The following is a 144,179-nucleotide window of genomic DNA, read 5'->3' as shown; positions in this document are numbered from 1 at the left end:
AAAGAAAATTCTCCTATAATGGAGCAGTCAAAAATCCAGAAGACTCTTGAATGACCTTATTGAAATCAAGAGTGTCAATAACATAGCTAAGCCTATTGTTCCTAATCTCTATTCAGAAATAACAATACAACTCCTTGGCTTTTAAATAGGCAAGGCCTGCATAATAAAAAGACATTCTTGAATGTTCTTTACAATTCTTGGCTATCCTTAAAGGGAAATAACTAATAGATGAATGTAACTGCTTTCACAATTCTTCTACAATTATTCTTATATGTAACATAGTACAATACCTTTTCTATGTTAATGAATACGTCGTGCATCGTGAAAGCGAAATCTCCCTATAGATTTGTTTGACCTGATTTTTTTCTCTCCAGAATTACTCTTGATGATTTGACATTTAAAGCTTGAAAAGGGGTATGAGAAAAGATCAAAAGTTATGTATTATTTTGGAGTATCATTTCACATTCCACTTTTACAAAAGTGTATAGTTATCGTTATTTTTTCATTTGTTTATTCTTTGTGAAATATTGAATTTAGTACGTAAGGATGTTCAGCACCCTCTTTGCTACACTGTGAAAAAAAAGAGTAAATTTACGTTGGTCATTTTTTTGTTGGGTAATATATACGTTGGTTATTGTTTTGTTGGGCATTATGTGCCCAATACTTAGGCAAATTTTTACTCTGCCGCTGCCAAAATACAGATGTCCAATTGTTGGGCTAGTAATTGCCTGCTGAGTGGTAAATGTTGCGAAACTTTACGATCACGAGTTGCGCTTGCAGCATGCTACACACGGTCGATAAGATATGGAGGAGCTTCTAGATGACTGGGGGCTGGGGAGCCTCGCTGAATCTTTCATAGATGAGTTGCTTAAACGTTTTTTTAATTTTTTTATTTTGGACTTTACGTTAAGCATAATTTGTAAGGAATTTGTCAGAATAGGCCTACATACATGACATATATCTGACGCTGTTTTGTTTTTGCTTCACTCACTTGAGATATGCACTTGCACTTGTATGCAGCGTTATTGTGCATGCAAAGCACTTTCGGATAAGGTCTCCGGATCGACACGGACCAGGTACACGAAGTGAGTGTAGGCCTTGCCCAGATGTTGGGTTAATAACTTTATTAAAAAGTTGGGCAAATTAATGTCCCCCAAAATGTAGTTCAAAATATTACCCAACAGTTGGGCACATTAATGCCCCAACAACGTTGGGTAAAATATTGCCCAGTAGTTGGTAGGGTTGACTATCGGCCCAACGTTGGGCAAAATATTGGGTAAAATATTGCCCAATTTTTTCACAGTGTAGTGTTCTTATCACAATTATTTCACCAAAATCTAGTGATTAATTATCGGAAAACTACCCCAAAATGATAATGCTCTGAAAACCAGAGCACATTTAATGCTTTAAAGTTGCTTTTTAACAATAACAAAATAAAATGTCCTTGTTATAATTATAAACATTATGTGCGGATTCTTCCAAAGTGAATTTGCAGGAGAAATCGGAAAATGAACATTCAAAGCATGTTACTATTTCATATCTCTTGTTCCAAAACAGATTTAGGTCATTTGTAGTGAGAACCTTCAGGGAGGATTTACCAAATCTTGAGCAGTTAAGAGGTGCTTTAACTCACCTTGAGTGAACATTAAATGACTTGTGAATGTGGATTCTGCAGACAGCATCGGTTTGCCAAGCTCTCAAATGACTTGGACTTATGATTTACGCAAATTTGTTCGCGATGCAACGGCATGCATGTCTCGTTACACATTTCATTTTCAGCCTCTTTCACTATTGAAAGAACATGCTGCTCTTCCTGTCCTAAAGACAAATCTTCAAAGTCATTCGATCTTCTCCTGGGATGTTCTCTCACTATTCCCCCTCTCTCCCTATATCCATCTTGCACGCGCAAACCTATACAAACCGCCAAACACCCATCATTTTCTCTCCTCTCTCTCCCATACGCATGTACTCACCAACACAAACACCTTTCTCCCATCTCTCTGTCACACATACAACTACTGCAGACACACCCATACACACCCACCCACACACCCTCTCTTTTACTTACGTGCACGTACCTATACATAAGCACTTTGATTTAGAAACTGGGTCCTATTCATCTCTCTCACCACATTCAGCACCACACACTCTCATCACATTCACATACAAACACCACACGCACACACACAACCCCACACACTAAAACACTCTCCCTTTTCCTTCACACTGATGAAGATAAAATATACTCCTTACACAATTTACCATTCATAATCACAATGTTATTAGAAGGTCTCATGGTAATTTTTTCAAGGGGGGATGGATATGATTTTTATGGTCCCAAGTTGTGGAACAGTTTGACAAGCCATCTACGGGGTGCATAAGAAGTTTCATTATAAAAGACATTGAAAAACATATGTATTTGTTGAAGTGTAAAATTGGACAATTGTAAATCGCATAAAGCAGTTTTAATTTAATATGCGCTTTAAAAGAACCATTTTATTATAATAATGATAACAACAACAACAACAATAATAATAATAATAAGGAGAATGAATATCTCGTCGTAGATATTGCGATTCCTGGAGACTGCAGAGCTTGGCGTAAAAGAGGAAAACATACAGAAGTATAACGATCTGGCATGGGAGGTGAGAAAGATATGGAAGGTGAGACGAGAGTGGTACCAATAGTCATCGGAGCCTTAGGAACTGTGACAACAACACACAGAAGCTTTCTGGCTGTTCTTTGAGTCGAGGTGTCCTTTGAAACGATACAGAAGGCAAGCTTGCTTGGAACAGCTCATATCATACGGAAGGTCTTGCACTAGAAAGAGAAGTGAACAATGAGAAGAGGGCCCCTTTGTTAGAATATAGAACAATAACCCTAGATTTATGGAAGAAGTCCGGTTGCTGTTTAATATACCAACAAAACATCAAGTTGTGGACAAGGGAAATGATAATAGCTATACAGTTACAGCTATATGGCACGTATCATACATTGTTTCTAAGCGCTTTACAATGCAATTAATATTACCCATGCCAACGGATCCTGATATGCGCGCAAACAATGAATGCCTTTCTCCACTCCCTGGGGAGAATTTCAACGAGTGCTCCACTACTTCTAACAAGAGTTCCAATACTCGGCTATCGCATCCTACAGGATACTCACTTCAGCTGGTAGGAGAGTGGCAAAGTGTGGATTGACTCCAAATTGCCAAAAGACACTAGGCCGTGGTGGGGTTTGAACACACGACCCTCTGACTGCAAGGCGAGAGACCGAACTGCTACACCACTAAGCTTCCAAATTATTACTTGTTTCAATTAATTAGCTTTAACAAACAGTCATGACGCTTGACCCACCTTTGTATCCAAAACAGTGCACCAAAATCAAACATTAATTTCCTCTCTCGTCTATAATAACGTAAAATAAAGCCTGTAATTCAATATTGAGACCGACACACTATCAAAATTATGTTGATTCCCAACAATGCAATATATTATCAGAACTAATTATCAGCACACATGGTACCCAGTTACTCCCTATGTCATGTTAGTTGATTGAGGACACTTATATAACAAGTGTAAATTAGATGTGTATTGTTCCCAAATTACTCTTACGTCATAGGGTGCTTTGACTTATTTTAACTGGTAATAATCAATCTAACTTTGCATTCCATGGATAGGACTTACAGCGCACTTTTTTTTTCTTCATGTAAGAAAATTTGCCGAACTTTCAATATTTTTATTTATTATCACTAGGATTCATACTTGCTATCCATGTTATCTGGAAAATCATGTGCATGCCACTTTCAGTGTTTACTTTAATTATAATGAAGAAGAGACCGTTAGAAAAGGTGTTGACGATGTTGTTGTTGTTGTGTCTAAATGATAGTTGTCATACAATGATGATGACGATAATGATAATAATAAAACTAATGATAATAATAATAATACTAATGATAGTAATAATGATAATAATATTAATAATAATTATGAGATAATGATGACGACCCTTTTGATGATAATACTAAAGTGATGGTAATAACATATCGCTCACTATACATCCTTCCCACACCTCGTCTTTTCCTTGCCTATCCTATTTTATTTCGCCCGCTCTCTCTCCCCTCCCTCTCTCTCTCACTCGCTCACCCACTCACTCACTCACTCACTCACTCACTCCTTTTCTGTCCTTTTAGTGTCATACAGGCTACTCGATTCAAATAGAAATCGCACGGACCATCAGGTATGCGTACGCCCATACCACCCGCAGTCACAGCCAGGAGAAATTGAGCCTTGCAAACCGTGCGTGCTTGTTGAATACCCCAACAGTGTTTATAACATTAGGGATCACGTTTCAGATAAAAAGAGTACAGGCGTACCAGTACGAGCACATCGCTACGTAAAATTGAATTGTGTTTCAATTAATTTCTCATAGGTGTTTCTCAGCTGCTGTGACAAAATATATTAATCAAATTCGACCTTCGCCTATGTTACTTTTGTTCAACTCCACACCATCTCTTTGGTTGTGGTACATGTACATTATCCTGTTGAATGATTGCTATTGGAAAGTTTTTCAAGAGAGGAATGCTGTTTTGTTCTAACGTCCCACAACTTTTTATCATCCTTAGCCAGATTAGTAGATTTCAATGTGTTGATGGAAATTGGAACCTTCAAAGTCGTCTTTTATTTCTGCTACCTGGAAAAGCCGTCTGGGAGACAGGGTTGCCAGAAAATATCTAATGGTAATATATTTTAACCTTACTTATCTGTATTCATATTGTTTGAAAGATTATCAATTCCTCTTTTTAATTTCCATGTTGATTTTGTCGTTAACCAGACATTTATATCACACGGGATCCATTTTCACTCGTGAGTTGATACTCTGACTAAAAGGGGTAAAGTCTACAGTGCCTTATTGTACTTAGAGCGGGAATGGGGGATCGGGATTTGGGCGAAGTTCAAACATTTCAGAAACGTACCTCCTGGGCTAACGGTTCACAGAAAAAATCAGGTGTTAACCGGTGTACATGGAGGACCACACCAGTTATTTTACAATGGTGTTAAATTGATGGTGTTAGTTTTACACCTATAGGTGTTATTACAACACCTTTGGTTGTTACATTTACACTCTTTGGTGTTATGTTCAATCTGTAGGGTATAATTTTAACACCTCAGGGTGTGGTCCTCTATTAACACCGATTGGTGTCAGTTTTAACACCACAGTTTTTACAGTGTTCGAATGAGAAGGAGAATCGATGCTATTCAAATAAGATATACAGTCAAAAGGTAAATAGTCAAATCGAACAGATGTTAAGGGAAAATCGATGGAAATTTTGGCATATTGAAGGAAAAAAAATGATCCGATTATAAACAAAATAACATTCTTGTGATTATTTTGCGGTAGCACCAGCCCCCCCCCCATCAAACTCCCAATAGTATGCCGCTAGTGGTCAATTCTGTTTTCGAGCCTAATTTCCCATTCAGTGGAACTGTCTCTCGAGACAGTTGTATGCGTCAAAGATGACATATTCATGATATTCATGGGGCTTACGGCAAGTTATTTATTTTTCATCGCGGAGAAGGGATAAAGTACAGTATCATCTCGCAATCCATGGTGATACATGTTCTCTCACTGTGAGAATTACATTATAACCAGCAAATAATTTTATACATTATACCTAGCTATTGCTGGGGGATAATGCATAGTTTGAAACCTCTAAATATAAATTGAATATGGCTTGGTTTTTAAGTCAATGCATCATGGTTCCTTTCATGTATCGAATTCAAGTTATCAATATCGTGATATTAGCTCTAAATGATATTTAATTTTTAATCAATATCCAAAACTTTAACCTATTCGGAAAGGTGTACGACAACCTGTATTTTTAGCACTTTCATAATACTTAATTTGGATGAATTTAGTCATTTGATCACGCACTATGTCAACAAAGATTATATATGAGCTTCGAGGTCGTCAATCGAGAGTAGATTCAAAGGAATTATTACCTTATCATATAAATCCAAATAGACCAATCCTACTTAGAACTGCACTGAACGCACAATCTGACATTATAGCGAATCGCTAATTATCCCAGTCAAGAGCATCCCGGTGTCTTTGTTGACGACGTCGAGCTTTCATGAAGCAAACAATAGACGTCAAGACTTAATGACAACTGCAAGGCAGTATAGATCAAGAGCCTTGTGACCTTTGTGGGATTTTTTTTTATTATACTTTCCTTATATTATCGCATGTATTGTAGTTGCAGATGTGTAGCAGGGGCCTGGGAATGATTTTCTTTGAGGGGAACTGTTCTTTTAAATTTAAACATGACAAGCACCCCCCCCCACCTCCCAGGTGTTCATTCCCGGAGAAAGGTGATTTTCTTCAGCAAAAATTTGTGACAAGCGAGAAAAAAATTTGGGGTATATTTACTCGCAAAGAAATGTGATTTTTTTCACCACAATTTTTTAAAAGAAATTTAAGGAGCTTCTCGAAGCATGCTTTGCTAACGTTGAGCATGTTGCTCTTTAGGAAATTTCGCATCTACATCTGGCTACATTAAAGTCCTTGTCAGTATTATTGAGTGCTGTTAATCTATCCTTGTAAATTTCGAATAGAAGAAAATAACCCTCTGCCTTTTTGAGGAGCTAAAAACGTGCTGTTCCCAGGGAATGCCTGTTTCGAAGGAGTACGTGTAATATTCCAAGAATTTAAACGTCGTGTCATAAAATAATCAGTTTGTGACCAAGAATTTTTTTTTTACATAATTTACTTTTAGCGAATGTGATTGTCAATGGTCGTACGCCAGACCTAGCGATGTTCATCTCTGTGCTAAATTGAAAGAGAGAGGAGTGTATTATAATGACAAAATCAAACGTGACGTAAACTTCACACATTGCCATTATGTTGCCCACAATAATTCAATTTATTCCAGAACTTTCTTTAATTGTTATGCTGCGATGGCAACTGCAGATTCTTAACATGCCCAAAACGTTGATTTTCTTCTTTTGCAGGTAGGCATGCCCACGCCAAAGATAAGCAACTGGTGATGACTTACAAATCAAGTTTAAACATGGAGTTCCATTGATACAGCAGAACTGCTATTTCTAGATTGAAGAGGCAGCTGCTATAATAGTTTGGGTTTTCTTTAATTCCTGCCCACCCGTCAGCAGACGATAGGAATTATTGAGATAGATTGTCATGTCATGGGGTACATTGCGCATGTTATGGATGGAATTAAGTTTTGGTCACAGAATTCAATCTTGTGAGAAATCTATCCCAAATTGACAGAGAAATGCTATCTATAATAAGCCCGGGACTACAAACACTGTCGGTTTAATTATCCAGACCTGCCCCCTACCCGGCATTTCTTCATCGGATGATTTTCTGCGAATCGTATTTTTAATGTGAGGACATTTTTGGATGCACATTTTTCTTTGATATCTCTGATAGATACCACAGATAGATACCACACCATGTCTTTAAACCATCCATTCACTGGCACGTGGACACTACTGCAACGCTAACATGTCGTACATAAACAGTTACCATCAAAGGGTCTCTTCTTAAGGATCGATTGATATCCCAGGTTGGATCAATGATACATCACACACATCCTACACGTGTTTCATATCTACTTAAGACGAAAGGCAATGGAGACAAAGTTAACTTTTCACATTCCGAAGTGGCCATTTGACATCAAAGAGTATGTGTGTGGGTTTGAGTGTTTACATACATATATCAATCAGATATGATAATTTACGTCTGGGACCGACCTTAAACTTCGGCATCCGACAGGCGTGACCAGGGCTCGAAACTCGAACATCTGCATCAGTTCGTAACTTCGCTATGTAGCTTGGATTACAGGTGAACACCACAGCAGCCCAGTTTAAGACCTTCAAGATCTACTTGAATCATAGGTATGGCTGTAATTTCTTTGATATGTAAGAGCTAAGAAATGGGTTGAACATCTCCCCTATTTCTCATTTTTAAATAATTTGATCACACATTATTCAATAAACAAGTACGCACGGCGTGGAACTGAAATTAATTGAATCAGTTTAAAAGTTCCCGCTACACTGTTATCATTCGCTGCAATATTATTAGTTTCTCCACATTACGAAGGTCATGTAGACTATTTGAGATAAACATCGCAACCAAGATGGCTTCACTTCTTGTTACGGTTTTGGCCAGCATTGCCATACCATGCGTTTTGACTGGCATCGTTTGCAATGCTGTGGTCATATTTTGCATTTTGTGCACCCCATGTCTACGAACCCGCACCAACGCCATTATCATTAGCCTTGCCTTCTCTAGTTTTTGTTTCCTATTCTTCGTCGTGCCCTTCATCATAGATTCGTTCCTGACGAATACCTGGAGATACTCAATGTGGTATTGCCATCTAACGGCCAGGCTTTCGTTCATACTCGTTGGTGTTACGGTAGATAACATCGCAGTCTTGGGACTCTATCGCTACTTCTGTGTAGTTCAGCGGTCAAAACCGGCTTTGCGCGGTAAATGGTGCATAATTATCTTAATCTCCTTGTGCTGGGTAGTGCCGATGCTGTTACAATTCGTTGTCACATTCACAGGCTGGACAAAGTCCTTGTTTATCCCATCCTATGGCAGATGCATTCTCGCGAAGAACTCCGTCACATCTGGAAGAGCCTACGACGTCCTTGTGCTTACTGGGATTATAACACCATTGCTGATAGCGCTGTTCAGCTATGGAAGCATAATCATAGCGGTGAAATCTAGTGCGCGCAAAGTACGAGCCAAGCCCAAAGCTTCCCAACGGGAATCAAATACAGATCAGAATGAAGATGTCACGTACGCCGAAGGGGCGTCAACTTGTCCTGACCCAACCATATTATACACCGACGGCAAGAGCGAATCTCAGGTTACCGAACCGTCGTGTTCGAAAACAGCTGCGACGACGTCGCAAGTTGCTCGCAACGGTCGTAGACGCCGCGGTGTGAAGAAACGCGGGGTGATCTCGCATCAGGAAATTGTATTGACGAAGATCTGTGCAGTCATGTTTGTGCTTTTTTCAGCATGCTACGGTCCGATTTTCTTGCTGACAATCGCCTTTACATCTACGGCATTTCCACCGGACGCTTACACAACGTGCACAGTTATCTATTGGATGGGCAGCTGTATAAATCCTATTGTGTATGCGACACTGCAGACTGAAATGCGATCGGCATTAATGAAAATAATTCCACGATTAACATGTAAAGGGCAACGTCAAGGGCACAGTGTGAATATGTAGAAATATAAATCGGTCTAAACATGTGAAAACCTGATCTACGGAGCTTCAAGGTGGTCGAGGATGGCCAGGCGGATGGTATATTAAGATCCAGTATTACATCAACCAGTATCTTTATAAAGTTTACTGGCCAAAATCAAAGTCCATACTTTACTGTGCAAAACACAAATCAGAAATAGGAAAAGCTATTTGGCCGAATAGTTCTTGAGCCTGACAGCCACTGAGCAGCGCCGGATCGACGGTGCTCCATTCCATAAATCTTTGAACGCAAAACAGTGTAGTATAGGAAGTTCCATCTTTAAAGGGATTATACGGGCTGAAAGTATTTTAGCTTGATAAATAGAAAAGAATTCACTGAGCAAAATGCCGAAAATTTCATCAAAATCGGATAACAAATAACAAAGTTATTGAATTTTAAAGTTTAGCAATATTTTGTGAAAACAGTCGTCATGAATATTCATTAGGTGGGCTGATGATGTCACATCTCCACTTGTTCTTTTGTATTTTATTAAATGAAATTAGGTTTATTCAATTTTTCTTCCTCCAAGAACTAGAAAAATTACATTGACAACTAGTTTAGTGCATTGGATATTTATTGCTGCAACTTATTTCATGATAAGGGAGACATATTACTCACAGAAGTATGAAATAATAAAAAAATATATTATTTTATATAATGACATAAGGAAACGGAAAGTGGAGATGTGACATCATCCGCCACCTAATGAATATTCATGACGACTGTTTGCACAAAATATTGTAAAACTGTAAACTTCAATAACGTTATTATTTGTTATCCGACTTTGATGAAATTTTCGGCATTTTGCTCAGTGAATTCTACTCTATGTTTTAAGATATAAATATTTTTCAGCCCGGACCAACCATCCCTTTAACATTTTTTGGTTTGACGCAACTGGGGATCGAACTCCTGACTCCCAGTTGTGAGATGGACGCTCTACCAACTGAGCCAACTGTACCAACACACCGGTGCAACTTGATGTAATCGCAATCAGTTTGGTGGCAATATTATTTCAACATTTTCGCTATACAAATATATTTCATTGTTGATTGTAAATGTGATCGAACATGCACACGCACTTTTTAAATACAAATCATGTTCACCTTCAGCAGTTTGGGCACATATTAAATGTTTTCAGATTCTGTGATGAATCTTAATTAGCTTGTTTTCAAAGCTGACATGTAGGAAAAAAATTGTGATGAAAATATTTCAAGTATTAAATGATCGTTTGAATGTATTAAAAAGTGATAAAATGTAATGATCATGTACGTGCAATACAATAGTTGAAGTCTAATCATAGAGAGAAAGAGAGAGAGAGAGAGCATGGAAGAGGCATGGCCTAGTGGAGTAAATAGTAAAGATCACGATGCCTGGCACGGCAACTATATAGATGGAGGAATATGACTTGAATTGTTCTTCTATCATACGATGGATAGATGAATGAATGCAAACGATATGGTATTAGTAGTGTCTACGATACCCCTGCCAATACGAGTAGCACATCTAATTTTGTCTGAAGGAGAGCAGCAATAGACATTCTACTTTGATCGATGATCATGCTTACTCCTACAACATCATTGGAGTAAACTAAACTAATATCTGCATGTGCTAACAAAAGATACAGGTTTACATGATCTGTCAATGGAATCTTTTACTCAAGATATAGAACATTTTTTATTTGTTTTGAAAGCAAATTTCTACATAGTTTATGACAGAAATCAAAACTTGATTGAAGGGGTACTAACGGAATAATGTATTTTTAGCAACGTTTGTGCGCACGCAATTCCATATTTAAACAAGGTTTTAGGCGTGTCAAGTTATGATTATATAAAGACGCATAAATCCACAAATCTACATTTTCTTTAAGAAAACGGATATTATTTTAAAGTGTGTGTGTGAACATACCTTTTTTCCTTACTTACTCAAGCAAAACTTTATATTACACTTCTGAATGAACGGAAAAGCACGGTTTGGATAGATAGTGCCTTTAAAAACTCGTGAGCTGTTCTCCGAGTTAGGAGTATTTCTCAGTAAACATTTACAAGTTGATTTGAAGTTAAAATCAAACAAATATAGCGAACTTCAAGAAGTGACAAGATGGTGTATGAATTCATCGCAGTATATTCCGTTCTTTTTACGAGACCCCCCCCAAAAAGAGTACTTATTAGTCGTTCATAAAAATAGATATCTATGTCTATTGTGGCAAGAAATTAAGTCAATTATTCGTATTTGCTTTTACAAGAGTTATTGTAGGTCATGCAAGTGTTTCGATGTTTTCTCTCCATTTTAAAAAAAAATCTTTTACAGAATATTCTATAATAAATTCAATTAATTTCAATAGCACACATCTCTGGATCTATAATTTTACGAAATTAATGTGGCAGTTTAAACCAATAAAAGAATGAAATATTTTTAATATATTTTTTTTTTCATGTACCTACATTTTCGCTTTTCAGGGGAGTTATTATTTAAAGTCTTTGACATTTTTTCCCTGTTTTTTCCTGGGTTTTATTTTTTTTTGTTGTAGTGATATCTGATATTTCATACATCCCTGGTTCTATTGCGATCCGAAGGTATGTCACAGTGCGACCCGGCGGAAGATGATTTGTTATAAAAGCTGTTTTGAATGAATTCAATATCAGAATATTAATGTATAAATAAGCATATACGGTACATAACACACTACATAAGAGGATTAGTATTGATGATCTTTATGGTTTTCATGGTGGGATCTTAAAACAAGTATTACATGTAATTTTCTTATTACAGTACAAGTTACAAGATAAGCAGACAGTGCATTTTATTGTGATATAGCACATGCATAGCTTTTTATCTAGGAATGACAATAAAATACGTCAATTATTTCAGAAAGCTTTGATATAGTTTATTGTCTGTCTTAAGAAAAAAATCCTCTTCCTTGATCAAGATCAGTTGAATCATTTAAAAATATTTATCGTTCTGAGCATAAAGAAACAAAAATGTATAATGTTAGTTTGTTTCTCGTGATTTTTGTATTGATATTAGCATAATAATTGATTTGCAATTGCATTATGGCCAATAGTTATGTGAAATATTGAAAATGGATTAAGAGAAGAGGTTTTGGGATTTATGTAATAAATAATGATGAATAACAATTACATTATATAGCGCATAAAACATTACGATTCTAAGCGCTTTCGCACCCCGGTCTTGGGATCCTGGCATGCCCGCATACAATGTACACACTTTCTTTATTCCCGTGGGAGCAATTCAATAAGAGTTTCAAACTTTCCAAGCCTCAATTGCTAGAACGACTACATAAAGGTCTGGTCACACCGCCCGAGCGTTGTTGGAGCGGTCGTGGAGCGGTAGGGAAAGAGGGTCGAATTTCGCTCTCAAAATTGGGGGAAAAGTCGAAAAAAAAGCAATCGAAATCGAAAATGGTAAACGGTAGCGAGCGATGATGATTTTTTTTCTCTCCGCTCCACGACCGCTCCAACAACGCTCGGGCGGTGTGACCGTGCCTTTATGTAGGATTTCACACTTGGGGAACGAATTTCACACAAAAAAAAGTTGCTATGATTGTAACACTTGCTCGAGTATCACCTTTCGTTGAAAAGGCCAATGTGGAAGCAGAATTTCCATTGTTCTCATGGTAGTTGATATTCCAGCAAGACCTGCTATCAGAGCAATTTTTAAGAAAAAGGGGCCCTGTGTCGAGAGTAGCGAAGTATGGACATGATGGATGAACACATTGCCAAAGGGCGAAAGGCCAGGCTGGGATTCGAACATACGACCTTCTGCTTACAAGGCAAGAGTCAGAACCGCCACGCCACGACAATCCCACTTTTGTTTTGTAAAGTATACCAAAATCACATTACAAACAACAGTTATAGAGAGCGGCAACCAGACGCCAATCCAGACTTGGGCATAACAGACACGCGCCCGTCCCCTTTTAGTCAAGAGCGGTACACAAATAAGTCCTGCTCGGAAGAGTGAAGTCCTTTCTCTCAACCCCACCTAGTTTTTACCCTGCCTTACAACTAACAATAATTTATGCTTATTATCATTGCTTCAGATGAAAAGCTAAAGGCGAAACCCTATCATTTAAGCTCAGTCCAATTGGTGAGTAATGATATCCACATCGTACTACACATTGCTAGTTTAGTATGATTAAAATATATAGGGGAAGGCGGGGTAAGTTGTGACACTTTTTGCATTTTACATGTAAGAATTGATATGACTAGTACTATTGTAGAAATAAGTACCTTGCCTTTAAATTTGATTCTTGGGAAATGTTTTTCACCTACATATAACTTTCTACCCCCACACTGAATGTCATCGTGACCTTTGAAAAAACCGATGTCAAATGGCTCAACTTGCCCCATATATGGGGTAAGTTGTGCCACCGTCTGGGGTAAGTTGAGCCACAAAAACTACGTCCAAAATGTCAATTTCTTGTTTAAAGTCTTTTCACTTGCTAATTCTCTATAAATACTAACATCCTTTAAAAGGAAAAGAGCAGTCATGTAAATTTCCTTCTTTCAGCCTGCATTTCAATCGATTTTTATGGGTTTTTTTTTAAAGATACATTACCATAAGAATTACCATGGCTCAACTTGCCCCAGCTGTTTGGCTCAACTTACCTCAGTCCGAACTTGGTGCAATAATTTTGTATCCACACATTTATTATGCATCCATCATATAAAAGACTATGACAAGAATGAAGATCCATACCTGGACTAACAATGTTGTTATCATGTCTTTACTATATTTAAAGACGTGTGTGTGTATAAAGCACTTATCTATTTCACACTCTTTTTTTCACTTTTTTTGGCTGAAATCCATACTTTTCCCTCTAAAAATATACTTTTTGTTTCAAAGTGGAAAACAATGTGGGGTTAAGGGTTATGCTATGGGTCATCAATACATGACACCACCACAATGTCTGACTCATTCATTATTGGCCTGGAGCTGGTGGCTCAACTTGACCCTATGCTCAACTTACCCCGCCTTCCCCTACTTAATGTTGGCGTGAGAGTCTTCTCGATATAAAACAATTAAAAACAATTTTAGCATGTAAATATACATGTACTGACGGTTTGTGAGGTCCTACTCAATATGGATTGTTTACACTTTACACTGCTAAAAAATAAAGTCATCGGAAGCACAATAACAAAATGTATTGTCCCTTCTTAATTTCAGTAGATTATGTAATGGAGGATGCGTTGTTTGTAATGAAGGTTCCGTGTTTGTGTGTTTGGAAATGGAACTGCTTGCAACAGTGGGTAAAGGTGTGTGTGTGTGTGTAGGGGGTGAGGGTGGGTGTGCGTGTGTAATGGGTTGTGTGTGAGAAGAGAAGAAAAACGGTTTGTGTTTTCTAAGGGTATATATGTGTATGTGAACGGTAAGTACTCCCAAAGTGTGCGTGATTGTCTTGTCATTATGTTGTGTGTTTATATAATTTCTATCATCCGACATTCGAGGAGATTTATTCCTGATCTCCTGGGATCCGTTGCAGAAAGAGTTGCGTTTAAACGCAAGTCCAAAAAATCAATCGCAAGTCCCAAATGCGCGCTATAGATTGGTTAAAATCAAGTTGCGTTCTGCAACGGGCCCCTGTTCTCTAAACCTGTAAACGGTAACAGAATGATGCTCAAATACCACACTCGAGGGATATCACACTTACACTAACACGAAATGAATCGTTTCAAGTTCTAGTCTACTTTGCAAACGGTTTCGACCTTTCCCATGGTTTTGTCTTTAAACTATCTGCATCTAACGCCACTCTTGAACGGAAGTGTCTGTGCGCCCGTTGGTGGGGGGGGGGGCACTTCCATTGACGATTGGATACCATGCGCGACCACGGGGTCTTGAAAAGCTCCCTAAACACGTATTTTCCATATTCTGAAAATGCACCCCTTAACAAGTATTGGCGTGTGAAACCTTACCCTTAACAAGAAATGGAAACAATTGGCAAGTATTCCCAGAAATGAGCCCCTAAACAAATACAGCGATGTATTTTCCGTGTTCCGAAAAGGCACCCCTTAAGAAGTATTGGAAACAAAACGATACTCGTAGCAAGTATTCCTGAAATGAACCCCTGAACAAGTACACAGATATTTTATTGTTATGTCACGCGTCCGTCGGTCGTCGATTTCACCTTTAATTAGACACCATTATTCTGGTTTAGTACGGCCCCACCTTCCACACCTCGCGCAAATTGGACTCTAAACACGTAGTGTTGAGACAAAAAGGACATCTTTTGGAAAACATTTTGATTTTGTTTTATCATCCCCGCATATTTGACCTTAAACACGTATATTTTTCCGAGCGAAATAGATACACATTTTTCAATATTTTGGTGTTTTTGACACCCTTATCACGCTACGTACGTAACGTGCCCTATCTTGATAAAGACATCATTTTTACGTGTTTTTTGGTCGCGCGTGGTATCCACCTTGCACTTCTTTCTACAATCGTACCATGCTTCAACTGATACTGACAGCCTGTATGCTATGTACATGAGTAAATTAGCCGGAACAAAAGTCTGGACGTGCCATGCAATGTTCATCGACTCGAAATCTCCTTGTGTAACTGCACTCATGACAGGGGTGTCGTCAGTTCATTTCGCGGATTATGAGAAAGAGGGGGGGGGGGGGGGGGTGCATGGCGACAAGAAAATCCTTATTTGTTATTAATGGAATTATAGCATGTCCAGGGTAATGTACAAAACACAAAACTCTCTTCTTATACCTTAATTTCCGTCTCTACTCTTCCTTTTTCATTCCTGTGTCCTCTTTTTTTTTCTTCACTAACCTCTTGTTCAAGACTATATAGGGAGTAGTCGCCCCTAGCTTTGCTGTAGCACCACTCCTTACACGTGGCATCGGATGCTTAACACATGGTTCAATTTCACCGCTGTTTTCTCGTTCATGGCACAAACAGGCCTCACATTAGCATTTTGCGGAAAGTGTAGGCATCGATCTAAACACAACTCGATTACCGACGGTCATTTTGAATTGGAGCATTCAATTTTAAGAAACACTGGAGATTGTTAAAAAAAAAGAAAAATCCGATATCTGTAATCAACGTTGATAGGGCGTTCGGTACAATAATACCAAAGATGGTACCTTTTTATTATCATACCTTTTTATTCCTTATATCAGGACACATCAGTAAATGTTAATTAACATGGTTAATTTTCACTGTTTACCAATAGTATATTTTGCTTAGCGATAATCAAATATTAACAGACTCGAAAACTGTCATCCCTACACAAATTGTCCCCTCGCGGCTATTTGTGCTGCACGTGCCGGTCTCAAATTTTAATTTGTGTCGGCAAAAAGAAACCTAGAACCACAAATTGTCGCCCCTCACCGCCCATCACACAAATTGTCTTCAACCAACAGTCTGTGTAGTGTATGTGCGTCCTGGTGTGTGTGTCGTTGTTTGTGGTAAGGTTGTGTGCGTTGTGTTAGAGGTGAGTGTTGTGTTGATATACATGTATGTGACTGTGTGCGTGTGTGTATAAGTGTGTATTATTATTTGTTATTATTATTTATTTATTCATTTTTTTTTTTTGGGGGGTATATCCACTTGGTCTAGCAGAAGCAGTTAATTGGTCAATCTCTCTGATCGTCTAATACCATACGAGCTAAACCCATTTGCTATGCAGTTTGGTCTAACCTTCACTTAGTCTAGGACTTGGTCGAATAATTATGATTGGTCAGTATAAGTGCCAAATAGCTAAATTGTCTAATCGCCTTTTCGTCCAAATCCCAAATAAATATTTCCAGTCTGTTACAGGAATTGACCAAGTGGTGTTAGACCAATAAGAAATTAGACCAAATAGAAATTAGACCAAATGGAATTTAGACGGAATCGTGAATAGGCAAAATGAAAATTAGACCAAAAGTTAAACTGGTTGTATACGAAAGTTAATTAGACCATGTTCCATTTCCAAGCACTAGGCGCCAGCGATATCATTACTCCAACTTGAGCAAATCTCTGTTCTAGCTCAATGGAATAATGATATCTTTGTACTATTCCACACGATACTAATAAGGTCCTCGGAGATCTCTCCCTCTAATTGGCCAATTTTCTGCAAGAATTATTTTCTTTACAAGGAATAAAAATAGTTTTCGTCTGACAGATAACTCCACTTTTCGAGCATGACCTAAGGATCGTCCAGAATCATATTTTCGACAAACCCTCGTGCAATTTTAAAATGATAATCGTATACCATCCGCTGGTACTTTTTCTCTCTGAAAGTTTGTCTTAAAACAAACTTTGGCGTGACAATGGAGCTGGTTCAGTTTATCACCTCTTCCATATCCTGCATTTGAGTTGCCAACCAGTTTTCTCTACATTTATTTATGAGAATGATCGTATATTAAGCAAACTTTCTACTCCATAATGTTTTCTGCAAATGAATATTCTTATGTAAGATATAAGGATGTCCCATCAGAAATCGTTTTATAATTGTTTCTTTCATCTGAAGCAAGTAATTGGTGGAATATGTGAGAGGTGCGAGTTTTATTTATATTCAAATTGAAATCAAACGAAAGATAACAAATACATATCCATTATTATATCATGACAAGTGCTATTAAAGGACAAGTCCACCCCAACAAAAGCTTGATTTGAATAAAAAGAGAAAAATTCAACAAGCATAACACTGAAAATTTTATAAAAATTGAATGTAAAATAAGAAAGTTATGAAATTTTAAAGTTTCGCTTCATTTCACAAAACAGTTATCTGCAAGGGCGCCGGAAGCGGGGGGGGGGGGGGGCAGGGGGGGCACTTGCCCCCCAAAGAAAATTTTTGGGGGGCAAAACGAGATTTCCCCCCCCCCCCAACGTGCCCCCCTAAAAGTAGAAAAATGATATCATTTAAGGACAAAAGTAAAGGATGAAGGCACTTTTCTGCCTAAGAATTGTCATTTCCATTGTCAAAAATGAAAAAATTTCGCCCCTGACGGGGCAATTACATATCATAGTAAGCCTTGCGTCTTTTGACGAACATAATTATGTCCCTCTGTGAAACATACCTTTGATAAGCCCCTTTTCCATCTTATTACAGTGTGATAACGTTTAACCTTTTAATGAATACATTTCAGACTAAAACCGAATGGCAAATTGAAAGTGGTTCACCAATGCATGCTGGCTGTGTCGGCTAACAAACTCGCGGTCGCCCAGAAACGCTCAGACCGGACCCGATATCACCAACGCGCGTGAACGATAGTTACTCGAGCAACATATGGAATCTGAAAATGGCTGTAAACCGAAAAAGTTTAGAGGCTTGAGTAGTTGCTTATTGGATAAATGAGAAGATGCTAGCTTGAGTCGGCGAATGGAGTGCAGAGCAGGAGTACTCATCTATCAACTAATCAAACCTCTTCAACTCTTCAACCTTTTCTGGTTTACTGTCTTTATCAGGACTACGCTCATTTGAACAAAAAATTACTTGACTATCAACTGTCCACTTCCTCCTATCAATTTCACTTCTTCCTCTATCCACTTTTTTGAAAACTCCACATGGTGTACCGTCAACCACATCCGCTATTGGAATGTAATTGTTTTCTTCTAAACAATGTTACATAATGTACATTATGAACTGCCGTAGTTTGTTAATTCATGATTATTTACAAATGAATATTTCCTGGAATTTGATATTCATCATTTCCTAGTTATGGTCACATTTTCCCCTGAAAATATGTAAAGAAAAAAGAAGATTTTGAAGGGGTCATCCAAAAGTGCTTCCCAGTCATACAAAACATGCCAAAGGAAACACATAAATCGAGTAATGTTTTAAATTTTCAGAAAAGTTTTAAATTGTTAGACAATAGTTAAGCAGGTCATATTTCTTTTTCCTCCAGTTACAAAATATGAAACGTTTTGCCTATGCATGGATAATCAGGGTCTATCTCCAATGCTGAGGTCAGAAATGATTTGCATAGAATGGGGATTTAAGTGCTTATCGACGTCTGCCACGTCAGAATAGTATGACATTTTGAATTTGAAAAGACATTAATTAGAATGTATTTTGTATTTGTTGTTACGCTTCTTCTGCTTAATACACTCCTTGAAACTTACGATAATTGTGCTCTCTCGCGTCGTCCGTGTATGTAAATGTACATAAATAAATATTTCTGAAAGGATATTGCATGAAAAAATGTAATTTCCGGTATTTTGAGTCAATATAAGCGTATTACGTAATTTAATTGATCAGACACGAAAACCACATTCCGAAGCGATCGTTTTGCGCGTAGATTTCATAGGTTCTCATAAATTCTGAGTATAGTCTTCGTAGTGAATTTTATGTTTAGTTCTCAAGAAATTTATTTTTGAATTCTCTTAAAAACGCAACTTTTATACTCCATTTTTACACAAAGTCCTCACGGGGGTCCAACCCCCTCTCCCGCTTCGGTATCTGAATCTGTCAAAAATATTGTGCCCCCTTCGGGATTTTGCCCCCCCAAAACTGAAAGTGTTCCGGCGCGCCTGGTTATCTGCACATCTCGGTCGGTATGCAAATGAGGGAACTGATGACATCACTCACTCACTATCGCTTTTGTACATCATGCCACATCATGCAGCACCACAGATCAGGGAGAAACTCCCTACAAAGTTGTTAACTCTTAACGAAACAGGCCCCCGATGATCCACTCAGGTAAGTGTTTCATACAGCTTTTCGTAAGTTACGAACTATATTCCGTACGAACGACTGGTTCTGCTTTCTTGGGGTAAATATATGAGTACGAAATTTCCATTGGTGATGGTTTAGCTGTAGAAGGGATTACCAGTCGTTCGTTAACGGTTAAGTCGCTTGTAACTTATTACCAAAAGTGGAATGAAACACCCATGCACCAGGGCATCTCTTCTAATCTCGTCCAACTCATCAATATCATCTGCTTTACAGTTCTTCAAAGGACTTCACCTTATATCGCGACGAAAGATTCTTCTCTCATCTTTCTCACCTTTCATGTTATAACTCCTCCCAACAGTCCTTTCCAGGACTAATCAAATCTTGCATATGGTGGATTGTGATACCACTCCAACGTTACGAGTTGAGTGGAGATACTATATAACTGCAGTGTTTCCACTATGAAGTAAGTTTCCCGAATCTCGGGGAATCCCCATCATCTCCAATACATTTTTCGGGAAATTTTCGACGAATATTTTGTTTTGCGAGGTTTTTGAATGAATATAGTTTCTTGGCAATATATAACCCAGACTAGTAAACTCGCTCTTCGCGATTGTCGTTCGATAGTCATGTTTGAAACAAACTAATAGTAAAGTAACACACTGGCTTTTCTGTCTTTGCTCGATCTCTATAGGTACTCTGTCCGCATGATGTCACATTATTGAGACAAATGACACAAAGACATTGGAAACATTTTGATGCAATCTTTAACTTTATTACCATTGACCCCTTTTCTACATGCACATAGATTTCACAACGATTTTATGAAGCAAATACGATATCACTCACTTGATCCTTTAGTTATTTTTCGTGTAAAGAACATATGGATATACATGGGCAAAACATTAGCTTGATTTTAGTTGAATTTTAGAAAAATTGATATGGACCGTCAACAACAAGGATTAATGATTGCAGACCGATAATGGGAACAGTAGGTGATCGCTCAATCTTCTATAAGAACCGATTTCCACGTTTATGATGTGATAGGGTGGTTCATATATTCAAGTTTTAGATTTGGTTCACAAAAAGTTGTTTTTAATTTTGCATTAATTATGAAGAATTGCTGAGAGAGGATTAGGACAATTGATAACTACAATGCAATGAGCTCAGAGTGGAATATCGAACCTCAAGTATACATATTCCTGACGCAATTGCAAATTAAATTATTCGAAACTTATTCATATCTGTCAGCATTACGTTTAAACCCTCATTATTATTAATAATAAAAGTAATCAGTGTAAAATTCAGTCAAAATTATAGAGCATTCCCATAAAGCGAATTCTAAATGGCATAGTTTATGTATCCGGAAATAAGCCACTAATTTCTGCAAGATTGTTTAATCGGAAGCATAATCAATGAGATATGAACTCGATAGACCGATCGATACTCGATAAACCGATAAAAGTTATCTCGATTTAAAAAACACATCCGGGATGTTTGAAAGCTTCATGTTCGACATTCAAGAAAAGATGCTCCTCTGTTAGATCCTGCAGGAGGTTTTTGGTGGCGGTGGTAACCAGAATGCTTTTCACTGCAGCCATACTGCATCCATTGGATAGCAACAAAGCTGCGGCACCTGCAGAAGGGTTATCATGGAAATGAATAACCATTTAATACTCTGACATTCAGTATCAGACACTGCGAAAACGCCGGTGTTAATCTAACACCAGTCTGGACCATAATATCGGACCACACACGAGATGTGTTGATACAACACCTGTTGAGAATCAAACCGATGTTTTTTTTACACTAATTGGTGCTGCTGAATTGCCAAATTGGTGTTAGCCTAACGCTTAAACAGTGTTGTGGACCGTGTTAAATTATTCTGCGTTTTTGCAGAGGAGGTATCAAATTACCCAGGATTGGTAACATTTGTAGATTAAACGTGTTGATTTGCGACAAATTGGAACATTGCACTCTTTTAACTCGTACATCGAATGCCGTATTTTAAGGGGGGGGGGGGTACTTGAGGTTCTGAAAGTGCCCCCATAGAACGGCACCTTCAACCTTTTCCCACAATGTTACTCTTTCCCCTCTCTCTCTCCCTCTCTCACACACCCTCTCTGTCCTTCTCTCTCTCTACCAATCTCTCTTTCTCTCTGAGCCTACCTGCAACAATTGGAGCAGAAAAGGATGTTCCACTGCTGATTTCGACTGTTGTGTTACCCTTACTGGAAGCGACAGTGAGTTTATGACCAGGGGCGAAGAGCGTGACACACTTGCCGCGATTGGAAAAGCCCGCCTTGTGGTCCTCGGTCTGTGATACCCGAAGACGGGACGCTCCGATGGTGAATACCTGTCGATTGGAATATTTGTAAGATAATTTTCACACTGGTGATGTATTACAGACAGCAGCATTCATGTTAAAGTAATTTACTAACTTCTACTAATTTTCAAGAAAAAGACGTGATTTTGTTTTACTACCCTTACTGGGGCCCGTTGCAGAAAGAGTTGCAATCGATCGCAACTCTAAAAATCATACATAACTTGATTTTCAACCAATCAACAGCGCGCATTTGGGACTTGCGTTTTATTTTTTGACTTGCGTTTAAACGTAACTCTTTCTGCAACAGGCCCCAGGAAAGAACATGGTTTGTGCCAGAGTGCATGAGTTCACAGTGAGGAACACAATGTGTATAAATCGCCTTCACACTGTTTAGTTTGGACATTTCAACAATTTGAATCATATATTCACATAATCGACCATGTGAACACACTGTGTAAAGTCACACTATCGAGGTGTCCACAGTGTGAAAATATTTTCAAAGTATTGAATTTGGGCATTTAGCACTGTGAATAATATTTGAAAATAGTCTACTATGTGAACACACTGTTTGACGCTGTTTTCTTTCCAGTTAATCTGTTCTAAGGTTTGGTACGCTCTCCTTGAGAATTTCTTATGCTAGGTTCACACCAACGCCGCTTTGATGGCGCTTTAAAGCGGCGTGCAAAGCGGTGGCAAAGCGTAACAAAGCTTAATTAAAGCGTAAAGACCGTAGTAGAGCATGAGAAAGCTTTGAGCAATTCGGGACATTCGGCAAGAGCGCCAAATTTTTTTAAACTGTTTAAAAATTTGAGGCGATCTGTCACGGATTGAGAAAAGCGGGGAGAGCGTATTAAAGCTTATCAAGCCGTCACAAAGCTTATCAAAGTCGTAGGAAAGCTTAACAGAGTTTAAGAGAGCTTGGTTCAAAGCGGTGACCCCACTTTTGATACTTTGCCCATAGGCCCTACAGTTAAGGATTCGTTCAGCCTGATTTTTACCGGTTACAGACCTTTGCAAGAAGTACTTATAACACAAAAACCACTGAATGTGATTTGGGTATTTTTGGATCAATTACTAAATGAAGAGTTGGTCTTTTCAATGAAACAAAAAAATAATGAAAAAAAAACGACCAGAAGTGTATCGGGCATTTTTTAATGGGACACCCTGTATAAAACATGATAAAATAGAAAAGGCAATAGAATAAAAAAATAAATAAATAGAAAAACTCTTTAAAACTTGAAGTTTTCCACAAAGTTTTTTTCTATTTATTTTTTTTTATTATATTTCATTTTTTAATTCAATAATGTTTTATATTTTATTTCCTTTGTTTTATGTTCTCTTTTATAAAATTGATTTTCTAACTAATTTTTTAATTAGTAAGAAAATCAATTTGTAATAATTTGTAATAATCAATTTAACACAAAATGCGTATTTTAAAAGTCTTTAATCGCACATGTCTAAATTTCGAATTCTGCAACTTGATTCCTTTAAATTTTCACTCCTGATGTACAATAGTAGTATTTTTTTATATTTAATGGGTAAGAAATCAATAAAGTCTGTATTTATATTTTTACAAGCAGATGAAATACATAACAACAACATTAACATCAATAATAATATTAAAATCTTCACAAGTACACACAATACAAAAATTATTTCAAACTTGTATTTAAAAAAAACGAATGTGCATATGGGAGTATGTTCTTATTCCCAGACACAAAAGTCTTTATCTTCATCATTTGCTTCTGACGATATCTGAGCCACTCCTTTCTTGACTCAATCAGGAAGTACCACCCCAGCCATTTTTTGTTGCCAGTCGATAGCACCCACTGGAGAGTATTCTCTGAGATGATCTCTCTGATGTCTGGCATCCACAGTGGCGAGGTTCCCCCTTGCAGGTGGTTGCGGAACATCTTCCCAGTGAGGCCCCCCTCCCCTGGCCCCTAGTACGAAGCTGTGCTCTTCATCTTCGTGGTCCACCGCATTGGCTGCCAGCGCCACCCTCTTCCTCAGCTGGTTGTGGAGCACCACAGCAGTTTCCACCAAATCTCTGATGTTATCTACCTTCTGTTCCAGTGTTCACAACAGGCACCGGAACCTGTTGGTCATGATGCCAAAGGCATTCTCCACCACTCTTCTCCCCCTTGAGATCCTGTAGTTGCAGATCCTCTGTTCATCTGTCATCCCTCTTCTGCTGTATGGCTTCATCATGTAGCTCTTCAGGGCAAAAACATCGTCACCCTGGATGAAGTAGGGGTATCAAGCTGATTTTCTCCAGGGAGGGGGCATGATGGGGGCAGCCCTATGGACCCATCTTCTAGGCATTCGAAAAGCTCAGAGTCAGACATGTGTCATTTACCTCCCAGCTCAATCCAGATGAACTTGTACTCTGCATCTACCAATGCCAGCAGTGGTATAGAGAAGAAGCCCTTATAGTTGTGGTAGAGACTGATTGCTGGCTTCTTAATGGCTGTGTGTTTTCCATCCAAGGTACCAATTGCATGGGGGATATTCCATCTCTGTTCAAACTGCTGGGCAAGGGTGCTCCATGCTTCAGGGGTGGTAGGTATGTTGAAGATCTCATCTTTATATGTCTCTGCAATGGCCCTGCACACTCCTGGAATCAACTCTGATATGGTTGAGATACCACATCTGAAACCATATGCCAGTGATCTGTAGTTGTCCCCAGTGGCCAGATGTCTCAAGGTGATTGCCAGGCCAGCGGACAAAGGGTGCCTGTAGTTAGTCTCTTGCTTCTGGATGACTGGTGCAACTCTCGCAAGGATCTCATCGAACACCTCAGGGGTTACTCTGGTGAACATTGTGAAGGCAACAGGGTCCTCTAACCGCGGTTGTATGTCTAAGAGGATAGTGTACTGGCCATATACTGCTGTCTTCTTTCTTCAGTGAGCCATGGCCTGGTCCAGCAGCACCTGATGAATGGTCTTCTCCCTCCTGCTGGTAGTTCAATCTCCTCTTGTCTTTGCTGTTCTTTCTCTCTCCTCTGCCTCGAGGGCTATCATGTAGTTATATAGCATGGAGACAAAGGTCATGTCTACATCATAAGATGGTTCATAGTCTGGTACATATTGAACTTCCATATCTCGTTCTTCTGCCAAAGATGAAATGACTTCGTGTATCTGCTGCATCTTTATATACTCTGGATCAGAGTCGGGTTGCAATCAGAATCTCGAATTTTGTCATTGCGTAACAGAGCTTGACAGACCCTATCAGTGCACAAGAGATCTTGATAATCGTATCAGAGCGTTATTTAAAGCGTGATAAGCGCATCAAAGCTTATCAAAGAGTAATAAAGCATATCAAAGCGTGATTTAAAGCGTAATAAATCCTGACCAATCGGCATCATAGCGTGAGAAGCCGTGGCGATTCGGGAAATAATTTGTCGTACAAGCGGGAACGAACTTCGTATCAGAGCGCATCAGAGCTTATCAGAGCATAACATATCTGATGAGATCGTGAGATTTTTTGAAATTTGAAAAAAAATGACGCCGAATTGATCGCCGATTTAAAGCGCGGTATTCGCCGTTGGTGTGAACTTAGCATAAAATACCTCTGAATATACAGCTATACATTTTTTTGCTCTTACGCGCAATTTACGGCTTTCTCAGGTCAGCACACACATTACACACAGATAAGGAAAAATGCAAGATTAGTCAAATTATAAAGCCAATGGTACATCTATATGCTTATGAGCACGTCTTGGAAACAGAGCACAATGTACAGTTACAGGACAGACATGACATAAACAAATGAATATGTTATGACCCTTAATCATGTTAATGATCATCGTTCCTCTATCTCTCCCTCTTTTTAGAGTACGGTTTGAATTTGGCCGCAAATGTTAGAATTTCCTCTCCACAATGCACAGAGGGTTCAAGTACACAGTATTTTAAACTGTCTTTCAAAGCATGGATTTTTTTTGCGAACGGAGCTGCCGTTTTTAAGTTTCGGAGCTGACGAAAAGTGGCAAAATATGTCGTTTGTCCAAAGTCGAAGACAAAAATGCTTTCCTTTTGTCACATATTTCGAGAAAGACTTCTTGGTTGTCCTTAATTTGTCATAAAGGGTATTTGACAATACATTTTCTATGAACCTGAACCCTTCTTACATGATCGTGGAGCGAGAAACTCCCCTCTGTACTCACATGTTCGCTCCGCCCTGGGGAGTAGTTGCAGGCATCGGCAAGATCGGGGTCATTGCCACTGCCGTAGTTGCCGGCGCTAACGACCACGAAGCATTTCTGTGATATTTTCTTGACGGCTTCATCTAACGGTTTCGAGGTAGTGGGCAACGTCAATGAGTACGAGACCACGCACTTGTAATCACTTGATTGTTCCTCTGCATACTGGTGGACCAAATCGAAACCTAATGAATGAAAACGAAAGCAAAGATAGAACTTGAGGAGGAAAACTAACCCTAGGGTGAAGTTCAAACTTTTGATTTTTCATTTTGAGACCATCTTCAGGATGATAACTGAAAAAAGGTTTTTAAACGAAACTTTATCAGTCACATAACAAAGATGCAATACATCTGAATAAAATACAACTGAACTCAAATCGAAAATAAGAGGGTACCAAATTACAGTGGTTCTCAACGAAGGGGAGCAGGTCAGCATAAAAATACGATCAGGTTGCCAGTCATGAAGGCAGCCAATTTCGAGGAAGGTTCACACGGATTTGAAGAATGATTGAATAAATGCATTCTAAGATGATATGTTATTTTTCTTACCCAAGATAGACTTTTCAATAGAACCAGTGCCCTGATGATTGGCCACACGGATGCTTTTGACCTTTGCCTTTCTCGCAACACCAAGAGTTTGACCAATAGCAGAGCTAGCACACCGGGTCCCGTGACCGTTAGGGTCGCCTTTTGTAGGGTTCTGATTTTGAAGCAAAAGCATCAAGAAAAAAAAAAATATTAAATTCAGAACATATATAGCCGGGAAACAAGTAGTGCTGTAAAATCGAATGCCATTCAAGAATGTTTCTTTAGCACTTAATAATGTATTCATAGTATCTTATTATTCATATACACTCTACAACAACAATAACAACAACAACATATATCATGTATGCAACTTTTGAATGGAATAGTTTTTATGAGATATGATTTCGCACATAATTTTTTTTTAAATTCAATGCGCAACTAATGTAAAAAAACAACACGATATTGATCAGAACTTGAGGCATGCAAAAGTGATCAAAGATTAGAGTCAAAGTTACCATTTTCTTTTAATATCCACGAGTAGTCATTTTGGGGGCTGTATACGAACAGAGGGGGGGGGGGGGGTGCGGAATTTATTTCAGGATAGCATTTCAGCATGTGGAGCGTTGTGGCCCAGTGGATAAGTCTTCTGACTTTGAAACAGTGGGTCGTGGGTTCGAATCCTAGCCATGGCGTAATTTCCTTCAGCAAGAAATTTATCCACATTGTGCTGCACTCGACCCAGGTGAGGTGAATGGGTACCCGGCAGGATTAATTCCTTGAATGAATGAGCGCTGAGAGGCAGCTCGAGCTAAAGCCGGGGTAATGATAATAATAACAACGCGCCTCGGAATAGAATATTTCTTGATAGATGGCGCTATATAAATGCCTATTATTATTATTATTATTATCAATATTCTATGTCCACATGTTGTCAGATGTGACAAGTTTCCTCGATTCTGATTGGCTGAGAAGCACTGTTACTGTAATAAGTCTTTTTTAAATGCTCCTCTGGTGTCTTGTATGGTGCTTGCATATGATTGGTCATTATTAATAACGAAGTTGAGAGATTCGTATCGCAAATAGATTTTGAGGAATCGCCTCTCTATATCTTAAAAACCACTCATGGGTTGTATAAGTTAAAATCGGAAAATATTACTGTTAAAGGCGCCCAGGGTCAGAAGTCTCTCCCAAAGGGGGGGGGGACAAAAGGGTTATCACCCCAACTTTAAGGTCATTTCGACGAAAATAAATTTGACAAGCAAAAAAGGGTTTTCATCCCAAAGTAAAGTTATCTTGTCCTAAAATACACGTTTTATATCGACTTTGAATGATGCATTTTTTACCATTATAAAAAAACCCACAAAAAGTAGGGGAGACATTTGATATTGTGTTCCCCCTACTATTTTGAGTAGGGGGACACGTCCCCCGTTTCCCTTGGATTTCCGCCCATGACGGCGCCCTCCAAATTTCTCAGAATGATAATAACGCTCGAATGATATAATCCCCATTGGTGAGGAAGCAATATAAAATCTATTCTGAAATCTACATACCTTTTAATGGGTTTATTTGATGAAATACAAGAGCAATATCAAACAAGTCGAATTCATGACGCCATCGACTGTGTTATCACCCACATTTACCTATGCATATAAACACTTTGTAAAAGTTAGCACACATACCCTTTTTTCTGTTTTTTTTTTTAAATATCCGATATCTATGAAATATCTTAACATCATTAAACTGGTCTGAGTTTTTCCTTTTTACTGAAAATCATCTTTAACTTGAGCTTGTTGTTTTTAACTTGTTTTTTTAACCGATTCTGCACCGTTGACGTAAGATTGTACAACTAGATACAGAAACAAGACATGTTTTTCGATGAAATCGGAAATGCATATTCTATATACTAGTACTTACATTCATATTGAAGGTATCTGCATAAAACTCAGCCCGTTTATGTCCAAGTTCACCGAATTCCGAGTGGTCGGTGTAGACTCCTGTGTCCAGGATAAATACGTCGACACCGTCTCCGCCATCTTTGTCGCGAGACGTATAGGGTGAGAGACAGGAAGAAAATACAGTGACAGAGAGACAGAAAAGAGAGAAAAAAGTGCAGACAGACAGACGGATATAGAAGGGGAGTAAGAGATGGAGAGAGAAGAAGAGAGAGGGGGAAAGAAGGGGGCCAGGGAGAGAATAAGGTAAGGGGAGGTGGGTAGAGGGGGTGAAAGAGAGAAGGGAATGAGTTGGAATGCAGAATGATCATAGTTAATGACTGATGATTGGAATGATTGCCTTTCTCAACACTGCACATATCACAAGAGCCATTATATTTGAAAAATCAAATAACCCAAATTAACCGACAAGGCAATGGGACAATATTATATGGTAGTGGGGGCAAACATCATACCCGCATACAACCCTAAAAATAAAGAAGTCAAATATATAAAAAGCAAATCATTTGACCAACTCTTGAATTATTGGGCAGCAACGTGCGGTTGAAAAACTTTATTTTTCAAAATTTCCTTACCTCTTAGAAAAACCCATTGGTATTAGCTATCAATTGGCACCATTTTTATTCATCAAATCAGTCATTTAAAGGTATTTAGTTATCTTGATCATAGGCCATATCAATTTGCCGTGCCTGATTAGGTTTTAGTTTTTTTTTTCATTGTTAAACTGTTTCATTTATAATTTACCTTAATGCATATTGAGTTAATTTTCCTTTGGGGCATAAAAAAACCCACAATTTTTTACATTCCTTCTCCCTTCCCATCCTCGATACGATCAGCCCATACTTTACCGATATTAAATGGCTCGTTGTCCAGTGGAAGAAATTTTTGGTCGATACGATCAATACCCCATGACTGGATATCGTCAACTGATGAAGGGTCCGATATATCGTCTGTGAACTGGAGGGCATTAGGTTCGATTTCATAGCCCCAATCGTGCACCTGGCAAACGATAACAAATTACGATTCTGGTTGATTGTTATTCAAATATGACTATGTCTTCTTGAAATCATTTTGATATCGAAATAACTTTCGATTCTCTACCACACAATTAATTGTAAAGAAATCTGAGACTTTCGCCTTTGGAATGTCTTTTCTGTGAGTATAATATCTGCATGATCTGAGAGAGATAGCTCCATACTTGTGTAGTCATGATGAGTGGTGAGTGTCAACTCATACTTGATAGTTTGGAATGGTTGATACACATATCACGGAAACCCATGTCCCCCTATTGATCCATTTTATGAATCAAGACTTAAGCAAATCTTATCGGGAAAGACACTTTCGTTTTAGATTTTTATTTTTTCGGAATGCGAATCTATTTTTGACAAAATGATTCTTTTGTTTTCCCAATGTTTGTGTTGTAAATCAGTGAAATCATGAGTCATAAGGTCACCCGCTTATGTTTTCTTTCATCTTTTGATTATTCCGAGTTTGATAGAAAATTATCTGAAGTCTATCTCTATTTCACCGTGTCAAAGTTTAAGGAACGTGGCAAGGCGTTAGTCAATTAAAGCCGTAGAGTCACCAAAAGTGTTACGTGATTCTTTAGAATTCCCGTTATTTTTTAATAGGTGGATTGACGAGTGATGTAAAATGTATGATTTAATTATAGTTGACGATTAAAGCATGAAAAGAAGGTAATCTCTCGTCTGTATATGATCGGAACAGTTGAGAACCTTTTCGAGCTAGAGTGCGCATGGGACTGACAAGAAATAAAGGGGAAAAATCATTGTACAAATGATTCTGCCACATTATATCATTCTATATTTTGTTTTACTGGTGAGTCATTTTTCTTATAAATATAATATTGAATTCAAAAATTAATAATTTTGTGATGCTTGATATTGATTTGTATTATGATAATGGGATTAAGCCATAAAAAAAACACTTGGAAACAAGATAGCTGACTGCCCTACTCTCATTTTGTTTTGCATTTTGTTTAGTTTTAAATTATAAAAAAATATTGTTATCATTAAAAATATTTTAATCATTAAAAAATAAATAGTATATGCCTATGGAGAAAGTAGGCCTACAACAACCCTCGCTCATTATAAACATCTTTACCTCCTCGACGCAGTCTGTACTCATCTTCACCGTGGCGGCAAACATCAATTCATTTACGACTGATTTGACAATGGCATCTTTGCAGTCTTTCTTTTTCGATAGTTTCTTCAGAAGTTTGTCTAGGTCCTTCTGACTCTGCATTAAATAATAATAATGAAAGAAATGTCAAAGTCTGTCGAATAGCCCTGCTATAAAATGTCTCCCTCATACGTCACAGTTTATGCTAAAAACACAAACGATATCATTGGAAATGGAAATAACGTAATAGCTTTGGCCAATGTCTACGGAAGCTTTAAAGTGCCAACGACTTGCGGAGATGGTTAGATATTAAATTATCTAGCCAAATTAATATATTAAATTCATTGTCAACAAGACGAGAAATGTTGTCTCGCCAAGTTGACAAATGAAAAGTTGTATGACACCCTGAAGAGATACGTTATCTCCAAATCGTCATTATCCTGATCATCATCATCTTAATAATCATCATCACCGTCATCACCGTCATTATCCTCCTCCTAATCATCATCGTCGTCATAGTCGCGATTGTATCATCACCATCGTCACCATCATCATAATCATCATCATCATTGTCACCCTCATCATCATCATCTTATTTCGGCACGCAAAAGTTCAGTTGGAATTGAGGTAAGAGAGAATCACATATGGATGTGGGGAAAAGACCAGTACGGTGACAAATTAAATGGTGTGGCCAGTGAAAGACAACAAAGATTAATTCCTAAATTGCAACCATTAAAGGACAAGTCCACCCCAACAAAAACTTGATTTGAATAAAAAGAGAAAAATTCAACAAGCACAACACTGAAAATTTCATCAAAATCGGATGTAAAATAAGAAAGTTATGGCATTTTAAAGTTTCGCTCATTTTCAACAAAATATGAACGAGCCAGTTACATCCAAATGAGAGAGTTGATGACATCACTCACTCACTATTTCTTTTGTATTTTATTATATGAAATATGAAATATTTTGACTTTCTCGTCATTGTCATGTAAAATGAAGTTTCATTCCTCCCTAAACACGTGGAATTCCATTATTTTCACATTTTGTGCTTCAGGCAAGGAGGTCCTAATTGTCAAATTCGTAAAAATTGAAATATTGTATAATTCAACAATAAAAAACAAAAGAAATAGTGAGTGAGTGACACCATCGAGTCTCTCATTTTGGATGTAACTGGCTTGTTCGTATAACTATTTTGTTGAAAATAAGCGAAACTTTGAAATGTCATAACTTTCTTATTTTACATCCGATTTTGATGAAATTTTCAGCATTGTGCTTGTCTGATTTTTCTCTATTGATTCAAATCAACATTTTTCTGAGGTGGACTTGACCCTTAAAAATCCAATATCATTACCTCCGCTGTGATGATGTAGGTACTGGCAACTTCCTCCTCCATATTGTCCTCTATACTATCTTCATCTTCACAGCTACACGAGCCCGAGCCAGAATCTGCATGACTGGGTGGTGGGAAGTGGAGATTGGAGGAAGGGGGGGGGGGGGGAAGGGGGTAAAACATGAATATTGTTGTGATATTACATTCAACCGATGTCTTGGCTCAGAGCGTCCGCCTTACAACTGGGATGTCGGGGTTCAAGCCCGGGCCACGTCAGACCGGAAGATGTAATCAAATGGGAGTTGCTGCTACCCCGATTGGTGCTCAACCATCTAAGAAATAGCTAGAGCAGGGGGGCGGAACGGTTTTCAAAGTGGGGGGGGGCTGTTCATGCATAAAATCACAATCCTATGGTCATTTTTAAATTTTTGTACACGTTTTTAGAAAAAAGTTGGGGCTGAAGACCCCAGCCACCCCCCCCCCCCCCGCTTCCGCGGCCAATGTAGAGCATCGTCGATCTGGAGCTGATCAGTTGTTGCCGGCCCATGATCTATTGGGCAAAATATATTATTTCAGCGGAGGGTTTATGTTTCTGATTTTCTATTTCGACCAATAAAATATGGATTTTGTATAAATCAAAAAGTTAATGGTGACATTTCCAAGAGCTCTAGGAACTCTTGTTTCTCAGTGGACAATCTTATGTCTAAAAACAACAACCTGGGGTCCGTAACATATAAGCTATGACCGAAGAACATTTTTCTACGATTAATTCTTTGACTATAGTACAATCAATCGTGTGATTAATTGGTAAATTAGTTTCACTGGATATATGGGGATAACTATTTTTTTGAATTCCACTGTCATGATTATTTTCGACACTTCGATAGAATTTTTCATTTTGGAAGGATGTTGTGATTATTTTATTCAGGGGCAGTTCCAGGGGATGACATTTTTAAGTATTAAAAATTTGGAATCCCATGGGCGGAACGTATTTTCGTTTTCTGGGAATCTGATGCCAGTTTCAAACCTCTCATTGTATTTTTATATGCAGGGGCCGCCCTCATCCCTTTTCAGTAACTATTAAAAAAACCTTGAAAATATAAAGAAAAAGAGGGACTGGGTCGTGCAGTCAAAAAGTTAGGAAAAAGTGAAGTCACCTTTGATAAGAATTTCATGGCGCCGTTCTCGGTAGCCAAGGTGACAAAAAATCAACCAGTAAAACAATCATACAATTTCAGCTTGAACTAACAGTGCTTACATCGAAGTATATATAACAATAAGGTTTTTTTTATTTTTACCTGACATAAAATGCTACAGCCATGCACACTAGCAGTGGTATCAGAAGCTTCATCTTGATCTGCTCAGGTGGCTCGAGACACTGGCAAGAATCTTTAACAGTTTGTCCTGGAAGTCAGAATTTGTGGCGCTTGAACTGTATCTTCTCTTTTCAGCTAGGTATTTCTGAGTACTCCTGGTGTAAGATGCCCAATAATCTCGACACGGGCCATTCTCCATCTTTTATACTTTTCTCCTGAGATAAGAAAAACCTTTTTTCCCGTTTTCTTATCTTTTTCGTTCTTACGTCTACTCAAAAGACAACTTCAGGACGTGACAAGGACAATAGGCAACAGGTCGTGTATTGCGTATTGAAGATTGTATGTCATTAACGATATTTTTTCACCGTTGTTTCTCCATCAGCTTGTACGACCGTCACGCACAGTTTCTACAGATAATTATAGTTCATCTGTTTGTTTTGTTTGGATTTTGGCAGTTATTTTGTTTAAATTATGACGTTATGACATTTCGATACCAATACGTTTATGTTCAAATTTGAAAAAAGTAAAATGTTTATTTGAGGAGTAATATGTCTATCAGATAAAAAAAACCTTAATAAGATCATTAATCCAAAATGTGTTGATTGAAAAATGATGTTTTAGTGGCAGTTTCGCCGCCAAGATAACGACCGGTAGTTAAGGAAAGGAAAAATTGTTTTTCTTATACCATATGTCCCAATCGAATCAATATTTTGTTTTTTTAAATCCTTTCAGAAGATGTTTAAAAGTTTGTTCCCTCTATGGATCTGTACAATCAAAGGGGTGGTACGGGGTGGGGGGGGGGGGGCAACGAGGTTAAGTCTTTCGTGATGTTTTACATGCATAATAATCAGGCACTTTGATGTAAAAATCTAATTAATCATCAGCATGACTTGCCAGCGTAATGATGACTGCTTCGAGGGGCTATCCCGATTTAAGATCTTACAACAGTCAATAATGAGAAAAAAGAGAGAACAAAGCATTTGAGGCTCTTTTGGCAAAATAGGGCCCATTCTTTTAAAGAAAGACTTCCGCGATTGTTTGTTTATTTTGATCTGTTTTATTTTTTCTGCATAACTAATGAACAAATGGAATTGAATCTTATATGCCATACTTAAGCACAAGAGCCGATGGGTAGCGGGAGCTGAACATCTTCGACATTTTTAAATAAAGCAAAAATTATCATCTTACGAATAGTCGCCCCCTCAGACACACCCATTTTCAAAGTCTTCCGCTCCCCCTGAAATAGCCCCCTACACGGCTTGTTGAAAACATAAACTTCGATCTTGTATTTCAAAATTTAAGAAAATACATTCCAAAGCAAACATTTCATCTTGTGATATCACTAAACGTGTCCATTTGTGAAAAAAGAGGGAAAATATTGTCATTAAAAATATTGTCAGCTCGGTATTAAAAGAATTCCGAAATAAATCGCATTCATCGTGTAAACGATATCTTAACAATCTCGTTGTCTTCCGTTACATGAAATTTATCTGATAGTCCCTTCTGTACTACAAGTTAATGAGAATCGACACACGAAGAATAAACTGATCTGCAATAACTTGTAAATATCAATGTTGACAGATTAGGATATGATCGGAGTGAATTTCCTATTTCAGTATATTGACACAACGGTGACACGACATTATTACTAAACAGTCGAACACAAACAAGATATATATATATATTGAAATTCTAGTCGGTACCAAGGTTGTTAAGAAGTATTCATACACACTTAAATGTGCTGACGTATTCTGTATTTAGATCACTCATCCGGCACGATGTCTTCACTTTTTTTTATATTGTAACATTGACCTGGTATATTCTGAGATGGCACTTGTGGAATTTTCATCGCGTGAGGTATATGGAGGGAGGGGGTGGGGGGGGGGGTTGTGACGTGACAAATTGACAAAGTGAAATATCTGAAAAGAAGACCTCTTTGAGTCATCCTTCCTTTTTATCCTTCCCAAGACTGCTTGGTTACAACAAACGTGCTTTCTTTTTTTTCTTTATATTTATTATATAATCAAGAGCAAATTGCAATATTTACAAGTGATCAGAAATATTCATAAATCTAGGGAGCGTTTCGTGAAAGGAATTGTCGGATGTTTTATCCGACAAATGCCCATTTTATCCGACAGTTACCATAGCAACAGTGCTTCTCAGCCAATCAGGATCAAGGAAAGGTGTCAGATCTGACAACTTGGACAAAAATGTTGATGAAACGCTCCCGCACAATCCCCAAATTGTTCTCTCTCCCTACATGCCCTAGCATTTGTCCTTTAAACCAGCGCTTCTCAAACGGTTGGCCGCGGCCCACTGTTGGGCCGCGAGGCTCTTTCAGGTGGGCCGCGAGAAGCTCCAGAGAAGAAAAAAAATAGGAGGAAAATTCTAGTATATTCAACATGTTCCGAAAATGTCCGAAAATGGTAGGTCTGATCGGTCTCCGTGATGGGTCAAACAAGCTAAATGCACTCCTAGAGGTAGCATGTTGTGATATACATACACATTCATTGCATGATGGTTTCGATCTAACTTAGATGTGAACCTCGGGCCTCATGTGCATGCATACTGTGTATGTAGTTAATTAATAATAAATACATAAAATGTATGTATTTCTCAAACTGATTGCTTCGAAAGTGCTTAAGAGCTTTATGTTCAAATTTCAAGAAACATAATTTCATCAAAATGGACCGAAAGGGTGAGGGAGGAAACACTGATCTACTGTTGAAAAGTCTCAGAAGGTACCTGTGAGAAATTATTGCGCAGTGATGCAAAATCAAAAGCAATATGTGTCGAATGTGCTGAAGTTATTGTCAAATAATGTGCTCAAACCGTCAGAGCTTGAGAGAAACCTAAACACAAAATATCCGAAGAGTGCAGGAAAGCCAAGAGTGTTTCGAGAGGAAAGTCTGGATATTATTCACAGAACATTTGCGTACAGATGGAGGGGGGGGGGGGCTCTTGGCCCCAGATATTTCGTGAGCAAGAAACAAATAAAAAGAAAGGAGATAAGGGTGAAATATGGTATTATTTTTTAAATATTGTGTCAAAATCTATCATAAACTTGGATTTTTGTACTAAAAATGTCGATTTTTTTTATTAATTGTACACGATACGCCATATCAAACCCCCTTTATTTATTTTTGCTCATTAATTACGCCACTGCAGCAGAAGATCATCAAGTTACGCACTAATTATGCTCTTTATAATTGTCGAGACAATCATTGAGTCGAGACAAGTAGTCATATATTTCTTTTCTTAAAGTTTGGTAGGTTGCCGGCCCGAAAAAATCTGAGAGTCAAAGTGGTCCTCGAGTAAGAAAAGGTTGAGAAGCACTGCTTTAAACCTACACACACACACACACACCCTCCAAACGACAAAAAAAACAAAACAGTTGCGATCTATCTTCAAACCTAAATCTGCACAGTCAAGTTCATCCTCCGATTTTAAAAATGCCAGTTGGTCTTTTCCTACTTTGTCTAAATTCCGTTTGGTCTCATCCCATCTACTAGTTTGGTCTTGTTATCGTTTAGCAAATTAACCATTTTTAAAATATTCTAAATAGTAATTTCCAGTTAGGCTATACACATATTACGTTAGTATCAATCTACTTCAACACTACTTCATCCACATGTATATGGTTTGATTGGAATGTTTATCAACTAAAATAAAGAGTTGTACATCTTGTATTATATGTTTTTTTAAAATTTCTTTTCGCATGATTTACTTTGTATTATTTTAGTAATTCATTTTGAAATTCGTTGTATTATTGTAAATGGATTATACTTCATGTTATGATTTTGTGGTATCATTTTTTTTTAAAGCAATGGCCCCATGGAAGACCAGCAGCAACATTTCTAGTTTCAGCTGAGTAAGGGTTATCAGCCGTAATTTTACTAGATTTGCATACACTACTAATTATCTTTGTAATATTTTGTTTTTAATCTTACTGAAATAAAAACAAAAACAGAGTGTTAAGTAATGAGTAGATGAGGTGAACATTAGACCATCTGGGCAATAGACTGAAGACAGACCAATATTGATGGTTGGACCAAATGGTAGAATTAGCTGATAAAGTGGCCAGTTATCTATTACACAATGTGAAAATAAAACCATCTGATTGTAGACTAACATCAATGGCATACAGATAGGGGGCGGCTTTGGGGCCATGGACCCCTCCCCCAAAAATGATAATAAAAAAAGAAAAGCTAATAAAAGAGGTGAAATGTGCAACTTTTTTTTCTTAAAGGTCAAGTCCACCTCAGAAAAATGGTGATTTGAATAAATAGAGAAAAATCAAACTAGCATAACGCTGAAAATTTCATAAAAATTGGATGTAAAATAAGAAAGTTATGGCATTTAAAGTTTCGCTTATTTTTCAAAAAACAGTGATATGCACAACTCACTGACATGCAAATTAGTCAGTCGGTGATGTCCATCACTCACTATTTCTTGTTTTTTGTTTGAATTATACAATATTTAATTTTTTACATATTTGACAATAAGGACTAACTTGACTCAACCATATAATATTACACAATACTAATTCCACGTGTTCAGGGAGGAATTAATCCTTGCTTCACTTGACAATGAGAAAATTAGAGTATTTCATATAATGAAATAAAAAAGAAATAGTGAGTGGATGACATCATCAGTCTCATCATTTGCATACCGACAATGATGTGCATATAACTGTTTTGTTTACATCCGATTTTGATGAAATATTCACTGTTCTGTTTGTTGGATTTTTCTCTTTTTATTCAAATCAACTTTTTGTTTGGGTGGACTTGTCCTTTAAAATTAATTCAAGATTAGTGACAAAATAAGATTATTCAATTAAAAAGGTAATTTTTTTGCTTACTCACTTCGCTCACTCACAGCTTTTTCTAAATATTGCCCAATATGCAATGTCTGACCCCTCAAGTCTTTTGGCTCATTACTCTATTGACCAACAGCTAGCAAACAACCTCTACGAGAGGTGAACCTTTCTTAACGCACTAATTCATCACCAATTCAATATGCAATTCACCACAACAAAAGATCACCAGTCGCTCTTAACTTACATACAGCTTTATGACACACCTACCTGGAATATTGTTTACAGAGAACAAGGATAAATCACCCAACATACAACAAGTAGAGGCATATTTTTAGTTTCACGCCACAATGGCATTTACTCGCTTATTTATGAAATGTTCTGAAATGGAGTACAACAAAACAATATCAACAGATGTGAACAAGTCTCCTAACTCGATTATGTACAACGTAATATGCAACTCTAATTACAATGCAAGATTAATCATTAAAAAAAAAAGAGACCTTTACATATTCTTCAAAACCTCCGCTGCACCGCATTCATGAATTGTATTATAAAAAAAAAGATTCTAAAAGTGAGGTGCAAGCATTCAAACTCTTCAAAATTTTTCTGAATGTTGTAAGCTGGCAAGCTTGTAATAGTATCATCAGATACCTACATATACACCTGAAATATAATTACAATCATAATTACAAAATATTAATTACCTTACAATCTTGGAATTTGAGGGATATTTGCTCCTTTTCTATGAATTTCATCTCACTTTGGCATTCAAAGCCTCTTATTTGTAATGTTAAAATTGATATACTCTAAAATTAGTGACCAGTGGTTTTTAGTAAAATGGTGCAATTAATGAATACAAATTATAATTTTATATAAAAAAAAGGAAATAGCAGAATACAATCAAATTTGAATTTGTAAGTAGGTGAATATTGTATCAATTGAATACAGAATCAGTTTTAACTATTTCATGAATGTTCAGTGCTAGAGAAATACATGAAATCGAATACAGTGAAAATAAAATTTTGTTCACGTTAAGAGATGTTACACATGATTATGATACAAATCAGAAAAATATTTCATGAATGATGTGGAATAACAATTTTAGATACATATATTTGAAAAGTGCAATAATTATAAACTGTAATTGAGCAAAGCATATTTTGTCGCTTGAAACTAAAAAGGTGTTATTGGTTGTATATGATATGATAGAGTATTAACAATGATGTCTTTACTAATTTTAACACTAGTAAAGAAAGAAAACAGTTTGTAAAGTCCATCATGACGTCATAAATGAATGAATCGTCTACGGATAGCCAAAATGATTTTCCAATATTATTAAAGTAAAATTGACATATGAAGATGCTCAGGTTGTTAAGATATACTTGTTATTATGTTTGATTATATGTTTGGTTGCTCACATGCATAGCTCTTCAGTCAGCTTTATGAAAACGCCCCTAGAAGGTGTTCCATAAACACCAATGAGGCTGATGTTGCAACGGACTATGGCAAGCCATTCATGCCACTGGTTGATCTGTCTTTTATTGAAACCAGTCTCTTGAGCAAATACTTCAAATGGTTTTTCTTTTATCAGCAAAATGTTAATTTCAGGATTCATTTTTTTGAAATAAAAAGGGACAATTTGCAGAACAGTTATGCAACAAGTGGCGTGGCTACCTGCTGAAGTTTAACACTTTAACAGCTCAATCATGTGATACTAATATGCAAATATGACACATGAAATCAAAGAGATTTTTTGTGCAATTTCATCCTGTCTCATTCTTCCTAAAACATCCCAATGGAAGTGTTTTCAATGTGCCAGCCAAGATCTACATGAACTCCAATAAAATAAAAATGAAATACATGTAAATGAGTAAATTGAAATGGATATTATATACATTCTTGTACAATTAATTTGCAGGTATGATAATGGTGCAAGTAGAGAGAAAGGAAACAAATATTAGATAAATAAATTTCTAAATATATATATTCATCAATTTGTGGAGATGGCAAAAGTAGAGGACAACATATGAAGGCAGTAGCTGATCAAATATCACTTTCTACCGGAAAAAATAAAGAAGAAATCACAATAATATGCAGTTGCTAACATTTGAATATGTACAAGCAAAACAAATGCATTAGCACATGCGCTGTAGAACACTGGCAAATAAATCATTAAAAACATGCCTAAGAAAATGCAGAATTTAAAGAACGGTACAACTGTACATATCTTAACTCGAAACTGCTTTAACAGACCAATAAAAGTTGAATGAAAATAGAACTATATTTTGTCATATATTACAAGAATGAAACATGTATTTACATGCAAACACAGTGAACTTCTAGAATTAATTGCATGAATTTTTACAAATTAATATCAACTAACTTCCCAGATGAATTAAAAATAAAGAGTTAAACCTAAAATCATTGAAATTTACAATGGAATTCATTATTACATGTATTTTATTTCAAGGTAGAATTCCTTGTTTGGAAGCCTAAATTTCACAAGTTAGAAACACAAAGAGCATATTCACAACCAACCACCCCCCCCCCCCCTCAAAAAAAAAAAAACATATTAAATAAACATCTGCCTCATATATGTACAAATTATATTGAACACAACAGGTTAAAATTATGCACATATTTACTGTTTGTAAACACATACTTCAAGCTATGCATCTATGTTTTTAGAGTATATTAATTCTGATTCAAAATAGCATATTTAAAAGATATAAAGTCCAATTAGGCATGTAGCCATTGGTTATCTTCGAGTCACAGGGAGGTGGGGGGGGGGGGGCATTACAAGTTAACTAAAAATATACAAATATGTGAGATATCTATCAAGCGGTTTCTTTTCTGTGATTTCATGCCACGTAATCTTATGATAAAAACAATGACAAAGTATATGCTTCAGAAAAAAACTCAAATTAAGAATTACGCTCATTTGTCTACTTTAAAATACATTCATACCGGAAGCTATCATCCTATTCCACAAATAACTGCTATAAATGAAGGGGGGGGGTGATCCGTATACTTCTTAATCTATAATAATTAACATAGTAAAATCATCTGCGAAACACATTTACATGTATGCACTCAATGCGAAAATCACCAGCACCATTATCCTGATAAAACTTGAAACATAACAGCCGAGTTTTTCCACAATCTCTCTGAACACATGAAATATTTGAAGAAAAAAAATGCCCATTTGAATGAAGAAGTACATGCACATCATCACACTATTACCACCTGGAAAAAAATGTACCTCAAGAATTTTGATAACCCCCTGTTGTTGAATAGCTTACACAAGTCTGTACAGAACTTAATAGTGGTAGGAGGTTTAGATTGCTATAAAGTACATAAAGCTGTATTACTATTGCAGTTAAGGAATAAGTACTATCAGCAACGACAAAGGAAAAAAAAAATTACAGCACCCAAAATACGTACCACCAGTGGACTGATAATAGATGATGACTAAACAATTTTGGTGAAAATGTTGTTTTTATAGGTTTTGTGTTTTTTCATTTTGAAAAAAAAAAACTATCACATCTAAATGCTGAATACCACCAAATGCTCACGTAATAATGTGGTGGCAGTCATTCTCAAGACCAACTTAAAAAGTTTCATATAGCAAGTGTCATAACTTCTCTGAATGGTGTGCATGCAGTTTTTTTTTCTATTAAACAATAGCCAAAAGTTGACTTTAGGAAGACATGACTTTTCACTTGAGACACACACAAAAAAATTTATAAAAAAGCAGTATAAGGAGAAAGATAGAGAAAACTCCCAAGATACAACAAGAGAGAAAAGTGAAGAGGAGAAGGAAAGAAAAATGAAAGGCTAAAATGAAAAGAAAAATCAGAAGATGAAAATAAATAATAGAAGCACGTAGAACAGAAAAAAAATCAATCCCATTTTCCTGCATTGTACATCAATTACAGGACACCTGGGCTTGTTTTACGACATTGTTTGTTTAACATAGACAAATACAGACTTGTATAGAAAAATTACACCATCTTGTGAGATGCAGATTATAACTGTATGCATTAAATTTTGCTGGCCAATCGCTATTACTTCAATTGGATTTAAAGTGGCATACCCGGTTGTTGCACATCTATGTCTGCACATGTTGGTTGTCTAGACAAGATGATAATTGCAAGATCTTTTAAACAAACATTTCACAAATTGTTTAAAATGTGTGACAATTTCATTGTGTAGCACAAAACCTCACAACAACATTGTGCTATGTGTGATCTTGTAGTATCAAAATTTGAATGAAAATGTATTTCATTGTGATCCACCTCTGATAATAGGTTTTATTTTTAGTTCTTTCCTGATGCATTGAATAAGAGAAATGGCTCGCAATAAGACCACTGACCTAAATCAATATTTGCCTCATTTTAATTCTACTCAAGCTGAGTTCAGAATACTGTATCGAGGTTTGAATATGTTACAGTTAATATAAAGGGCTTTCATCAAACGAAAATAAATCAGTACAGAATAATCCTACCCTTCCTTGACAGAAGAGTAAAATAAGAAGAGCAATGTGTCCGGCATTTACACAGAGACAAATCCGTTGTCTAAATGCAATGTTTTGTATCTTTTGTAGGTAAATAAATCAATCAATGCATTTACATGATGGTAATCAGACCTCGTCTCATAGCACAATCTATATGAATTTCTGTCTGCCAGAACCAACGAATTTTGCGTATGATAAAGTACCAAATATTTGATTTAGGTCAATACATGTACATGTATATGTCTTTCTTCTTTTAATAAGGTAGGGCAGAAATAAAGTCACTAACCAGTAAATTAAGAAATCAAATCTACAACAGTGTAAGGCAATCTGCAAAATGGTAAAAACAATACAAAACAAAACAAAGCCACAATAAATTCCGAAACGTAATCACGACAGTACAAATGCTACAACACGAGAAAGAAATGTCTTCTACACACTGAGAGAGTTTGCCTCTCTCGTATATAATAGAACAGTTATCCGAAGAAAAAAGCAGTGTGCTGATTTCAAAGAGGGGCATATTCAATTAAGTTTTGTGTCGTTCGAAATGGTGTTAAGTGTCTTCTTAATTTAAACAATTTATAAAACAAGCTCAATGTCGTCAATTTAATACAACTATCATTAGAGGTTTAATCACTAAAAATATGAATTAAAAATTTGATTAAGATCTCAACATTGGGCTGATTCTCAGCACTCCCATCATTTCAAATTTAGCAGATCTTTCAAGCAAAAAAAATACATGCTAAAGTTTTGACAATGTCTGCTTTGCATAGATGTAATGTCCATGTTGACCGAGTACGAAGTTCAGCTTTACCACAAGAATGAGTTCATATTCAATTACTAAATTACATTCCAGTCCTGTGTTACTATGGGGTGTGAAGGCTAGGATTCATTGCAAGGAACTCCCTTTCCCACTTTGAGGTTTTCGGCTTTTCATTTGGCGTCGATTCCGAGAAGAGTTTCATCTTATCCCTAAAGGACATGTTTTTCATGTCCGGTGAGACATTCTTGGGCTGCAACTGTTGCTTGGCTAGTCTCTTATCTCTTGGGTCATTGTAGACTTCTTGAGCACCTATCACCCCAGGGGTGTCCCCAGTGCGATAGACAGGTGGTGGACCATTCTGTGGTGGTGTGCTGTATCCCAGGGTATTGTTTACAGAGGCTGGTGGTGGTGGTGGAGGTGCTGGATTGTGATTGTGCATGTAGTCATTCATGGGAGCTGTGTGGAAGTTGTTGGTGTAGCCGTTGCCAAAGCTTGACTGCTGGGGCGGTGGCGCTGGTGTACCACCGGAGTTATTAGAACTTACACTCTGTTGGGAACTGATGGACCCTCGGTCACCTGCTGATCCAAGATTATTGAGTGGATCCACAGATGTACTTGGTCGCTGTCCAGGTCGGAATGTGACTCGTTTGGGAGCTACGGGAGGGGGAACCTTCTTGAATGGTTTTGGTTTGTTGAGAAAATTTGCATCCGTGGTACTGTATCCATCTGTTGGCGGCCTTTCTGGTGGTGCTGCTTGGACATAAGGTTTATTTGGTCCTGGAACGTAGCCTGCACTAACAGTAGCATGGACCATGCCAGTCTGACCCGGTCGTGACATGGAAGCGTTCATATCATTCATCTGGCGGGGTGGGTCATCAAACGACATCTCCTCCAATCGCCTTCTCTCCTGTTCCAGTTCAGCTGCCCGTTTCTCAAACTCCATGCGCTGTTGCTGGTGCCTTCGCTGCATTTCTTCCTCTTGCTCTCGTAATCTTTTCATCTCCTCATATTTTCTGCGCTCCTCCTCTGCTTGGCGTCTTAGTTCTTCCTGTTCTTTAATCCATTTTGCCCGTTCTTCCTGTAGTTTTTTGAACTCCAGCTGAGCATTTTTTTCTTCTTGCTGTTGTTGTGCCCTTCTGTCAGCCTCTAACTGTCTTTGCCTCTCTTCCTCTTGCCGCTGCAACTGTTGCTGCCTTTGCTCTTCTTGTTGTCTCTGCATTTCCGCCTGTCTTCGCATTTCCTCTTGTCTCCGCATCTCTTCTTGCCTTCTTATTTCCTCTTGTCTCCGCATTTCCTCTTGCCTTCGCATATCCTCTTGTCTCCGCATTTCCTCTTTCCTCTGCAGTTCCTGCTGTCTCTGCATTTCTTGCTGTCTTTGTAATTCTTGTTGCCTTTGAGCTTCCTTCTGTCTTTGCATTTCTTGCTGCCTCAACTCTTGTTCCCTTAGCTCTTGCTGCCTTTGGACTTCTTGCTGGCGCTGCATCTCTTGTTTTCTCTGGAATTCTTGTTGCCTTTGAAGCTCCTGTTGTCTCTGCATTTCTATTTCTCTCTGACGTTCTTGCTGCCGTTGCATTTGCAGTTCCTGAACTCTCATTTCCTGCTTTCTTCTCATATCATTTTCCCTTTCTTCTTGTCTTTCTCTTTCAAGCTGCTGTTCTCTTGCTTTTTGTGCAGCGATCTCAGCACTTCGATTTGCCATTGCCATTTGATTCTGGAACTCTGGTTTCTTTGTTAAATCATCTTCCTCATCATCATCTTCGTTGTCCATCATGGATTCTTCAAGGCGTTGCTGGAACTGCTGGTCAAGTTTCATCTTATTCAATCTTTCTTGTTGAGGAGGAGTAAGTGAAGGCAAAGAAGACAAATACTCAATTTCATCATCTCTCATCAGTCTAACCTGTTCTTCAAGTCGCTTCTCTTGACGTTCTTTCTCCTCTCTATCCCAGGGAGAGCTTTTTGACGAGAGAGATGCAGAACCTGTAGGATTCATGCCTGGAGCGGAATTAGGAGGTCTCCTTTCCAAGGATCCTCGAGCTGCCTCAGCTGAAGCATTGGTCCTCTCAGGAGGCATGGGAGGAGGAACAGGTTTTGGACCCAGGGGAGGCTTCTGCTGAGGTGGAGTTGGCTGACTTTCACTTCCCACTGGAAGTGTATCACGAGTAAGGGATGACGATCTGTTGATACGCCCCTGACGAGGAAGAGAAGCGAAACCAGAGTTTGGCGACTGTCTCGATGGGTCTCCTCCCATTCTGTTGGCTCTCTCTTCCTGCCATCGACGGTATTCCTCCTCCTCGTCCATATTTTGAGGTGGTGGTGGAGGGAGGTCATTATTATCTTGCATTTGGGAAGCTGAATGATCTAGTGGTGGAGGTGGAGGCAAGTCATCACTTTGTTGACCACTAGGAGCATATTGCCTAGATTGATCCTCCCTAATCGTTCTGGGTGCTGGTTGGGGTCCATTTGGATGATCAGGCCCCCTTAATGTGTTCCCTTCACTGTAAACCCTCGCCCTGGGCTCTGGAGGGTCATCAATCATATCCCCTTGACTATAATTCCTCTGGCGTGGTGGCATGCCGTAATTATCTCTAGAGTCTTGTGGTGGTGCTGGCCTCTGTATTTCTCCTTGAGGCCCAATCCTGAATGCCCCAGGTGGAGGGCCATATCTGTTGGGTGGCTGTTGCTGCTGAATGGCTCCATCTGGCATGCGCTGTTGAGGTGGTGGTGGTCCTCTTGGTCCCATGCCTGGTTGCTGACCAGGTGGAAACCTTGACTGCGGCATTGGCATTCTTTGTTGAGGACCTCTGGGACCCATTTGACCTGGAGGATACTGTCCTGGATGCTGGGGGGATGGTCCTCTCTGCCGCTGCTGCAGATGCTGCATCTGCTGTTGAACTTGGCGTGGTTGAGGGTTAGGTCTCATCTGACCAGGCCTTTGTTGGGGAATAGGACCTCGAGGGTCTGGAGACTCCCTTCTCGGATCACCTGGTCTGGATCCTGGCTGCCTTCTGTAGGGCTCCTCTTCAAAACTTTCAAGTGATTTGTCAGGCATTCCAGGACGCATGTGTGGATCCTCCTCCCTCCTGAAGGGTGGTTCCTCTCTGGGAGCATGACCTCTGTATGGCTGCTCATCTCTCTTTTGAGAAAGGTCCACAGTGGACTTCACTGGTCTCTGGGATTCGTGTTCCATCGGTTCTGGGTCAAGGTGAGATACAGACTTGGACCTTTGGGAAATTGGTGGAGTAGGGGTTGCCTCCATACGGCTGAAAGTAAAAGATAAACAATAAAACAGGAATTAATGTAAATTTTGTTATTGACATAAAGAAACTCCAACACTCCTTTCCAACAGATAACCTTCCATGAAATCAGCATGATGATGAAATGGTAATTGATGAAAGGACTGGTACAATTGTTGGTCCTGTTGCATTCTTCCAATGGCACAATGCTGTCACTGACAGCAACTTACATTGTAACATTGCCCAACAGCCTATCAAATCGGTTTTCATGGAAAATACAAATCCAACAGGTTCTTTATACGTTACAAAGACAGTATGTGTTCTTTCATATCTATATTTCAGAGCAAATTTACATCTCAAGGGGAGGATGATAAAGTTTCTTTGGCCAAAAAAAACAACATTTTTCTTCCCACAAGATATATCAAATGACTTCAGTGTATTTTTTGTAACTAAACATTTACTCTTACAGTTGTTCCTTTGCTAATTCATCAAAAGCAAAAAGGTGAAGGTTAGAGTTGTGGCGGGAGTTAAGGTCCAGAATCAGATGAAGATTGGGACTGAGGTTAAGGTAAGGTTCATGTTTGGGGTCAATTTGACCCCCCCCCTTCAGATCTTGGCATTTTCATCAGGAGCACTAGTCACAGGAGCAAACATCATGGTACCATATTTTCAATTCAACAGAGATGTAAGAATGAAATCTATATGACTGAAATAGTGTAACATCAAATTAAATCCATAATTTTACATCCCCTTATTGAGATCCCTTGACCTAAATTTGACCTACCTCCTTGGTTCAGGCCTCATGCCAACAGAGCCATGGCGGGAGTAGTCATCTCTACCGTTATTGCTTGTCATTGGCATGTAGTTACCTCGTTCTGGTGGTCGATCCTCAGCTGGAAAAAAACAAAAGATAGAATAATTAGTTTAAAGAGACATTAAATTACATAATTTGTGGACTCTCACACTATTGCTTGGAATTATGTACGGTAATCAGAGTGAACATAGTATTGATTAGAAAATTATTCCTGACAATTGGGTTAGGTAAATAAAAGAAATATTGGCTCAAAATTTTGAAATTCAAATTTAAACAAGATATCATTTAAAGATGGGCAGTCTCCACCTTTTTATTCAATCAACTAAAATCCTGTATGTAACAAGATCAGTGTGGAAATATGTGATACATTTCAAGGCTTAATGTAAATAAACTATAATTAAATTCCTAGTTTCTTTTTTCAATAATGCAGATTAATTTTGTCATGAGTTTAATCAAAATATCAAGTATCAAATTTGAATATAAGTATAGTCTGAAATGGATTTTGAAATTATGATATTTTGTGTGAAACAGAGAGGAATTACCAACAACAAATAATCTTGAATAAAATGCTTTTGATTCTGCCCAGTTGGAAAAGAAAAAAAATATTCCTTTATTCATTTAAACAGACAAACATAAAACTAAATGATAATGCAAGAAACATGCAATATAACATGCAATTATAATTGGAATACTAAAACAAAATGGACAGAGTACGTAGGGAGATAACAAACATATGATTAATTGCTTGAATGTTTGCTTTATAAGTCATTTTTTTTTACCAATTTTGATAGGATATGCAACATTGCAGGTTTTCATACAAATAAGTCAGAAGAAGAAAAGGCTTAGGTATTCAACATACATGTTGAACTTGGAAAGACACAAGCAAAACAACAAAGAGATTTGGTCATACAAAAAGAAATGTAACAAGTATTTCAGTGGAAAATGCATCACACGTAAAGGGTGCTTAAAATGTGTAGAATAAGGTTTGCACAGAAGTTACAGTGGGATAGTTGAAATTAACGAAGATCATGCAAGATTTGCAATATTATGACTGCCTTTGGAGAGAGAAAACAAAATAAAATGATTTTTTTTGCAGAGAAAGAAGGATATCTTAAGCAAATTAAACCAAAAATTGGTGCAAGTATTTGAGGGATGTGAAAAGAACCACTCAAAAAGGGAAACATGCAAATGGTAGGATCACAAAAGGGGCAGACTTTAAAATAATATGAGGGGGAAAAATGCATGCAAGGATACAAAGATATCGAAAACAAAGAAGAATCAATGTGGTTTGAACACATGACAACGGACACGATTATATTCATCAAAACATTTAAAATATTTGGAGCAATAAAGGGAAATAAGAAATGACAGGATTACAAAAGGAAGCGGAAGATTTGTAAAATGAGATGAAAATGCAAGAATACTTATAGTTAACACAACAGAATTGAGTGACATGCATTACAGTGGAAATATATTAAATAGAAATTTGGAGTGTGCAATATAAAGAAAAAAATAGAGAGGGGGAAAGATTTAGAAATGGGAACAATCAAATGTTAAATTTGCGACATAACATGCTTTGAAATAACCACGAAGAACACCGATACAAATGACACAGAAGACACAGCAACCCACAAACACGGCAATACAACTCGACACTGATATTCTTCTCACCGAGATTGGGGGACGACTTGGCCTTATCGGCCTCTCTGAGGCCCACAAGGGGCACGCCAATCATACCCCTAGGCATGGTGGCGATGTCCCTAGGATCAACGGACTCCCTAGGGGCACCCATACCAGGGGGAAGGGTACCGGAGCGCCCTGATAAGTCTTCACTGACAGGGCGGGGCTGACGGGGTTCTCCTTTGTAAGCTGGGGGAGGGGATGGATAGATAAAGGGGGTGGGATATTGGAAAGGGTAGGGATGGGGGAGATAGGTCCCATCGGGAAGCAATAAGGGCGGGGTAGGTAAGAAAATAATGAAAATAAGTGAAGATCATATCAAACTGAACAAAGCAGAAATTCTGATGTAGACTTAATATATATCAAAACCGGGATGGCCATTGTGCAAAGTGATTTCAAATTAATTAGTTCTACCTCAGGTCAACCATTTTGAATTATATCATAAATTATTCATTAGTAAATTCATTAGTTAAATCATAGATAAGAGTTTTATTATGTACGTCTTATTTTAATATCTAATATTTTCATCAACTATTGTTTATGTTTTGTATCTTTGTAAATTGTACGCAATTCAGCCGTAAGGCTGCTAAGTGCAATGTTTTTTTATACCGAAATAAATAAATAAATAATGGAATGAGAAATGTAAACCCGAAAAGACAGGATAAATCTGAGACTGAATTCATAATCCAATTCACTAATGAGGCAAAAATACCAATGTGCAAGATATTCAATATTTAAAAAATATTTACATATGCTTGAACAAACCACAAATGTTATGTATACTTTGAGTAACTAAATAATATCAAAATGTGTCAACCCCCCCCCATCATTATATTTTCTTTCCCCCTTGTTCTTATCTCTTTAACCTCTACTTACCTCTTTGCTGTGGGGGTGTTGCCTGGCTAAGAATCTGAGCCAAACCATGGAAAATGGCACCTTGCTTGGCTATGGTCATCTCAACGATCTGACCAGACTTGACCAGAAACTGAGCAGCTCTGCATAGCAAGAAAGAAAACAACAGAATGAAGGTTCAGACACTATCATCAAGTATCCAATATTTTTTAAAGACTTGTGCACAAGTTAATTTCCCAAATTATGGTATTCAAATGTAACATACTCAAACAACCAATCTGGTAACAAACACTGTCTCTGTCTATTTGATATGGTGATTTTTTCCCTCTTTGTACAGTCCGTCCTCTCTTATCCGGACACGTTGGGACCAGCACCAATCCGGATAAGGGATTTATCCGGATCTGGGAGACCCAATATTAAATACACGCAGCTGCGCTGCCGACTGCCTCCCCAGGCCACCGGCGGTAGCTACACTATTGTGGGCGTACGGTAAAGACAATATTCACTGCAGAGTCAGTGCAAATTATAGGCATTGTTTTTATCAAAAATTCAATTGATCGATGGCCAAAACTCTTGGAAAATTTACCTGCTAAAATGACTGAGTCATACATCGAGCATACCTCGAAAGAAAGAGAATGACTCGATGAAACCAAGTTTTAAAATTAGATCATTGCGGCGGGTATCGCAGCTTCGCAATGTCAGCCATTGTTACACTGACTGTAGGCTCAAACATGATAGATGGCGCTGTCCGTATTGAGGCCTAAATTTAGCTAGCAAGACGTGTTGTTTTTCCCGCGAAGCAAAAAGAGAAACGTGATGAAATGTTTGCGCTGCACCCTGATTTACTGGAAATTATCATTCCTAAAGTTCTTTTGGTGATTTGGGTGAGATATTTTCATGAAAAATATGTTTGGTGTAGGGTGACTATGTTGGGAAATATATGTAATCAAAGTGAGTTTACGTATAGGATTGAGTTTAGATTGAAATCTCATGTCCTCACATACTGGTACTAGGCCTAGATTTAAAAAAAAAAAAAAAATCTCGGCAAGTGTGCGTCCGGATAATAGAGGGATCCGGATAAGGGGAGGCCGGATAAGAGAGGTCGGACTGTATAACCTGAAAAAATGTTTGCTACATAATGAAGTAGGAGAACATGATGTAATAAACCTAATCATGTAATAGCAAGTCTTCTATATAGATATCAGAAAGACAGATAAAGCTCAATTGAAATTATAGGCAATAAAAGATTGCAAATATGAGTTTATCAATGAGATTTTAACAAACATAATAATGTGTATAATGTCTTGGCAGTAAGCAATTATAGAATCAATAAACCTCAGGGGCCGTTTCATAAAGCTGATCATAAGTTAAGAATGACTTAAAGAACAACTGGTGATCCCTTTTTTACGCTCTAAACCATCGCCAATGATAATTTTGGTATATACCATTTACCAAAAGAAATGATCACCAGTCGTTCTTAAAGTCACTCTTAACTTACGAACAGCTTTATGGAACACCCAGCAGGTATCCTTCGTGATAGCTGACTGGGATTTAAAAAAAAAATCAAAATTCTTTGTGCTCAAATCAAACACAATTCATATACATAAAGTTTGTATATTGCAAAATAAAAGAAAACACAAGTATAAAAAAAAACTTACGCATCCTGATCCAGGCCAAGTAAACTGTTCCCATCCACAGCAAGAATTTGATCACCAGCCTTCACTCTGCCATCCTATGAAAAAAAAATATGTTATTCCATGGCATGAAAATGAAGGTTTATTAAAAGTAGGCAAAAGATGTCCAAGCCTGATCTACAGAATGGTAGAACTATATATATGATTTTTTTTAATTCCAAAGGGCATAATCTAAAAAAAAATATAAACAGGTATTTAATTTCCTTCTTTCTAAATAAATGTTCCAAACAAAGGTAGAAAAAAACCTCTTGAAATATACATTTATCTTACAGTTGAATTTCCTGACAAGAACACATGTTTGGTATATCTGTTATCAGGCTTTTATATACACAAGACTTCAGAATGAGCATCTCCAAGTTTTCAAGTCAGGTAGAGATTTTTTTTTCTAAAGATTTATAACGCTTTCTAAAAATTCAGTTTCAACAAATTTGGATTTACCTTATCAGCAGCCGATCCTGGCACAACTGCTTTGACGTAGATACCAATCTTTTCTTGACCAGCTCCCTGTCATGATAGAAATTAAATTACATAACATTAATCAATCTAATAATTATTACATTCTGAAACTGAATAGAATCTCAAAACACTCAAATTATCATGTTCTTTAATAACAATTCCAAATTTAGGTAAAGAATTGGAGAGGGTTCAATATCCCCCCCTTGATTAACGTAAACTAATTTGAAAATTTGGTTTAAGAAAACAGTAACAAAGAAAAGGAGATAATAGTGAGAGAGAGAGAAAGAGAGAGAGAGAGGGAGGATGAAATAAAGTGGTAAATGAATGACCAAGAAATGTAAACCATATAAAAACATAACACAAAATATTTTCTACTTCCTTGACACACTACACTGTTTGAAACGAGGACTGTTGGTGATTTAAGCAAATAAAATGGAAGAACAAAAAATTGAGAGGGAGAGAGACTTACGGTAGCTGCAATGATGCTCAGTCCCATGCCTGGCTTTCCGTGTTTGTTAAGTTCTATGGTAACAACCTCTGGCTCCTTACCAGCTGGCTTAGCATCAGGTTTAACTTGAGGCTGTGAATACAGACAACGAATTGCTCATGGTTGAACATGGAATTTAATTCATTAAACAAAAGCAGTTTCATGACAAATTAAGAGACTTCAGTAAACCTTCACAATGAAGAGAGAGAGAGAAAATCAACTAAGAAGACATAATTTGGATACATGGTAGCGCTCATCCCCATAGCATGATCTTACCAATGAGGTGACACATTATATCCCACCTGCAACTGGAATGTGTTTTCAATCAGATTAGGGGATGTTGCAAGAAAATACTGGCGGTCAATTTCAATTTCTCTTGCAATTTTAAAATTGAAAGATCAAGTTTAACTATCATGGATTAATTATTACTCCAAGTTGCAAGAACCAGAACAACAATCAAATGCAAATTTGTAAACAAAATCAATACTTTCAATTGAATTTTGGACCACAATAAACTTGTAGGCTTGCAACTGATGGCGAGTTTCTTGCAATTGATTGCAAGTCTCTTGAAACTGATTGCAGAATTTTCCTAAAATTGATCGCAATTTTCTTGCAATGCCCCATTATGTCTTTGTAAAACAGACCCCAGGTCATAGTCAATGTTTGCTTTACCTCAAGGTGCGGGGCAGAGCCTGGTTGTGGGGAGGTTGGTGATTGAGGTGATGGTGGACCTGGAGAATCTAGGATGGATGGTTGATTGCCATACATATACACAGTCCACGTACCGTTGGCCTTTGGGTGAGGGGTCAAACGCACAAGAGCTATGGAGAGAAACAAAGTATATACAATTACAATATATGATTTCTAGATTGTCAAGCAAAAAAAAACAATAATGACAAAATAATTCCAACACTGTAATAGCTACACGGGACCTGTTAAGCAGCAAATATCCGCAAGTACATTTTTAAAAATCCAGAAAGTATATTTTTAAAAATCCTGAAGGGTTGGTAAAAGCAATCTTACGAGTTAACATTGCTTGTATTCTTTGCATTGTGAATCTTACAGTCTGAACTGTTTGGAGGGGAGGTTTCATATGACAAAAGAATCTAAGATGTGTCTCCATGGTATGTACATGTACCAAAAGAGCAAAGTGGCTTTAGTGGAAAAACAGGAAAGCATCATTTGTTACAATTTGGGGCTCCAGAACATCAATTGTAGAAATAAATTTAGGTCTAAGGTGAAAAATTACAATTGAATATTAACATCAATTACATTTCTTTGTGCTACCTCCTCCCCCATGGTCAGTATTTCTCCCTCGCTTGCATGAGAGGATTGGAGAACTCTTGAAGACTGTTACGAATACCCTTGATAATATCATTTAATAATCTCTAATTTACCCCCTCCCTCCCCCAAGAAGATCTCTCTCAACCATTAGGGAATTAGGGATACAGGTGATGAGTTACACCATCTAGTGGTCACTGTAACTCACCAGCTTGTATGAGCGGATTGAAGAATGCCCTTGATGATATCCCTAAAGCATCACTAGGTCCCCCCCCCCATTAGAGGAGGACTCTCCAAACATTCAGGATACAAGTGACAAGTTACAACCACTGATGTCAATGTAACTAACCAGCTTGTATGAGTGGATTGAAGAACTCTGTAAGACTTTTAGGAATACTTGATGATATCCCTAAAGCATCACTAAGTTACCCCCCCCCTCCCCCTTAGAGAAGGACTCTCCAAACATTTGGGATACAAGTGACAAGTTACAACCTCTGATGTCAATGTAACTCACCAGCTTGTATGAGTGAATTGAAGAATTCTCTCAGACTGTTAGGAATGCCATAAATGATTTCACTAGAGCATCTCTAGGTTACCCCCTCCCCACCTCATAGTCAAATGTCTCTGTAACTCACCAGCTTGTATGAGTGGATTGAAGAACTCCCTAAGACCGTTAGGAATGCCCTTGATGATATCACTGGAGTAGCCATCATCAGGTAGGAAGGCTGGTACCCTTAGTTCCCTCTCCTCCTCAATCAGGATGGGATGACCCTCACGCTGGGCTTGGAGCTCATCCTGGGATGCTGCCATGGCAGTGGCCTGGTGAGCAAAGGGCCAAGATGGGTAATCAATCTTCAAATCACTTTTGGTATTCACTCATGATATCAATGTCTGACTCAGCTTATTAAAATTTTTTGAAGCTTCCTTGTACATATGCAAATAGAAAATTCCATATTTTTTCAATTTTTTTAGTTGTTCTACATGTATATACATTCCATTCATATCAAAATATGAAATTGAGGCACATGTATATCATACTGTAGAAGAAAGGGTTGCCAGTCATAGGTAAAGTTGCATGTAAATTATGAACAGCTTTATGAAACACCCAAAGGCCTTGTATACAATCTGCATTCGGCATGTATGATTAGTTCAAGAATATAATCTGGGTCCTGTTGCAGATAAGTTACTTTTATAACTTTGCCATCCAATGGTGAACTTCTAGTGAATCCTTGATCTTGATTGGCTGTTCAGTATTGTTACCATGGCAAAATTGCTATTATAGATGTGATAATGATTTAACTATTATAAAACTGCCGCTGGATTGGTTGGTTACCTTAGCAATGGCTTCTGGTGGGATCTGGATGGCACCCTTAGGAGGGACATAGTTATCAAGGATGGCTTTCATCTGACGAGAGTTCAGCATCCAGCTATTGTTAATGGCAGAGTTGAGCTGGTTAGAATTCTCCTTTGGTGCGATCAACAGGTCCAGGGCCTGTTGAGATTAATAAGAAACAAAGGGATGGTAAATACTAATTCTCAAATCATCATACACCATCATGGCTAAACGTAAGAATTTGGTCAGACTACTCACTAGGCTTGGTGAGGCTTTATTTAATCAATGAATTTATGGATACACATTCATAACTAAAATTTTCTAAAACAAAAATGCATTTTAGATGTTGACTTTGCTGTCTTTCCATTGTTGCAATTGATTGGATCAATCGCAACTATTTGTAAGATGGGGCCCAGGATTACACCATGTGGGGTGAAATTAAAGGGAAGGTAGTCAAAGTGGGAAGGGACCAAGTAGCAATTTACCATTTGCAGGGTTCCCAGCTTTTCAAAAAAAAAACAAACAAACTGATTTTTCCATGATAAAGTTTAAAAATTCCCTGATAATTAATAAAACCCATTCCCCATTTCGCATGTTTTCTAAGTTGTTGCAGTGAATTACATATATTTTCAGTATAAAAACAATAATGTAAAACCAATTAGTACCACCATTACCAGTCATTCAAATGATGTTGTTTTGATATGCAACAAAATATAACAGAGCCTGACTGACTACCGTGCTTTCGACGTTAGGGCTGATCAAAAGTCCCTTATCTTTCCCTCACTAGAGGCATTTTTCCCTGATTTTTGAGGTATTTTTAAAATCAAATTCTCTGATTTTGCCCAGACTGGAAAAAAGTAAAAAAAAATTTCCCTGATTTCCCTCATAGGCTGGGAACCCTGATTTGGGACTGAATGGAAAGAAGACAAAGTGGGTGTAGACCAAGTCACAATTTCCCATACCACTCACCTGTTTGAGTTTCTGAAGGTGGGTGTCGGCTGCGACCTCCAGCCCCTGCTTCTCGGCCCAGGCAACCACCCTAGAGAGACGTCTCATCAACCTGTCACCCCAGTCCTGGGTGCAGAGACCGGCGTGACGGGGGGAGGAGACCAGACGGTTGAAGAGACTGGCGCTGATGAAGTGGAAGAGCTGCGAGAAGAGCTGGATGGTGAGGGCGGCGTTGACCCGGCAAACCCGCAGGAGGGTCATGGCTGAGGACAGGATCTGGAGGACATCACCTTTTAGAGAAAGAGAAAAGGAGGTAAGGGATAAACATGCATAATTCAAATATTTAAATCAGCTGAAATCAATCTTTCATTTAATCAATGTTTATGAGTAAAAATAATGCATGTTCTATGTGCTCAAACAGTATTGATACATGATGTGTGGGCCCCAATTGAATTTGTAGCTTAAAATTTACTTCTATAATAATTAGTTTTTTAAATCATTATCATTTGATTTTATCTTATTTCAAATCTTACTGTAAACAGGTTTTGTTGAATGTATGAGTCATTTGTTAGTCAGCCCACTCGCACACTTTGAAATGCCAGCACCATGCGCACTAGAAATGTCATTATCTTAAGATGTGAATGTGCATATAGTAAGCAAATGGACACTTGATGATATAAAATGGGATAGATGGGATCCCTTTAAAAAATAGCTACTCTAAGCTACCAAGGGCATTTCAAGTCAAATGAATGAATGGATTTATTTCATTATAGTTTCATTTTATTAAAACAGGGTGGCCTCTCCAGTTAAACATTGCTATCACTGATGGCCCTGTTAATGACGAATTACTCATTTACCATCTGGTGGAAGAAATTCTAAAGGGGGGGGGAACAGATTAAAATGATATGGAGGGGTAGTGGTAATATCTTTGGTTGAGACCTCAAAGAGATCTTGTTTTAACATAATATTTGATCTATGCAAGCATGCACCAATATTATCCTAGCATTAAAGCAGCATAGGGATTATTTTGTTATGCAACTGTTTCCGTTTATAGCTCAATGTTTAACAATCAGACTATGTTGTTATTGAAAAATACATTTTTATAAGAATATGAAAGTGAAACATTCCTTTATTTTCAACAACACATTCAAAGATGTTTATCAATGCAAAATAGTAAAAAGAAAGAAAAAAACAAAACATAACAGGCAATAGCAAATCTTACTACTATTGCCAAAACAGATTCCTATATTCAGATTGTTGAGACTGACAGATAAGGCATGCATTGAAATAATTGAAATAATAAACATGAAAGCAAATAATAGTGTGATCACATTCCAACCATTATTTGAAGAATAATAAACACTTTAAACAATAACCCCTGAAAAGTAACCAGCCATGAATCATGCAACATTATTTGCTATACTAACATGCAATAGTACATTTATCCCCTGTGTAACATAGTCTGTGTGTACATGAGCATTTATTTACCCAATATCTAATTGCAAACAGACTTTGGTCATGCACGACTTTGCTCATGCCATAGTAATAATATGCATTATTACTATAATCCATCATATTCAACTCCAAAGGCATATGATTGAAAATGTTAAAAGTGGTATATCAATCAAAACGCAAATGATACATTTCATCAATCAACTTTATAAATTGAACATTTTGGGGCACAAAATACTGATTCATTTCGCATATTTTGGAATACCTATATTTGATAATCTGACAGACCTTACATGATCAGATGATATCCAATTACATGTATTTTCAATGTTTGTATTTTTGTCAAGCCCAGTATTAATTGGTAAAACGAGATCTCAATGGAGCCTGATTTATGACAATTGCATTTGTACAGATTATTTCTCAAGACACATGTTTTATTTCTGTCACTAAACTTTTGTGCGTGTTAGTCTGTTGTAAATGCTTACAATTCTTTAATTTTGTTCAGTATCATTTTGAAAGTTTGTACAAGGTGATTTGAACCGTTCCTTATTTTTTTAATTAACACATAAAATGGGGGGGGGGGGGGAACACCCAATAAATATCAAAACAATAGAGCACCAAGGAATTGTTTTAGCTGATACAGTGTGAGGCTCCTACATGTACAAGCACTAGTGATTCTAAATAGCTGTTTTTTTAATACCGTAATTTGAATGAATGAAAAGGAATCAAATATGATGCTCATCATGAAAAGAAGAGACTGGAATTAGGCCTACAGTTTGCATTTTGCTATTTGGGTACCGGGTATATATACATGTATGTATTCCATTTACAGAAAATGATTTGTCAAATAACAATGTGTAAAAACCTACATACAAATGCCGTAAGCACAGTAGCACCCCCCCCCCCCTGACAACACATTTCACCTCTTTACATCAGGAATAAAATATGCCATAGCATTACACCATGGATGGGTTTTCATTCTCTTTGTTAATCTCATAACATTTTTTTTTCGGGGGGGGGGGGTATTAAAATTTTGTCACCCCTGTATCTGTAGGTCTACAGAACAGTATCCATTTTATATTTTCCACATTATGCTCAATAAATCTACAGATCTGTATTAAGCTAAACTAGACAATTAATAAGCTTTGCAAGATTTTTCTATGGTTTGCTAAGCTTTGCTAAGCTTTGCTAGCAACATATGAATCAACATATAGGGGACATAGGATGGAATATGCATGTATACACAATGAAGGAAACAAACTTTTCTAAATGAAAATATCTTGGAACCAGAAAAAAAATTGATACATGGAAAAAAGATTCATAATGTCTATAGATTACAGAATAAAAAAAATGAAAGGAACTGCATGAATTTTTCAAATATTATATCATATATTTAATAGTAAACAAGGAGAAAATACAGTGTACCCAGCTACCAGTGCTCAGAAAACCCATTCCAAATGAGAAGAGAAAAAAAGAGAACAAATACAAGATCATTCACAAACCAAGAATTAATGGAAGAAAGAAAATCTTAAGAAATGAGAAATAATATCACCCCAAGAATTAGAGAAGCATGAAAACTAAAACAAGAGTTAGTATAAAAGATATGACATAGAACCAAAGTTTGTTGACAGCAACAATGCCATTTTATCTTCTGTATTATTTTGTAAAATAGAAAAGGAGAGTAATTTAATAAACTACATGTAACTGACTAGCTGGAACGCTTCATGCACATGCAAATCATGCACATTTTAAGAATTTAGCATGCGTATTACAAAATCCCAGTAGACCCCACCTTGAACAAGTGTTTTAATTGCAGATAAGCTCAAAAAGAAAGGTGATGATTATTGCCAACTCGTCCACTCATCACATTGTCTACCTTCATTTAGTCTAATGCCATCAGTTCATCAACATTTCTTCTATTAAACATTTGGTCATTATAGTCATGTCGTCCAAGACTATTTGGTCTCATAAGAAGTTGGTCTAATCCTCACTTTCTTTTCATTCATTTCGCCCAATTAACACTTAGTCCACTTTAATAGACCAAATGTATATGGACGAAGTGGCTATTGGACCAATCGGCTTTTAAACGAAATGGTGAGTGGACGCAATATCAATGAGACCATGTGGACAGTGGACGAACTGATGGTAGACCAAATGATAGTAGACGAGTTGGTAATTGGCATTGGGCCAATTGGAAATACACCATTATTTTTCTAGCTAGTTTGCTTTTTCGAGGGTTCCTACCTATTGTTGGGCGGCCACTCATAGGGCTTCGTGAAGGGGGTCTCATCCATCGACCGTTCTCAACACTCTTTGCATCCTCGTCTGGGATAGAGGAACAGTCAGGACAAAATGGTTTAATAGCTTCCAGGGAAAACTTTCTCCCAAGAACCAATAACATAAAAGTTTGTGATCAATCACGATTTGGATGACCATTTCTAATTGGTTATTGGTCGGGCAAGTTAACAAAATGCCTCATGCCACTTCATAGTGATCGAGTCCAAACTCTCATGTAAAAGTGCCCTGGCCTTTTGCTTGTACATCAGTTTAACATTTGGAGGTTTGCACAGTTTATAGTACTCCTAGAATTTACTGCCATCTCTTTATAACCAAGAGAGATGTCAAGATAATTTTCAAAGTCTTACCATATCAAAATATTCAAGGATTATTTACAATAAATGTGAATCTACTTGTACATTACATAATCCAAACAATGTCTGCTGCTTAAGTACAGACATTGGCGGCGGAGCAGAAGATTATCTTTTGTGTTTGGGGGGACGGCTATTATTGCGTCCCCCCCAAACACAAAAGATAATCTTCTGCTCCGCCGCCTATGAGTACAGACACTCAATTATGCTCTACGACATTCCTTTAATAATGTAATGTGACTAATACAGACCTACATTATGTTATAAAACAAATCCATGGTACCATGATGCAGAGAATCAATCATCAAAAATAAAAAAAATTAAGGGCAAGAAACATTCTGAAATATGAAGTAAAAAACAAGTCCCATGCACACAAATGTTAAAATGTATCACGACCAAGCCATGAATATGAAATGCATGGAAAGAGTGGAAAATTTTTTTGGGGGTGGTAATTGATAATGAAGGATTTTTCAAAGCTGATTTTAGAGGACCAACATCAATACCACTGATTCATGGTTAGCGACAAAATCCACTTGTGTTAGTATGAGTAAGACTGATTATTTTGTCTCAATAACTTTGAAAATCCACCCCTTTGTAAATGGTGTCATGATGCCCCCCGACTGGAATCTACAGAAACCTCAAAGTCGATCTAACTCATATATACAAAATGCATTCCTAAGTACCTAGAGCTACTATATAAAACTACACATCGTATTAAAATACAAATACATGTGGTTGTCAATGTGACAAGGCATGAAGAAATTTGCTTTAATAATTCCGGATAACACAAAATAAAGTTTAAAAAATTATTCAGGCAGCACCTAGAATATCCAAGGAATCAAAATATCTAGCTATTTGGGAACTCTTGTATGCACATCTGAATTCAGATTATTAACATACATACATAGATTATCTCGAGATATGCACAAAATATTATAGACATGTATTATATATATTTTGGGGGTCATCAATCAAGCACTGTTATCACTATCATAGGTGCTCACATACATGGAATATCTCCAAATATCACCTTATTGTTTTTGAATGTAATGTCCAATGGTCTGGAAGTGATATTTGATAACGTAGGTGAAGCTGTTTGTTAAGTTACAAATGACTTCAAGGATGACTGGAACATGTTCTTAGGCGCTAAGCCAACTACATTCGTGTACATTATTAGCCCTGTGTAAAATCATGCAGAACTTACAAAAGCTTTATAGAACACCCACCGGCATATTTACAATAGGCGAGCTTCGGTCCTTTCTCTCATCCCTCAAATAATAATAAAAATAACCGCCCCCCCCCCAAAAAAAAACACTAATGAAGGGTTGGAAAGGTGGATGAATGGAAGAACATATCAATTCTTACCTGCGATGAGATCTTTTTCAACATCAGCTTCATCGCTTGGGTCAAGGAATGCCGAAAGGTTCTTGTTGAGTTCTAGCTGCATGGCTCTCACAAGATGCCTGAGATATGGGACAAAGATGGTGATTAGTCAGAAATAATCATGATGGAAATTTCTACTTTAGGTAACACTAATACAAAAGTTATTCTCTCAATGAAAATGAATAAGAAACAGGGCTGCTAAAATGTGTGTAGAGTTTGGGTAACAAAGATTTCTACTATCTTATGAAGGATATATGAGTTTGTCTACAATAATAGGTGTCGGTGTACTTGGGGCAATTTGCAGAATAAGTTACAATCCAACATAACTTCAAAATATCAAACACAGCTTGATTTTCAACAAATCAGAAGAAAACATTTGAAACTAAAGTTTGATTTTTTTTGTAGTTGCAATCAAACTTAGCGCTCTTTGTAATGGGTCTCTGAGCATGTTTCACAAAGATTTAAGTCTGACTAAAATTTTGCACTTAAATTCCCAATCACAAGACGAACACATTAATTCATTGGTCAGATCAAGCTTACTAGATGAGCACTACCACATATTAATAAACAAGAATGATACTAAATAAAGATGCTTTAATAGGATAAATTATAATTTGTAAACAAATTTTTCGGCATTACTGCTATGTGTTTAAGATTGCATGCTCGATTAGTAATGAAAATCATGTTAAAGTCAGAAAAATTGGAACCAGTGGGATTTCTCCTATTAAAGCCTCTATGTTTACTATCTATTGTCCATGGCGGACTGCTTTTGCATGATGAGTCAAAAAGAGGATCGAGGGTATTTGTATTCCAGTTCTTCGTGACTTGGCCGTGAATCAGAATAGCCTGGTGGTTAAGTCACTGCCTAGAGGCAGTAGATGACAGGTTCAGATACCACTGGTTCCAATTTTTTTCTGACTTATGATTTTTATTACAGATCGAGCATGTCATCTTCAACACAGAGGAGTAATGCCGAAATTGTAAAAAAAAAGACTGATACCAAATATTGTGCACACACTGAGACTTGTGCATAACTTTAAGTCAAACTTAATTCTTTGTGAAGCACTCCCCTGGTCTTGGAGGAGAGGCAATGCCCTTTACCTGAAGGTGTTCTGCACACACGTATGAAGGATATCCTGGGCATCCTGTGAGATACCACCGATGTCCCGATCAGCCATGAAGAAGTGAAGGAGCTCAGAGACATTGGCTAACCAGAAGGTCAAGGCACCGGCTACTTGCGATTCCTCCTGTTAGTTATGATAGGGTAGAGGAATAATGCATTAATTGTTGTATTCATCGATTGTATTTGCACAAAAGCTGCATCTCTTTTCAAAACAAAACAATAATTCTTTATCATCAATCCAGTAAGTCTGTTTCAAACTTACTGTTTTTTTTCACTGTACCATCACCATCATTTCTTCCCACCACCACATTATCATCACCTCAATCATAATCACCATTTTCATCTTCCTTTTCCTCATCATTATCACCTTCCGAAATCATCACAAACACCACCACCTATGCCACCATCACCATCATCATCTTTAAATCAAAATGATCATCACAAGCATCATCATCATTAGCACCATCATGACCACTGTCAAGATCATTTTCTTCCTCATCATTACTATCATCTCCCTCCTCCTCTTCTGCATCACCACCAAGTGGTCTTACCATGATATCTCAATCACACTGTAACATCCGCTTTTCCAGCATGTCAGTTGATGAAGTATATTTGAAGGATGTTATCACACAAGACCACATGAATTATCCATTTACATATTTTGCAAAGATCAATAATCTGACAATTCCTTATTCTTACTTCAACTGTCCTGTCAATGATGTCGGCCATTTTGTTGAGGAAGGCGGAAAGCCTCTGAGCCCTCTCTGTCGGACCCATCTCAGGGCGGTAGAGCTTAGAGAGACGATAGCGGCATGCCAGGTAAAGGGCGTATGTCGGGGCAAGCTTGAAGTAGATCTGGGCTCCGTTCACCTGTCGGACTACCACATCGAAGAAGGTGTCCTCACCTGAAGGTCAAACAGTTTGAAATGAAGGGTCGGATACACGTACTTGACAATAACAGCAAGCAAAAGAGACAAGACAATAATATTGGATAAGAATTATCAACACAAAATGATCAATGTGTACAGAATTTTATTTTCTTTGTGAATAACTTTTCAGGCACAGTCATATCCTGTTAAAAGTCTGACTCTGGATCCACACCTGACACAGTTATTTGTCTAAATGAAGGATACTTAAAAAGATATTCAACTATTAAATTGCCAAAGTACTTGATGAGGCTTAATTCAAAACAGTGATAGATGTACCACTCACCTGTGTCTCTAAACTCTAAGCTAAGTGGCAGAACTTCAGTGTTTGGATCAGGAACCTGCAAAAAAACATATATATGCATAATAAATTTGATGGGGAAAAACTTAATGGGGAGACTTTATCTGAACACATTGCCTGGACACATGAACAGGAATATAGTTGTTAACGAAGTATGATATGGGAGTTATGACTTTCAGAAGCCATCTAGCTAACAAGAAACACAATGGCTTGAATATTTTTTTCATGTCAAACAAATCAAGATAGAACCTCATGAAACCCTGAAAAGAAAATAACTGATGGGTTGCTTTTATATTTGATATTTTGCAACTGCTGTAGATTATGATCCTATGCATTGGTGAGACATACATGTACATTTCATGACCCCGCCTTTACATCAAATTGAGATTGCAATTACTAATGTATCTCTTCAATTGCACCATTTGAGATCAATCTTAGTTTGAGTTTTATACCACAACTCTTTGTAAAGCGGTCCCAAGATATGTCCATGAAGGTTTAGATGTACATGTATCCTTGAAAATGTTCTTTGAAAAAAGTATAAATGACAATTTCCTTCTTTATCTTGAAAATAATTATTTCAGAATAACAAGGATAATCTGCAACTGTAATTCTACAAACAGTTATATTCCATTTGGTCAACACTTTATACAATTTCATTCTCTCCAATGTTTATGCTTTGTTAGTGAAGAATGAAAACAAGAATATGAGGAATGTATTGGGATACATGTAGATAACATGAGGCCAAGTGATTAGCCATCTTAAATAAATGAGAAAATTGTATCTTATTTAATTATACATGCATGTATGCTGCATACAGAAAACACAAAATTCACTACTATAGTTCAAATGATCTTCCAAATAAAGCAGGTTTAATGACATAGTAACAAAAATATAAAATAAGGAACACCAATGGGTGAAAATGAAAGAGGAATGAAACAAAGAAATCAGTTGGTAAGCACATGTTGCAAAGGGAATTCAAGGAAAAAGTTACAAAAATGAAAGATTAAAAGAAAAACCAGAATGAGTACATCAAATTATTTACATGTAACATGAAATCGACACAAAAAAATATAACAGGAACAAATAATAAATATAAACCAATCTGATGACAACAAATAACAACTACCTAATCATATATACAGTACATCTGTAAACACACCAAATTTCATAAAGTATTTTCAGATTGCAAAATGTAAAAGTATGTATGTCTGGCAGTGAGCCTCAGTGAAAACTCTTACAAAGAGTTGCGATTGATCTGATCGACCACAACTATGGATGGCCAGCAACATCAACATCTATCATGCATGTTTGTTCAAAATAATTTCAAACTACAGGGTGTATGATGTATATTCATGCATTCATTGTTTCTTGAAAATTCACTGTGCTTCTCTTTGTTTACAAGGGACATTGTGCAAATTTCCTGTTGAAAAAATCATGACAGTGATGGATTTCCATAGTTACATTTGATTGGATCAATCGTACTTCTTTGGGCCCAGAAGTAACATGAAAATAACATCATGAATCTATACAAATTCTTACAAATGAATCACATGATAAAATGCAACATACGAATGATGATAAGTGAGATGGTTTATATCTTGAAATTAATGTACTGTCATTAAAAAAATATGTTAGTCTCCAATTGAAAGTATTATTTTACTATGAGTCAGCATAATAGCGCATCCTTTATAGCGTTAGTGCCACATTCATATTCTGCATTACTATGTGTTACAAAGTGCATGATCAATTTCATAAAATGTCTGTCGAAACAATATTTATTAAAATATGTTTGAGGGCAGTATGTTATTCAAAAAGATTAATGTGTAATCTCTATCTTATTAATGAAACATAAAGATGTAACTGTTATATTCAAATATTTTTGAAGCCGTGTGTTTTGATAAGTGGTTGTTGGCAACATGAATGATTGCAACGTTAAGTGAGGACACAATAGCAATATCATGTTATGATTGCTTATTTACTGTAATTGATGTTTCTCTAGTTTCTATTATCATAATAATCATTATTATCTCTAGGTATTGTTTCAACTTCAAAGTCGAGCATAAAGTGAAATGTAACTAAGTATGAATACATGCTCATCATTTGCATGGCACAGCGCTCAAAATACTTAGAGCCAGCTGGCATGAACAACATCATTTTTGTAACATTATTAACCAAATTGGGATTTATCAATTATCTGAAGACTTCATTTAAAAAAAAATATTCTTGTAATTGGCAATAATAGTATTTTCCTGTTTGCTTCCATTTTTCCTCTCCAAATACATGTACATAAAATGGTATCTTTGAAAGTCAAAACTGATGATTTTACTCAATTTGGTAATTGTTTGGTAAATTTACACCCCCCTGTCACAATGTGACTGTAAGTCTATTTAGTGTTAACCCCTAGTAACCATTCAGCTTGTATATAATAAAAGGAATTTGGGTGGTTGACTCTTGTCAAAGTCCCAGAGTCAATCAACTGTATCTTTAAGTAAGTGATCAAACCCGCTGGGGTGTAAGGATTAGAATTTTACTTTGACTTGACAATCTTAGGTCATGAGCATTGGGTCATTTAACTTGATATATTTAGTTAAGTTCAATGGGGCTCTAAAATTCTATAGATGTTTGTTTTTATGTATGAGAGGAAAAGATTGTTGAGAATGTTTGAGATGGGAGTTTTGAATAGGTGAAATTAAAGCTTGGATAGTTAAGTAGTTTTAATTGGATATGTTCAGCGTGGAAGAGTAAAGCAGAGGAATATTGAGAATGTTAATGACTTTGTCTTTGTGAGAGTCATGATGGAGTGGTGTTTGAGTAAAAGCAAATCAGAAATCGTTTGATTCTCGGGAGAGGAAGACCCTTCCACATTTGGTCTTAACTCGGAGTGTGAGGGTGTGGTTCTCGTAGGCCATTACTTTGGGTGTATGTTGCAGGCTGTGTAGTGCAGGCACAGCGGAGTCTTAATCCCCATCGTTGGCAGGCTGGATCCAGGCAGCACAGGCCAGGTAAAGCCACCACATCTGCCCTCATCTCACCAAGCACGACTGTTCCAAAGAACTGGACGAGCTGGGCTCGTACTTCATCCTTGAACTCAGAGTTCGTGACTTGTGATTCATCGTAGCAATCTTGTGGCTCTCAGCCCCCATCATTTCGTCCGCGAATCTGGACTGGCTTTTCGTCGAGAGTTCGCTCGCTTTACTTCGCGTCGTCGAAGCCACCGCAGTTCGCTCTTAGACGACTATATTCATCGGACCAACGATAGTCATTGACGATGTCGAAGGGGTCCTTATTCTGAACTATTTAAATTATAACCAGATTAGATATACTACGGTCCAGTGTAGGTATTCATCCAAGTATAAACCCTCTTTTGATGAAACTTAATTGGTGGAATTAATAACCAAGAATATTGTCACGTTTGGATGCCGAATTATTAGGCCTTGATTAAATATAAATAAATCACTCTCATTAGATACCTATTGCAACATATTCAGTATAGGTTAATTCATGCTGATGTTAACTGCTGAATACAGTTTGATGTTATGTTGATATGCATGTGATTCATGATTTAATTCTGATTATTCAATTTCTTTAACTATATGTACATTTATAGAGCTGGTCGCTCTGAATTAAATTTGTTACATATAGATATTGAATGATTGTGTGATTATTGCAAGTGGTAACTACTTTCGTTTCAAACAGAACCAAATCTATTACCAGACTGGGAATTTCAGTCCCAAGATCTGACATTTTGGCGACCACGAAGGGACTCTCTTGTCCATTTGATAGGTTAGGTTAATAATGAAATGATTGTTATCATTGATTGTAATTATACTTGTATGTAGATCTGATAATGATATTTTGATCTCTTTTCCATTTGGTTGTTTTTACAAAGTTGTTGTAGGTCCAAGGTTGTGAAAGACAGTGGTGCATGTGGAGGTCAGGGCAAGGAGGCTTTACTGCGTGTACGCCTGTACGTGCCAGTGCTGTGTGCATCGAGACTTCATTGCGCTGCGTAAACTGTCTGCATATGGTAAGTTTGTAACTTAACCTGTGGAGTGGCCTACAGTATGGAGAGAGACAAGTTCATTGCACAAGGAGAGAAGTTTGGTTTAGAGGGTGATAAATTGAGAGCATATGTTGATGGATGTGTGCGAGAAGCTAGAGATGAAAGAGCAGCAGCAAGGAGTGCTGAGGTTGCAGCTAGGAATGCCGAGGATGAAGCTAGGAAAAAAGAATCAGAGTTATTAGATAAACAGATTAAACTTGAAGAGTTAAGGAAAAATAATGGGACAGAAAATGTTTCACGTGCAGGGCATTCACATAAGCCTAGTATTCCGCCCCTCCCTGTTTTTCAAGAAGGAAAGGATGACTTAGATAGTTATTTGTCTAGATTTGAGAAACACGCCATAATTGTGGGTTGGGATAGGTCAGTATGGGCACCTGCATTGTGTGCGTTGATGTCAGGTAAGGCTCTTGATATAATTTCAAGACTTACAGTGTCCCAGGCTCAGGAGTATGAAACAGTAAAATCCTCACTTCTTAAAGGGTATGATCTTACAGAAGAAGGGTATAGGACTAAGTTCAGGTACGCTAAACTCAATAATGGTGAGACCTATGTGCAGTACGCTTGCAGGATTGAGAAGTATCTCAATCATTGGATTGAGCTAAGCTCTTATGATGACAATATGGAAGGTCTGAAGAGTTTGCTCATCCAGGAGCAAGTATATAATTCATGTGGAAAAGAATTATTGATGTTCATTAAGGAACGTCACCCCTGTAATCTGTCGGAAGTTCTAAATCTAGCTGATCAATTCAATGAAGCCCATGCAGATATGAGAATAAGGAGAATGAATAAAGCCCATCAGTCCAGTTCTAAAAATGTAAATCCTAATGTGAATAAGAGTAATAACAATGCAATTAGTCACACTAAGGCTGAAAAACCAGGTAAGTCCAAATTTGATGACAAGAAGTGTTTCAATTGTAATAAATTTGGACACATCTCTTTTAATTGTCCTAACAAGAAAGGTCGTCGAGAGATGGGAGCCAGTGTTGTCGCAGGCAGGTCAGCAGAAGACACATCAGCTGGAGATGATGCTGCAGCAGGACCTACCGACACTAGAGAGATGGCCGGACACTTCAACCACAAGAGTTTGAGTCTAATCGTGCAGGAGAATCTCACAGAAGATGGAAGCGGAGTGAAGTTGGCATCTGGTGACACTCTACCGGTACTATCGGCAGTGGCGAGTGGATCAGAAGTGGAGATGCCAGTCGTCGATGGATTGGTGAATGGGAAGCCAGTGGATGTTCTTCGCGACAGTGGTTGCACAACAGTCATCGTCCGATATGAGTTGGTGCGTGAAGAGCAGTTCTTCGGAGATAGGCTGACGTGTTTGCTCGTCGACCGGACGCTGAGAAACTTCCGACGTGCCAAAATCGACATAGATACTCCATACTTCAAGGGTAAGGTAGAAGCTCTATGTGTACCAACCCCTGTTTATGATCTTGTATTAGGTAATATTCCTGGAGCGAGGCAACCAGCTGATCCAGACGGAGACTGGACGCCAGGAGATCATCAAGGCAGTGCAGTGGAGACAAGAGGGCAGAAGCGGCAGGCGGGACGGACAAGGCCTCCTCTTCCTGTACCCAAGCCACTAGAAGACATTGTGTCAGTGGATAGTCTCATCCAGGCCCAGAAGGAAGACAGCTCGTTGGATGCCTCTAGGAAAGCCGCTGAGAAAGGAGAAAAGAAGATAAGTAAGGGTGGAAATTCATCTTGCTTTTTCTTTAAGAAGGATGTACTATATAGGGAATACATGGATGCAACCCCAGGGTCAGATGTTCTGTTACAAGTTGTCGTGCCCACCAAGTTCAGAAATCAAGTCTTAAAACTGGCTCATGAGTCGATTCTAGGTGGTCATCTAGGGAATAAGAAGACCTGTGAAAAGATCTTGATGCATTTCTTCTGGCCAGGTATGCATGCAGATGTAGTCCGGTATTGTCGGTCATGTGGGCCATGTCAACGTACTTCGCCGAAGGGAAAGGTCACGAAGGTACCTCTGGGATCAACCCCTCTCATCGATGAACCTTTCAGACGTGTGGCGATGGACTTGGTTGGACCGATAGAGCCGGCTAGTAGTAAAGGTAACCGATTCATACTAACTGTTGTAGATTATGCTACTCGTTACCCAGAAGCAGTAGCGCTTCGCCGTATTGACGCACAGACGGTTGCGGAGGCACTGATGGACATCTACTCCAGGGTAGGGATACCACGAGAGGTGTTGACAGACCGTGGCAGCCAATTCACATCAGAGCTGATGAAGGAAGTGAGTCGTCTACTCTCCATCCGGCAGATGACTACTACACCCTATCATCCTGCTTGCAATGGGCTAGTTGAACGCTTCAATGGTACCTTGAAGTCCATGCTCCGCAAAATGTGTGAAGAAAGACCCAAGGATTGGGAAAGGTATCTTAACCCCCTCTTGTTTGCTTACAGAGATTCAGTGCAGGAGAGCACAGGCTTCTCACCCTTTGAACTCCTGTATGGGAGAGCAGTTCGAGGCCCTCTTGCTATTCTTCAAGAGCTCTGGACGGGTGAGGTTGACGAGCCAGATACCAAGACTACTTACCAATACGTACTGGATCTGAAGGAGAGGCTGGAGTTGACGTGTCAACTTGCCCAGCAGAATCTCAGCAAATCAGCAGAGACATACAGAAGACAGTACAACAAGAAAGCCAAGGAGCGAAAATTTGAAGTCGACGACGAAGTTCTTCTTCTGCTTCCAAGCGACAACAACAAGTTGTTGATGCACTGGAAAGGACCTTTCAAGGTGGTGCAGAAGGTAGGACCTCTCGACTACAAAATCGATTTGGACGGGAAGACGAAGACATTTCACGCAAACCTTCTGAAGAAATATTACAGGAGAGAAGAGGTAAGTGCGGGAGTGTTTGATGTTGTTTGTGTCTCTGTAGTGGACGAGGACGTATCCCAGGATTGTGAAGGAGAGAGTGAAGATGTGGACCCTTCGGTAAGAAAAGACATTCTTCATCTCCCTAATCTTAACCCTACAGAATCACTCAACGATGTGCAAATCAGTCCACAACTGGATGATGACCAGCAAGAGAAAGTCAACTCTCTTTTACATGAGTATGAAGAAGTCTTGACAGATATGCCGGGATCGACAAACCTAGGTAAGCACGACATTAAACTTGTCACTAAGGAGCCCATTAAGAGTAAGCCGTATCCATTGCCACATGCTCTGCGAGGTAAGGTGAACGAAGAGGTTCAAAAGATGATGGATTTAGGGATAGTGGAACCGTCCAATTCCCCTTACGCATCCCCTGTTGTTATGGTAAAAAAGAAAGATGGGTCTATTAGGTTTTGTTGTGATTATCGCAGATTAAACCAAGTCACCATAACTGATGCAGAACCAATTCCCGATCAGGAAGAAATATTTGCTAAATTGTCTAGGGCCAAGTATTTCACTAAAATTGATTTAACCAAAGGTTATTGGCAGGTACCCCTAACAGAAGAAGCCAAGGAGTTGACGGCATTTGTGACACCAGAAGGTTTGTACCAATTTCGAAGCATGCCTTTTGGGCTAGTTAACGCTCCAGCAAGTTTTAGTCGGATTATGAGAGATCTACTCCGTGGATTGAAGTATGTAGACAACTTCATTGATGATATTTTGATTCACACGGTAAGTTTTGAGGAACATTTGGATACCCTCCGGGAGGTATTCGAGAGACTGAAGAAGGCCAACTTGACGGCCAGACCAACGAAGTGTACAATCGGATGTGTAAGTATCGAATTTCTTGGTCATCGAGTAGGTCAAGGAGAGCTTCGGCCAGTGCAAGACAAAGTCAAAGCAGTGCAAGAAGCTCAAAGACCGAAGACCAAAAAGCAACTTCGATCCTTTCTAGGTCTTGTAGGTTATTACAGGCGATTCATTCCGAATTTTGCAGCCATAGCAGTACCCTTGACTGATCGAACGAAGAAGGGGGAACCACTTCTCGTGAAATGGGGAGATGCAGAAGAGGCAGCCTTCAATACCTTGAAGACGAAGCTCGCTAGAGAACCCATCCTCCATCTTCCAGACCTAGATCACCCTTTCATCTTGAGGACCGATGCTTCAGATAATGGCCTCGGGGCAATCTTGCTTCAGGAAACAGAAGGTAAGAAGTTTCCGATCGCCTATGCCAGCAAGAAGCTACTTCCAAGAGAGCAAGGCTACTCAGTCATGGAACGTGAGTGCTTAGCGGTTGTATGGGGAGTTCTGAAGTTTGAACCGTATCTCTATGGCAAGCACTTCCACCTAGAAACGGATCACCAACCTCTGAAATGTATTGCCAAGTCGAAGGTGGCAAACGCAAGGATCCTGAGATGGGCTCTGCTACTACAGCCGTTCCGGTTCACCATCACAGCGATCAAAAGTGTAGAGAACGTCGGTGCAGACTACCTAAGTAGGATACCGGATAATGATTCGACATGAAGCAGAAACCAGGATGAGTGTTTTTGGTTTTCTTGTAAATACATTTATATTTATATATATATATATATTAATTGTTTGATTTTCCTTCCAGGTTCGGAGAAACTCACTCCAAAAATTATAGAAATTTCTTGAAGGAAGGGGAGATATGTCACAATGTGACTGTAAGTCTATTTAGTGTTAACCCCTAGTAACCATTCAGCTTGTATATAATAAAAGGAATTTGGGTGGTTGACTCTTGTCAAAGTCCCAGAGTCAATCAACTGTATCTTTAAGTAAGTGATCAAACCCGCTGGGGTGTAAGGATTAGAATTTTACTTTGACTTGACAATCTTAGGTCATGAGCATTGGGTCATTTAACTTGATATATTTAGTTAAGTTCAATGGGGCTCTAAAATTCTATAGATGTTTGTTTTTATGTATGAGAGGAAAAGATTGTTGAGAATGTTTGAGATGGGAGTTTTGAATAGGTGAAATTAAAGCTTGGATAGTTAAGTAGTTTTAATTGGATATGTTCAGCGTGGAAGAGTAAAGCAGAGGAATATTGAGAATGTTAATGACTTTGTCTTTGTGAGAGTCATGATGGAGTGGTGTTTGAGTAAAAGCAAATCAGAAATCGTTTGATTCTCGGGAGAGGAAGACCCTTCCACATTTGGTCTTAACTCGGAGTGTGAGGGTGTGGTTCTCGTAGGCCATTACTTTGGGTGTATGTTGCAGGCTGTGTAGTGCAGGCACAGCGGAGTCTTAATCCCCATCGTTGGCAGGCTGGATCCAGGCAGCACAGGCCAGGTAAAGCCACCACATCTGCCCTCATCTCACCAAGCACGACTGTTCCAAAGAACTGGACGAGCTGGGCTCGTACTTCATCCTTGAACTCAGAGTTCGTGACTTGTGATTCATCGTAGCAATCTTGTGGCTCTCAGCCCCCATCATTTCGTCCGCGAATCTGGACTGGCTTTTCGTCGAGAGTTCGCTCGCTTTACTTCGCGTCGTCGAAGCCACCGCAGTTCGCTCTTAGACGACTATATTCATCGGACCAACGATAGTCATTGACGATGTCGAAGGGGTCCTTATTCTGAACTATTTAAATTATAACCAGATTAGATATACTACGGTCCAGTGTAGGTATTCATCCAAGTATAAACCCTCTTTTGATGAAACTTAATTGGTGGAATTAATAACCAAGAATATTGTCACGTTTGGATGCCGAATTATTAGGCCTTGATTAAATATAAATAAATCACTCTCATTAGATACCTATTGCAACATATTCAGTATAGGTTAATTCATGCTGATGTTAACTGCTGAATACAGTTTGATGTTATGTTGATATGCATGTGATTCATGATTTAATTCTGATTATTCAATTTCTTTAACTATATGTACATTTATAGAGCTGGTCGCTCTGAATTAAATTTGTTACATATAGATATTGAATGATTGTGTGATTATTGCAAGTGGTAACTACTTTCGTTTCAAACAGAACCAAATCTATTACCAGACTGGGAATTTCAGTCCCAAGATCTGACACCCCCCCCCCCCAAATTCGGCCATGTATCTTTTGTGATCCTAATCAAAAGATTTTGTGAACTATTTTCATTAAAATATCTTTTTTTCTAAATGACAAAAGATACTCCCAATTAGTACGGGCCAGGAAAATTTTCCATTTTCTTTTGATGTAAAGTGTAACAGGGCTTTGCATAAAAAGCAATTGGACCAAACCACATAATGTGGTTACTTGGTCAAAATGGGTCAAATAAAAAAAATTTAAGAACTCGATATAAACGAAACATGAATTTTATTGAATGGAAATCATAACAGAATGATCATGAGTTACACAATGTGCTCTTTTAACTCGTTGCATGCCACCACATACCTGCGGATGCCGCCCTGTATGGGTGGCTACTTGGCCGGAGGCATCGAATGTGGTCTCATAACTCTGTGCAGGGGTACGGTTGATGATCTGTAGATCAGTCATACAGTATGTGTACATAGTGAGGGTTAGAAGTTAGTCGAGCTATTAAAAAGATTGTGGGGGTGCATAGTGACTCCTCTATCATTAAATAGGTGCGTGAATGGGCTGGGTCAGGGATGGGGAAGAGGGGTGTACAAAATGAGACATTGAGCCCAAACTATCCACCATAATAGCATTTAGGCAATAAATTGAAATTCACTGAAAAATATTCTTAAAACTATTATTGTATACTTTCATTTTGAAAAACCTTTCAAAGTAAGAGCAATGCAGTATAGTTTACGTATGAGTATAGGCATATAAAAAATCAAGAAGCTGTATATGGACAAACTTCAACCATTTGCTTTGCAAATTACAAAGCCTGAGTACCGGTAGTTTTATTCTTAAATATTTGTTTCATTTGCGTGCAAAAGGATTCAGAATTTCACTTCGGAATAAGGCATCATTCTCATGAAGGGGGTGGGGGATCCTTACATTTTCAGCACAAAACGTTTTCAATGAGATCGGGAGCAATTTGCAGAAAAATCAAAATGGATTGGGGCCATGCGTAAAGTCTTGCCTAACTTTATAAACAGCTATATGAAACACCCACCAGGACAGTTTTCATGGAGCATATTGTCATTGGATTTCCAGAGAAATCTGTAATCAGCCAATCAGACAAAAGGATTTCAGTAGCTTGTAAACAAATCCTGATAAGACGATTCACATAATGCACCCCTGAAGGCATGCAAAACTGGTGACACAACATTTGCTCCTCCAACAATTGCTCAAAGACGTCAAAGATGTAGGATTAGGGTTGCAATATGGGTTTATTGAAAGGTTCAGTGCAGGGTATAGTCTTAAATCCAAGGTTGAAGTTAATAGTCGTTCGAATAGTGATTGAAATTGATAGCAAACCAATTGTTGCCGGATCAAATGTCATGCAACCTACCAACCACTTCTACTACATTAACACTGCTCATAACTTGATACCAATAGAGTTGACACTCATGCAAATGTAAGTTTATATGAATTACCATTACCAGAAGGAAGAATCAAAAGCAAGGTTAGCTCCACAGGTTATACAGGTTAATAGCATCACTGATTAATTAGTTGGTATGCGGTACGAGTAACGGAATGGTTATTATAAATACCTTTTCCTGCTTGCCTCCGTAAGTCTCGATGCTACCGTCAGCATCAAACGTCGTCTCAACGTGGGATTTGTTCCTATCCTCCCAGTCCTAATGAGAGGAAGGTGATGGATTTTGAGAAAAAAAGACAGATGAAAAGGAGAAGTAAAAAGATGGAGAGCAGGAAAGACATAAGGATAGATGGAGTGACAGACAGAGTGTCCCAGAGAGAAGACAGATATTGGGAGATGAACACTACACAAATAATGATTGTTTATGAGTGCAATGGACAATACTTCAGGAGGTGAAAGATGAAATGATCCATTCAACGAGGCGTCACTATTTCATCTTTCACCTTATCAAGTATTGTGTCCATTGCACGAATGAAAAGACATTCATTGCTTGGTTTATATGACACCAAAAATTTTTTTTTTTCATCTGAAATTTATGAATTTCGATGCAAAACATGCTCATGCAGTGCGAGTTCGGTCTGTTGATTGCTACGTCATTATAACATGCGCACTGCTGGTGCCTGCAGCTGCAGTCTCGGAGCGCGCGTGCAATGGACAAAATCGTATGGATCCAAAATTGCATGATGAATGGATCAAAAATTGCACGGTTGATGACATCATTGCAAAATGGGCTGAATGAACGATATCAAACAACCAATCAAATCACAAGGATCTTTCTAGGTGTCATATAAAGAACAATTAATATGAGTGTCTCATGCTATTTCACTGTTATATGAAATGATCAGAAAAAAGAAATCCTAACATTAGAGTACTAGACACATCAAAGTATAAGAGGTATCATTTCAAACCTTTTAAAGTTAAATCATTCTACATTCATTTAATATTTATTTCATATTGAATTTTATAAAATCAGCATGCATGCTAAATTCTAGAGCCTCCTGTGTTTGCCAGTTCAAGTCACAATTAATTACTTCCACAGACAATGATGAAAGACAACCCTTTTTTGTCTGTTTCTTCAACTGCTACAATTCCAGGTTTCCAGACCTCCCTTACAAACATATGCTTGCCAATTCTTTAAAGGGGTTTCAATGGGATGTCAAGAGTTTAATCTGACAATGATGTGTGAATCAGCTCCCTGGATGTAACAAAACTTTGAACAGAATTCAACCTGTTTTCCAGTTAAATACAGAACAAAGGGCATAAGTATTTCTATGCCCAAAATTGTGTGACAACATGAAAACAAGAACCTAATGACCATGTAGTAAGCTTTTGTAAAGTCCAGAATCCCAGAGGGAACATCTAAAATCCTTACCGGGTCTTCCACTTGCGGGTCACAGAATCTGAAAGTGTACTGCCGTCCAAACTGCACTACGGCCCCATGCTGGAGGATGGTGGTCTCGTAGATCCGTTCACCGACCACATAGATCTCTGCCTCGGCACACGAGGGCGTCAAAGTGACCACCCCTTCCATCTTGGCTACCACGCAGTGCCGTGGAAGGATGTCCGGTGCTACAAACTGGTCCAAGGAATGGAATTGAAGATTGGGAGGGAGAAGCCGGTTAGGGTTGCAGGGAGATTATGAGGATTGCTTGCTTATTTGCTTGTTTATGTTTGTAAATATAACACTGGAGTTGTCAGCATTTACAAAGCATTATCAAAGCACAAGAAACTATATTCAGAAAATTTTTTATTGTCTTCAGGATCTTAATATTAAATACCCAGTTGTTTAACAAAAATATAAAATAAAAAAACAGGAAGGATGTTACAAAGCAAGCATCTCACATGCATGTCAGCAATCGTTAGTCTTCCATTTTGATTAAATTCAATTTGATCTGATTATATTAGTTCATTATTACAGCAGTATATCAGTGACTGACCGATTAAATGTTTTTATTGACATTGCCCGACCCTGCAGTCCAAAAAAAATGAATTGAATTATATACATGTACAAGTTAAAAATTCAATGATATACTAGTTAATTTAACATTAAACATAAAAATGACAAGAGCAGCATGTATAATATTTGGACTCCTCGACCAGCTTCTCTGTATACATGAAACGTTACCTGCTTTTAACAGTCAATGATAAAGAGAATTTGAGAAACAGAAAGACACAAACACAAAGAAAGAAAGGGGGGTGAGAGACAAAAGAGATCAAAAGAAAGAGACACACAGACAGATACATAGAAAGAGAGATAGAGGGAGACAGACAGACAAACAGGTGAATATATACGGAGGATGGACTGTATAGACTCACCTGTAAATAAGGTCCAGAGCCAGGAGGGTCACGCTGACTGCCAACCTCAGTGACATCACTCTGGAGTCTGTAGTGTTTGGGTTTATAGTCAATGATATCTGTACCATCTGAAAGGTAAACAATGAGTGATATAAAATAATAATGCATGATTCCCAGGGTATGAGCAGAATACTGGAACAATAAAATGTTAGCAACGGATGAGCATGTAATAAGACCATCACTGATGAACAATATTGGTTGGGTGTATGAGTCCACTTCCCAACAAGACCGTGTGCAATGAATAAGTATTGGAACATTTTGTAGCCTTTTTTCTATCCCCCCCATAAATTAAGTTTTTCACATATTGACAACAGTCTAGCATGGCTTCCTCTACTACATGACAAGGTATTAAAGAAGCTGAGCTAATTATAGAATTTTGATTGGATATAATGAATTCCCTGATGTTTTACATCATTTAGGGGCTTTATTGGGCACGATCTGGCACTAATTACATGATGATCGATGTTACATTTCCAGAAAGACCTCTATACCTTTATAAACTGATGTATGTTTTTATTAATCCAATGGGCAAATACCATTGTACCTTTCTTTGTTGACTTACCCATATTCCATTCTTTAACTAATGAACTAAAGCCTCAGTCTTTACCTTCCCCAAAGTTTCCATTGCAACCATATCCATATACACTCCGGCCCGTTTAAATAAAACCCTGGTTTAATGTTGTAGTTTAACTATGGAGAGCCAATTGGGGCACGAATCCCTAACAGTACACATCCAATTTATCAACTTATATCATGACACCCAAATTGTTCATAATTGTCTGGGAATGATAACTGAAGTCTTTTGAACAATTAATTCTTCCTAATTTTAAAGCAAAAGGAAACAAAATAGTAAACATAAGAAATATACAATTTATTTTTTAGCTGCACCATAATTTTAGCACAGCATTAGACTGTGGTTTAAGTAAAACCAGACTTCAGAATTTGGGCCTCTGAATCCCAGAGCATTTGTTCACTTTATATTTCAATCAGTGTTGATGTAATGACTTACCATTATTGAGTTCTAGGAAGTATGGCAATCTCTCCAGAGGGATGCTGTTGGGATCCTGAAAACTCTCTTCCATCTTGTTCTTGCCAGGTCTCTTGAGACGAGGAACGTGATCTGATGGCTTCCTCTTCAATTCAAAGTGAAGTTCACCTACAAGGATTGGACAACAGAGAATGACATGGTAGGAATTCATCACTATTATTAAAGAGTCAAATTTAACTCTAATGGAAAATCTTTAATATTTTTTTTAACTTCTGTACACAATATGGTATCGGTTTCAGTTTAGTTTAATTCAAATTTATCACAACTCTTTGTACTACATGCCCAGAAGAATGAACAAGCAGGACACAACACTATCGAAAGGGACAAAGGGACATGTATACTGGCCTCACACCCCCAAATAGGTAGCTCAAATTTGGACAGGATATCACTACATTGATCAAGTTTTGTCATTACAATAAGGCATGATTTCACCCCAGGGTTTTAGATATTGAACATGTTACTGCAAGGTAGGCTTGATTTGAAGGACATATGGAGCATTTGATGAATAACAAAACAGTGATTTTCACAAACTTCCGTTATAAGCTACTACAAATCCTGGTGTCTGATTGGCTGAGAGAAAACAAGTCAACGAAAATCACTGAAATGAATCTTCATGAAATGCACCCCTGGGCCCGTCTTACAAAGAGTAACATGTATGATTGATTTGATATACCTCAAGTATATGGAAATCCATCAATGTCATAATTTTTTCTTGCACAATGTCCTTTTGAAAACAAAGAGAACCATACTGAATTGGCGAGAAAACAGTGAATGTATGAACGTACATCATATCTACAAAATATTTTGAACAAACGTGTATTTTAGATGTTAACGTAGCTGGCTTTCCATAGTTGTGGTTGATCGGACCAATCGTAACGCTGGACTTAGGATTGAACTTACCTCTGCTCTCGGGCCATCTCAGGACAGCATCCATAGGGTATTCATCTTCATCCAAGATGGCTTCTTGGAAGTTCTCTTTCCCATAATCATCGATGCTACAACCCGGTGGTACTACAACCTGATAGGATAAAAGGATTAGAGAGAGTACGATGATGAGAGCAGGATACCATCATCACTATACACGCAACTTATTCATTATCTATGATAAAGTTAATAGCTTTTGGATGTAAGAATGCAAGGGATCGAAAATTTCAAGATGAAATAATACAAAACAAATGAAGAGTTGCATGAATTTTATGCATTAAGATCAAGGAAGTGATGAAAATACTATATTTAGTATAGTAAAATATACATTATAGAATAATTATGTTATTCTCCATATTTCTAGATGTTGCTTTGCAAGGAAAGTAAATCTATTTGTAGACATCTTTATAGGGCAAGATATATTAAAACTTCTTTCTAATATGCATCACAACCAACCAAGCATTCAAAAAGAGCTGTAATCCATTCATTTACAATTGTTGAAAACATGTTAATCGTCATATTCTCATCATCCTCCTCCTCCTCATCATCGCCACCATCATCATCATATCATCATTCTCATCCTCCCCCTCCTCCTTCTCATCATCATCATCTTCCTCCTCCTCCTCATCATCACCCTCATCATAATCATCATCATCAATCATCATCATCATCATCATCTTCACCACCACCATCATTATCATCATCCTCATCTTCACCACCACCATCATAATCATCATCATCATCCTGAGCATCCTCATCATCATCATCACCCTCACCATCATCATCCTCTTCATCATCATCATCATCCATCAACCAAACCATTAATACCACCATCACCACTGTGCTCCCCTACTGACGCCTTCCCTTCCAATTCCCTTTCCCATCTCCTCTGATAGTTTGTGTACCTTTGCTAGGCAATAGTCTGCGGGGTTGGCTTTCATTGCTCCAAACTTATCCAGACTCTCCCTGACGATCTCTGAAGCATTGGTGTTTATGGAAATAAGCAGAGTCTTGTATGGTACTTCTGGAAATGTGGTATGGGCATAAACCTTGAAGGCTCCACCTGGGATAAACATATGCATTACAAGAAAAATGTGATTATAAAGTCAAAAGCTAAAACACATTTCTTAGAATTTCTATGTTTCTCCGCATGAAGTGGGTCTAGGGTTCGAGTCCCAGCCATGGCGTAATTTCCTTCAGCAAGAAACTCATCCACATGGTGCTGCACTCAACCCAGGTGAGGTGAATGGGTACCCGGCAGGAAGAAATTCCTTGAATGCTTGAGCGCCTAGGCAGCTCAGCTAAAGCCGGGGTAATAATAATAGCAGGGCCCGCTGGTAGAACAGTTTTCGAAACTGAAGTGGCTACCCAGGGTAAATAAATAAGCCTATATTATTATTATTATTATAAAAAGCTACTATACAATTGATTCTATGATTGATTTTCACTGTAGCACTTTACTTGCAATGGTCAAAGCAATTAATCACAAAAATTAGTCTTCTGATCAACTCATTATCAATGGGCCCTCTCCTCTGTCTCCCTTTGTATTATTCTTGTGCGCCTTCGAAAACAATACATTGTTGTGTCAGTGCAGAAACGCCCTTAGCACCACATGTCTGCGTATTGTATGCACGCAGAAACGCCTTTAGTAGCGTGCATAAGGGCATTGTGTAAGGGTGGTTCCGCACCGATAGCTGTGCAGAAGTGTTGTGATAAGGGCGTTTCTATGAAAGCTTAAAAGTGCCACCGAGATGTTGAGATAATTATCTTGGGGGCTATTCCACGGTTACTCACGTTACATTTGGAGACACCTTGACTCATACTTGGAGCTGTAACTCCATTATTATTGATAGGAACTAAACATCTCCGTATCACAACAAAGTACACAGTCTGACTATCCTTTGTATAAAAACAAAACTTGGGAAATTCTATTATGCTCCTGGCAAATCTTTGGAATGTGTCGGTTACTCACGTTACAGATTTGTCCCAACCTGTGGAATTGCCCTTGGGAATTCGACATCATGATAGCAAAAAATTAAATGACGAAATCCCGGATCTCGTCATGTCGACATCTTTTAGAAGAGATGATCAGATGACAAGATCTTCTATCTCGACATGTCTACATCCAGTGGAAGAGATGATCAGATGACATGATCATGGATCGAAGATCTTGTCATCTGATCATCTCTTCTAAAGGATGTCGACATGACGAGATCCGGGATCTTGTCATCTGATCATCTCTTCTACAAGATGTCGACATAATGAGATCCAGGATCTTGTCATTTGATCATCTCTTCTACGAGATGTCAACATGACGAGATCCGGGATCTTGTCATCTGATCATCTCTTCTACAAGATGTCGAAATGATGAGTTCCGGGATCTCGTCATCTGATCTTTTGCTATCATGATGTCGACTTCCCAAGATAATTATCTCAACATCTCGGTGGCACTTTTAAGCTTCCATACGTTTCTGCACCGACACGTTGATATCTACAAAGAGGGTGTTATTCCCATTTACCCGTAGTACATTACTACAATTATTGATCAAGTGTTTGTCATAGATTTCCTCACCTGATTCAGGTCTGTGTTTGAACTTCTCCAGCTGATCTTGCTTCTGTTGACGTTTTCTCTTGAGCACATTCTCTGGGTTTGAGATAGTCCTGGTGAAGTTTGAAGAACTGACTTTATCGTAAGCTTTCACCTCACCCTAGAGAAAAAAAGAAACAAAATCTCTGAATGTACACAAAGGAACACAGATCATAGCATATCCAGATGACATCACAATATTTTTGCACAAAATTTTTCATGTTGAATTTGAATCAAACCCACTTTCACATCTTTGGTGGGAAAAAGTTAAAACAGATTCGATAATTCAAAATAATGCATAATGCATATCTGGATGTGTGGCATCATCAGTTCCCTTTATTCATTTTAATACCATCAATGATGAAAGTATCACAGAACGCAATAGAATGTAATAAAGCGAAAATGTATATCTTTGTATATTTTTCATATCCAACTTGAAACTTTCAGGGTTTTTTATATTGATTTTATTATTATTATTTTTTTTTTGGGGGGGGGGTTCTGATTAATCTCAATTTATTCATCTTAACTTTTTGATGGGGGTGGAATTGAACTTTAAATATCTGGGAATATATCTTTAAAACCTAATAAGGGATACACATACAGTTCTTTAAACTTTTTAAATTCTAAATGTATATTCATGCACATGAAATGTACAATTTATTTATACCATGTTCCAATAGACAAGCACAAAACAAGGAAAAATTTTGATAAATGGTTAATTATAAAAATTTTTAAAGCTAGACTTACCCTGAGTTGGGCTGCTTTCCTCTCCTTCTTCAGTTCCTTCTTCTCTCTCTTTGATAGACGCTTGGGTGTGTTCTTATCAAAGTTCTGAACTTTACCATCTTTAGCGTAGAATTCAAGCTGAAATGAGAGATGAGATACTTGAAGTTATGAAATAAAAACAAAACAAGTGAAATACTATTGTTTTTATAATACATGCATGAGAAAAACTGATATATATTACAGGTCCCTGTGTCATGAATGTACATGTATGTTCATATTCACAAGTTACACATACTATACAAAATCAAAATTCAATAGAAGAAAAAAAATCAATTCAAAACATAGCTCCATGTAGGCGTGATATACATGTTAAGGTGATTGCGCTTTTAACTAAACAATATACACTGTACAACTTGAAGTTTGGCATAATTACATGTATAATTAAACATTTTTACCTGAATAATACAGTCTTTGAAATGTTTGCATGATGCATGCATGCAAGTATGGAAGGGGTGGGGATTTATCTAGTGCACATTTTTTTCCATGGCATATCACTCTGGTTTAAAGTTCAACATGAGAACTCCTGATGATAATCTGCCAACGTATAAATTTGTAATGGCACAAAATCGGCTCTAGTTTACAATAAAGTACATACCAGAATCCCCACCCCCATCCTTCAGTACTATTAAGCCCTCTGACGAATCCAATCTACATGTACTTTGTGTATAAATACAAAAGGTAGTGTGTACCACTTGTCATTCGATGGTGACCCTTATGCACTTTCCAATTACAGACCTACATAACATTGTCAACAATTGCCCTTGTGTACTGATGTTTAGAAGCAGAGGATCAGCTGTATGAAATAAATGCACTACTTTAAATACTACAGCCCTTTGTACTTTGATCAGAGAAAATCAATTTTCTTCACACTGCTACGGGCTATGTTGAACCGATCTGAGCAAAGTTCGCCAACAGCTTTTTGAAAGAGTCGACACTGATTTGCCGCCTGAGTGAACAATTTGTGCATTTGAATGCTGACTGTATACAAATGACATGTTTGCACAGAAATGTACAATTGTTCAATAGTACAGATCGAAAGAGGAATAGACGGAAAGAAAGGCTGCATTTTTAGGACACATGTAGGCCTATGGTAGATGTAACGGTGCCTATCGAAATGTTTCAATCATATTATGTACATGTAGATCATCAAAGCTGTATATATATTTTTTTTTTCCTTCTAATGGCCCAAACCACTTCCCTGGCCCAAACCTTCGTATACTGTTTGCAATTTTTCTGAGAAATGAGCTACGTTTCAACGCCCTACAGTAAATTAAGGCTCACTACAGGTGTGCGGGAGTGACCACTATTTCTGGCAATGAGTCATGCTGCAAATTTCTACCTTCTTTTACAATTGCCCGATTAAATTCTTCTTCCCCCCCCCCTCCCATAGAATAGAAATGGTCATGTTAGAAGTGAAAAGGTCAACAGGGGTGTACATTTGTAGGCCTAAACACGTACGGGTAATGTAATATAGCATTGCTTGTTGTGGTACATGTAACTGGTGTTTGTCATTACGTGATAATGAAAAGATACCCTACAAAGACAAAACAATGATTGTGAGTGTTGAGGATGCAGCCAAAAGGAATGAAATGGGCTCTACATGCATATGTACATGTATATATGGAGGGAGGGGATGGGGCATCATTCATGATATCAGAGTGTCAAATATGATACATATGTACACTAAAAAAAAAAAGATGCAGAGGACCAGAATAAGCTACATAAAAGTGCTGCTTTTAGATGGACTTGATCCAAAATCCATCTCCTTTTTTTTTCATTCATGAAACATGAAATATGCAGCTTAATACTTTCTAGGAGAAAAGCCCTTTTGGGCAAGTCTAAGAAAAGGTCACCCTAGAAGGCAAAATTTCATCTTTAATTTTATAAGAAGTTATCTCTGGTGGGATAAGAAAGCCCAAATGTTAAATTTTACAATTTCATTAAGAAAAATTTGATAATATGCATATTCATGCTAATTTGGGGCACCTAATTTGCATAATTGGTAAAATGGGCATTACATACATGTATGGGACTATTATAAAAACTCATAAAAAATAAAAACAAAACTTGTGAGATTTAGTCATAGGTGGGACATGGACCCCCTAATATCTTATTACTTTTTGGGGAAAAAAGTGGTGTTATCTAATTAATTATGCAAATTAGGTCTTGTCCAAGGAGAGAATGTCCCATACGTAACATTTTGAGGATGTTTTTTTAGTTATTTCTCATAATACAATACTTGTATTGTTGCATCTCTGGGAAGTTCTAATTTATAAAGTATGAAAATGCTATACCCCAAAAAGTTTCAAAAATAGAGTTTACTTTTTAATTTAAAGTTAATTTAAAAATTGTTACGTATGGGACAACATGTTACGTACATGGGATATTTACACATAATGTCAATGGGGAGATTTGTGTACAAAGTGAATGGAGAAAAACAAATTTCAAGAGTGCTCTAAAAAGTTATATAATTTACCTTTTCTTTAGTTTTTAAAGACTGATTTGTTATGAATACTGATTAATGAAAACAATTGAAGTGAACAAATGTGAAAATGGAAAAAACATGAAAAAAATAAAATCAATAGAAATACCTAAGAAATTCATGAAACCATGAAAAACAATAAAAAAAATGTTTAAATGGCTAATTTCCTTTTCAGTAATATCAAATATGTCTCAATAGAACATTTTAAAAGACAGAAACTCTTTTGTTATTTCCATATTTTAAATTACTTCAATTTTTGAATTATGGGGAAAATTGTGTACATTCTCTATGGGGACAAAATGTCCCATACGTAACTGACCCATACGTAACATGTCATTAATTTGTTTAATTAGAGACTGTAATTAGAGGGATTTGGCTTATGACATGAAACTTGCCTTAGACACACTAGAGTATTGTGACTTCTAATCACACTAAGTTACAAGTTGTCAAATGAAATACTTTCAGAGAATTCTCAACTTGAAATAAATGTTTTAAAAATTGTCTTTTTTCTGCGTCCCATACGTAACGGCCCATCTTTTCTCTCTAAAAGGTCAAGGTCATATGTCACCATTTTTTTCATGACTATTCTTCTCCTAGATATGTCTACCATCATGAGGGCATTCAATCTAATCAAAGTAAATTAACACTATTTTTCAGGTCATTAAATCCTCTGAAATGTCCCATACGTAACGCGCGCGAATTCTTGGACTTGCCCTTTTTTCGACACGTAGGCATTGCACTGAGCCATTGACTTTAAAATATGTCACACTGTTGCATTCATAAAAAAAATCAAAAGAAAATGATTCATGATGTTCACTTTTTCTGAATTCATGAATGTATCTTTCATCCCGTTATTCTGATCCTAATTCAATCCAGACTACATGTATTCGAGGGAGATTGAATTACATGTAGTATGATAAAGATGATAGGGCTGATCTACATGTACACTGTAGCTATATATAAGGCCGTGTTTATGCTTCCACTTTTCAGGCCAGAATCAGCGTTTCCAAACGTGATTAGTCCAAAACACGGTTGCGTCCATGCTTACTTTCATTTAAACGCTGTTTCAAAACGCCGATCGTAAACTCACAAAAAGGTGCGTTTGTAAACGTCGTTTGACCAGAATCAGGCTTTCTGGGGAAGCATAAACAGAACCACGATCGTAAACGTGTTTAAATGACGTCATTTGGTACATGCTTCCGGTGAGATGAAAATCCGCGGGCAAACACAGTCGTATTGCTCTATGTTGTACGTAATAACAACAATCCGAAAAAAAAACTTTCGAAAAAAGGCGCGCCCAATTTGACCTCGCTTTACGATGCGAAGCCAGCTGGAGATCATGATTTGCTCTGAAAAGTGAAGCATAAACAGCACTCCTAGAACCACGTTTACGATCGGCGTTTTGAATCGGCGTTTGAAATCGCTGATTCTGTCCTCGCAATGGAAGCATAAACACACCCTAAAACATGTCAGAAACTAATTAATGGTTCCTATGAGTATAGTTGATCCTCAACTATTTCTCCTGAGGGAATAATGGAATGATCCCCTTTCCCTTCATTTTAAAGACTAGAGACAAGTGTCTGTTTGACAGGTGCAGACCGGTACCCGCCCATCACCAAAAATAACCCCCCATCCCCTCTCACAAACTGCCATCCACATGTAAGACCTATTATTAAAGATAACGTCTAACTCCGCCTATCAATTTTCATCTGATGTTGTTTGACAGCCGTGATTTCAATTTGAACATGCCCAAAGGTTTTTAAAATGTGAGCGCCATCTGTTAATGAATATTCGACCAGCTGAAGAACAAATTGCTTTTTCCCTGCGGTAGTAGTAAAAGAAATTTGTGTAAAAGTCAAATAAACATTATTCCCAGCATTAGCAAAAGGATGTACATGTATAGAAGCAAAAGTGCAATTTACTGCAAGAGGGCAGGTCCAAGCTACATGTACATGTATTTGACTTGTGACGTACCGGACATTTACACTGTAGAGACTTTAAAGTTGTGTAACAAAAGAAATAAACGCACAACAGAGAATCCTTTATGGATTTTGGAAGGCCAGTCATGCCCTCTTTATTCATGAAAAAAAATTAGTGATCTACAATCCCATTAACGATGTAATATTTTAATTAATATGCACTGTGACGTACGGGACCAGACGAAAGTTGATTTTTTTTTTAAAGTTTGTCATTAAAACTCTGTGCATTGGAATAAGCTGGAAATCTCTCATTATCATGTTTTCATCTTGTATCTTTTATCGAGTTTCATTAGCCATGAATGAAATGATAGAACTCATTGGTGTTATTATGTAATACATGTAGCTCAAAATATAAACAACCGCGCTGTGACGTACGGGACATTGGTCCATGTGTAAAACGAATGGGGAAAGTGAAATTTCATCAAAATTTATAATTACAGTAACTTGATGCAAACCAAAGTAAGTTTAAAGTTTTACATGGATTATCATGATTGATATATATTTCTTTAATAGCACACACTGAAAAAAAACATAGCAAACACTTTACGACCTTATCAAATCAATATTATGAAAGATGTCTTGCAAATAATTCCATTTGTTAAACGAATGGGGAAATTGAAATTTCATCAAAATTTATAAATGACTGGATGTAAACCAAAGTAAGTAAGTTTGACATGGATTATTATGATTTATATATATTTCTATTATAATATATGATTAAACAAAACATAAAAACTTTTATGACCTTATTATTATGAAAGATTTAATTACTAACTTAAAGGTCAAGTCCACCTCAGAAAAATGTTGATTTGATACCCTTTTCATAAACCTATCCTCGAATTAGCCGCCTACATGTAAGAGTAATGCGGATAATTCAATAAAAATTGCGTTCATAAACTCCGAAAATAAGCCGCATTATTTTTACGAGCGCCGTCCTGAAAAAGGCGGATAATCGCCATGACAACTGGACACGCCCCCTCCGATGCGGTTGTGTTGGAAAAGGGTGACCTTGTGACCGCACCATGGCAATTATCCGCATTATTTGGAAATGCGTTCATAAACTCAAAATCTTGTCCCGATGCTGCTATTATGCGGATAATAGCAGCATCAGAGTAATGCGGATAACTCTTGTCCTCCACCAATTTTACGACCAAATTATGCTGCTATTAGCCGCCTAATTCATTTTAATGGGGTTTATGAAAGGGGTATTAATCAACAGAGAAAAATCAGACAAGCACAACGCTGAAGATTTTTCATCAAAATCGGATGTAAAATAAGAAAGTTATGAGATTTCAAAGTTTCGCTTATTTTTAACAAAATATTTATATGAACGAGCCAGTTACATGTACATCCAGATGAGAGAGTTAATGATGTCACTCACTATTTCTTTTGTTTTGTATTGTTTGAATTATACAATATTTCAATTTTTATGAATTTGACGATTAGGACCTCCTTGCCTGAAGCACAAAATGTTAAAATAATGGAATTCCACGTGTTCAGGGAGGAATGAAACTTCATTTTACATGACAATGACGAGAAAATCAAAGTATTTCATACATGTATTTCAAACAATAAAAAACAAAAGAAAAAGTGAGTGAATGACATCATCGACCTCTCATTTGGATGTAGCTGGCTCGTTCGTATAAGGGCAAGTCCAAGAATTCGCGCGCGTTACGTATGGGACATTTCAGAGGCTTTAATGACCTGAAAAATAGTGTTAAATGACTTTGATTAGATTGAATACCCTCATGATGGTAGACATCTAGGAAAAGAATAATCATGCAAAAAATGGTGACATTTGACCTTGACCTTGACCTTTTAGAGGGAAAAGATGGGCCGTTACGTATGGGACGCAGAAAAAAGACAATTTTTTAAACATTTTTTTCAAGTTGAGAATTCTCTGAAAGTATTTCATTTGACAACTTGTAACTTACTGTGATAAAAGTCACAATACTCTAGTATATCTAAGGCAAGTTTCATGTCATAAGCGAAATCCCTCTAATTACAGACTCTAATTAAAGAAATTAATGACATGTTACGTATGGGACAGTTACGTATGGGACATTTTGTCCCCATAGAGAACGTACACAATTTTCCCCATAATTCAAAAAATTGAAATAATTTAAAATATGGAAATAACAAAGAGTTTCAGTCTTTTAAAATGTTCTATTGAGACATATTTGATATGACTGAAGAGTAAATTAGCCATTTCAACATTTTTTTTCTTGTTTTTCATAGTTTCATGAATTTCTTATGTATTTCTATTGTTTTTAGTTTTTTCATATTTTTCCATTTTCACAATTTTTTTGTTTCAATTGCTTTCATTAATCAGTATTCATAACAAATCAGTCTTTAAAAACTAAAGAAAAGGTAAATAATCACTTTTTAGAGCACTCTTGAAATTTGTTTTTCTCCATTCACTTTGTACACAAATCTCCCCATTGACATTGTGTGTAAATGTCCCATACGTAACATGTTGTCCCATACGTAACAATTTTGTAATTAACTTTTAATTAAAAGGTGAACTCTATTTTTGAAACTTTTTTGGGTATAACATTTTCATACTTTATAAATTAGAACTTCCCAGAGATGCAACAATACAAGTATTGTATTATGAGAAATAACTTAAAAAAATGTCCTCAAAATGTTACGTATGGGACATTCCATCCTTGGACAAGACCTAATTTGCATAATTAATTAGATGACACCACTTTTTTCCCCCATAAGTAATAAGATGTTAGGGGGTCCATGTCCCACCTATGACTAAATCTCACAAGTTTTCTTTTCATTTTCTATGAGTTTTTATAATTGTCCCATACGTAACGCCCATTTTACCAATTATGCAAATTAGGTGCCCCAAATTAGCATAAATATGCATATTATCAAATTTTTCTTAATGAAATTTTAAAATTCAACACTTGGGCTTTCTTACCCCACCAAAGATAACTTCTTAAATTAAAGATGAAATTTTGCCTTCTAGGGTGACCTTTTCTTGGACTTGCCCATAACTGTTTTTGTGAAATGAAGCGAAACTTTGAAATGTCATAACTTTCTTATTTTACATCCGATTTTTATGAAATTTTCAGTGTTATGCTTGTTGAATTTTTCTCTTTTTATTCAAATCAAGTTTTTGTTGGGGTGGACTTGTCCTTTAATTAATACTAATTAATGTTATTTATTACAAATTGTAACTTTATTATCAGCCTTTTACCAATATTCAACCACTGATATAACATTATTTATCTCAAGTTACATTATCTTTGCTCCTTATTAAAAATAACCCTAATTAAAATTACATACAGTAAAAAGTATGGTGTGTCCCGTATGTCACACATTTATCCCGTACGTCACAAAACTTAATTAGCTGATATAAATAAACATGAAATTAATTCAGTAAATTCACTTTAATTTTTGGATGTATAGTAATAAAATTAGAACTCTCCAAAATTTGAAGAAAACTGTTCAACTTTTTCTTTATAATTAGAATCTAAAAAAACATGCTAAATCGAGATGTACGGTACACTGTACACTGCCTGTTGGACACCAGATAATTAACGTAATTAATTAGTTTTCAAAATCATTTTTTTCTCAAATGTTTGCATGAACTTAGCACAAGTCCCCACAGAAATATTTTCAAATATATAATTTGCATTACCTGCAGATCAAGAAATGTGATGTCCCGTACGTCACGCTAATTAATGATTTCTTGGAATTGTGACCTAAGTGGCATTCATTAACTTCACGTTTTCAGAAGAAAAAAAATATAGGCAGGCCTCTACAAAAATTCAGGCAAGTGATGAAAATATTTGCTTGCCCGATAGAAAAAACTGCTTGCTCAATTTGTTTCATTATTTTCTTTCATTACTGTTTTACGACTGTACTATTATTTATGAAGGTCATATAAAATACATGTAAAAACAATTGAGAATCATGTACAGTAAAGTAACACACATTTATAATTATAAGTATATTTTCAGCAAAGTAGGCCTGGGTCATTACGTTTATTTTGAAGAAATTTTTTTTTTTGCTATAGTACCAGTAGATCTAAATGGGCTTTAAAGGTAAAAAAAAAAAAAAAAAACTTTCCCCAAAAGTTGCTAAAATTTCATGTTTTGCATCTGTTTGCCACATTTCCTGGGAATTGTTTGATTTAGTTGGAAACTATTAAGAAATTGAAGAGTATTCAGCTCTTTCTTGATTGTGGAAAAGATTGTTTTACTGTATGATGTAAAAAAAAAAAGCCATCGCCAACTGGCATGGCTAAAATTTCACATTTTTGCATCTTTAAATCCATGCCATTTATTTTCCATATTTCCTTGAAATTGTTTTGATTTAGTTGGAAACTATCAAGAAAATTAAGAATATTCACCTCTCTCTTGTCTTTTCATCATCGTATTATGATGTTACACACGGTCAATATATTTTTATATTATGGTCCCACATGCAGACTTTCATGGTGTTACAACATTAACACTTGGTCAACACCATGAAAGTCTACATGTGGGACAACAATAAGAAAAAACATTTGAGTGTAACATCATCAAAATCAGAGTAAAAAAAGAGCTAAATATTCTTCATATTTTCGGTTGTTTCGAACGAGATCAAAACAATCTCAAGGTAATATGGAAAATAGGCGTCCATTTCATGTATTCAAAGATTAAAAATGTGAAATTTTAGCCACTTTTGCCTTTCCTTTTTTTTTTTGGGGGGGGGGGTTGCATCGGCAAATTGCGCAAGATAGTAGCGCATGCGCACACAGAACATAAGATGAGATGGCATGGTTCTTCGAACGAGGTACCTGGTGATAAATTATCTGTATTTGGCGCTGATTTTACATCAGTTTCCACTGGTTTTTTACTGGTTTGACAATATATGATAGTTTATCACTGACATTTTATTATTTTACTTTCAAAACAACCACTTGCCCGATCGGGCAATTGACTTTGAGAAATGCTTGCCCACCCGTCATTTTCACTTTCCCTGGGTAAGCGGGTTTGTCGTGCCCTGATAGGGCAAAAAACTTCAGAGTATAAGCTTTAAAATGACATACAATATGTTAGGTTTAATTTTAGATTCAATTTTGGCTTCAGAGGGGACAATAGCTTGGACCTGCCCAAGAGCAATATGTAAACATGAGTTTCTCATTCATTGAATAGATACCAATAGCATGAAGCAAGCCATACTGTTTCTGTTTCCCAGTAGGTAATGTTAGACCGCATTACATGTTTAATTATACAGGGCCTTTTATACTGTTTTAACAATCATCCATTCATCACTCTATAAATAGGCCTTTGCCCGTTACAACTACACGTACATATACAGTAGTAGGTACAGTACATGTACAGTGTAGCTCCATGGCCAGCTGTACATCGTCAACTGAAAGTGATGTACATGTACATGTAGTACTGTACATTTGCCCAAATTAAGTTTTACTTGTGACATTTCAAGTTTAAAAGTCATAGAACTTTGCAACTTGCTGCTCCGTTTTCATCTACATGCATATTAGTTTATTTTATTGTAATGCTTGGGCTGAAATACAATAACAAAACAAATTTGATAGGCCTATATCCATGTATGGACAATAAAAGGCCTCTATCTTTATGAAAAAAAACCCCCACCATGATCAAATAATAAAACAAGCCTTGGTATTAAACCCCACATACCTTAGTGTAAAAATCAAGTTGTGTGGGACCAAGCATTTGTGTTTGCATAATTACTAACAAATTGGGCTTTATTATGTTTCTTCTTCATATGTTGTGTTTGTTTGCTCTGTTTGGAGGTTGGCGAATGCAAACAGAGGAAGTTGTAAAAAAAGGGACTGTCCTATCTATTTTGGTTCATAATACAACTGATTCATTGTGAGACTACACACAGATGTATTATGGGATGTACATGTACATATAGGAATAGAGTACAGTCATACAAGTAGTATGAGTGTCATGCACTGGTATGCTATGTTAACTCTGGAGTGGGTGTGAACTGCAATAAAGTATGCCACCCGGATACTACATTTCATAAACTGAAAATCCAATTGAGAGGAATTTATTTATACTGCAAATGTCGGCCAGTGCATGTGAAGGCAGTGAAAATTTTCAGCGCTGTGATTATTTGGGTTTTCTCTTTTTATTCAAATCAACTTTTGTCCGAGTGTAATTGCCCTTTAGAAAGTACTATTCGAAGCAAGATATTAAAAGGCCGATCTCTTTCAGCATTGTTTGACAATAAAAAAAGTACAATACTGGTCATTACTTTAATAGATCAAGTTACATGTAACACCTTAACATAAAGTGCAGAATTTTTTTTGTTCAGTCAGTTGACAATGTGCGAAGAGTGATACCTTTGTCGGGTCATTGACCTGTCTGAGTAGAAATCGTCCCTCCTTCAGATCTTTGGTCCAGTTGAGCTGCACATATAATGGCCTTTCCTCATCCTGCAGCTGACGATCATCTGAAAAGATTTTAAAAAGAGAAGAAAAAAACAGAAAGAGAGCAAATGAATTATCATGAGGCTACAATGGCAAGAGCTTTTCACAATCCTGCAAAGAGCACATGCTGTTGAGAGGGAGTGTTAAGAGCCATACATGTACATGTACATTAGCCACAAAAATCTCCAATAAAATGTACCAAAATCACTTCCATACTATGCTTCCAGGGTAGATTTTCCTGGTTTCCCCATTGGATGCACCTACATTGTACATGTATGAATGGGAAAAGAACAAATGTGGACATGTACATGTATGCTATCATGCAACACCTACATGTGTACCGGGTACCTATTCTCAAAATAAAATAAACACAAAACAATTTCTGACAGAATAGAGACTCCATGGATGATGACTTGGTTTTTTATATTTTTTATGTAGAAATTCATTGAATTTGCCTTTGTTTTTTATACTGAACAGTGCATGTTTATATGACAAAACGTTATTGTCATTTTCTGTGACAAAACATAATTTATTTTTCAGACATTAGTTTGAAATGGTATTACATGTACATGTACATATAGCCCTACAAGTTTTCATGAACGTAATTAAAACCATCTTATTTTTGTAAACAGAAAGCACTGTCCCTATTGGCCCTACCACTCACAACCTACATGTACATGTACATGTACTTGTACAGTACATGCGCTGCATACATGTGGGCAAGAAAATAAAACTTTTTAAAACATGATGTACATGTACTTGTGGATGCCCAATGACACACCGGTATTTACATGTGGTCAATTCCAGCCAAATGTTGCATTTTTCCATTTTCAAAAATTTCTTTTCAGAGCAATTTTGTTTATACTGTTTATAAGTATACAGTTTAAGGTTTACAAAAACACACTTATATTTACTATACCCTCATTCATTCATAAAATACGCAATGTACACTCTGTTGCATTGTGGTACTAAGATTTCATAGAAAATGTACAACTTTCACCCATCCTTGGCTCCTGGCAAGCAAAGGGTGCTGATGAAAAATCCCACTGTCCATGTGACCTCCAAGCAATAATTTACCATTAGCTGTATTGTTTTACACGCTGCAGTGAAACTATGAGGCACAAAATACATTTCAAGGTGTGTATGTTTGATGTCCCATAAGTCACAGTTTTGAGCATTAAGTTTCCCTCATATGCTGCCATAGACTCCTGGAGACAAGTATTGGACTTTTTTATCTACCATAGTACATGCTTGCTTCAACAAATCAAGCTGCATCTGTATTGGACTTGAAATAGCTATACTGGGGGGACATACATTTCAGTCCCATAAGTCACATGTCCCATAAGTCACATATACAGTTCGTAAACCATGCCACCTTAAAGCTGTCCATGACAGCAAAGAGAGAGACAAGAATGCTTAAAAGCTGGAGAACAGTATGCTGACTGTCAGAAAAAACAGTCTGAATATCAAAGGCAGTGCATTGAACAACAAAAAATAAGTTTGCATAGTGTGCCCAGTCCAGAAAGAAGGAGAAAACTGAATATGATCGCTAAAATGCAAAGCTGAGTGCAGGTGAATTGGGTTTGTTTCACCCTAGCTTTTAGTCATTTTTTAGGTCCAGATCATTCTCTTGGTTTTCTTGTCCCCTTAGAGTGTGCATCAACTGTTTTACATATGATGTGAACTTGGTATATACACGTAGTTCCATGGAAACTATTAAAACCTATGTCAATGTCCCATCAGTCACGAATTTTGTAGTTGAGCGACCCTCTGGATCCTGTCAAAATAAGAGCACCAGTCCTCAGATGCATTTAAGGCTACCATGACCAGAGCTATTAAAGCCCCTGTAAATGCCAAAAAATTGTTCAGAAGCTTGCAATCAAGTTTTCTCAGAATCATTCCTGCCGCCTGCCAATAGAAAGGAACATGTGCATTTAAAGAGGACCAAAGGGTGGTGTCATAATGTCATGAACATCAAATCGCCGGTTCTACATGTAAACCTAGTCGCAGCTGCATGATCGTCTTACACATTTGTATTTGCAAAAATAATGATTTGTGTTGTCCTTGGTTGTTACCATCATTCTGATAGTCGTAAAAGGGCACTGGTTCATAAAGCTTTTCGTAACTTAAGAGCGACTTTAAGAACGACCGATGATCCTTGTGGTAAATGTCATCATAAATTGGCAATGTTTTAGCATATAAGAAAGGATCACTAGTCATTCTGAAAAGTTGCTCCTAACTTACAACAGCTTTATGAAATGGCCCCAGGTTATTTTGTTTAGAACCAGGCCGCCATTACACCATGACAACTAACATCACTTTGGTACTCTACAAATGATGATGTCCTTACAGGCATTCAGAATTTCTATGAAAGAGATGACATATCGACCCAAGCAGCTGGCAAAAAAGAAGTTGTGATAGGGTGCATCCCCATGGTATATTTTTTAACCAACATTTTTTGTATTGCCTGAAGTGTATAGTTAATGAATCTTGATGTTCCCTTTGTCAAATCGTGTCCCATGGGGTTCCAAATTGGCAATTTTGGCAGCCATCTTGGATTTTTCATGAAAATCAATTATTTTCATATTTTTTGCACAGACAATGGTAAATCTTCCATGCAAATGAATACACTTTTTACTATACAAGTATACATGTACATGCAGTTTAGATAGTAGAAAGCGATTGCAACTGTTTTCTAGACAGTCCAGTTAATGAATTTTTTAAAAAGAATTTATGCCAAAATTTTAATATTTTTTGTCAAAAATTTGCCTGTGCACTGATATCCATCTGTTTTATCATAAACATCAACAGCTAATGAAAAATATGAGCATTTGACACAAAAGAGAGTATATTAACAAGAATATTGATTTACTTCATGGCAGCATTAATGTCTTAATTTCTCACATATAATACACTGTAGTGTAAAGGTCATTTTCTTACCATACTGTATGAGACAGATAGAGAAAAGCAACATTTATTTGTCCTATCTGTAACAAATATGTCATATCATTATGTCCCATCAGTCACAATTGAAAGTGTGTACATTCTTTCTAATTGTTCATTTTTCATCTGTTTGCTAAATATTTATGATTGTAATTGTTTATTGATTATTTTCTACTTATTTGATTACAGTTCTTAAAACTTGATGACAAGTTAGGAAGCTTTTTTTTGGTTAATGTTCCCTTTATATAAATGAACTGCGTGAAAAGATGTTTCTGCCCTTTGTTGAATTTATTTCTGACACAATGGCATGAATTATTAAGGGTGTCATCTTATTAGGAAATATTTATTCATGCTGAAATTAAGTTTGACTTAAAAAGTCACTCGCGTGTAAATGTTAATTCCATGAAATGAGATAGGGTCCCATCAGTCACATTCACTTGTCCCATAAGTCACACACGATTGCACACAACTACTGAAACAAATGAAATGAATCAAGTCCAATTCAAGTACTGTTAGTGAGCCCTATCACTAGTTAATCTCCAAACCCAAATCTAAAAACATTGTCATAAAACTGAGATAGATATGGCACTTTGAACAAAAGAGCCCAATTTGTGTGGTCCATCAATGTCCCATAAGTCACAATGACATTTCTGAATATCTAGCACCCTATGCAACCAAGCTGAAAGCATACATTTTTGTATATTATAGTAAGTTTAAGTATTCTTCTTTCAGTTTAATAAAGTAAATCCATGTTTGTGCAGCTACTATTTCAGATATGCACCTCAGTTATGTGGAAAAAAGTATCAAATGTCCCATAAGTCACAATGGAATTGACCATGTACAATATTAAAGAGAGTACTTTTTCTGTCCCAACTGAATCTGAAACTGATCAGAAACATACCACCCGTGTCACATACTTCACCTTTGGATGGTCACAGAGGTGTATCTTTTATCATCATGCATCCATCATCAAAATGAAATACTACACCCAACCAATCATTTCTCCTGATACCACGGATTTGAATTTTGATTACAGGTTATAGGGCCTACATGTACATGTACTTCCCTGGTAGTACTGTACATGTACATGTACATAAAATTGAAAGCCTACAATGTACATTGTACAAGAGGCTAGTTCAGGACTCAACTTCACAATGTTTATTGCTGTTTTTTTTTCTGTTTCATATTGTACATGTACATGTGTAGTATATACAAATTAATAACAAGTTTTAAATGTGCCAGATATACACCTGTAGGATTTTTTTTGTTAGGCTGAATTCAAGTTGCATGGCCATATTATCATATTAAAAAGCCTGATGTTCATATGTCCAGGTCCTTAATTCTGAATACCGGTATATTTCTGATTTTGGGCAATTCCATAAAATGATCAACCTTTTTCGTACGTCTGACCCCCATTTTTCTCAAGTTTCACTTCAGTTTATAAACTGATCAAGTCGTGGTCCTTTGAGACCAGTACATACTGTCAAAAGAATAAGAAATCAGAGACAGAAAATGTCATGAAGGTCCCACATTTAGGGGGCTGGACGTACATGTACAATATGGAATTGCCCTTTTGTATTGATGTACATATATACATGCAGATCACGGACTAGTGATTTACAACCTATCTTGAGGTACAATTCCCAAATTCCCACCGTGGGAAAGTTCTTGTTCTGATTCTCTGATCTATTTACAAATACCTGTGCATGGACCAAGCTCTGTGCAACCTGAGCATTGTTGACCTCGGTATGAAAATCCTAAAATGTGGGTCATAATCTCCCAGGACCCAGTAATACACAATGGTTGACCATGGATATACCATGGAGCTAACAGAGAAGGAGAAACATCTTCCAATTCCTCTGTTAATCCTTTGTTATTGCTTCCTTCAGGCGAAGGAACGATATCTAACATCAATCGGCGAGCCGCCAGGCCAAAGTTAGAGCACGCTTACATAACGCGATAAGCCCCCTCGTAAAATCTGAGGTCAGAGATTTTTTGAAGGACCCTGCGAGGCACCGCCGTAAACAACGTTCTCCCACATAACTTCCCCCGAGCTCATCTTTTTTTCAAAATTGAAACACGACTTGCTGTTCTTCTAACATCCATATCTCTTCGTACGGATTCCTGATGTGCGTCTTTTATGTATGGTTGAACTTCTGAGATGATCCCCTTTGCATACATACCAAATACGTTGCAATCTGAATTGACTCAACAAAATGACAAACGGAGGAAGTTGGAGATTGGTCATTTTAAGTATGTCTGTTTTTCTTCCATGGTTAAATCTTTTCCTACCCGTACCTGTTTTAGAAATTATAATAAGATGAAAGAGCATATTTTGAGCTAAATTTTCATGCCAAGATCATTTGTTAGAGTACAATAGAATCGATAATATAACGACGAATCTGCGGGGCATTTCTCTGGCGATTGTCGCATCGTGGAGTACCCTCCGGTGCCCCACGCATTCCTATTTGTGTAATTTGAAAGTGAGTGTAATGAATGACGGAAGCCGTGCTCGCTCAGCTCTTGTCTCTGTATCGTTTTTGGAAAATAGCAGGGGCCGCGGAGCGAACAGATTTAATTTACAAACCAGTAAAAAGGAGAACAAAGTATAAAAATTGTTATTCTACATAATAAAGAAATTAAAAACCACCAAGAAGTATACCCAGTTCTATGTCAGGACGATTCATTTTTAGTTACAAAGTCATTTGGAAAAAATTACAAGCAAAGTTTTACAGTTTTTAGGACCAAAAATAATCATGATTTAAAATTATTTTAGAGAACAAAATAAAAGATGATTACAACTATTGAATTCATATCTTTAGTTTAATCTAAAGAAAAAAAAGGCTTCCAAAATATAAAGTGTCCGGACACCTGACCCCCCCCCCCCTCATTTCTAAAACATTCTATTTCTGTTCTAGATATATTTAGAAACACCGAATATCATTATGATTTTTGTTAGATTAGGAGATTTTTTGTTTGTTTAAGATTGTACTTTTTTCTTTCTTTCATATCCCTTTTCTGGCATCATTCTATCCTTTTTGCCCCTTTTTTATTCCATCCTATCTTTCTTTCCTGATCTTCTCTCTCTGTTCATTTTTCTTTCTTTCCTTGTTTGTCTTACTCTCCGTCCTATTTTAAATTTCCTTTTTTCCTTCATTTTTTCTTTCCACTTTTCTTTGCTTCCTTCTCCCTTTTCTTTTCATTCTTTCTCGATCCTTCCATTATTTTCTTTTTTTAAATTCTCTCCTTAATTTTTTCCTCCCTCTCTTTCATCCTTTCATTTTTTATTATATTTTTTCCTTCTAATTTGTGTCCTTTTTTCTTTATTTCCCTCCCTTCGAGGGTGACCAGACGTCCCGTATTTCCCGGGATTGTCCCGTATTTTGCTCCTTTGTCCCGGCGTCCCGACAAACCCTTCCCGGGACGCCTTTTTGTCCCGTATTTAAGAATATTGAACAAAATGTAGTTAATGCATCTAAAAGTGGTGATTTTTTTCATCAAATAACCAACAGATGATGAAGCAGAGATAACAATGAAACTAATTTGGAGATGTAATTGGTGGAACAAATTATTTAGTTTTCATAACTAGATCTTGTTGTTTCAGCTTTCGTTTGAGTCTTGTTGTGTATGATGCCGCTGTTTCATCTAATTTTTAAGTTTGACAATGTTTCACTTTAAAATTTTACTCATTTCTAAATAATGTTAGTTTTTCAAAATTCTGAAAATATATTAAAAAACACCAAACTTCATTATGTTTTTTGTTAGATGACTTGATTTTTTTGTTTGCTTGAAGTTTGAACTTTTTTCCTTTTTCTTTTGTATCATTCTTTGTTCATCCTTATATCCTTCCTGCTTGCCCTTTTTTGTTCCATCTATCTTTATTTCCGATCTTTTTTTCCTAAACCTTTCTCTCACTCTCTGTTCATTTGTCTTTCTCTCCTTCTTTCTGTTACTTTTCTTTATCAAATTTCCATTCCTTATTTCCTGAATTCATTCATTCTTCCTTTCCTTAAACTTTTCTTTGCTTCCTTCTCACTTCCTCTCCCCTTTTTCGTTCTCTCCTTCCATTATTTTCTCTTTTTGTCATTCTCTCATCTCTTCATTCTTTCCTCCCTCTCTTTCCTCCTTTCTTTCATTCTTTATTTTATTTTTCCCTCCAATTCTTTTCCCTTATTATTTCTTTCCCTTCCTTCCTCCCTTCCTATTTTCTTCTTTCTTTCTTCCAAAGAATGAAGGAAAATATTTCTTTCCTTCATTCTTTCTTTCCTCCCCTTTTTCTCACTTTCTTTTTTTCCTTTCTCTTCTTTATTTTGTCTTTTACACATCTATTCATCTTCCCTTCCTTTCTTTTTTTTGTCTTTCTATATTCATTTCAAAGAATGATGGAAACCTTTTTCTCTCTTTTATTCTTTCTTTCATCCTTCTTTTATTCTAATTTTCTTTAATGTTTTTCTTTTCATTTTCCCCTTCAGTTCATTTTTCCTTTCCTTTTTCCTTTTCTTTCTCTCCTTCATTTACCCTCCCTTTCAATTCTATATATTTTTCACATGTCTAACATTGTGTATCTTTTTTGATCTTTTTTGTTGTTTGTCCCGTCTCTCTTTCTTTCAAAGAATAAAGGAAGCATTTTTCTTTTATTCATTCTTTCTTTCCTCATCCTTTTTTCTTGCTTCTTTTATTTCTCTCCCTTATGTTTTCTTTCACACATCTTCCCTTCCTTTTCTTTTTCTTTCCTTCTAAATTCATTTCAAATAATGACGGAAACTTTTTTTCTTTTATCTTTCATCATTTTATTCTAACATTCCTTTTTTCTTTATTTTTTCCTTCATTTTCCCCTTCATTTTTTTCTTTCTATCCGTTCTCAATTCAACTCTTTTCTTTCGCCTTTTCATTCCCTCCTTCATTCTTTTGTTCACCCCCCCCTTCCAATTCATTTTTCCCCAAGTCGAACACCGTGTAGCCTCCTTTGTTGATCTTTTTTTTAAGACCTGGCTCGGTCGATCCGCTCATGCAGCGTACTTTGTCGATTGTCCCGTATTTCTTTTTGTGGAATCTGGTCAGGCCTGCATTCAGCTGGTTCCAAAACCAGATTTTCGTCTTCGAAATCACGACGTTCGAAATCGTGAGCCGCCATGTTTGCATGAAATTCGTGAAGCCAATGTGAAATGCATTATGGGTGAAAACATTACTGCGCAAGCGCAAACCCGAGCTGTTGATCGCGTCGATCAACTTTCCTTATCTGATTTACGAGCTGCATCTCTAATGTGCCGTGAGGGACCCTGCTGAGAGGGGATTAGCGGTGCCGCGCATGGGGCAAAGCGTTTGAGAGAGTCAGATCTCCTTCTGTTAATAGCTCTATGGATAAACTGTCCCTTGATGCTTCATTTTACATACATGTAGCCAACTTGTACAATGTACAGACATCTTTATTTTTTTTCAGGGCCAAAATGAACATACATGTATTTAAAAATTATTTCACTTGTCATGTCATCTGCAAGAATTAAAGGTCTATTACATGTACATGTACATGTAAGTAGGGTATGTTTTATATTTAGGACTACCTGTGTCGGCCTACGATGTACATGTACTTCTTTCAGGGTATTTTTTCTGAACAAAATTGCAATGAATAAAAAAATAAAGCATCATTCTTTCATTGTTCATTCATCATGTACACAGCCAAGGACATAGGCCTACACGTAGCCATAGGCGTAATAGAAATCAGGGACATTGACTGTACATGAAGGCAAACATGAATATATGGAAGGTGGCAAGGCTGCTGATGATGATAAAATAAAAAGTAGATGCCATCATAAACAATCAACTTTCTACAGTGAGTCAGACGCTTTTCTTCAACAGTGTAGGCCTACATGTATAGTACTTGTGTAGACTTCTTCATGTACATGGAGTATACATGTACATGTTCATGTAGAAACAGTTTCCTTCGCTGACACTGACAGCCAAAAAAAGAGGGCATTGTAACAATGAAATGTTTGGGATGCAATACAATGGTTGTTTGTTGCTCTTTTGGAAAGGGAAGGCCAAACTGAAGGTTATGGTTGCTTGGAGACCAGTCTTCAAGAATAGAACCACATTCTTTCTCAACAACACTCCCGATGAAAACATGTATGCCACTATGCCTGCCAGTCAGAACAGGGACACATCCCTGACAGAACAGTTGGTGTGACCTGGGTTTGACCTTTAGGTCATGAAGGGGTCAATGGGTGGAGGAGGTGGACCATGAGCAAACATTGCAGTATGCAATGTTCAATTTTGTCATTTCACTCACAAGTACTCAATGGCCAAGCCCCATCTTACACATCTCATTTCCTTACGTTCTAGTATGTACCTCCTCAAGACCTCTTCGTTCATCGTCTACAATGCAGTTAACTCCTGGACCTCGAGTCGAACCTCTACAAAATATGGTGACCGCGCTTTTTCTTCAATTGCCCCTTCCCTTTGGAATAAGCTACATGTATCATCTTACATTCATAATGCCAAGTCTGTGAATCAGTTAAAAAACCTACCTGTTTTAAAACAGATGATTCACAGTTGTGTGTCGGTCAATTGGACATGTACATGTATGTAGTTGGGGAGGGGAGTTGCAAGAAAGAGGTGAAGTGGAGTTTTTTTTCTTTTTTTACTATTCTGGCTGAGAGATCTACATGTACATGTAGCACTTTCCTCCATTCGATTCCAATCACGAATGGCGGCTGTACACTGTGTATTAAAACTGCTAGCACTGCTCCATCTCTCATCGAGACCTCATTCCTTTGTCGTATCACATGTCAAAATCACGTGACCAAACAAAAATACATGATGGGGTACAGAGGCTGAGCCTTGGCCTGACAAGGCATTCTGTTCTACATTAAGAATGTGTTTTGGTAGAAATTGTAAACCATGTAGATTACATGTACAGTATGCACAGTACATGTATGTTTGCATCATAGACCCTCATTTTAAAGGTAGGCTGATGAACATGAAGGCCTACACATACATGTACTACATAAATAGCAGTTACGTGTAGGCTTTTATAATTGATGACATGTAGGCCTCCATGTAAAGTAGGTAAGGGTTGCCTCAATGTTGTGATAAGAATACTTGCAAGCAATGCCATCCACACCAGGCTAATGTTTGCAAGGTAATTTTATTCAAAATATGCCTGGGGTGAGTGTGGGGGGGGGGGGCTTACATACATGTACATGTACATCCTACATGTATACATGTATTTCCAAGGTGACCCTTGACCTCCATTCAATGGGAAACCAGTGATTGTAAAATTAGTGTCTGTGTAGTGTGTGTATACACAGAGAAAAAAACAAGTGGAATGCCTGTGGCCGTCTCACCTGCATCACGCGATTCAACATAGCAGCATTGCTGACTTTGAAAACTAACTCGCACAAGATGTTCAGTGATACATGTACTTGGTTACTCTCATTTCCACGTTTTATGAACTAGACCAATACACTTACAGAGATAGGAAGGTAATTCAACAAATACCCCAAATGTGGCCAAAATTCATTGAACTCACATGACCTTTGACCTTGATCATGTGACTTGAAACTTGCACAGGATATTCAGTGACACTTGATTACACTTATGTCCAAGTTTCAAAAGTCAGATCAATAAACTTGCAAAGTTATGATGGTAATTCAACAGATAACCCATTTAGCCAAAGTTCATTGACCTTTGACTTTGGTCATGTGACCTAAAATGTGCACAGGATGTTCAGTGATACTTGATTACTCTTATGTCCAAGATTTATGAACTAGACCAACATACTTTCAAAGTTATGATGGTAATTCAACAAATACCCCCAAATTCGGCCAAAGTTCATTGACCCTAAAGGCCTAAATGACCTTTGAACTTGATCATGTGACCTGAAACTGGCACAGGATGTTCAGTGATACTTGATTACTATTATGTCTAAGTTTCATGAATCAGATCCAAAAACTTAAAGTTTTGATTTTAATTCAACAGATACCCACAAATCGGCCAAAGTTCATTGAACCTAAATGACCTTTGACCTTGGTCATGTGACATGAAACTCATGCAGGATGTTTGGTGATACATATTTGACCTTATGTCCAAGTTTAATGAACTAGGTCCATATACTTTCTAAGTTATGATGACATTTCAAAAACTGAACCTCGGGTTAAGATTTCGATGTTGATTCCCCCAACATGGTCTATAAAGTTCATTGACCCTAAATGACCTTTGACCTTGGTCATGTGACATGAAACTCTGATAGGATGTTCAGTAATACTTGATTAACTTTATGGCCAAGTTTTATTAACTAGGTCCATATACTTTCTAAGTTATGATGTCATTTCAAAAACTTAACCTCAGGTTAAGCTTTGATGTCGACGCAGCCGCTGCCGTCGGAAAAGCGGCGCCTATAGTCTCACTCAGCTTCGCAGGTGAGACAAAAACCAGAACAAAACGAAAACAAAACAATTAAGCAAAATTATTAAAATACAAACAAGAACAAAATAAAAGCAAAACAACAGCCAGAACTTTGCAAAATTCATACAGTAGGCTATGTGCATATCACATTGCCCACTGCTGCAACAGTGAATAAAAGAGGTTAATGAGGTGTTCTTTCACAAACGCTAAATATTCAAAAACCTCAAAACCATATTGAAATGGACTACTCAGAAGAATGGAAGGCTTTTATAGGTGGGTGAGTAATTCCCATTTTATATTTGACAATATAAAAGCTCCTTGAAATCTCCTTTTAAAGATAAGTTCCAGTTTTGGTAACGATCTCAAAGTGACTTTTTACAGAATCTAATATAATGACCACCCAAGTGTCTGTTTGTATAAATAAAAAATATGTGCCAAAGGATTCTGGGAGATATTGTGTAATTGCTGAGAAATAGGCAAAATAAGCGCGGATTTGGTCACTTCCGTCGGGTCTTTATTCCAGCAATAATAATACCCTGTCCCACGTGTGCCTACATGTATCTGTGTTGGTGATCTTCAGTGTGAACGTTTTTTCAGCGTAGATTTCAAGATTTCACAAAGTTCAGTTTATGTAACGGTACCAGATCTAGATCCTCGATGATATACTGACAATTAAGCCTGGTTTTACAGACTTTCTCATGAAATCATTGTTTACTGCAACTACTGGCACTTCTCTTTACACTCTGAGATTACAGTGCTCAGAACTTAGAGAACAAAATAATGGAGTAGCCCCATCCCAACCTCTGCCTTGCTACTACACCTAGTTCCAAAATTCATGTTAAATCCAATAGGAAGAAATTGGAAGTTTTTTCCCTTTTATGTTCGGGGGAATGGGGGTTGCCAACTGAATGCATCAACAACATTTTGGAAGTTAAGAGTTTGTGAAGAGAGCCATCTTTAAACCAGTTGACCTTTCTGTAATTCTTCCAAATAATGAAAAGGACTTGAAATCTAACGAATTCACTATTTTCAAATTTCCAACAACAGAATCACTTTATTTTCTGGGTGCCTCCCCAACTAACACTCAGGATGGCTTGACAGCCTGAATTCAATACCAGAATCACGAAAATGGCCTTTTGATCTAAAGTTTTTACCCTATTTCTAGAAAGATGCCAGGAAAAGATGGCTGGATATGCCACTCTAACCTTCAACTCTGAGGCATAAATCAGACCACCCTCCTCTGGTTTCACAGCATGATATACTTGGCCATGGAGCATGAAGTCATGCGTAATTGGCTGGTTCTGAACCAACTATCGCAGTACTGGTTCGCTTCTGAACGGCCAATTAGGCTGCAGTGGGGAGGATCGTGTTCATTCCAAGCCATGGGCTATAAACTTCATTTTGTTTTTAATGGTAGAAATGTAAGAATAAATCATGATGTACATTGTACAATGCAAATAAAGTTTGTTGAACAACTGTAGCTGAATTACATAGAGGACTACATGTACAGTGTTTGTGTGTATTTTTCATCCCTTGTCCATTTCAAATATTCCATGTAAATATTCAGAAATAAGGATGTACACTTTGTATAGTATAAAATATAGCCCTATACCAGGATTTTGTTTATCAATTTTTGATTATTTCTTCTTTAAAATACTGAATTTATATGAAGTGAAGAATTATTTTTTTTTTCAAAATGGAAATGCCTTGTAGATTTTGCATGTATTGCTTTGTTTTCACTTTGGATACTGTTGTACTCACAAGATAGGCCTAAATGTACATATAGCCTACCTCATAGACATATTTGTTTGGTTTTTTTTTTTTAATTGACAGACATTGCTGGCATATTTTGCCCTTTCAAATCTGACTTTCTGCCCTTCCAAATCTGACTTTCTGAGGCATGAACTCTGTTGTCCTGATCTTGAACTTCAGTTCCAAAACAAACAATAGCTTGATGGCTTCTAAATATCTATTAAAATCATATTTTTGGTGGTTTGCTTCAATGGAGTTCCTGAAAGAGTATAGAGGGCATCAGCAATTCAGAAGTCCTGGATTGATCATGCCATTATTTTTTAAATGTACAATGTAAAATACTTCAGAAAATGTAGTACATCATAACGTTCATGAACTCCGACATGTACATAAACGTGTACATGTAGTTGTATCTTAAACTGTTGGTGAATAGAATTAAGTTTTTTCATCTATCGTGTCCATCATACAGTTGACTAGGTGACCCTAAAAATTAGACATATTAATACTTCCTTTATAATATTATGTACATGTAAGTTTACAAACAGAATAATTTCATTTTAATTTTCATATCTGTAGTATTAAAAACATAGAGAAAAAAATAAACTTCTCGATACTAACCCTGGTCCCTCTGCAGTTCAAACAGTGCATAATCTGGAATAGACAGCATACGCATGTCTGGGTGAAACTTCTCAATGAGGGTATTGACAACATCTCGAGTGCTGGCCGTGCTAGACACTCTGATGCACTTGGAGTTTGATGATCCATCAGTTGCGTCTTGGAAAAAGAACCGCATCACTCCATGAAATTCCAGATTCTGAAGTCGAGAAAGAAAACATTGACATGTATTGAAAATACGTACATGTACTGCATGAGTAATGAAAATATGAGATTGTTAACTATAATTTGCCTTTCAACTACTGTACAACTACATGTACAAGTAGATTAAAATGCAGTCCTAGCTGCCCACAAGTTTGGTGTCTGTTGAAAAGTTTTCAACTTGAAATGTGAACAGGTACATGTACATGTATTTACCTTGAAATTCATCTTAAAAGTAGGCAAAAAAGTTCTATACACAACTTCATATTTGCCCCTCTGTATCCAAACGTTGGTACCTAAAACTTATTTGGCGTTGAGTGGCATGGGTAGAGCGTGGACAAAGAAAATTTTCATCTGGATTGTACGTGTTCAGGGACCTTTTCCACACCTCTTCCAAAAGTGATTTGAACATGTTGACAGTTTGACTGTTCACAACTTCATCTGGTAGATTATTCCATTGTGCGACAACTCTCTGAGAGAATAGACCTTGTCACAGCTTTGAACGAACATGATTCTTCTGAATTTTCAAATTGTGTCCATGTGTTCTCTCTGATCTAGACAGTGTAAAAAATTGGTCTGCTCAAAATTACCAGTCACTAAAAACACAAACATATACATGTATACGTTTACAAGTTTCACTGCCATTGCATCTGTAATAAAAACAATATTAAGGGGGGGTCTCATTCTTTGTTGACAAAATGTTCCCATTTTTCATCAGAATTCATATTTAATTGCAGCACAATGAATATAATACATGTAAGTTCATCTACATCTGATAGACCTCAATAAAGTTGGCATGCTTTTGCTCACATTTGCCAGGAAAGCTGTTTAACAGTTTTTTGACGCAACACAAATGGCATCAGCCCAGGGTCCAACAACTCAATGTGTTGGGGAGGATCAAAAGATTCCAATGGCCCCTCCCCATTCAGAGTACAGATTATGGAATGAATGGAGATTGAGAGTGGGATTATCACTGAACAAAGGGAGATTACCAAAACAGTTCAGCTTTAAAACAGCTCTCTATTGACCTGTTGATCAAATAATCCCCACTCAAATGGACACTGTGCATTATTTCTCAAAAGAAACATGAAGGGGGGAGGGTATGTGGTCTGTATACTACACACATACTGTACTAACTGTAGGCCTACATACAAATATGCACATGTACAGTACATGAAGATAGTGTTTGTTTGTGTTTTTATTCAAGTGACCATTTCACTCATTAATTTCATTTTGCTCAAGATGAAACAGATAGAGGTAGCCAATACAGTACTGTATGAGTCAATCCTTCATTCCAACATGACAGAATACTGTACATGTAGGCCTACACCAAGGCCTGTTTAATAAATGGCTGATAATGTACATGTACTGTACATGTAGGAACTTTAGTATACTAGGAAAAAAACAAGGAGTTGAAGCTCCTTGTCCATACCAAGCCAAGACACATCATTTCAGGCCAAGCCTTGCATACATTATTTTACTAACTACGTGTACCATGTGCATTGTGCAACATGTCTATTCTGCATAGTTTTCATTCATGCATGTCCATTTTATCTCCATGCATGACCTAATGTATTGAAAGGTAAAAACTAAAAACACAATGCAATACTCTACACATGGACCCTTCGTACAGTAGGGCCCATGCTCTACCACAAGAAATGCCAGACTCATGTCAATGAGCAATAAAGGGGAATCGGAGATATTTTGCAGACATTTGAATGGACATGTACATGTAGGCGAACTGTATCAAAACAAATCTGCAAACCCAAAACATGTACATATCGGCCTACATGTACAATGTACATGAAGATGCCTACATTGCACATGTCCACAGGTAATACTTCATGTGCAGGGCTGTCAATGTACATTGTATTTGTAGGTCTACAGTGTACATGTGCACATGTATGTACATGTACAGGGAACAATATCTACACTCCAAGGCCTGCTCACCCCTGCTGACACAATTTGTTTTTTTACACTTTATTTAAAAGGAGCGTGTATGCATGTTCTTTATCTTTGGGAGAAGCAAAATACATGTAACTACTATTGGGTCCATGGGCAGCAAGGGATAAATACGGCAATTTGCAGAGAAATTATAAAATGAGACTTAATAAAAACTATTGTGTTTTACATAGGCTACACTGTACATGTATATTCACCAACCTTTTAATATGGACATTGTCAGAGTACATGTACATGTAGTTAATTTTACATATTGTAGACGTCTGTTCTGCATTAAATTGACTCAATATTCACATGCTGCAATACATACATTTGTTGAGCAAAATTATTTTTTTCTTATTCTTCCTTTCTTTTGGTTGTTGTTGAAGTACAGTGTACAGTACATGTACAGCATATTTGGTCAGAGAGATACATGTACATGTACTATTAAAACAGAGGAAAACGTACATGTAGGCGTTTGATATCTTTGATTCATCCTGATGAATGCACTGGGTTTGTGTGAGTCATGTGTCGTACATGGAGACACACCTCTAAGAGTAGATCAGTATTGCTGGTAATAGAGGGAGGATGAAGTATTTGCTGAAAACAGTTGGGGTATTAAAAGTAATTAAGGAAATTATGCACACTCGGCTTCAGTTTAAAATTCCACCAAAATTATTTTCAGGTCACACCAGTTGCCGAATTATTAACAGTTGCACTGTATGCTCATCACATTTAGGCTTCAATGTACATACAATTTTAGGCCTTTACTGTCTTGTGACAAATCAATGCATAAAAATGTGTATTGATTATGGTATGTTCTTTTGTCAGTAATTATTGATATCAGTACTTATATTTTTAGCGATATATCAATTTTCATAACGATAACAGCACTAGAAAATAGTGCACTTTATTGTAGGCCTACATGTACATGTATTGTGTACATGCACCCAATATCAGCACCATATGATTGTGAATGTGATCTGTACATGTACATGTACATTACATGTACATGTATGTAAACCACATCACACCTGTAGAGCTGGAAGTGTGCTTTTATCAGAGCACATGTACATGTATGTACATCAATCAGTTGCCTCATCATGTTTCATAATGCCATAAAAAGAAAACTTTTGCAGGTACATGTACTCAGTACATTATACTTGAAACTACATGTACATGAAGAGAATGATAGTAGTATGTACATGTACTGGTAGGCCTATAATGGTTTTCAATGCACAGCTCACCATATTTTCTTGAACTTGATACATATGGCCTACATGTACATGTAGCTCACATAAAGGACACTACAGTGTGTACAAATCAATGGAGGCAGCAATATAAAGCACTCCAAAGTACATGCACATTGTAATGTTCCAAGAGATTTACATGTACATGTACGTCAGCCTACATGTTGTACACGTATTCTTACAGATGACCTGATGGATTTTACACATTTCTGTACATAAACTGCAAACAAAGGAGGGCCAATTAGCAAAATAAGAGCAATATAGCGGGCAATTATTTAACAAGGCTTGATGCTTTTGACAGTGATAAAGCCACTAATCAAATGAATCTGTCATCTGGCATAATGCAGCTTGCATTCCTATCCACTGTCTGTGCTCTGTACAAGTAATTACTTTTCATGTATGATGATGTGACCAGAGCTGGTTAGGCTTCAAAACCAGATGTCTGTCAGAAACTGACAGCTCTATTGAATAAATGAATCAAGCAGATCAATAAGAGCTGGATGTACATGTACTGTAGAACCTACACATCCACATGCGATACTATTGATGGACCTACAGTTGTACATGTACACAGAAACAATGATTTTCAAAATACATGTACATGTAAAGTGGACTTACATGTACATGTACACGTATGTTATTCAAAATGTGAATTATCAGGCATGATCACCTACAATTTAGGCCTCATGTACATGTACAGTGTAGGCCCCACATTTACTTGTAATACAGGCCTATAGATAAAAAACCTAAAAGATAAAAATCTTCCTGAAAGTCATTCAAATTACATGTAATTATTAAAATACAATTTGCATGTATTTACACATGTATGTACATGTACATGTAAGGTTGCTCACCACAGCAAATAAATGTACATGTACATGTAGCCTACATGTACATGTAGGCTAGAAATAACATTAAATGTAGTCATCCTTGAAAGCTTAAAAGTGCATGAAATGAACATAAAAATTGAGGCACTGCACAGATGCCACATCGTTTACTTGCCTCGCTTGACGAGTCAGACAAGTCGGGCAATGAAAGAGCCATGCTACCGACTGGAAAAGGGTAACGAAGAAGCTTCTTCCGACGACGGTGGAAAGAGAGCATCCCCATGATGTAATGTATATACACTTGAAGAAAAAATGGCTGAAATATTATGCAAATTGCCAGTGCAGCTACTGTACTCTATATGTATATTTTACGTACAAGAAAATAACACTGTGACCCTTCTCATCTCAGTACCCCACTAAACTGAATTTTTTTAGAAAATCATTTGAAGGCAAAATGGGTGAGCAGGAAATACACATTTCATCATCAATGGTTACACATTAGCTCAGTTTTGAATGATTACCAACAAATCCAATGCCCAAACTTATTTCCTCATGGGCCCAAGCACGAGTTTCCTCAAATTGTCTTCAGGTTTAAAAACTGTTTCCTCCTCCCCCTCTTGCATTCCTAAGTTGGATTTACATGTACATTGTAGACACAGGAATGTTAAATATGGCAGATTAATTTTGTTGATGAATCAGCATACTGGACGAGATGTACATGTACATGTACAAATTGGCCTGAAATGTATGTGACTGTCATTGTATGGTGACCTTCCATCTACATGTAAATGTATTATTTCCCCTGACCAATCATAAATTTTCATGTACAGTGTACATCTGGACAATCTGGATTTTAACTACATGTACATGTATACGTACATATGATTATTTAACTGAACTCAATTGCTATTTTAGGCCTACAGACTTAATATTGCACACAACTCCTTTATGTATGTGTACTGTGTACATACACTGTACATTGTACACAGGCGTGCATGTATGAAGCCAGGATCAGGCTCATGATCTTGCAAGTGCCTACAGAGTACAGTACACATACACAATTCATACATATACATGTACATGTATAATGTATTAAATAAAACTTCTACATTTTAGGTCTACATGTACATGTACAAGCCCATTGCCCTAGTACTACATGTACATGTAGTAGCAAGTGCATCGATGGACTTGCATGTACTGTACTGCATGCACAAGTTTTCATTCACTCACTGCAATCAAACTTTGCCCCTGTGATTACAGCTTTAGTTTTCTAATCTCATTAGAAAAGGATAGAATTGTCTGACTGAACACTAATCCTCAGAAATATGTTGTTACTCTAAAATAGTGTATGGTGTACTTGTACATGTACATACATGTATGTACACACCCATTTCTTAACCCATGTGAAGCACCTTATCCATGTGCAGTGAACTGAATCTGCGTGCAGACTTGCAAATTTGCCTTCAACTGCTGAATTGAACATCTTCAAAATACTAAAGGGCTTGAATGACTGCAAGGCCATGAACTTAGCCATTTTAATTGGCCTCAATGCCCCTCTCCTACACTTGTAGGCCTATGTACATGTACATAACATGTATGTACACCTTAAATGGCTCTACATGTAAGTAAGTACAGTATTTCTGTTTTGGCATTATTTTAGTCAGTAGTGCCAAATACATGTAAATATTTATCAATGAACAGATCCAGTGCCAAAGTGTCATGTACAGAAGCTGTGTACAGTGTGCCAGTCCAGGGGAACATTTCATAAAAGGACTTAATCTGACAAGTTCTGTTATATCCGACAGTTACCACCATTAGTAACTGCACTAAAGCCAATCAGAATCTATTTTCCGGATGAATATGTTGATGAAACGCTCCCCTGGCCTGGATTAGTACATGAATGTGAGACAACAAAATTATTTTTGTAATTAATAACAAATTAATCAATCATTGATCTCCGCAAACTGCATTACACTTCAATGAAGTTGTCAAGGACATGCAACTCAATATCCACCTCATGGATTGAGTGTCAATTTCCACTTTCCCAGATTTCCTCTCAGGAAGTAGTTCAAATTGAATTGCTTCCTGATGTAATAGATGGGATTCTTCATTACTGATCAGAAGCTCTGTTACAGTTATTCATTTGTTAAGGGTTAAAACTGATGTTTATACTGAAAGTACATCACACGGACAGATGGATGGCTTCAATCAAATGTACTGTACAGTACAACATGTTCTTTAGGACTAGAATATTTTTTCATTTGCATAAAGCAAGATATCCAAATAAAAATAAAGCCCGTCTCTCTTTTCTCTCTGATCATCCCCCCAGTGCTTTTGGAAATCAGCCAGATGAAGGTATGTACATGTGGCTGTACTATAATTCTGATTTTGTCAAGTGAGGATAAGGCTGGATAATTTGTATTTTGTCAGAATAGGAAACAAAGTACATGTAGTGGTAGTTTTATACATGTAGCTGTGGTTACATGTAGGTCCTGAAGGAACAGCTTTCATCTTGCAATTTAAAAAATTCAATTTCGGAAATATCCTAGTATTAAAATGAAAAATAGGTTTTCAAGGAGCATACATATATTTAATACAATCATGTGCAATGCAAAATTGAACATGCAAGTACATGTACAAACCAGTAGTGAAGTACATGTATTTTTGTCTAATCTCTTAAGTCTGAACCATGGCATGGGACTTGTGTTCACTTTTTAGCTTTTCTATTGTTTTTATTTGTTCATAAAAAAATCAGTGGCATTGATGAAAAAGAACAAAAAATGATCACATGCTGTGGGAGGGGGGGGGGGGGGACCAGGGGAGGGGTTAAGGTGTTGGACCAACTGTAATGTGACTACATGTACCTAAACCAAAATTTACTTTCTATCCACAATGAGTTTTGCACTAACTGGTATTTGTGTTTTGAAAGAATAACAAAATATACATATCTTCTTTTTTTTATACTCTCTTTTTTTAAATTGCGACAAGCTTTACATGTATGTCATGGCATTTGCAATATAAGTAGAGATGTCCCGCATACCGCACCGATTTCAGAGTTCTGTCGACGATGGGTCTTAAACCCACAAGAATTACCACCTGGCCTTTTCGACGGCTGTCGGAAAATCGTCCAACACGGATGGTCTTCCGGGACGATCGCGGCGGGACACATTCTTTTCTTTTGTAGCCTTTTTAGGTCCGATATCTGATAACCACTCCAATACTTGCTGGACCCCTTCCCCTTCCATGGCCATGCCTGATTCAACTCCTTAAATGACATAACTGCTTGGAAGACGGAAATGCTAGCTTGTATTTTACGATACAAATTTGGGAGAAATCTATAAACTATGCATCATCCCAACAGCGGTTGGGCCGATCAGCCCAACCGCGGGTGAGACGTGGATATTTTTTTTCCTTTGTCATCGACTTTGAACACTTACAGGAAAAAAAGTACATTCTTCAGTGCTAGCTCTGTATGATATCCACACAGCGTCACCCCCGCGGCGGGAGGGCGATCGTCCAAACCACGGCGGCCCGCGAAAATGTGTATTTTTTTCTTTTTCACTTTTGAAGAGGACAAAATTACATCCTTCAGATGTCCCACCCGCAAACTCCAAGGCAAAGGGAACTTGAACCTTGAAGAGTAATCCCTTTTAGCAACTTTGAATAGAAAATAATGAAAATGGTCAAAAACACACTGTCAAAGTCTTATTCTGAAAATGATAAAATATGGTTATAGCTCATCAGTGATTGTTATTTTCTCAACTTTTCCCACAGAAAACACACGTTCAGTACGATAAGCCTAGGCCTACCTTTTTTTAACTCAAGCTCAAGACAGCTGATAGTGATACAGTGATAGTGATAATCCTGATATTATCGTAAAAAAGAAAAATGATTTAAAAAAATTGATTACATATCTATATTTTGTACGTAGGCCCTACCGGTATTTGTGTATTTTAAGGTGAAATTTTGGTGTATTTTATGAAAATAATGTGTTTGATATGATTTGAATTCATGTTGAAAAGACAGGGTTCGGTACGATCCACTAACTGAGCTGGGGCGCACCGGTGCCCAACCCATCGCCGCGCCGCAGCGCTTCCAACGTACCATATCAGGATCTGAAATTTCGAACAGGTCCATTCGAGTAGCATTCCAATCCTGAATCGCCTGCTTTAACCTCATTCTATCCTCTTCCCTGCTTCGGGGGTCCATTTTGCCTGTGTTGTTGGAGCTCCCAGTGGTGTAAAATCCTCGTTCATATCCTCGTAAGCCTAGTCGGTTGTCCTGGTTAATAAATCCAATATAAAACGGAATTCATCCTTGGCCTTTTAATTCATCGCACTGTGGCCTCGTTGATTTTGTACGCAACGGTTTTTAAAGTTATCCTAGCTCGATCTCGCGTACAAGTCGATATATAAACTGCAATGGCCACAGCTAGCTTAGCTAGCTAGCTGGGTACTACGTAAAGTACTATACGACACGTACAAAATTGAGTCCGTAGATTCGTCGTTAGTTGTTTTTTTTTTCAGGACTGGGCAGCTATCGCTAGCGTCAGCGTCAAAATTGTAATGCGCATGTGCAGATCAATTATTTGAATGGAATGTGGTGCCTTCGTAGGCTGATGGCGCTCTTCAAAAATAAATCTTGGCGCAAACTGCCAAAAAGATATTATTGTTTTTGTTAATTATTGTTTAGGAATTCCCTCATCATTGATGACGCATCGTCAAGACATTTTCGGAAGATTCGTGCTACATTCCTGCTGACTCAGTGCGACATGTAACTATTATCAGCGTTTCCGGTGATGACCGAATATAGAGTAATATTTTAGAAAAATACTTGTTTGAAAAGGACCACGCCCCTTTTTCAACAAACGGAATAAAATATAAGTTAGTCGTCACTCATCTTTTTTTTTCAATATACTTCATTCATTGTATTTTGGTGTTCAGAAATTGCACTCTTTTGTATAGTATTACCTTTAATTTCAATGTTATCGTATAAGGATTCCTTACTGAAATGCACAGCCGTGGAAAATGGAAGACCAATACAGGTGAATGACAACCTTGTGAGTAAATAGATAGATACTTCGTTAATCAGTATTAAGTAGATAGATTCATTAATTGATAATCTGATTTTAAAAAGTGCATGTATTTCTTAACAACACAAGTCAACTTAAAATTCATATAATCCAAAGGGAATAAGGTTAATGAATAAATAAATATAACAAGTTTTCATGCAACTACTTCTCGACCATGCGTAATTCATTGTTAACGCTTATATAAGGTATGATACGAAAAAAGGAAAAGATGGATATTTAAATCATGAACTGTGTTTTCTGAATAGATAGCAGTAAAAGCCAGAAAAACTCTCAAAAAAGTTATTTGTTATAAAACTTTGGTAGCACCATTTTTAAACGCGTTTTTTTTGGGGGGGTCACGCATGTGTTCAGTAATATATTTTACTACCCCCGGGGGCAAAGTTATCATAAATAGTAACCTTTCTGCAATGGGGCCCAGATGTATTTACTTATCTCAGTATTGTCCACTGAGATCAGTGGTATTGTCCCAAACAATTTCTCATTAATACATTCGATTGATCATTTTGTTATCGCGCCCTCTCACGACCAGTTTTAAAGTGCCTATTTTTTTCTTCAAAAACTAATGTCAAGTAAATGATAAATTCGCTCGATAATCCCACACGGGCGATGATCTGGATGTGTTCCCGGGGAGCATCCCGCATTTGTAGGCATAAAACAGGCAATGGGAAAGGGTGTCACCCCTAAAAAAGTTTCGACCATTGAATTTATATAGGTCCTATATGATGAAGTTTTTTGGGCCAAATTTTTTTGGGGGAAACTTGGCGTTCTCATATAATACCTGTATTCATACTTACTATTATTATTGTATTCCTGGAAATGAAATTTTAAAAATGAAGATAAAAACTCTGTATAAAATTGATAATCGGGTATCTATGCATACAACATTAATGTCTCCATATCATTTCTAGCCATTTCATTGCAAGAATAAATAGCACAATTTATTCAATACCTTTGTCAAATGATGTCCGGATATAGGCCGTTGAACCCGGATTTCATGTGTCTATACTCAGATCACTAGGCCACATGACCTCCAGCACTGCAGAGTATTTATTGCGAACCAGCTTATCGATAATATTTTATATTATCAAGCTAGAGATTTTTTTTAAACATGAACATCGGTTAGGGAAGAAAGGGGATTTGTGACACCCCTATAGCTACCGTGCTTACGGGTAAAAAAGTGTAATTTCGTAGTCTGCGAGGGAATAGAGATAGCAAGCGAGAAAATACAGCTTTCATGACATTTAAACTAATAGACAACATTTTGCTTTACCTAATAATCACGATAATAATTATTTGCTCTTTTTTTTGTTTGGGTGTCTGCGCGCGCGGGTGTGTGTTTTTGTGCGTGTGAGGGGGAGCCATTTTCAAAACATTAGAGGGAGTCGCTCAATTCCCACCTCACTTTGCATTTTGCATCTTCCTACACTAATTAGTTTACCGCCTGCCTTACTATTTATACTGTACCATGTGTACGTGTGATATGTCAAGGAAAAGCCCTATTTGAATTAAGTTTGCATAGCTTATATAAACCCCTCAAAAAAGTTTTGCAACTCAGTTTTAGGGGATGATATCTTTTTGATTAATTAAGTATAAAAGATGAAACTGGTATCATTGCAAAGCTGAATTATTCCTATTTACAATGACATGCCATTTGCTGTGATTATGTAATCATGGAATATTCAATCACCCTGAACATTGAGAAAAGTCAGAAGTGAAATGTAGCAAAATGGATTGATTTCTAACAAGAGTCTCCATTTCTATAGAATTTCTACCATGCAGGTGACAGTGAATGCACTCGGTCCATCCTCGAAACAATTGGAAATTCGCTATTGGAAACGACGCATTTTGCAACATTTCATTTCTAACATTGCTGCATATTATCATGCCTGTGTATTTCATGATAACACTAGCATTACAAATGACACATGATTGTAAAGAAGAATAATCATGCTTTCTACAAATATCACTTTTACACATGATGATGGCACATTAAGAAATTTATTAGCACTCAAACTTGCAGTTTGAGTTGCAGAACTCAAACATGACATGGCAACGAATTTTGCAACATTTCATTTTTACATTGCTGCATATTTATCATGTCTGTGTATTTCATGATAACACTAGCATTACAAATGACACATGATCGTAAAGAGGAATAATTGTACTTTCCAATGATACCACTTTTACATACGATGATGGCACATTAAGAAATTTATTAGCACTCAAACTTGAGTTGCAGAACTTTTTTTGAGGGGTTTAGATATACATGTACAGTGAACGAGTGAGAACAATTTGAAGTTCTGGAGAGTGAAAATTGAATTGTAGGACATTTGACTGCTGGAATAGTGTAGCATATTGCTCCTTTTTCAATGTCTCCAGTTTAAACAAAATCTGAGAGGAACAACTGCTTCTACCAGAGGGGGGGGGGGGGGGGATGCACCCTTCCCCTCCCTCCATAGGTGCTGCGTGTGCGCTCAGGTAAACCTGCATGTTTAAAAATAGGGTAGGTATGGCTTTTTGATCTACGGTATAATAGTAAAAAGGATGTATGAAAATTTACAAAGCAGTTTGCCTTACAGCAGTTTTTTTTAAATCATTTTGATTAACCATATTTATTTTATTGAGAATTAAATATTTAAAAAATACAATCAGTTGTTTAAGAGTTTTAACACTTGTCGATATAGTAAACAGCAGGCGCGGCCTAGCCGGCCCCTGCCCCCCTATTTTTTGGCAACTTGCATACAAAAAGTGTACTCTTTAACTTGATAGAAACGATGAAAAATAGAAAGAAAAGTAAGAAAGAGGTATTATACCCATGATGTGTATTTCACAGCCTTGTAACGGCCGGCCCGACCCCGAAAGGAAACAAGAAAACTGAGGTGAGGTGAAGAATTGGAAAATAGACTCTATATTTAAAAAAATTTCGCTGGCGCTTCGCGCTCTCATTAATTACATGTGTAATGAATCCCCATTCAAGAGGATTAAATGGCACTTAATATATCCAGTTCTGAAATCAATTTGTATACAATATTTTAGCTCGCATATCAAGCTTTCATTATTTTGTTTGATTTACACAAATTGTTAATATATATCAAAATGTTCAGCTCGCGCTGCACGCTTGCATTGTTTTATTTGTGAGATACCTATCCTCTTTGGAAATGCTTACCAAAATTTCTCAAAATGCCCCTTTATCATGTCAGTATTTCAAAAATTTAAGTTCGTACTTCGCGCTCGCATTTAATTGTTTGAGACACACAGCCTGTTTTTTATTTAAATAAAAACGCGCTTAGACTGTCCAGTTTTCAGGTCGGAATATCAAAAATTTTGAGCTCACGCTATGCACTGTCATTATTTAATTGGTGATACTTGTATCACTAAAAACAGTCGATCCTGATTGAGTCCCTTTTTTACGTTACTATATTAAAATTTCGGATCGCGCTTCGCGCTCGCATTGATTAGTTAGATACTTACCTTTGCATCGTCTGCATCTTCATGATTATAAAAACTGCTCAGAATCTTCAGGTCTAAGGACATATCAAAGAATTTGAGCACGCGCTTCGCGCTCGCTATATGTATTAAGACCAAATGAGATACCTTATCTTGTTTATAACAATAAAAACTAAAACTTCAGTCTTTGGTTAGGACTACCCCCTAAAAAAAGATTTATAGCGGCCAATCGAGAAAAATGTTGACGAAAATATTTTTGCCCCCCCCTTTAGGCGAAAGCTGGATCCGCCCCTGAACAGGGATGTAAAACAAACTTTAAACAGCAATTTCACTATGTAGAAGCATTGGTCAAGAGTATACTGAAATCCAACGTCCCTAATACCTGTCATTGTCTCTTCTCTCAAAGGTTATGGTTGATTATTAATTTTCTTCGTTCAGTTTCTCGTCAATTGCCGGTATTATTGTAGGCTCAATACAAACAGATAACCAACGCAGAATTATGCAGATGATAACAGAGAGCAAATAAAAAAACATTCCAACAGTCATAAAAAAATCATATCAGGACTGTTTGCAATTTGAATTAATCATTGAGGATTTGTTCACCACGTGACTAACGAGCGAAGGGGGAAATACGTGATTTGAGCATGACAGCCATGCACTGGTGACACGACATTTGCTCCCGCGGCAATTGCTTCAGGCTTTATTTTGTCGCCGGACCAAATGTCATGGAACCCATGTACCAGTAATTTCGACGCCTCTCCGGTGGGGGAGGGGGGAGCAACTCTTATAGCAGATGGGCGTGACTTGGGGGCTCTATCCCCTTTATTGTTCTACAACCCCCCCCTCCAAAAAAGCTCAACAACATCTACAACGAATATCCCCCTTAAAAAGGAAAGAATGAACAAGAAAGGAAAGCGAAACGATGAAATATGATATTATTTGTCGAATGTTATATCAAAATCTTGTACAAAATTAAAGTTTTAATTTAAATAGGGCAAAATTGCCGCTCGCTCGCTCGAAACTTTTTAGAAATGTTTCCACATACGCAATCATGTGCCCCATAGCCCTCGAAATGTCTGACTAAATGCTACGAATGTCTGAAAATGCCAAATTGACTCCGTTTATTTTTCTTGTATGTCACTCTCATCCTCATCTCCAATGGAAGAAAGCGCAAATGTTCATCCCGAATTCTCATCACCACCCCTTTCTCACTTCTTTCTTCCTTTCTTTGTACTTTCAGCATGGCAGGTTCGTTTTTGGAGAAAGAGGGAACACAAAATATTGGGTAAAAGTGCTCCATGAGGGTAATTATGTGTCCAACCAACATTTGGCATTTCATTTGGGCATCTTTATTCATACAGCGTGATGAAAATTTTGCCCATTCTAAAGTAATTGCTGTTTATTTTTCAACCTTTCATACTGGACATTATACGCTTCCCGCATTGCGTATAATTCTGCCCCAAATTGGTCGGACACATAATAACAATCGTGGTGGTAAAAAAAAATTACCCAATACATTTTTACAGTGAAATAAATACGGATGAGAAAAAAAAATATTCAGAATGATAAACAGGAGGAGGGAGAGAGAGGGGGGGGGGGGCGAGGGAATGAAGGAGAGAGCGGGGGGGGGGGGTGGGTAGACAACTAGAGAATGAGAGAGGCAGAAAGAGGGACAGAATGATAACTATGATCGTTAAGATGGGAAGTTCAACTTTAAACGGAATTATCAGACAATATTATTTACATTCATACCAGGGTGTGGTAATCGGGTCGGACGAATGAGGTAGAACCGATTTTTTTTTCAAATGGGGAAGTTCGCATAAAGGAAGTCTTAAGACAGTATTTGCATTCGCGGCCATCGTTCAAATACGGTGCCCTCCTAATAATGTACAAGAGACAGATTGTATTCCGGGTAAATTCCGAGCAACTGTTCATTCTAAGAAAGCATGTCCATGTGATATGTCGAAAATGGCGTCGTCTCCTGAAATGGCGTTGATATTAATAACATTATCAATTCTTTCAAATGATTTAACAAACGCAGTTACTAGCCCAGGAACAGTATCAACACAAAGAGCTGCAACAAGTGATATAACAAATTTAAAACCCAACTCCGAGCCTGCGGTCACAGCACTATATGGCAACTCAACCGAGGCAACCGCAGCGACTTCGGGATCATTAAAAACAATAGCCGATCACACGGATGCAACTAATGTGACTGAAATGATAACGGAATTTGTAACGGAATATTATACCATTAATATCACTGAGGTCCCAACTGAGGAGAGCAGCATAAACACCACTGAGACATATACAGAATTCATCACTGAAATTCAAACGGTTACCGAAGTCGCCACTGAATTGAGTACCAACGACACAACAGAGGAGAGCACTATGAACATCACCGAGACATACACAGAATTTATCACTGAAATTCAAACGGTTACCGAAGTCGCCACTGAATTGAGTACCAACGACACAACAGAGGAGAGCACTATGAACATCACCGAGACATACACAGAATTTATCACTGAACTTCAAACGGTTACCGAAGTCGCAACTGAATTAAGTACCATCGACACAACAGAGATTGTCAGTGAAATTGTGACAATGTATTCCACTGATATTATAACGGATGATACAACAGAGGTCCCCACAACAAGCTTGCCCACTGGAACGGATTATGTTACTGAGGTAACTTCAGAGACAGATTTTATGCCTACGGACACATTTATGACGACAGTTGATGAATCTTCTAACCTGACCACTACGAGAATCTCCAACGTGACTGTTAACCAAACTTTTGAGACAACCGAAGCAACCGCGACAGAACTCACTTCCGTATCTGAAGCGACACCAGATAACACAACCTCGCTTTCGACCGCCAACTCCACCGGCGCCACTGCTTCTCCAGCATCTACCAATTCAATATCTACAGGAGTCACTACGCCACTAGAAGGATCAACCTCGGCCCTGATGACTACTTCTGAAGCAACCATCACGACAGATCTCACTACTGTATCTGAAACGACACCAGATAAAACAACCTCGCTTTCCACCGTCCACTCCACCGGCACTACTGATTCACCAGCATCGACCAATCCAATATCTACAGGGGTCACCACGCCGGTAGAAGGATCAACCTCGGCCCTGATGACTACTTCTGAAGCAATCATCACGACAGATCTCACTACCGTATCTGAAACGACACCAGATAAAACAACCTCGCTTTCCACCGTCCACTCCACCGGCACTACTGATTCACCAGCATCGACCAATCCAATATCTACAGGGGTCACCACGCCGGTAGAAGGATCAACCTCGGCCCTGATGACTACTTCTGAAGCAATCATCACGACAGATCTCACTACCGTATCTGAAACGACACCAGATAAAACAACCTCGCTTTCCACCGTCCACTCCACCGGCACTACTGCTTCACTAGCACCGACCAATCCAATATCTACCGGGGTCACCACGCCGGTAGAATCAACCTCGGCCCTAATGACCAGGATGACTACTTCTGAAGGAAGAACGACCGAATCATTCTCAGCAGGTGTGACCACTGTCTCTGCATCTACGTCTGTAGAAAGAACAACAACAGCTACAACCACGGTTCCGACTACGGCAACTACCGATTTAACGACAACAGAATCATTTACCACAGAAGTATTGTCTACCACACCTGCATCCACGTCAATAAAAGTTACAACTACGTCTCAGACAACTGCCCCAATCGCCCCAACAACGATAACTGCTTATCCGACATCAATCCCGCCAAAAAGAACGACCTTCCAGCCGACCACCACTACCACGACTACCACTGATTCAGCAACGACTGCAAGGTTTTCGACAAGGGTTACAACTGCCTCTGCATCCACGCCAAGAAAGGAAGCAACGTCGAGGTCAACGATGCGTTCAACAACATCCATGGTCGAAACCACCACGGAGATTCGAATGACGACTAAGAGGACGGTTGATGATGAACTAAAAGAACTCGAGGAGGTAAGTAGTTTTAATATATTTTGAATCTTTTATTACTGAATCGAATTATCTCCTTTCCAATGACTTTTACGAGGACTTTGGCGTTTTCGAGTAGACCTACTATTCCATTCACCCTCTTCTCTCTGCCACCTCTCTCCTTCAGATTGCTTGAAATAATGGCTTACATATTTCGATTCGTGTTCATTAGTTTTCAACAGAAAGAAATATATAATGTCACATATAATTTTAGTCACGAAACTCAGTGTTGTTACAACGCAGGCATACAAATATGGATATTTTTTTTCATAATAATCATTCTAACTCTGCTCTAAGTATGTGCACATGTATTGTAAATATGGATCCATAAATGATATCTGTGGGAAAAGATGATCGTCAAAATTCCATGAAGAACTTTTCATTGAAATTCATCTCACTGTGTATTATATTCTCACTGAAACGATTTCTTGTTTATTAAATGAATAACATGAAACGTCAGGGCATGTCCTTGCAATTCCGTAGTCGGACAAAGCGTAGCAATTGACATGATTGATGAACCTCAATGATCGACATGAATGGGGATGATTAGGATGATTCTGACAATGGTGAAGATGAAGGTCTTGGAGGTGATGACGATGGTGGTGGTGATGGTAGTGGTGATGGTGGTGGAAGGGGCGCCGGAACACTTTCAGTTTTTTTTTTTTGGGGGGGGGGCAAAATCCCGAAGGGGGCACAATATTTTTGACAGCGTGAGATACCGAAGCGATCGAGCGGGAGAGGGTGTGGGAGTGGACCCCCCCACGGTAAGGACTTTGTGTAAAAATGGAGTATACAAGTTGCGTTTCTAAGAGCATTTAAAAATAAATTTCTTGAAATTCAAACATAGAATTCACTACAAAAGACTAGAATTCACTTCGAAAGACTACACTCACAATCTATGAGAACCTATGAAATCTACGCGCAAAACGATCGCTTCGGAATGTGTTTTTTGTGTCTGATCAATTAAATTTCCTATATTGACTCAAAATACCAGAAATTACATTTTTCATGCAATATCTTTTCAGTAATATTTATATGTACATTTACATACACGGACAACGCGAAAGAGCACATCATAAGTTTCAAGTAATTCCTGTCAGAACAAGGAGTGTAGCAGAAGAAGCGCAACAACAGAAACAAAATAAATTCTAATGAATGTCTTTTCAAGTTCAAAATGTCATACTGTTCTGACGTGGCAGACGTCGATAAGCACTTAAATACCCATTCTATGCAAATCACTTCTGACATCAGCATTGGAGATAGTCCCTGATTATCCATGCATGGGCAATACATTTCATATTTTGTAACTGAAGGAAAAAGAAATATGTCAAGCTTAATTCTCTAACAATTTAAAACTTTTCTGAAAATCATTAAAGTTTAAAACATTCATTACTCGATTTATATGTTTCCTTTTGCATGTTTTGTATGGCTGGGAAGCACTTTTAGATGACCCCTTCAAAATCTTCTTTTTTCTTTACATATTTTCTGGGGAAAATGTGACCATAACTAGGAAATGATGATTATGAAATTGTAGGAAATATTCATTTGTAAATAATCATGAAAAAGGGATGGTCCGGGCTGAAAATATTTATGTCTTAATACATAGAGTAGAATTCACTGAGCAAAATGCCGAAAATTTCATCAAAATCGGATAACAAATAAAACAGTTATTGACGTTTAAAATTTAGCAATATATTTTGAGGAAGTGAACAGTTGATAGTCGAGTAGTTTTTTGTTTAAATGCGCGTAGTCCTGAAACAGACAGTAAACCAGAAAAGGTAGAAGAGGAATGAGTATTTGATAGATAAGTACTCCTGCTCTGCATTCCATTCACCGACTCAAGCTAGCATCTTCTCATTTATCCAATAATCCAACTACTCAAGCCTCTTCAACTCTTTAACCTTTTCTGTTTTACAGTCATTTTCAGATTCCATATGTTGCTCGAGTAAGTTCACGCGCGTTAGTGATATCGGGTCCGGTCTGAGCGTTTCTGGGCGACCGCGCGTTTGTTAGCCGACACAACCAGCATTGCATTGGTGAACCACTTTCAATTTGCCATTCGGTTTTAGTCTGAAATATATTCATTAAAAGGTTAAACGTTATCACACTGTAATAAGATGGAAAAGGGGCTTCTCAAAGGTATGTTTCATAGAGGAACATGTTCGTCAAAAGACGCGAGGCTTACTATGATTATGTGATTGCCCCGTCAGGGGCGAATTTTTTTCATTTTTGACAATAGAAATGACAATTTTTAGGCAGAAAAGTGCCTTCATCGTTTACTTTGGTCCTTGAATAATTTATCATTTTTTTCTTTAGGGGGCACATTGGGGGGGGGGGGGCAAAATCTCGTTTTGCCCCCCCAAAATTTTATTTGGGGGCCCCCCCCCTGCCCCCCCGCTTCCGGCGCCCTTGGGTGGTGGAGCTAATGGTGGTGATTAAATCAACGAAAGGATGACTTCATGATAAACTAAATGACTGACACAGAAAATTTGATTTTAATATTCTGATGATAACATCGATTTAACGTTTGCCTTAATTGAGTAAAGAGACGAGCATCTCTGTATTGTCTCCATAAATCACGACCATGGTAAAAGCCCGGCGCACACTATGCGGTTCGTTATGATCCGAATTTCAAAGAAATTGCAATAACATTTAACATGGGCACCAATAAAATCTTAGCGATCAGAGTTCAGAAGAGTGGTAAGACTACTTGAATTCGAAATTGAGATTGTGATGACGTCATCATCGGTTGCGACTTGAAGCGGATTTAAACTTTACCCCGACAACAGGGCTTGCCGCAAAGCAAAATTATGATTTCATTATTCCTTACATTATACCAAACTTAAAATGAAATAATCTTACTTCTTGGAACTTTCATTTTCATTTGCAAAATGCGATTCTTAAAAATAAATTGCGTCGCATCGCATCGGGTCGCATAGTATGCATTGGGCTTTATCTGCGCAATAAGTAATTTGGGTTGATTAAATGAAAATTTAAAGAGTTACGTGTAGGGTTTAAATGAAAAGGTGTGTTCTTAGTTTAAATATTGTGGAACGAAGTTGGGAACATGTTAATTACGTATTTGAAAATAATTATGTAAGGAATAAACTTTGAAGTGAAGTTATGTCAAATACTGGAAAGAGTGTTTAGTATAAGGAATATAATCGATTTTGTGTCATGAATATCGCGAATCTGGACATAATCGAATGTTTTTTTTTGTAGTTAGTATATCTTATCAATTTTCATTTTTGCACAAGATGCTCAAACTATATTGTAGCTCATTATGTAGTGTGACAAGAGTAGTGTGTGGAATTATGTTTTTTTTCATTTTGTATATTACACCGACGCTTTTGAGATACTCCATCTATCGTGACACCTAAATATCTACCCCCAATTAATATCAATAATACTGTCGACAACATTTATGACTTACTCTTGTTACAAGATCGTGTGACGTCGTTGGTCATGATAGATATTATCATTGTTTATTGATTTATTCATTCATTTGTTTATTTATTTATTTATTTATTCATTTCTGTAGGTCATGAAAATATGCCCACTGCCCATGATAAAAGTAAATGTAAACGCGATATGGGGAGACGATCAATAATGATGTATGTAAGAGGCAGACATGCAGCGGTACGACAATATAATCATATGCCTTAGACGTTGTCACACCATCCAGAAAAAACACCTGTAGGAAAATGATAAAATGTAAAATCAGCTACCTTATGATAATAATATAATGATAATATGTCCATTTATATAGCACAGATACTATGTTCATTCACTAAACTCCGCTTTGATCCTTGGTATTATATTATTATCCCGGCTGTAGCTGAGCCGCCATAATAATAGGCGCTAAAGCGTTCAAAGAATAAACCCTACCGCGTACCCATTCACCTCACCTGGGTCGACTGCAACGCGATGCGGATAAATTTCTTGCCGAAGGAAATTTCGCCTAATGGCTGCAAGTAGAAAATCATGTTATAATATCACATCATATCATAAAATGTTATTGCAGTCATTATCATCCCATTATATACTTCTTCGAATGCAAACAGATCTTTGTGCCTCTGCTTATTATTTGCTTATATATAAACATCTTTAGGCGTTGCCCAAGTCTTATCTTAACTCTTGGCCGATATGATCAAAACGCCTTATGTTTATGGAATTACGTTGTCTAATGAGTTTGTTAAGTAAATGTTGAGAGACTCGCATTAGACTAGTTTTAAACACTGTAGAAATGCATAGTTCCAATTACCAGTTCACCTGCTTATTAAAACACTGTACTCTCTAGCTTATATTTGCTTGGTAGTTTTAGTTGAGTTTTCTAAAAAGCGACTAGTGCTTATGACAAAATTCTGTATGCCAATGTTACGCAATACTAGAAGCCTGCTCCTGTGATAACTGAGACCATACACTGCAAAAACTCTGGTGTTGATTTAACACCAGCCCGGAATCTATATATGTCCACACCAGAGAAGTGGTGAAACAACACCAGGAATCAAACCGATGCTGTTTTAATATTAATTGGTGTTGTATAAACACCTATCTGGTGTTAGTCCAACACGAAACAGGTGCTGTTTAATTGTTCTCTGGTGTGGACATATATAGATTCCGAGCTGGTGTTAATTCAACACTGGAGTTTTTGCAGTGTTGCAAGTAAGCCGGGGAATCCATCTCTTTTGTTCTAATCGAATTTTGACAAACAATAAACCTTGCATTCAGGTGCTTGTTAACGACACGACTTTTAATATGAAAAGGCCGGATTCAGACCTCAACTTAAATGGAAATCAAGATGATTTCGAATCTAAGAGTCTACAATCGATCCTTACTTTCAAACAATTATGTGACACACCACCCTGACATTAATTTTATTTCATTCCATATTATGATCGAGCGTACATACGGAAACCCCAACCATGGATGGCAGTCGGGGATGGAGAAAGGAGAACAAGTGCCCCCCCCCCCATGTCGAAATCTAACAGAGAGGAGAGTGCATGTTTGTTTGTGTGTTGTGTGCAAGTATGCAATTGATTTTTTAAAGAAGTTAATCACTCAGGACCGACTGACCTTCATTTAACACACCATCCGAAAGACGTGACCATGAAAATTTGTAACTTTCACACATAGCTTGGATTATACATGTAGGTGCACGCCGCAACGCCAACGAGAGGGGTAGTCGTTCCCCTTTAAGAATAACCAGGGACTGTTTCATAAAGCTGTTCGTAAGTTAAGTGTGACTTTAAGAACGACTGGTGATCCTTTCTTGTGGTAAATGATATTCACCATTAAATTGTTCATTGATGATTATTCAGCTCGTAAGAAAGGTCCACCAGTCGTTCATTAAGTAGCTCTTAACTTACGAACAGCTTTATGAGACGGCCCCCATGAATCTTAAGAAGTCGCGGCGTATGTGCCAAGTCGTTATTATAACACAACACTCATCTCATTATTGAATTCATATTCATATTTTTTTTATTTAACTTTCATGTTATCTGTTTCATTTACAACAAAAGATAGAATGGTCTTGCCACTGTGTTTACATTAAATTTATTATTGATAGTAAGCATTTCTTTCTCCTGGGGGCGTTGTGAGTGAAGTTGGACTTTAAGGACAACGGGTGATCCTTTCTTGTGGTAAACGGTATACACCAAAATGTTCATTGTTGATGTAAATGATGGTTTAGCACGTACGAAAGATTCACCAGTCGTTCTTAAAGTACGAATAGCTTTATGAAACACCATCAGAGCTACAATCGTTTTTTTTTCCAAATCGGTAAGAAACTTCAGAATGAGACCATGAAAACTTTGCGGAGGGATGATGACAAAATAGACCCTGAGATTATACCTGCAATAAGTATGTGTAGAAGGAAGTAAACAAATCAAAATCAACACAATCGAACAAGGCAATTATTTACAATGATTAGAGAAGTAAATAAGCTTTAAATAAATAAATATAATATTGCGATTTCGGTATGACTGCGAATTATCTAAAATATTGACATAAATTGTCTACACAAACAGATTTTACTTTTAAAATATGATGTACTCTCTTATTTGAAATTCGATGGCATGTACATGATATACATGTGTTATTTTTCAAGGAAATATGCCTGAATATAGGTTTAAAACAATGTGTTTAAGTATGCATTTGGGACATCATGGAGACATGATAGAAAAAAAGATGTTAGATTAAACTTGATGGGCCGGGTCATGATTATCTTGCAAACATAATCCCAGTGAGTAATACAAACCAGGGGCCGTGGGACGGTTTTAAAAGTGGGAGGGGAGGGGGCTGAACATATAGAAAATCAAAATCAGATGGTCATTTCACATTTTTACGTGTTTATTGATAAAGGATGCAATAGAAGGAAATTAACATTAAAAACGTTTATTTTCTTCGATGTATCCTTTTCTACACTCTTAAAACAAATCAGTCAAATTGACTAGACCAATTGTCAGCTGGGTGCAACCGATATGGAAATCACTGATAATCACATTTCTGACGTATATTCTAGTCAGAAATAACTATGTTCTAGTAAAATACGACTAGAAAACTGTCAAATTGGACTGGAATATTATTTGCTCCCAGCTGACCCTATTAACCAGCCTTTTTTGAATGATTTGTTTTTAGAGTGTATAGGCATAAAAATATACATTTATATATATATATATATATATATATATAATTGAAAGTATTAATGCATATAGAAAGTTTGAATACAGGAGAGGGTGTATAATGCGATCATGACATGATAACTTGACTGTAAACGGCTCGATTCTATCATTCTTTAAAGATCATAATATGATTTACCATTTCCGCTCTTTTACTGTCTGGCAAACAACAATAAGAATAGACCGAAGCACAAGAAAATTAATTTGACTTCGATCTCATAAAAATCTCATTAAGTGTTAGTTATATTTGCATTCAAAACTACGGAACCCTCCCATTTATTATTATTGTACAACCATTATTTGCAATGTGCTCTGTTTTCAACAAGTCAGACGTATAAGCCACCATTAGGAATTTCAGGCAGTCGAGGATAGTTCTGAGTGCATTTTCCATAATGGCTCCCACATTGGTGATCATGATACTTTCTTACTACATGATAATGGTGGATTCCCAAAGTACTGTTACTGCGGGAGTATCAACTGTTGATTCAACAGATTCTTTCGTAACACTAGACGTAGATGCCACGGTACTTGGTAGCTCATTTAAGTTATTAGTACATTCGAAACACTAACAACATCGACAACTGAACAAAGCTCTGCAGATACGGGTACTTCAGCGACTGAAATTAATTCTGCTCCCCAAGATGTAATGACAACCGTCGAGACCAATGTATCACCAACCTATCAAACGGCACATTCGTCATATTTGAGCACGATTTCTCCAACAGTGTCTTCTCCTGTACATCCTCCACCGCCCCCACCACCACCGTCGCCGCCGACACCACCACCACCAACACAACCAGTACTACCACCAATTACACCACCGCCGCCGCCGCCACCACCACCACCACCGCCATCATCGCCATCATCACCATCACCTCCACCATCAACATCGTCTTTGCCACCAACGTTGACAACCTCTTTACCACCATTATCGACATCGTGGACCACGACAGACATGCAAGACCAATCCGGTAATTCTACTACGATCGAAACAACGGCTATTCCAATGTCGACTACTACCACAAGTAATCTAACGACAGATATAAGGACTTCTGCCACTGACATCACATCGTTAAATTCGATCACGAGTAATCTATTAACGACGTTATTGACCACGACCGACAGCCAAGGCAATTATACTACCTACCCAAATAATTCTTCTGGTACAGACAATACTGCTACGCCGATGTCAACGATTACCACAGGCGATCTGACGACGGATTCCACAACCATTACGTCTCAAACCACATTGTTAAATTCGATCACGGGTACACTTCTAACGACGCTATTGACCACGACTGACAGCCAAGGCAATTATACAACCTACCCTGATAATTCTACTGGGACAGAAAATACTGCTACGCCGTTGTTGACGATTACCGCTGGCGATCTAACGACGGTTTCCACAACCACTACGTTTCAAACCACATTGTTGAATTCAATCACGAGTACACTTCTAACGACGCCATCGACTACTGTCCATCCTCCACCACCCCCGCCACCACCATCGCCGCCGCCGCCACCACCAACACAACCAGTACCACCACCAACAACACCACCACCGCCGCCGCCACCACCACCACCACCGCCGCCACCCCCATCATCACCATCGCCTCCACCATCAACACCGTCGTTGACACCACCAACATCGACGACCTCTTTACCACCATTATCGACATCGTGGACCACGACAGACATGCAAGACCAATTCAGTAATTCTACTACGATCGAAACAACGGCTATTCCAATGTCAAGTACAACCACAAGTATTTTAACGACAGATCTGAGAACCTCTGCCACTGACATCACATCGTTAAATTCAATCACGAGTAATCTCTTAACGACGTCATTGACCACGACCGACAGCCAAAGCAATTATACAACCTACCTCAACAATCCTACTGGTACAGACAATACTGCTACACCGATGTCAACGATTACCACAGGCGATCTGACGACGGATTACACAACAACTACGTCTCAAACCACATTGTTGAACTCGATCACGAGTACACTTCTAACAACGCCATCGACTACGACAGACAGCCAATACAAATATTCAACCTACCCCGATAGTGACACTGGGACAGAAAATACTGTTGCCCCGATGTCGACGACTACCACAGGCGATCTAACAACGGATTCCACAACCACTACGTCTAAAACCACATCAGTAAATTCGATTACGACTGAACCATTGTCGACGTCATTGACCACAAGAGAAACCCCCAAAAGTCCCACAACCTACCGATATACTCAGACCAGAATGACGGGTATGCCCATGTCGACGATCACCACACTCGATGCAACGGCATCGATCATTCCAATGACAACCAGAATGGGGAACGTCGACGACAATCTAAATGAGCTTGGAAAGGTTTGTATTCGTTTAAAAAAAATCCTGATGAATACGTGTGACAAGGCAGGCACAGTTTACATCAAAATAATGTATGTATCGCGTTGCCTTTAATTCGAACACAAGTACCAACTTGTTTGAGACCGATCATCTTGAGACAAAACGTCAAAGATCCATGATAGAATTACATTAAAAAATTGAAACAGTTAAATGATAATTCGTTTAATCAAATTGTCTATCCATGTATCATTTTTTTCATTCCATTCATTCCTTTAATTTATTGTTCATGTACTCTTAATTTTATTCATATTGTCATCTTTTGCGCATGCTTGCTCTTTCACTCTAGGATATCACCCATGGCATCATAAGGAAATAACTCTTCTCCATCCAAGTTTTATTCCCTCATTAAATAAATTTATTCAAGAAGTATTTTGGTTATTTTTTATGAGTTGGTGTAACGATTATGTTGTCATAACTTTCAATAGAGCGCAAAGGGACACATCTTACAGCATGCATAAGCACATTGCTATTTATGTCATATTTATTATTTATCTATTGCTGCAACTCTGTGTTCGAGCTATACTGAGTTATGTTGAAACATACCACAAATATCTTATGACCAAAGGTCAAGTCAGCCCAAACTACAACTTGTTTGAATAAATAGAGGAAAAGCAAACAAGCCCTGTAAATAAGACACTGAATTTTTTCATGGATGTATGAGAGGAAAAATGTACCATTTCAAAGTTTCGCCTAAAGTTCGTAAAAAATTATTTTTTAATGTTCAATAATACGAATTATATTCGAATTTAATAATTCCAGTGCATGGCCGTTAGCAGAAGTTTTTCGCAGGGGGGGGGGGCAGCACGCTGAAACTTTTCGAAAGTGAGAAAGCAGAGCGACCGAGCTTGTCATTGAGGCGTTTGTGCATTTCGTCAAGTAAATTTGAAGTAAAAAAAATGTAAGTTTTCAAAATCTCTGGGCCGTTGAATCCTTTTACATTCTCCGATTGTTTATGCAAATTTATTTTTTGGACTGTTAACGCGCGGTCTCTCTCTCTCTCTCTCTCTCCCTCTCTGTATTTTGTTTGCTTCAAAGTGATTAGTTTCAACACTCATCTCTCGAATCCAATGAGCAGGGAGACTAGATTTCTGACATTAACATTTACAGATTTTCAGCTCATTTCATGCTCAAAAAGTTGTTTTATGGTGAATAATGTAAGAACAACGCAAATGTATCTTATTTTGAAAGGATACCCTAACGGAATATGTTCTGATGTAAAAATATTACGTTCATGTAGTACACATCTTTCTGTAGTTATTCATAATAATTATACTCCACATTATTTTAGGGCCCATTCACATTCATGCATATTATAATCTGGTAATGAAGGTGAGTGCAATGTTTGGGAGGATGTATTATTACTATTTTATTTGGCATTTCAAAAAAAATAGCGAATACAAACAGGTCAGAGACAAGATCAATCAAAATTTTACCAATTTGGGCTGTTGATGTTTCCCAAACATACCACTCCGAGGTGTGAAATAAAAACGATGAAGTGAAAAACGATAGTAGAATTTTGACTAAATATAAGTGGGAGAGCTAAGCGGGCGAGGAGATTTGAAATTGAAAATCTAATTGTGTGACAGTCGAAGTTTCATACAATACCGAGAAAACCCTTTTTTAAAATATCCTTTCTTCATTTTCTTTCTCTCTCTCTCTCTCGCTTTTTTGCGCGCCGGGGGGGGGGGAATCTGATGGGAGGGGGAGGGGGGATGGTGAGCAGCAAACCCCAAGGCCCACAGCTCTACGCGAGTGCAACAATCCAAATCCAAATCGCCCAATAACCAATTTGAGATTCATATTGTGATAGTGATATTAGTTTTGAAAAAAAAATCTTCTTTACTTTCTTTTTCGATTTATTTCACCATAAATCATCGTTTCCTATTAGTACTTTTATAGCCGCAGTTCTTCTTGAAGTTGATTTGATTTGTTATCATGGTCATTTGGTCATAAGAACAGACTGAATTGTTAAGAATGTGCATAGTTTTATTGTATGTAAAATCTGGAAACCGATAGCAAATATCCTTAAAAAGTCAATGATTAACAACACTGTACATAGTTAACCCTGTTCGGGAATTCCCCAGTACATTTGCTATAATATGTTTAAACTAGGTTGCTTAAAGCAAGCGAATATCAAATGGGAATGGTTTGGGGTTATGAACTTAAAGGAGAATGAAACCTTTGGAACAATATAGCTTGTGTGAAAACAGAAAAATCAAAGAAACAGATCAACGAAAGTTTGAGAAAAATCGGATAAATAATGAGAAAGTTATGAGCATTTGAATATTGCGATCATTAATGCTACGGAGACCCTCACATTGGCAATGCGATAGAGATGTGTGATGTCACTTGTGAACGACTCTCTCCATTACTTTAGTATATATTTATCTTAAACTGCCTCTTTTATCACATCTATCAGTAGATAATGTGTTCTTTCTATAGGAGGGCATGTAATCCAGAATTTTAAAGAATACATCATGGGTAAAGAGTTTGTATAACCATAGGAAAAAGCAAAAAAGATACATTTTGGGGGTATTTTATAGTCTATCAAAGAGAAAGTTGTTCACATGTGACATCACACATCCTTGTCGCATTGCCAATCGGAGGATCTCCATGGCATTAGTGATTGCAATATTCAAATGCTCATAACTATCTTATTATTCGTCTGATTTTTCTGAAACTTTCTTTGTTCTTATTCTTTGATTTTTCATTTTCCACACATACCTACTTGTTCCAAAGGTTTCATTCCCCTTTAACGAGGTTAGTTAAACAAATTTTTGTTTTTTTTTCAATAGAAATAAGAAATTACCGTCAATATATATATATATATATATATATATATATATATATATATATATATATATATATATATATATAGGTAAGTAAATAAGTAGTGATATACTGCAATATCTAATATAGTGCTCGACTGTATAGGAGCCGAGTATAAATAACTTATTGGTTGGATTGCTTAACTAAGCTAGTCGTACAGACTGTTTCACCCTAAGGCTCATCAGCGACTCATCAGTCGTGTATGTTTTTGAGTTGGAAAACCAAAATTATCAATAAATATCCTATTTAGATATCCCATGTCCTTCTATATATCATTATAGACTATAATTGTGACTTCGGTATAATTAAAAAAAATATATATATAGGCGCATTACATTGAATGGATTTGAAATTTATCAGTCATATCTCTTACGTTATTATATTCATGATATTAGATCAAAGTTCCAAAACAGTGACGATGGGCGGGGTGAGTTGTGGGGGAATCTCCTGCGTTGTTGTTTTTTTTATTATTGATTAGGTCAGTGATCATACTTGGATGTATAATTATATTTTTGTCACGTACAATAAGTGTTATAATATTCTGGACCCTAGAACAGTGTTGTTTTATTAACAAAGCTGACGCGGTTTATCGTAGATATGTACTTTTGCTTCTATTACGTACATGCATACATTTACCTTGTATTATTTTAACACTGTGTGGTATGGAGAATAAATGCCAATACCAATATATTCCAAGCGCATTCCAATTGTATGTCATATATATATCAAATCCTAATCATTACAGACTCCTGTAACGGAGGAGAATGTCGAGGAAGTCTCGCAGGAGCTGGCTGAACTTACTGAAGATGCAGAGGAAATGACGTCAGATGGAGTGGAGACCACAGCTGAAATCCTAGGAAACATCACAGCACTGAACTCATCAGAACCTGAGGTATATTCTTGAATAGATCAAGTCGGTTTTGTTGCCTAGAATTAATTTCATTAATTCATGAATTGAATTAGTTTTTTTTGGGGTAATTGTTTCAGTGATTCCTATTCCAATTATGTAATTCCTGTATGATTGTTGTTTTTGTAATGTTACGAAAAATCTTAAAAATCAATAAAATTTGGAAAATATATAAGAAAAATTGATCATTCCTTCCATTATTTGTCTACATATATTCATTCATTCAATTTCATTCAATTTGACATATTATTTTTATCATATAGGCCTAATTTGGAAAAAATAATATTCCAGCAATCAAAAGGAAAAGCAATCTGAATATGTCCATGAGGTAGAACAATTTATTTTTCTTTGTATTACTGACAGTATTTTCAGACAGTTTGGAAAGAAAAACGTTGATTTGTTAAACATCGAACTCTTCTTCTGAAAAGTCCGATCTGCTATGATTTATGAATAAGCTCCTACCTTAAAATGAACGATGAATAGAGATTATTCGATCAAACATGTCCCGCATTCGTCCGAGACTGTTCCGTATCGATATACGACATATAAAATGCATGGAGAGGACTTGTCGAGTATCTAAATGCTTATTATCATATCAGTTTCGATGTAGAACATACTTATTTCAACGGGCTGCATTGGATCTGAATAGTCATATATTCACTTCGTATAGCCATACGTCTTCAAGGCCTACTCACTTGCATTATATATTTATACGTCGTATAGGCTTACTCACTTATCGTATACCCATACGTCATATAGGTTTACTTACTTATAGTGCATTCATAAGTCATATAGGTGTACACCCTCGCATATTCATACATCGTATATGTCTACTCGCTTATCGTATATCCCGTATATCCATACGTCGTATAGACTAACGCATTTATCCTATTTCCATACGTCGTATAGGCTAAACATGCTGAAGAACTTATCGTATATCCCTCCGTCACTTGCATCGTATATTCACACGTCTTACATAGGCTTTACCGCATATACATACGTCATATATCAATACGTTGTATGTTAATATGTTTAGTTGGCAAAAAATAATTATCATTGACCAAACTACCCTTCTAATTTGACTAACTCAAAATGACCGATTTTTGCAATCAAGGTAACTACTGCTGTTGTGGAAACAGTCAACAATCTTATGGATGTCGATGAGGCTCAGCTAGAAGAAGCAGCCAATGAAGGAGCTACGAACATGGCCGTGCAGTCCCTTGAAGCACAGCTTCAATTCGTTAATGTGTCAGCATCAAATGGAACATATAAGGATGTCCAGCCAAATCTTGGAGTACAGGTATGTCTCTAAATTAATCCAGTTATATAGTTTCCAAACAAAAGAAGTTCATCTATTTTTTACTAGACAAGTGTGAAAGCGTGTGTGGTGTAAAGTAAATTGATATTAACAAGACTAAGAACTAGATGCAGACAGAATAGTTCAATTACCGAAGGTAATCATGGTACCTTCAAAATAATATTCTAATACCTCTGTGCGGAGTAATTCAACAGTTATATCGTCCTTCTTTGGTTATTTTCCTATATGCTACTATGGAAACAAAAAGAAATATGAAAATCGTTTATTAACCATCCTATCAAATTTTGATACACTAGTCTCGTTTATTGACTTTGAACTAAGAATAATTATTTCAACATTGCCTTGGGAACAGGTCAGTGAATATCCACCGGAAGAACTTACGGAAGGCCTGACCTTTACCTACGCTACGAATGACCCTGAAGGGGTACTTCTGCCCGAACATATGATTGTCTCTAAAGGTAACTCCACTGCGAAGACGGGGTCAGAACAGGTACAGGCTCAACTCTTTCTCCCTCCATCTATCGGAGAAACGATCCGGAACAAGAACAACACTCGGGTGTCATTCGTGCTCTATCGGACAACTTCGCTGTTTCCCTCTCGGTCGTTGCTTGCTTCTAATAAGGGCAAGGCATATGATCGGACATCGAATACTCGTATCATTTCTGCGTCTATCGATGGGATGACCATCTCTAACCTGTCAGAACCAGTCGTGACGTCATACCAGCCGATCATTGGCATCAACGACACGGTAAGACGGGATCAAGACCGATACCTGTACCGAGGTTAGGATAGGGAGGGTGGGGGAACAGGTTCTCCTCACTTTGTTCTAAAGTTGTACAAATAAAGAGTAACCTGTGGCCTAATTGCAGTGCCTCTCTGATGCAGTCAGATAGAAAAAAATGAATATGAGGCACCTCATTGTTGGGAAGACATCATTCTTTTTATGGAGGAAGCTACATTTTGGAGACTTTTGGAACTTTCAGTGGTGTCCAAGTGATCATAAATTTTTGCTAGCATGATGTTATATTTTGTAAAAATCGGGTTGTATGATATGCATGGTTGCTTTCGTTATTCTGTGTCCATCTTAATTATTACGTCACGTTCCTTTCGCTCAGCTCAGCGACGATGAAATCGTTGTCAATATCACCAACCCCGCGTGTGTCTTCTGGGACTTCGAAGCTGATGACGGCTACGGAAACTGGTCATCAGAAGGATGTCAACTGGTAGGAACGGACAACGGTACCGATGACGAGTTTCGATGTCAGTGCAATCATCTTACGAACTTTGCCGTCCTCATGGTATGCCTGCTTGATTTTTTCTAACTTTTACCTCCGCTGAGTTCACGAAAAATGAATGGACTTCGATACTTCACTTTTCACGTTTACAACCAACGTAATTTGAGTTAGATATACCAAGACCTTTGTTCAAACATAAGTACAGTTAAACAATGTCAGACAATTACTGAAAGTTTTTTTCCCACAAGCCTTGTTGTCATAGGACATTCACATTTGTACAAATTAAGGTAACGAAAACTTTGAATATTTAGAAAAAACCTAAAATCCATACAAATCTCTAGTCCCAGTACATGATGTTTTCCTTTCTTGCATTATCTTTTTATTGGGGTCATTATTAAACTGCAATAGTTTTTTTCACCTTAAATCATGAAGACAGAGGAGAGTGAACATAGGAAACATGCAGTGTAAATAACATTTTCGGCTTACCATGATTTTAGCCCACTGTTTTAACCGGACATCAAAATATCGGCCTTTGTCTTTAATCTCCTTTCATCATAGGACATCTACGGAGGATCGACGCTGAATGAGTATTGGACATTCATCCTTGACGTCATGAGCTATGTTGGGTGCAGTCTCTCCATCTTCCTTCTCTTGGTTACCCTGTCAACTTATCTTTACGTAAAGTAGGTTCATTTGATTTCATCAAAAAAGGGTTCAGGTTCATATACACGTGGGTTCTTCATTTGAAAATGACTTGTCAAAATTTCAATATAATTTTTTTGCTATGGCCACAATTTTAGAGTTTTGTCAAATAATCGTCCACATGGCCGTACGCAGCGAGGGGAAGGGGGGGAAGTTGCACCCCATAAATTTTCACAACATTCACCAAAAGTATGCAAAAAAATCTTTCAATTTCACTTCGCGAAATGCCAAAGTGCACCAATGACAAGCTCGGTTGCTTCGCTCATTCTCTCGCTTTCGATGTTTTTTTTTCGAAAAAGTTTTCGTGTCGTGTCCCACAGCCAAGGAAAAAATATGCGTACGGCCATGATCGTCCAAATCGGAATATTTAAAAAAATATATAAATGTCTGAAATAAAATGATATTCGGATAACATTAATTTCACTAATGCCATAGCAGAAACAAAATAATTGAGTATGAAATATTTAAAACGATGTTAAATGAAATTATTAACTATATCTTAAGTCTTTGTGGGATCGCTGGCATTCGATGTTGAGTCTTTAGAATGGTTAACATTCTAACATTTCGCAAGTAAATTTAAAGTTGATGTGCAAGGTTGGTTTATGTATGTATCGACAATACGAGGGTTTACTTCGTCCGATGTTAACCCTAACTACCGGGGGGGGGGGGGAGGGGGTTACTGGAAGGCCCCTTCCCGGCTCTATGATCTACCAAAATAGGAGGTCTAGTTATATTTATCCGTGTCGATGAACGCACAAGACGATCTATCTGATGAGTTAACGATTTATACTATTTCTGTTTAGGAAACTGCGTACTCCTCAGCCGAGTCGAATCCTTATGTGCCTCTGTACATCACTTCTCTTCCTCTACATCTTCTTCATCATCCTTGCATCACTTAAGAACGTTACCATGGCAACATGTGGTACCATCGTGGGATTTCTTCACTTCTCCCTCCTCTCTTCCATTGCGTGGATGGCCGTGGAAAGCTTTAACATGTACATCATGGTCATCAAAATCTTTGACCGAGGGGCTATTCAAAATTTCATGAAGAAGGCCGCTGTTTTTACGATAGGTGAATCGCAAATGATAATTATTTGTAATTATTAGACTACTGCTGCTATACACAAATCGATGGAAGGCAATGGTCTTCCATCAAAATCAGAACCTTTAAAACCAAAGTAAAATTCAGTTACTAATAATAACACACCCCTAAAATGGCAATATCTAATTTCTTAAAAAAGTATTGAACAAAAATGAATTTCATTCTATCAAACAAGTACTGAAGATTGCTAAAATCAGGATTTCAAATTAAGAGGTCTGTTAAGGGCTTTAAATTTTTTTATGTTTCGATGCAATATCTTATTTTTTTCATTATTTTATCATTCGATTATCAACTAACAACATTCTTCATTTATTAAGTTATCCATCCATGTAGAATTTCTATTATCTATTAGTAATTTTCATTCACTCACTTTATCAATTCATTATCAAATCGATTAATTACACAATTACTCAATATACCACTTCGCTGATATGGTCATTATGGCCCGAATTCACAAAGGTGGACTAACTTTATACCCGGGTACCAGTTAACCCATGGCTAAAGTTAACCCCGCTATAACTTAAGTCCACCTTTGTGAATTCGGGCCAATATCTTATACTTTAAAAACTCATTCATACCTGATAAGTACCATGTGGCTATTTATCGAACGGTTTTCTTTTAATTCACAGGCGCACCGGCTCTGATCGTTAGCCTAACTGGAGGAATCGCTCAACAAGGCTATATGAGATATGAAGATGGGTTGTAAGTTCTCCCCTGTAATATATTTGTTATCCTGACTTTTAGACCGTAATTCAAAGTTGTTAAAAAAATAAGTATTCTCATAAAACTATGTTATTAGGTTAATGCTATGATATGTCATGTATGTGTAAAACAAAATAATCATAGCATTATATCAGCATCCGGAATTCTTTATGCAAAATAATTATTGAGGCGATTCTATTACTTTTTCTAAGCTAACTGTTGCTGCAACCGCCACCACCGCCGCTACTTCTACTTCTCCTTTTCTACTACTACTACTACTACTACTACTACTACTACTACTACTACTACTACTACTACTACTACTACTACTACTACTATTACTACTACTACTACTAGTACTACCACCACCACTATTACTACTACTACTACTACTACTACTATTATTATTACTACCACTACTACTACTACTACCACCACCACTACTACTACTACTACTATTACTACTACTACCACTACTATCACTACTACTACTACTACTACTGCTACTACAGTTGCTGCTGTCACTGCTGCTGATTCTACAAAAAGTATTTTTGAAACTATTCTCCGACAACTCTAGACTGATCCTAATATCAATATAGAAACCAAATTACCAGGATTCGAAAGAAATCCATCTCCTTTTGATGGTATTAAAATAAATATATAATTTCTTTTTACCTCAATGATGACGCACTCACCTTCTTCCTTTAGTTTATTTTTTTTTAATTGATCATCTTTATTCTTATTCCCCAAACACAGATGTGGTTTCTTGACCGAGATTCCAATGATAAGTGGAGTACTTGTTCCCATCGGAGTAGTCATCATCTACGATACCATCATCTTCATCATGGTTATCCGGCGTCTATCACGTAAGGTCCCTGGAAGACAGGTCACCAAACCTATGTATAAAGAGCGCCTCCGTCGTCTTCAGAACGCATCGGCTCTTATCGTACTGATGGGTTTGACATGGGCAGTTGGATTCCTCACAGCAATAGAGGTACAAGTATATCCCATCCTCGAATCTATACAATCTCTGCCGGAGGGTTGTTGATCCATATTTGGGGTGGGGGGCAGTGAAAATGAGAATGTCCATTATGTTTGTGACCCCCACAGTAGTATCTCCTTATTTTGATATATGTTTAACTTCATTTTTAAAACCAAATATTTTCAGAAATCCTTGACAATGGTATTATTCATTCATCTATATTCCGATCACGCAAATATTTACAATTTTGTTTCTTTGCTTTTGGTATTTTTGACTAGTTCTTTTCTTCACCCCTTCTCCCTTTTCCGTCATATTCATCACAATCTCCTCCGGCTTCTTGACA

The 144,179-nt window shown here is 37.4% G+C and overlaps 4 protein-coding genes and 1 long non-coding RNA gene across 8 annotated transcripts in view; 2 read left to right on the top strand and 3 right to left on the bottom strand.

Moving 5' to 3' along the window:
* Positions 1-4,390: 4,390 nt before the first annotated feature.
* Positions 4,391-9,504, top strand: LOC121412646 (G-protein coupled receptor moody-like). Its single transcript, XM_041605422.1, has 2 exons — positions 4,391-4,738; positions 7,011-9,504. Exon 2 carries the CDS (start codon positions 8,159-8,161, stop codon positions 9,266-9,268), a length of 1,110 nt encoding a protein of 369 aa, XP_041461356.1. The 5' UTR covers positions 4,391-4,738; positions 7,011-8,158; the 3' UTR covers positions 9,269-9,504.
* An 11,882-nt stretch (positions 9,505-21,386) lies between these two features.
* LOC121412940 (subtilisin-like protease 1) lies at positions 21,387-33,762 on the bottom strand. The gene is made up of 9 exons (XM_041605702.1): positions 33,691-33,762; positions 32,414-32,516; positions 31,042-31,176; positions 29,766-29,916; positions 28,880-28,998; positions 26,987-27,137; positions 26,403-26,623; positions 22,081-22,267; positions 21,387-21,547 (listed from the first exon to the last, which is right to left on the bottom strand). Exons 1-9 carry the CDS (start codon positions 33,741-33,743, stop codon positions 21,387-21,389), a joined length of 1,281 nt encoding a protein of 426 aa, XP_041461636.1. The 5' UTR covers positions 33,744-33,762.
* A 5,090-nt stretch (positions 33,763-38,852) lies between these two features.
* Positions 38,853-116,871, bottom strand: LOC121413822 (afadin-like). 4 transcript variants are annotated; one of them, XM_041606783.1, is made up of 28 exons: positions 116,512-116,870; positions 108,192-108,387; positions 94,389-94,498; positions 83,552-83,668; positions 82,790-82,925; positions 81,123-81,280; positions 80,194-80,311; positions 79,255-79,401; positions 78,207-78,313; positions 77,263-77,466; positions 76,003-76,089; positions 74,774-74,860; positions 64,400-64,454; positions 63,887-64,092; positions 63,166-63,311; positions 62,047-62,144; positions 60,278-60,358; positions 56,603-56,871; positions 55,634-55,792; positions 54,936-55,119; positions 53,692-53,840; positions 53,002-53,112; positions 52,515-52,580; positions 52,041-52,114; positions 50,407-50,525; positions 49,522-49,719; positions 47,821-47,929; positions 38,853-47,063 (listed from the first exon to the last, which is right to left on the bottom strand). In XM_041606783.1, the coding sequence occupies exons 1-28, from the start codon at positions 116,614-116,616 to the stop codon at positions 43,907-43,909; spliced, it is 6,753 nt and encodes a 2,250-aa protein (XP_041462717.1). In that variant the 5' UTR covers positions 116,617-116,870; the 3' UTR covers positions 38,853-43,906. The 4 variants fall into 4 exon arrangements, with proteins under 4 accessions (XP_041462717.1, XP_041462720.1, XP_041462718.1 ...); XM_041606786.1 differs by lacking the exon at positions 49,522-49,719 and having other exon boundaries at positions 116,512-116,871; XM_041606784.1 differs by lacking the exon at positions 60,278-60,358.
* Positions 116,872-122,901: 6,030 nt separating this feature from the next.
* Positions 122,902-144,179, top strand: part of LOC121413820 (serine-rich adhesin for platelets-like) — a 22,761-nt gene continuing 1,483 nt past the window's right edge. Inside the window, exons 1-9 of the mRNA XM_041606781.1 lie at positions 122,902-124,948; positions 137,634-137,780; positions 138,910-139,095; positions 139,466-139,861; positions 140,229-140,411; positions 140,907-141,031; positions 141,854-142,122; positions 142,782-142,854; positions 143,611-143,848. Coding sequence (XP_041462715.1) covers positions 122,906-124,948; positions 137,634-137,780; positions 138,910-139,095; positions 139,466-139,861; positions 140,229-140,411; positions 140,907-141,031; positions 141,854-142,122; positions 142,782-142,854; positions 143,611-143,848 — 3,660 coding nt within the window. The 5' untranslated portion in view covers positions 122,902-122,905. The remainder of the gene's footprint in view (positions 124,949-137,633; positions 137,781-138,909; positions 139,096-139,465; positions 139,862-140,228; positions 140,412-140,906; positions 141,032-141,853; positions 142,123-142,781; positions 142,855-143,610; positions 143,849-144,179) is intronic.
* LOC121413821 overlaps positions 131,005-144,179 on the bottom strand; it is a 15,263-nt gene continuing 2,088 nt past the window's right edge. Inside the window, exons 2-3 of the long non-coding RNA XR_005969778.1 lie at positions 136,710-136,712; positions 131,005-131,016 (exon numbers count right to left, since the gene is read on the bottom strand). This is a non-coding gene — a long non-coding RNA (uncharacterized LOC121413821). The remainder of the gene's footprint in view (positions 131,017-136,709; positions 136,713-144,179) is intronic.

This window comes from Lytechinus variegatus, chromosome 4, assembly GCF_018143015.1.
Source record: "Lytechinus variegatus isolate NC3 chromosome 4, Lvar_3.0, whole genome shotgun sequence".
Lineage (NCBI taxonomy): Eukaryota > Metazoa > Echinodermata > Echinoidea > Temnopleuroida > Toxopneustidae > Lytechinus > Lytechinus variegatus.
This window is presented reverse-complemented; position numbering and strand designations above follow the sequence as displayed.

Excerpts from the sequence above, each read along its gene's own strand:
- LOC121412646 (XM_041605422.1), top strand. The coding sequence starts at position 8,159 with ATGGCTTCACTTCTTGTTACGGTTTTGGCCAGCATTGCCATACCATGC.
- LOC121412940 (XM_041605702.1), bottom strand. The coding sequence starts at position 33,743 with ATGAAGCTTCTGATACCACTGCTAGTGTGCATGGCTGTAGCATTTTAT. Across the intron at positions 27,138-28,879 it reads CAGATACCTTCAATATGAAT|AACCCTACAAAAGGCGACCC; the intron begins GTAAGTACTAGT and ends CTTCAAAATCAG. Across the intron at positions 21,548-22,080 it reads TTCTGCTCCAATTGTTGCAG|GTGCCGCAGCTTTGTTGCTA; the intron begins GTAGGCTCAGAG and ends ACCCTTCTGCAG.
- LOC121413822 (XM_041606783.1), bottom strand. The coding sequence starts at position 116,616 with ATGGACCCCCGAAGCAGGGAAGAGGATAGAATGAGGTTAAAGCAGGCG. Across the intron at positions 77,467-78,206 it reads GCTCTGGACCTTATTTACAG|TTTGTAGCACCGGACATCCT; the intron begins GTGAGTCTATAC and ends TCCTTGGACCAG. Across the intron at positions 47,064-47,820 it reads ATGAGGCCTGAACCAAGGAG|CCGTATGGAGGCAACCCCTA; the intron begins GTAGGTCAAATT and ends TTTTACTTTCAG.